The sequence below is a fragment of the Mesoplodon mirus genome (assembly GCF_964341445.2).
Source record: "Mesoplodon mirus genome assembly, chromosome: 5".
NCBI lineage: Eukaryota > Metazoa > Chordata > Mammalia > Artiodactyla > Ziphiidae > Mesoplodon > Mesoplodon mirus.
This window is the reverse complement of record NC_138980.1, coordinates 466,119-604,992: the sequence shown is the minus strand read 5'-3', so window position 1 is coordinate 604,992 and position 138,874 is coordinate 466,119. Positions and strand designations below refer to the sequence as shown.

Here is a 138,874-nt window from a genome sequence, read left to right as displayed (position 1 = left end):
TGTTTTGACTATTCTAGGTCCTTTGCATTTCCATATGAATTTTAGAATCAGCTAGTTGATTTCCACAAAGATGTCTCCAAGAATTATGAACGAGATTGCACTGAATCCCTAGACCAACTTTGGGAGAACTGACATATAACAATATAGAGTCTTCCAATCCATGAACAAAGTTTAGCTCTCCATTTATTTTTTTACATATTCTTTAATTTTCAGAAATATTTATTAGCAGAGTCAATACATAGGTTTTTCACATCTTTTTTCAGATGTCATATTTTAATGTCATTTTAAATATTTGTTTTTAATTTTAATATCTGATTTTTCAATCCTAGTATGTAGAAACATAATTGATTTTTATATATTGGCTTTGAATTCTGCAACCTTGCTAAACTCATAAGTTCTGGTAGCTAGTAGTTTTATATATTTCATCAGATTTTCATAGGGGATCATGTCATCTGTGAATAAAGTCAGTTTTTCTTTTTGTTTCCCAATTTGGATGACTTTTATTCCTTTTTCATGCCTTATTGAACTGGTTAGAATCTCCAGTACAATCTTGACTCTTGAGTGTGAACATTCTTTTCTTGTTTCTGATCATAGGGGGAAAGCATTCAATATTTCACTATTACTATGATGTTAGCTGGAGGTTTTTCATTGAGTTAAGGAAGTTCTCTATTCCTAGTTTGCTGAGATAGTTCTTATCAGGAATGGATGTTGGATTTTGTCAAATGCTTTTTCTTCATTTATTGAAATGATCATATGGTTTTTCTCTTTCAGTTTCTTTTTCTTTTTTTTTTTTTTGCGATATGCGGGCCTCTCACTGCTGTGGGCTCTCCCGTTGCGGAGCACAGGATCTGGATGTGCAGGCCCAGTGGCCATGGCTCACAGGCCCAGCCACTCCACGGCATGTGGGATCCTCCCGGACCGGGGCTCGAACCTGTGTCCCCCGCATTGGCAGGCGGACTCTCAACCACTACGCCACCAGAGAAGCCCCTCTTTTTCAGTTTCTTAATATGTTGTACTAGTTTCCAATATGTTGTACTAGTTTCCCAGGGTTTCTATAACAAATTACCACAAACTTGGTGGCTTAAAAACAAATAAATTTATTCTCTTACAGTAATGCAGTCTAGAAGTCTGAAATCAAGGTGTCAGCAGAGCCATAGTCACTCTGCAGGCTCTAGGGAAGGATCCTTCCTTGTGTCTTCTAGCTTCTCAAGGCTCCAGTAGTTCATTGTGTAGTGGCTGGATAGCTCCAATCTCTGCACACCTCCATCTTCACATAGCCTTCTACATGTTTGTTATCTGTGACCTCTCTTCTCTTCTTATAAAGATAACAGTCATTGGATTTAGGGCTCACCCTAAACCCAGCAGGATTTCATTTTGAGTCCCTTAACTAATTACATCTGCAAAGTATTTCCAAATAAGGTCACATTCTGAATTTCTGAGTGGACATGAATTTTAAGAGACAATATTTCAACCCACTACATGTGACCAAATACATTGTTTGATTTTTGAATGTTGAATCAAACTTCCAATTCAACACCCATTTATGATAAAAACCCTGCAGAAAGTAGGCATAGAGGGAACTTACCTCAACATAATAAAGGCCATATATGACAAACCCACAGCCAACATCATCCTCAATGGTGAAAAACTGAAACCATTTCCACTAAGATCAGTAAGAAGACAAGGTTGCCCACTCTCACCACTCTTATTCAACATAGTTTTGGAAGTTTTAGCCACAGCAACCAGAGAAGAAAAAGAAATAAAAGGAATCCAAATTGGAAAAGAAGAAGTAAAACTGTCACTGTTTGCAGATGACATGATATTATACATACAAAATCCTAAAGATGCTACCAGACAACTACTAGAGCTAATCAATGAATTTGGTAAAGTAGCAGGATACAAAATTAATGCACAGAAAACTCTGGCATTCCTATACACTAATGATGAAAAATCTGAAAGTGAAATTAAGAAAACACTCCCATTTACCACTGCAACAAAAAGAATAAAATATCTAGGAATAACCTACTAAGGAGACAAAAGACCTGTATGCAGGAAATTATAAGACACTGAAGAAAGAAATTAAAGATGATACCAACAGATGGAGAGATATACCATGTCCTTGGATTGGAAGAATCAACATTGTGAAAATGACTCTACTACTGAAAGCAATCTACAGATTCAATGCAATCCCTATCAAACTACCAATGGCATTTTTCACAGAAGTAGAAAAAAAATTTCACAATTTGTATGGAAACACAAAAGACCCCGAATAGCCAAAGCAATCTCGAGAAAGAAAAACGGAGCTGGAGTAATCTGGCTCCCTGACTTCAGACTATATTACAAAGCTACAGTAATCAAGACAGTATGGTACTGGCACAAAAACAGAAATATAGATCAATGGAACAGGATAGAAAGCCCAGAGATAAACCCACGCAATATGGTCACCTATCTTTGATAAAGGAGGCAAGAATATAAAGTGGAGAAAAGACAGCCTCTTCAATAAGTGGTGCTGAGAAAACTGGACAGCTACATGTAAAAGAATGAAATTAGAACACTCCCTAACACCATACACAAAAATAAACTCAAAATGGATTAAAGACCTAAATGTAAGGCCAGACACGATCAAACTCTTAGAGGAAAACATAGACAGAACACTTTATGTCATAAATCACAGAAAGATCCTTTTTGACCCACCTCTTAGAGAAATGGAAATAGAAACAAAAATAAACAAATGAGACTAATGAAACTTAAAAGCTTTTTCACAGCAAAGGAAACAATAAACAAGGCGAAAAGACAACCCTCAGAATGGGAGAAAATATTTGCAAATGAAGCCACTGACAAAGGATTAATCTCCAAAACATACAAGCAACTCAAGCAGCTCAATATCAAAAAAACAAAGAACCCAATCCCAAAATGAACAGAAGACCTAAACAGACATTTCTCCAAAGAAGATATACAGATTGCCAATGAATACATGAAAGAATGCTCAACATCATTAACCATTAGAGAAATGCAAATCAAAACTACAATGAGATATCATCTAACACTGGTCAGAATGGCCATCATCAAAAAATCTAGAAACAATAAATGCTGGAGAGGGTATGGAGAAAAGGGAACCCTCTTGCACTTTTGGTGGGAATGTACATTGATACAGCCACTATGGAGAACAGTGGAGAACAGTATGGAGGTTCCCTAAAAAACTAAAAATAGAACTACCATATGACCCAGCAATCCCACTACTGGGCATATACCCTGAGAAAACCATAATTCAAAAAGAGTCATGTACCACAATGTTCATTTCAGCACTATTTACAATAGCCAGGACATGGAAGCAACCTAAATGTCCATCAATAGTTGACTGGATAAAGAAGATGTGGCACATATATACAATGGAATATTACTCAGCCATAAAAAGGAATGAAACTGAGTTATTTGTAGTGAGGTGGATGGACCTAGAGACTGTCATACAGAGTGAAGTAAGTCAGAAAGAGAAAAACAAATACCATATGCTAACACATATATATGGAACCTAAAAAAAGCAAAAAAGAACAAAAAATTGGTCAGAAGAACATATGGGGGGAAGGATAAAGGGAGGGGGAAGGGTAAGATTGGACAAAGTGAGAGAGTGGCATGGACATAGATACACTACCAAACGTAAGATAGCTAGCTAGTGGGAAGCAGCCGCATAGCACAGGGAGATAAGCTGGTGGTTTGTGACCACCTAGAGGGTTGGGATAGGGAGGGTGGGAGGGAGGGAGATGCAAGAGGGAAGAGATATGAGGACATATGTAGATGTATAACTGATTCACCTTGTTATAAAGCAGAAACTAACACACAATTGTAAAGCAATTATACTCCAATAAAGATGTTAAAAAAAAAGAAAAAGGATACAAACTGTAATGATTCATTTATATGACATTCTGGAAAAGACAAAACCATAGGAAGAGAGAACAGATCCGTTGTGGCCAGTAGTTAAGTACAGGGGCTGTGTTTTCTACAAGGGGGTTGGTGTGGAGGTGTTTTTTTGCGGTGACCAAACTATTCTCTATTCTAATTATGCTTACGGCCAGACTTCCCCAAAGCTGGAAGCTGAGCTCCTTCCTCCAATTACCTAGACATTAAATATGTCCTTATTTGACCCCTATAATGTGTGGGACTTGGCTGGGCAGTGTGGGGAACAAAGGAGGCCTATGCCCTGCCGCTTGTGGTGCATCAAACATGCGTAAGTAGAGAAGCAAGGCATAAACACCACAGTATCCCAGTCTGATGTACCAAAGCCATGACTCTACTTTCCATAGCTTGTGTTGATCTTTGACCTGAGACTTGTGGTGCAGAACCTCTTGCAAGCCACTCTCAGGTAAAAATTTTCCAATTCTGTAATTTCTCAACCACCTCATGTTTTAAAACCAGTGCATTCATAGTTCTTCTCCCACCTTTCGGCCAGGGTGGCATCTAACTTCTAGGGTGCACAGGTGATGGAGAGGAAGTGATTTCAAGATGCCTACTGCAGTAGACACTTTGGTTCCTCAGCCTTGGTGCCTCCTGCAGCTTCTGGGTCACCCACACTCCCACACTGACCCAGCCACATCCTGCTTCATTTTGTGCTGCTCTCACAGGCCTACCTGCCCCCTAATCCCTCCTGGAGCCCAAGAACTCTGAGTAGTTGTCCACATGTCTCCCTAGAGGCTGCACTCAGGTCCAAAGCGCTTGCTGCTCTCTGGTCTGCAGTGCTAGACTCGACCTTCTTGGTGGACTCCCAGGTCCTTGGACTCGTTTGGGAAGCAAGATCAAGTGTCCTCTCTCTCAGTTCCGGCCCAGCCTGTGCTCTGGGTAGCACCCTGGGAGGTGGGGGAAGTTGAAATCAGGGTCCCTTCTCAGAGGCTTATACCAGCTGGTCTCAAGTATTGCCTACATCCCCAGGAGGCTCCATACCTGCCTGAGAGACCTGGCCTCCACAGCATCCTGCCCATTAAGGGCTCACACTCTGCTTTGGAATTGAACATCTTCTGTCTTTTGTAACTGAAGGCCTTGCTCTGAGAACCATGGATGACCCTAGCCATTGTTTTGAGAAGTCCCGCAGCAAGTACCTGACTGAGGCCTGTGACTTCATTTGGTCATTTCTCCAGGAAACACCCACCTCAGAAGGCCATGAAGATAGACAGCTGCAGCACTGCCTGAACAAGAGATAGGCAGGGAGCAGGAAATACAGAGGAAAAAAATCCCAGTTATTCTGCCAAAGTGGTTTTGGAAACAATCAGTCAGAAATGGGTTTGAATAATACCTTACCTACTTCCTAACTTTGTGACCCCAGCAGCTCCCTAATCCTTAACCATAGTTCCCCCAGCCATGAACTGGGAATGATGTAGGTAGGGTTGGCTCCAAGGCTGATGTGAGGAGCCAGGGATAATATAGTGATGCACTTACCATGGGGGAGGCACCAGCTGGGATGCAGTCATGGTGGCTCCCCAATGGGGGTTACTCAGCAGAGGTCTCAGACAATCAGCAAGTATCAGGGAAGTGGGGCCCATTACCTGTACCCCAGAGCAGGAAGCCTGAGCAAGCTTTTCCCCTGTCCTAGCTCAGGAACAGACAATGTGGCCAGAATCCTAGCTGCCACCACCACCACTACCAGTGGAGAGTGTGGATTTTCCCTCTGCAGAGATGGTCAGGGCTGGATCCTGCTCCAGACTGCTAGGGCACCTGAATGCATCATCTTGCTCCAAACCAGCTCCCCCTGTCTTGTGCTCCTAGAAATCCAGCAGATGAGCAATTGGACACCATCAGGGCCCGTCTGCAGTGAGAAGCAGTAGCACGTGGCCATCAGAGCCCAGCAGAGGAGAAGGGCTCCACACGATGAAAGACTGCCCAGGTTTAGGGACCTGTGGGGTCAGACCATCTGCCAAGGAGTCATGTGACTTTGGAAAAGGCCCCATTCCTGGTGTGAGCCTGTTTCCTAATCTGTAATACAGGATAACAATACATAACTCACAGGGTCACTGTACAGATCAAAAGAGATCATGTAAGCAGAGTGCACCTGGTGGCATCATCAGCATATCAGTCCTGACGATGTTGGTGATATTGACAATGCCTATGACGTTGATGATGTGATGATGAGAGCAATAACAATGACGGAGATGGTGACAGTGATGATGACCAAAGGGATCTGATGGGCCAGGGGTGAGAGACTCCTGAAACCTAAGAGGCTGAGACAGAGGGATCCTCCTTGTCCTGATATGAGCCCCCTGTGTCACAGTCTTGAAAATCTTTGGGGAAAGGAGGCAAATGAATAATCCCATTGCTTCTTGGAACAGAGGTGTGTGTCTGGTTAGGGACCCATTACCAGGGCGACCTGGGCTCCCTCCTTGGGCTTATCTGGGACGTGATCGGTGCTGTGTCTCTCTAGTGTGCACAGCCTGACTGAACCCTGGTGTAGGAAAGAGACACTGGGCAGATAGCTGGGGCCACTGGGAGGATCTCTGACTCTAGACTGGGCAGTCTGGTTCAGACTCCCAAGGTGGCAGGGAACTACTTTAAATACTTTTCAACAGTGTGTTTATTTGCACATTAAAGAGAACATTTTAAATTCAAGTTCTATACAGCTTACTACACACAGGTATGTACAAACAGAGAGGATGGGCATTCTCATGTCCTGGATCTGTCTTGACGCCACCTCCCTCACCCTTGCAGCCCAGGTGAGGATCTGAAGCAGCTCCTCATCCTGTCCCACCTGGGCCACTGGGGGGTCCCTCTGTGTGCGACAGGACCTCCCTGCACAGCTACAGGAATTTGCTGAGCTGTTAGTGTTCCACAGAGGCTATGATCCTCATGCCCTTTCTGCCCTCTCCCACCTCCCTCCCCAAACAGGCATCCATTTCTAACCATATGATATCTAACCTTTCTTACCTTTCTCTCCACATTCTATAATCAGACACACACCCAGGTTTTTGTTTTTTTAATTAAGTAATTAATTAATTTTACATCTTTATTGGAGTATAATTGCTTTACAATGTTGTGTTAGTTTCTGCTGTATAACAAAGTGAATCAGCTATACATATACATATGTTCCCATATCTCCTCCCTCTTGTGTCTCCCTCCTAGCCTCCCTATCCCACCCCTCTAGGTGGTCACAAAGCACCGAGCTGATCTCCCTGTGCTATGTGGCTGCTTCCCACTAGTTATCTATTTTACGTTTGGTAGTGTATATATGTCCATGCCTCACTCTCGCTTTGTCCAATCTTACCCTTCCCCCTCCCTGTGTCCTCAAGTCCATTCTCTACGTCTGTGCCTTTATTCCTGTCCTTCCCCTAGGTTCGTCAGAACCATTTTTTTTTCTTTAGATTCCATATATATGTGTTACCATACAGTATTTGTTTTTCTCTTTCTGACTTACTTCACTCTGTATGACAGTCTCTAGGTCCATCCACCTCACTACAAATAACTCAATTTCTTTTCTTTTTATGGCTGAGTAATATTCCATTGTATATATGTGCTACATCTTCTTCTTTTTTTTTTTTCTTTTTTTTTTTGCGGTATGCGGGCCTCTCACTGTTGTGGCCTCTCCCATTGCGGAGCACAGGCTCCGGACGCACAGGCTCAGCAGCCATGGCTCACGGGCCCAGCCGCTCCGCGGCATGTGGGATCTTCCCGGACTGGGGCATGAACCTGTGTCCCCTGCATCGGCAGGCGGACTCTCAACCACTGCGCCACCAGGGAAGCCCTGTGTCACATCTTCCTCATCCATTCATCTGTTGATAGAACTTAGGCTGCTTCCATGTCCTGGCTACTGTAAATAGAGCTGCAATGAACATTTTGGTACATGACTCTTTTTGAATTATGGTTTTCTCAGGGTATATGCCCCATAGTGGGATTGCTGGGTTATATGGTGGTTCTATTTTTAGTTTATTAAGGATTCTCCATAGTGGCTTTATCAATTTACATTCTCACCAACGGTGTAAGAGGGTTCCCTTTTCTCCACACCCTCTCCAGCATTTATCGTTTGTAGGCTTTTTGATGATGGCCATTCTGACTGGTGTGAGGTGGTACCTCATTACAGTTTTTTTTTTTTTTTTTTTTTTTTTTTTTGCGGTACACGGGCCTCTCACTGTTGTGGCCTCTCCCGTTGCGGAGCACAGGCTCTGGACGCACAGGCTCAGCAGCCATGGCTCACGGGCCCAGCCGCTCCGTGGCACGCAGGCTCTTCCGGGACTGGGGCACGAAACTATGTCCCCTGCATCGGCAGGTGGACTCTCAACCACTGAGCCACCAGGGAAGCCCCTACTTGCAGTTTTGATTTGCATTCCTCTAATGGTTAGTGATGTTGAGCATCCTTTCATGTGTTTGTTGGCAGTCTGTATATCTTCTTTGGAGAAATGTCTGTTTAGGTCTTCTGCCCATTTTTGGATTGGAGTTTTTGTTTTTTTGATGTTGAGCTGCATGAGCTGCTTGTATATTTTGGAGATTAATCCTTTGTCAGTGGCTTCATTTGCAAATACTTTCTCCCATTCTGAGGGTTGTCTTTTCATCTTGATTATTGTTTCCTTTGCTGTGAAAAAGCTGTTAAGTTTCATTAGGTCCCATTTGTTTATTTTTGTTTTTATTTCCATTTCTCTAGGAGGTGGGTCAAAAAGGATCTTGCTGTGATTTATGTCATAGAGTGTTCTGCCTATGTTTTCCTCTAAGAGTTTGATCGTGTCTGGCCTTACATTTAGGTCTTCAATCCATTTTGAGTTTATATTTGTGTATGGTGTTAGGGAGTGTTCTAATTTCATTCTTTTATATGTAGCTGTCCAGTTTTCCCAGCACCACTTATTGAAGAGGCTGTCTTTTCTCCATTGTATATTCTTGCCTCCTTTATCAAAGATAAGGTGACCATATGTGCGTGGATTTATCTCTGGGCTTTCTATCCTGTTCCATTGATCTAGATTTCTGTTTTTGTGCCAGTACCATACTGTCTTGATTACTGTAGCTTTGTAGTATAGTCTGAAGTCTCGGAGCCTGATTCCTCCAGCTCCGTCTTTCTTTCTCAAAATTTCTTTGGCTATTCGGGGTCTTTTGTGTTTCCATACAAATTGTGAAATTTTTTGTTCTAGTTCTGTGAAAAATGCCAGTGGTAGTTTGATAGAGATTGCATTGAATCTGTAGATTGCTCTGGGTAGTATAGTCATTTTCACAATGTTGATTCTTCCAATCCAAGAGCTCGGTATATCTCTCCATCTGTTGGTATCATCTTTAATTTCTTTCATTAGTGTCTTATAGTTTTCTGCATACAGGTCTTTTGTCTCCTTAGGTAGGTTTATTCCTAGATATTTTATTCTTTTTGTTGCAATGGTAAATGGGAGTGTTTTCTTAATTTCATTTTCAGATTTTTCATCTCTACTGTATAGGAATGCTAGAGATTTCTGTGCATTAATTTTGTATCCTGCTACTTTACCAAATTCATTGATTAGCTCTAGTAGTTGTCTGGTAGCATCTTTAGGATTTTGTATGTATAATATCATGTCATCTGCAAACAGTGACAGTTTTACTTCTTCTTTTCCAATTGGATTCCTTTTTTTTCTTTTTCTTCTCTGATTACTGTGGCTAAAACTTCCAAAACTATGTTGAATAAGAGTGGTGAGAGTGGGCAACCTTGTCTTGTTCCTGATCTTAGTGGAAATGGTTTAGTTTTTCACCATTGAGAGTGATGTTGGCTGTGAGTTTGTCATATAAGGCCTTTATTATGTTGAGGTAAGTTCCCTCTATGCCTACTTTCTGCAGGATTTTTATCATAAATGGGTGTGGAATTTTGTTGAAAGCTTTCTCTGCATCTATTGAGATGATCATATGGTTTTTCTGCTTCAATTTGTTAATATTGTGAATCACATTGATTGATATGTGTATACTGAAGAATCCTTGCATTCCTGTGATAAACCCCACTTGATCATGGTGTGTGATCCTTTTAAAGTGCTGCTGGATTCTGTTTGCTAGTATTTTTCGAGGATTTTTGCATCTATATTCATCCGTGATATTGGCCTGTAGTTTTCCTTTTTGTTACGTCTTTGTCTGGTTTTGGATCAGGGTGATAGTGGCCTCATAGAATGAATTTGGGAGTGTTCCTCCCTCTGCTATACCTTGGAAGTGTTTGAGAGGATAGTTGTTAGCTCTTCTCTAAATGTTTGATAGAATTTGCCTGTGAAGCCATTTGGTCCTGTGCTTTTGTTTGTTGGAAGATTTTTATAAATTTGTTTATTTATTTATTTAATTTTGGCTGTGTTGGGTCTTCATTTCTGTGTGAGGGCTTTCTCCTGTTGCGGCGAGCAGGGGCCACTCTTTATTGCGGTGTGCAGGGCGCTCACTGTTGTGACCTCTCGTTGCAGAGCACAGGCTCCAGAGGCGCAGGATCAGTAGCTGTGGCTCACAGGCCTAGTTGTTCTGTGGCATGTGGGATCCACCCAGACCAGGGCTTGAACCCGTGTCCTCTGCACTGGCAGGTAGACTCTCAACCACTGCACCACCAGGGAAGCCCCTGTTGGAAGATTTTTAATCACAGTTTTAACTTCCGTGCTTGTGATTGGTCTGTTTATATTTTCTATTTCTTCCTGGTTCAGTGTCAAAAGGTTGTGCTTTTCTAAGAAATTGTCCATTTCTTCCCGGTTATCCATTATATTGGAATATAGTAGCTTGTAGTAATCTCTCATGATCCTTTGTATTTCTGCAGTGTCATTTGTTACTTCTCCTTTTCATTTCTAATTCTGTTGATTTGAGTCTTTTCCCTTTTATTCTTGATGAGTCTGGCTAATGGTTTATCAATTTTGTTTATCTTCTCAAAGAACAAGCTTTTAGTTTTATTGAAGTTTGCTACTGTTTCCTTCATTTCTCTTTTTTCTGATCTGATTTTTATGATTTCTTTCCTTCTGCTAACTTTGAGAGTTTTTTGTTCTTCTTTCTCTAATTGCTTTAGGTGCAAGGTTAGGTTGTTTATTCGAGATGTTTCCTCTTTCTTAAGGTGGGATTGTATTGCTATAAACTTCCCTCTTAGAACTGCTTTTGCTGCATCCCATAGGTTTTGGGTCATCGAGTTTTCATTGTCATTTGTTTCTAGGTATTTTTTGAATTCCTCTTTGATTTCTTCAGTGATCTCTTGATTATTTAGTAGTGTATTGTTTAGCCTCCATGTGTTTGTATTTTTTACAGTGTTTTTCCTGTAATTGATATCTAGTCTCATAGTGTTGTGGTCAGAAAAGATACTTGATATGATTTCAATTTTCTTAAATTTACTAGGGCTTGATTTGTGACCCAAGATGTGATCTATCCTGGAGATGTTCCATGAGCACTTGAGAAGAAAGTGTATTCAGTTGTTTTTGGATGGAATGTCCTATAAATATCAATTAAGTCCATTTTATTTAATGTATAATTTAAAGCTTGTGTTTCCTTATTTATTTTCATTTTGGATGATCTGTCTTTTGGTGAAAATGGGGTGTTAAAGTCCCCTACTATGATTGTGTTACTGTTGATTTCCTCTTTTATGGCTGTTAGTATTTGCCTTATGTATTGAGGTGCTCCTATGTTGGGTGCATACATATTTACAATTGTTATATCTTCTTCTTGGATTGGTCTCTTGATCATTATGTAGTGTCCTTCTTTGTCTCTTCTAATAGTCTTTATTTTAAAGTCTATTTTGTCTGGTATGAGACTAGGTACTCCAGCCTTCTTCTGGTTTCCATTTACATGGAATATCATTTTCCATCCCCTCACTTTCAGTCTGTATGTGTCCTAGATCTGAAGTGGGTCTCTTGTAGACAGCATATATATGGGTCTTGTTTTTCTGTCCATTCAGCCAGTTTATGTCTTTTGGTTGGAGCATTGAATCCATTTACATTTAAGGTAATTATCAATATGTATCTTCCTATTACCATTTTCTTAATTGTTTTCGGTTTGTTTTTGTAAGTCTTTTCCTTCTGTTGTGTTTCTTGCCTAGAGAAGTTCCTTTAGCATTTGTTGTAAGGCTGGTTTGGTGGTGCTGAATTCTCTTAGCTTTTGGTTTTCTGTAAAGGTTTTAATTTATCCATTGAATCTGAATGAGATTCTTGCTGGGCAGAGTAATCTTGGTTGTAGGTTTTTCCCTTTCATCACTTTAAATATGTTCTGCCACTCCCTTCTGGCTTACAGAGTTTCTGCTGAAAGATCAACTGTTAACCTTATGGGGAATTCCCTTGTATGTTATTTGTTGTTTTTCCCTTGCTGCTTTTAATATTTTTTCTTTGTATTTAATTTTTCTTAGTTTAATTAATATATGTCTTGGCATGTTTCTCCTTGGATTTACCCTGTATGAGACTCTCTGTGCTTCCTGGACTTGATTGACTATTTCGTTTCCCATATTAGGGAAGTCTTCAACTATAATCTCTTGAAATATTTTCTCAGTCACTTTCTTTTTCTCTTCCTCTTCTGGGACCCCTATAATTCGAATGCTGGTGCATTTAATGTTGTCCCAGAGGTCTCTGAGACTGTCCTCAGTTCTTTTCATTCTTTTTTCTTTATTCTGCTCTGCAGTAGTTATTTCCACTATTTTATCTTCCAGGTCACTTATGCGTTCTTTTGCCTCAGTTGTTCTGTTATTGCTTCCTTCTAAAGAATTTTGAATTTCAGTTATTGTGTTGTCCGTCATTGTTTGTTTGCTCTTTAGTTCTTCTAGGTCCTTGTTAAATGTTTCTTGTATTTTCTCCATTCTATTTCCAATATTTTGGATCATCTTTACTATCATTACTCTGAATTCTTTTTCAGGTAGACTGCCTATTTCCTCTTCATTTGTTTGGTCTGGTGGGTTTTTACTTTGCTCCTTCATCTGCTGTGTGTTTCTCTGTCTTCTCATTTTGCTTAACTTATTGTGTTTGTGGTCTCCTTTTCACAGGCTGCAGGTTTGTAGTTCCTGTTGTTTTTGGTGTCTGCCTCCAGTGGGTAAGTTTTGTTCAGTGGCTGTGTAGGCTTCCTGGTGGAGGGGACAGGTGCGTGTATTCTGGTGGATGAGGCTGGATCTTGTGTTTCTGGTGGGCAGGACCGCGTCTGGTGGTGTGTTTTGGGGTGTCTGTGAGCTTATTATGATTTTAGGCATCGTGTCTGCTAATGGGTGGGGTTGTCTTCCTGTCTTGCTAGTTATTTGGCATGGGATGTGCAGCACTGGAGTTTGCTGGTTGTTGAGTGGAGCTGGGTCTTAGCATTGGGATGGAGATCTCTGGGAGCGCTCTCGCTGATTGCTATTATGTGGGGGTGGGAGGTCCCTGGTGGACCAATGTCCTGAATTCGGCTCTCCCACCTCAGTTGCTCAGGCCTGACAGCTGGCTGAAGCATCAAGACCCTTTTGGGAAGTTTGAGGTCTTCGGCTAGTGTTCAGTAGGTGTTCTGTAGGAGTTGTTCTACATGTAGGTGTATTTTTGATGTATTTGTGGGGAGGAAGGTTATCTCCACATCTTACTCCTCCACCATCTTGAAGGTCCTACTCACCCAGGGGTTTTTGTTGTTTCTTTTGCTTTGTTCACTTTATAAAAGTGGGATATTGCATTTCCTTCTCTGTATCCTGCTTTTCTCACTGAAAAGTTTACCATAGAAGTCCCTCCAAGTAAATTGTCTTGAATTTAATTCATTTTTCTAAGCTGCTTAACCTTCCATGAAATAGTTGTGCCACACTTTACTGTATCTCTTCCTTATTGACAGGCAATCTCTTTTTTCCCACTGCTTGTGTTATACTAATTGGCAAATGAAGGGGGGGGCTGTGGTGGTGGAAGGTGCTGGAGGGAGAAGGTAGAGTTGATGAAGCTGGAGTTGTTGTTGGTGATTAGGTTTCCAAGTGCCAGGGACTGTACGGGGTCAGTCGCATGTCTCGTGTGTCACCTAGGATGAGCCCAAACTAGGATACAGAACGCAGCTGTCAGCTGAATTGCTGGCCAGGGGCCTTGTGCACTTATTCGCATGGGTGGCTGTCTTATTTGCACTTTTCTTAGTTTCTGGGGTTGCAGAGGCTTGGAGTGAGAGAAGGGTGCAGATGGAGGGAGTGGAGGATGCAGGAGGTACAGGTCTTTGGGATTCCTATGGGGAGAGGCAGAGGCCGAGTCTTCAAGAGGCATTTTGTGGGAACTAAAGTGCATGCTTTTCAGGTTACAGGTACCCAGTGAGGCAGGACAGGAATCGAAACAGGAGGCTGCAAACACATCAGTCACTGAAGACGTGGGGGCCATAGTACCTGTGGGAACTGCTAGTGAGGGCTTGGGAGAGAGTGTCACTCAGCAGTCACAGGCTCAAACATGTAAGATGCTCCTGGAGGCCCCCAGAAATGCAGAGGACCAGGACTGGAGTTTCCATACATGGGAACCAGGCTTGCTTGGTGGGGTGATAGGAAGGCTAAGGGGCAGCATACAGAGTGGGTGGGACAGCTGGAACCAGGACTGGACAGGAGCAGGAGCCAGGCCAGCTGGAGTAGGTAGCTTCAACAGGGCACTGGGCTGTCTGTTCTCTCCTTAAACCCACAGGATTCAAAAAAAAAGAAAGAAAGAAAACCCACAAGATTCACAGCCCAGGAGGGCTGCTCCGATTGGCCATGTCTGCCTGGCCCTTGCTCCTCCAGGCCATGGCAGGCTAGGCCCAGGATCAAAGGTGCCACTAAGACCCATGGGGCATGGTGATTTCCCAAGTGAAAGGGGAGTTCCATGACTTGAAGCAGGAGGAATTGACACTGGGGCACCTGTACTTCATTATGTCCACTTTACAGATGGCACTGAGAGGGGGAGACATTTACCAAAGTTTGCTGTCTTATTTGGTTTCCCAGAAACAGACTCTGAGACAAGGATTTGTGCACAAGTGTTAATAGTTAACTGAGTGCTGCAGTAGGTTATTTGGGTGCAAGTTTGTGGGAAGCACTCTGAGGGAGTGGGGAAGGGAGAAACACCCATAAACAGAGTGTTAATGAGCACGCTACTGCGGGGGCTCAGTCCCCTGGGGACCTTCCAGAGACTTGGAGGCACACTCTTTGAGAGGTCCCACTGAGCAGCAAGGAGGCTGGGACACTGACACCCCCACTCTCATCCTGGGGGGTTACTTCCTCAACACCTCAGGCCTGCCCTACCCAGAGGCAGAGATATGTCTGGAATAATCAAATGACCTCAGAGACCGAGACCTGGGGGTGCCATGTGACCTTAGGATAGGCCTTGGCTGTGGACAGGACACCCACTGGCAGTGTCTGTACAGTTCCATTCCTGGAAAGGGGCGGACCAGAGGATGCAAGCGACAGCAATCAGCCTTACTCCGTTATCATGCCCTACTTCCCGCCTCATATCGAAGTATTTTAGACAGATCATGTGGTTGCTGGAGGGGGGGCCAGTTGGCACCTCCTCTCTGCAGGGCAGTTTAGCAATGGGCCACTTTAGATGTGAGGAACAGATGTCCCCCCACAAGACTCAAACCACAGCAGTGAACGGAAACCAAATTTCAGTGTCAAAGCTGTCAGAGGGCCTGCGAAGCTGCTGAGCGCCTGGGCTCCCTCTTCTCTTTTAATTTGCAGCATCATTTGGTCAGTTAGTCCTGCCCCAGCCTTCCAGAGCCACAGGAGCACCCACTCCAAGCTGCGGTCCAGGGTCCAGAGCATGACTCAGGAGGGAAGATGCCTTCCTGTGAGGGAGGAAACCTCTCCCCAAGCTCTGCCTCCAACGAGTGTCCCTGAGGCCAGATCTGGGTCTGTTCTGACCAAGGTGGTGGTGTTGGCTTGTGGTTGGTAGCACCTCCTTACACCCTGGCCACAACCTCGAGGGGCTCTGGACCTGGAGGAGAGACCCTAGACCGGGCCTGTGGCAGCCAATGCACCAGTGTCCCCAGCCCAGGGTCAGAGTCACCTCGAGACTTCTCCATGCAGGAGGTACAGGTCTTTGGGACTGTACAGGTGGACTGGGGAGCCCTTCCCAGCACACACCCAGCCAGAGTCTAGACCCCTCAGTCCCCAGTGTCCTTACCCTTGGGAGGAAAGCCAGGGAGGAAAGGCCTAGGGCAAGGGCCCCAGCCACTGTGCAGGAGGGCCTGCTGCAGGCCTGGACAGGTGTTGGGAGCCTAGCACGTGTCCTTGCTTGCATTTCCCAGTGCTTGAGGGGGGAACCAGGGTCTGGGATCCAGGGAGCTGTCCATCCTGGTTTCCTCTACCCCTGGAGCATCCCTAGTCCTAGCAGCCTCTATGCTGAGGTAACAGCAGCTACCACGAAATCTCTGAGCAACTTGGTGTTTATATTGTTAAATTAATTTTAAATACTCAGGTAATACATGAATATATTTTTCGTATGCAAATGAAATTATTTCAGTAAAGCCAAGACTCCTTGACCACTTGCCCCTTGCTGAATTTCAGGCCCCAGGTAACACTGTTTGGATTTGCTGACTCTCCTTGCAGATCTTCCCTATGCATTTACAGACACGTGCATCCACCTGTAGCATATGCATGCATCTCTGTGTGTATGTTATAAATAGCATAATCTGTCCCTATTTTTCTGCAGTTTGATTTTTTCAACATCAACCGTCTTGTTGAGTGGAGTATATGTTAGTGCATGCTTCTCTGCCATTCATCTAATGGCTGCTGTACTCCCCAGTATGACCGACTGGCTGGCGGAGTGTTTCGCCTACTGATGGATATTTGGGGTCTGGGTAAGATTCTGCAGTTCCCTTCCTTGGGTTAGATGGTTTCTCCTCCATTATTGTAGGGCATCTCCAAGCCCCTTTGGCTTCTTCTTCTCTACCTGCTCCTTCACTGCCTGGTTCCTTCACTGCCTTCCCTCAGCTTTTATCTCTGTGCCAGCGAGCCCACATCTCCACCTCCAGTGGGAACCTTATCTGGCCACCTCTACTGGACTGCCTCTGGGCATAGCTGCCAACACACTAGCCTCTACGTTTCATAAGGGACAGTGGCCAATAAACATTTGTCGAGCCAGACACTGTTGGTCATGCCGTGTCCTTCTAGAAGAAATTTTTAAGGGCCGCCTTAGGGGGGCATGTTTACACACCGAAGGTTTCCTCGATCGCCACTGTGGAGGGCAGCCAATGCCAGGGCCAGCTGTGATACATGACCCAGCCTGCACCTCAAGGAGGAGCCTTGCAGAAGGCAAGAAACCTGGGTCACATCCTACCCTGCCTCTTCCCAGCTCTGGGCCCCCTTGCCAGTCAGGACCATATCTGAGCCTTGAGGGGGAGATAAAGATTCCAGGGGCTTCCCTGGTGGCGCAGTGGTTGAGAGTCCGCCTGCCGATGCAGGGGACACGGGTTCGTGCCCCGGTGCGGGAAGATCCCACATGCCGTGGAGAGGCTAGGCCTGTGAGCCATGGCTGCTGAGCCTGCGCGCCCGGAGCCTGTGCTCCGCAACGGGAGAGGCCACAGCAGTGAGAGGCCCGCGTACCGCAAAAAAAAAAAAAAAAAAAAAAAAAGATTCCAGTTAAATGACACTGCAAGGCAGCCCAGACAAATTGGGAAGGAGGGGACACTGTAGAGGATGACTGATATGGCTCATGAAGTAAATCAAAGGCAAGAAAAACAAAAGGGTCAGGAGCACTATAGATTAAAAGAAATTAAGAATTATAACATCCAAATATCCTGTATGGTCTTTCTGTGAGATCTTTTCTTCCCAAAGGAAAAGAGACTTTATTTCTGAGGCAACAGGGAAATATGATCATGGATCGGGCGTTAAATGACACCAAAGACTTCTTGATTACTTAGTGTCATAATGGTATTTATGTAGGAAAATGTCCTTATGAGGTACATAGGGGATTTTAGGATTTTAGTTATTTTCTGTAAGTTGTCTAATTACCAGTGGCCTCTTTATTCGTCCATAGTGTAAGAATATTATAAGAAGCAATTTTTATTTCTAAAAATGGAAGAATAAAGCTGTTTGCAAAAAAATTTGAAAAATTAAATAAGAATCAAAGTCAAAGTAGTGAAACCAAGTATATTCATTTACTGATAGTGAGAGTGTACAAGCATATGGGAAGATAATTTGGCAATAAGCAGCAAGAGCCGTAAAAATGTTTGTTCATATCCTCTAGCCCAAGAATCTCACTGCTGGGAATTTACTCTGATGAAATAATCCGAAAGAGGAGGAACCTCTCACAGCAAGGCGTGGCTGTTTGACTTCCATACTTTGGCTTGATAGTGTTGGAAAGCAAAGTGCTGAGAGCTGTGTCGCAACTTGGAGGCCTGAGCAATGCACTGTGATTACAACCACGTGAAGGCACGTGTGCCTGGGGTCTACGCCAGCAGAGAGCCAGAAGAGTGAGAGTGCTGCCACGTCTGGGGAAGGGGCAGCCCTGCTGGGAAGCAGGCGCTGGAGGTTTTTCCAAGCTGGTACCACGCTGTCCTGGCCACAAATATAACTTCCTTGGAAATGGATTGTGAGCCTGGAGTGACTTGTGATTATTCACTTGTTGAGAATCCAGCACAGCGACTTTCAATAGGGCAAAGCTGGGCTTTCAGGGGGTACTGGGAAGCCCTGTCCTTGCCCCATTTCTCCCAAGAGCCCCTCTCCGCCAGTCTTGGGACTCTGTGCTTACACACGGACAGGCCTTCCCCACTAGGGTGAGACTGTCAGACCCTCTCCTGAAATCTTGGGTGGAGAAGGAGGGGAGGAAGGAGGGCCCATAGAGGGGAGAGGGAACAGAATAAAGTAGACTTATTGGTTTAGGTCCTTGGCACAAGTTATCCTGGTACCACAAAACCTTGGAATGAGGCACTGCATAAAATCTCTCTTCACCATTTCTTCACCATAATCCACGGTAGATATTATTATCCCCATGTCAGATGGGAAACAGATGAGGAAACTGAAGCTCCAAGAGATTGGTAATTTCACTGAGTTTACTGGTTTCGTGTGTAAAGCTGAGATGCTAACCCAGATCTGTGTCTTTGGGGTCAGGCTCTGGGGAGCAGGCACTGAAGATAAACAGACATGAAGAACCAGCCCTCACCAGGTTGTCTCTCTCTACGGTGTCCTCTGGGACTTCTAGAACAGGAAACTGAGGCCAAACCCTTACAGGCTTGCACAGGTGACCGCACTTCCAGTTTCCTCGATTCTTACCCCATAATCTGATTTCAACCCCTACTGTCAGGGTTCTGGGCCCTCATGTCCCATTTAAGTATGGCTTTAAGGCTTACAGAGCTTTCTGTGATCACACTTGACATCTCTGAGGGTCTCAGAGAGGAGACGTAAGAGATGGGTCATGTACAGGGTCTTCCACAAGGAAGTGGAGGAACAAGGACTTGAGCCCTGACTACTGATCATGGAAGGGACGCATCATAAGATAGATTCGTATTTTACTTTTTAAAAAATGTTGGTAAAATACACAAAAATTTACCATTTAAGCCATTTTAAAGCATACATTTCAGTAGCAGTAAGTACATTTATAAGGTTCACTCATCATTACTATCTAGTTCCAGAACTTTTTCATCATCTCAAATGAAAACCCCGCACCCATTAACAGTCACTTCCCATTCTTCCCTGGCCCCAGCCACTGGAAACCATTAATCACTTTCACCTGACAACCACTAATCTGCTTTCTATCTCTATGGATTTGCCTATTGTGGATTTTTCATAAAAATGGAATACAATATGTTATCCTTTGTATCTGGCTTCTTGCAGTTAGCATAATGTTTTTCAGGTTCATCCAAGTTGTAGCAAATGTCAGCAATTCATTCTTTTTTTAGATGAATAATATTCCATTGTATTCATAAACTGCCTTTTGTTTATCCATTCATCTGTTGGCAGACATTAGGTTATTTACCCATTTGGGTCATATTGAATAATGCTGCTATAAACATTAGTGTACAAGTATTTATCTGAGTACCTGTTTTCAACTTTTTTGGGTATATACATAGGAGTGGAATTGCTGGGCCATATTACTGTATGACGTTTAACTTTTTGAAGAACCACCAAACTGTTTTCCACAGTGACTGCATCATTTTCCAATTTCTCCACATACTCGCCAGCACTTGTTATTTTCTGTTGTTATTATTATTATTATTGCCATCCTAGTGGGTGTGAAGTGCATCTCATTGTGGTTTTGATTTGCATTTTCCTAATGATTAGGGATGTTGAGCATATTTTCATGTGTTTCTTGGCCATTTGTATATCTTCTTCTTCTTTGGAGAAATGTCTATTCAAGAACTTTGTTCTTTTTTTTTTTTTTTTTTTTTTTGCAGTACGCGGGCCTCTCACCGTTGTGGCCTCTCCCGCTGCGGAGCACAGGCTCCGGACGTGCAGGCTCAGCGGCCATGGCTCATGGGCCCAGCTGCTCCACGGCACGTGGGATCTTCCTGGACCGGGGCACGAACCCGTATCCCCAGCATCAGCAGGCGGACTCTCAACCACTGCACCAACAGGGAAGCCCCTTTGTTCATTTGTTAAATTGGATTGTTTGTCCTTTTTGTTGAGTTATAAGAGTGCTTTATATATTCTGGATATTAGACCTTTATCAGATATATGAATTGTAATATTTTCTTCTGTTCTGTGGGTTGTCTTTTCACTCTCTTTTTAAAAAATTAATGTCTAAATTGAGGTTTAATTGAAAATTAAGAATTTTCTATACTTAAGATGATTAATTTAGGTACAATTTGATGATTTGATATACACTGGGAAATAATCACCACATTCAAGCTAACATATCCATCTCTTCAGATAGTTAGCATTGTGTGTATGTGTGTGTGTCTGTGTGTGTGTCTGTGTCTGTGTGTGGTGAGAACACTTAAGATCTACTCTCTTAGCAAATTTTAAGTATACAATCAAGCGTTGTTAATATAGTCACATTGTTATACTTTAGAACTTTAGTACTTATTCATCATAACTAACATTTTGTACTCCTTGACCAACCAACTCCCCATTTCCTCATCCCCCCATCTCCTGACAACTACCATTTTATTCTCTGTTTCTATGAGTTCAACTATTTTAGATTCTACATGTAAGTGAGATCATGCAGTATTTGTCTTTGTATCTGGATTATTGCACTTAGAGTAATATCCTCCAGGTTCATTCATGTTTCCATGTTGTCACAAATCACAAGATTTCCTTCTTTTTTAAGGCATGAATAATATTCCATGTGAGACATATATATATATATATACATATATGTATCTGCATGTGTGTATATATATATATATCTATATATCTATCTCACATTTTCTCTATCCATTCACTTGTTGATGGACATTTAGATTGTTTCCATAACTTGGCTTCTGTGAATAATACTGAAATGGACATGGCAGTGCAGATATCTCTTTGAAATTCTGATTTCATTTCTTTTGCCTATATACCCAAAAGTGAAAGATTGTTGGATCATAAGGTAGTTCTATTTTTAATTTTTTGAGGGACTTCGTAATGTCTTCTATTAAGGCCATACCAACTTACATTCCCACCAAAAGTGCACAGGGGTTCCCTTTTCTCCACATCCTCACCAACACTCATTATCTTTCATCTCTTTGATAATAGCCATTCAACAGATATAAGGTGATACCTCACTGTGGTTTTGATTTGCATTTCTCTAATGACTAGTGAAGCGGAACATCTTTTCATATACCTGTTGGCCATTTTTATGTCTTATTTTGAGAAGTGTCTATTCACATCCTTTGTCCATCTTTCAATTGAGTTATTTGGTTTTTTGCTATTGAGTTGTTCATGTTCCTTTTTTATTTTGGGTATTAACCCTTTATTAGAAATATGATTTGCAAATATTTTCTCCCATTCCATGGATTGCTTTTTCATTCTGTTGATTGTTTCCTTTGCTGGGCAGAAGCTTTCTGGTTTGATGAAATCACACTTTCTTTTTGGTTTGGTTGCCTGTGTTTTTGGTGTCATTTTCCAAAAAGTCATTGCCTAGACCAATGTCAAGAAGCTTTTCCTCTATGTTTTCTTCTAGTAGTTTTATGGTTTCGGGTCTTATGTTTAACTTTTTAATCCATTTGGGCTTGACTTTTTGTGTATGGTGTGATATAACTATCCAACTTCATTATTCTGCATGTGGATATCCAGTTTTCCCAACACTACTTATTTAAGAAATTATCATTTTCCTATTTTGTATTCTTGGTACCCTAGTCAAAGATCAATTGACTGTAGATGTTTAGACTTATTTCTGGGCTCTCTATTCTTTTCGTGGTCTATATGTCTGTTTTTAATGCCAGCATCATACTGTTTTGATTATTGTAGCTTTATCACATATTTTGAAATGGGGAATTGTGATGCCTCCAGCTTTGTTCTTCTTGCTCAAGATAGCTTTGGCTATTCAGGGTCTTTTGTGGTTCCATATGAATTTTAGGATTTTTTTTCTATTTCTGTAAAGAATGCCATTAGGATTTTGATAGGGATTGCATTGAATCTCTAGATTGCTTTTGGTAGTATTACAATCTTAACAATATTAAGTCTTCTAACCCATGAACACAAGTTGTCTTTCCATTTATTTATGTCTTCTTTAATTTCTTTCAGCAATGTTTAGTAGTTTTCAGTGTGCACGTCTTAAACCTCCTTGATTAAATTTATTCATAAATATTTTATTCTTTTTGATGCTATTGTAAATAAAATTATTTTTCTTAATTTCCTTCTCAGATTGTTCAGGCTAGTATACAGACATGCCACTAGTCTTTGTATGTTTTTGTTTTGGGGTGTTTTGTATCCTGTAACTTTACTAAGGTTTTTTCTTTCTTTAGTCCTAGCAGGGATTTTTTTTCTTGATTCTTCAGGATTTTCTACACTTAAGATCGTGTTATCTGTGAATAGAGAGAGTTTTACTTCTTTTCCAACTGCATATCTTTTTTTCTTTTCCTTGCCTCATTTCTCTTGCTAGAACTTCTAGTATAATGTTGACTAAGGCAGCAAAAACAAGTATCTTGGTCTTGTTCCAGATCTTTGGGATCAGTTCTCCGTTGAATATGTTGTTAGCTGTTGGGCCTCCATATATGGCTTTTATCAATTTGAGAAAGTTCCTTTCTCTTCCTAGTCTTTTGTATTACTGTATGGTCAGCATTTTTTATCATGAAAAGGTGTTACATTTTATCAAACACCTTTTCTGCATCAATAGAAATGGTCATTTTATCCTTCATCCTATTAATATGGTGTATTGTATTGATTTTCATATAGAACCATTCCTGGGACAAATCCTGCTTGATCATGGTGTAAAACCCTCTTAATAGCTGCTGAATTTGGTTTACTAGTACTTTGTTGAGGATTTTTGCATCTGTTTTTATAAGAAATATTGGTGTGTACTTTTCTTTTCTTGTTATATCTTTATCTGGCTTTGGTATCAGTGTAATGCTGCCCTTATATAATGAGCTCTAAGTGTTCCCTTCTCTTCTATTTTTTGGAAGAGTTTGAGAAGTGGTGTTAATTCTTCTCTAAATGATCAGTGGAATTTGCCAGTGAAGACACCTGGTCCTGAACTTTTCTTTGCTGGGTGGTTTTTAAGTATTAATTCAATCTCTTTACTTGTTATAGGTCTATTCAGATTTTTAATTTCTTCTTTAGTCAGTTGTTTGTGTTTCTAGGAATTTGTCCATTTCATCTAATTTGTTGGCATACGTAGTATTCATGGTATGTAGTATTCTTCTATAATCTCTTAAATTTCTGTAATGTTGGTAGTAATGTTCTCACTTTTATTTCTGATTTTAATAATCAGCGTCTTTGTTTTTCTTAGCTAATTTAGCTACAGGTTTGTCAATTTTGTTAAACTTTTCAAAGAAGCAACTTTTGGTTTTGTTGATTTTCTATGTTGTTTTTGTATCTTCTGTTTCATTTCACTTCACCCTAATCTTTATTATTTCCTTCCTTCCACTATCTTTAATTTTACTTTGTTTCTTTTCTCACTTCCTAAGGTTGATTTGAGACCTTCTTTTTCTAATGTAGGTTTTTTGTCAGCTATAAATTTCTCTCTGAGCAGTGCTTTTACTGCATCTCATAAGTTTTGGTATTTTGTGTTTTCATTTTTATTTATCTCAAAGTATTTTCTAATCTCCTTGGTAATGTCTTCTTTAACTTATTGCTTAAGAGCATGTTGTTTAATTTCCACATATTTGTGATTTTTCCTTCTGTTATAGATTTCTAGTTTCATTTCATGTGGTCAAATAAAGTACTTTGTATGACCTTAATCATTTGAAATTATTTGAGACTTTTCTGTGGCTTAATATATGATCTGTCCTAAAGAATGTTCCATGTGCACTTGAGAATACTGTATTCTGCTGTCATTATATGGACTGTTACGTATATTTTCTCTTTGGTCTAGTTGGTTAACACTATTGTTTAAGTACAGTTGACCCTTGAACAATACAGGGGTTGGGGCACCAACCTTCCACACAGTTGAAAATCCACATATAATTTTACAGCCATCCCTCTGTATCTGCAGTTCCACATCGTGGATTCAACCAACTGCTGATCATGTAGTACTGTAGTATGCATTTAGTGAAAAAAAATCCACATATAAGTGGACCCATGCAGTTCAAACTGAGGTTGTTCAAGGGTTAACTGTATTCTATTTATTTATTGTTCTTCTGTCTCATGTTTCTATCATTATTGAAAGAGGTATATTGAGGTCTCCAACTATTATTGTAGAACTATCTATTTTCCCTTCAATTCTGTCAATTTTTGTTTGGTATATTTGGGGGCTTTATTGTTAGATGCATATGTGTTTATAACTGTTATATCTTTTTATTTTTACAATTTTTATTGGAGTATAGTTGATCCACAATGCTGTGTTAGTTTCAGGTGTAGAGCAAAGTCAATCAGTTATACATATACATATATCCACTCTTTTTTCTAGATCCTTTTCCCATATAGGCCATTACAGAGTATTGAGTAGAGTTCCCTGTGCTATACTATAGGTTCTTATTAGTTACCTATTTTATATATAGTAGTGTATATATGTCAATGTCAATCTCCCAATTTATCCCCCCACCCTTATCCTCTGGTAACCATAAGTTTGTTTTCTACATCTGTGGCTACTTCTGTTTTGTAACTAAGTTCATTTTTACCCTCTTTTTAGATTCCTAATACAAGTGATATCATATGATATTTGTCTTTCTGTGTCTTACTTAACTAAGTATGACGATTTCTAGGTCCATCCATATTGCTGCAAATGGCATTATTTTGTTCTATTTTGTGGCTGAGTAATATTCCATTGTACCCACCTTCTTTACCCATTTTTCTGTTGATGGACATTTAGGTTGTTTCCATGTTCTGGTTATTGTAAATAGTGATGCAGTGAACATTGGGGTACATGTATCTGTTTGAATGATGGTTTTCTCTGGGTATATACTTCAGGGTGGCATTGCTGGGTCATATGGTAGTCCTATTTTTTGTTTTTTAAGGAACCTCCATACTGTTCTCCATAGTGGCTGTACCAATTTATATTCCCACCAACAGTGGAGGAGGGTTCCCTTTTCTCCACACCCTCTCCAGCATTTTTTGTTTGTAGGATTTTTGATGATGGCCATATTGACCAGTGTGAAGTGATACCTCATTGTAGTTTGGATTTGCACTTCTCTAATAATTAGAGATGTTGAGCATCTTTTCATGTGCTTTTTGGCCATGTATGTCTTCTTTGGTGAAATGTTTATTTAGAGCTTTTGTTCATTTTTTGATTGAGTTTTTTTTTTTACAACTTTATTGAAGTATAATTGCTTCACAATGGTGTATTAGTTTCTGCTTTATAACAAAGTGAATCAGTTATACATATACATCTGTTCCCATATCCCTTCCCTGTTGCGTCTCCATCCCTCCCACCCTCCCTATCCCACCCCTCCAGGCGGTCACAAAGCACCGAGCTGATCTCCCTGTGCTATGCAGCTGCTTCCCACTAGCTATCTACCTTAAGTTTGGTAGTGTATATATGTCCATGCCTCTCTCTCGCTTCATCACAGCTTACCCTTACCCCTCCCCATATCCTCAAGTCCATTATCAAGTAGGTCTGTGTCTTTATTCCTGTTTTACCCCTAGGTTCTTCATGACATTTTTGTTTCTTAAATTCCATATATATTTGTTAGCATACGGTATTTGTCTTTCTCTTTCTGACTTACTTTACTCTGTATGACAGACTCTAGGTCTATCCACCTCATTAAAGATAGCTCAATTTCATTTCTTTTTATGGCTGAGTAATATTCCATTGTATATATGTGCCATATCTTCTTTATCCATTCATCTGTTGATGGACACTTAGGTTGTTTCCATCTCCTGGCTATTGTAAATAGAGCTGCAATGAACAATTTGGTACATGACTCTTTTTGAATTATGGTTTTCTCAGGGTATATGCCCAGTAGAGGGATTGCTGGGTCATATGGTAGTTCTATTTGTAGTTTTTTAAGGAAACTCCATACTGCTCTCCATAGTGGCTATACCAATTCACATTCCCAACAACAGTGCAAGAGTGTTGCCTTTTCTCCACACACTCTCTAGCAGTTATTTTTTGTAGAATTTTTCATCATGGCCATTCTGATTGGTGTGAGATGATATCTCACTGTAGTTTTGATTTGCATTTCTCTAATGATTAATGATGTTGAGCATTCTTTCATGTGTTTGTTGGCAGTCTGTATATCTTCTTTGGAAAAATGTCTATTTAGATCTTCTGCCCATTTTTGGATTGAGTTGTTTGTTTTTTTGTTATTGAGCTGCATGAGCTGCTTATAAATTTTGGAGATTAATCCTTTGTCTGTTGCTTCATTTGCAAATGAAGGTTGTCTTTTGGTCTTGCTTATGGTTTCCTTTGCTGTGCAAAAGCTTTTAAGTTTCATTAGGTCCCATATGTGTATTTTTGTTTTAATTTCCATTTCTCTAGGAGGTGGGTCAAAAAGGATCTTGCTGTGACTTACATCATAGAGTGTTCTGTCTGTTTTCCTGTAAGAGTTTGATAGTGTCTAGCCTTACATTTAGGTCTTTAATCCATTTTGAGCTTATTTTTGTGTATGGTGTTAGGGAGTGATCTAATCTCATACTTTTACATGTAACTGTCCAGTTTTCCCAGCACCACTTATTGAAGAGGCTGTCCTTTCTCCACTGTACATTCCTGCCTCCTTTATCAAAGATAAGGTGACCATATGTGTGTGGGTTTATCTCTAGGCTTTCTATCTTGTTCCATTGATCTATCTTTCTGTTTTTGTGCCAGTACCATACTGTCTTGATTACTGTAGCTTTGTAGTATAGTCTGAAGTCAGGGAGCCTGATTCCTCCAGCTCCGTTTTTCATTCCCAAGATTGCTTTGGCTATTTGGGGTCTTTTGTGTTTCCATACAAATTGTGAAATTTTTTGTTCTAGTTCTGTGAAAAATGCCAGTGGTAGTTTGATAGGGATTGCATTGAATCTGTAGATTGCTTTGGGTAGTAGAGTCATTTTCACAATGTTGATTCTTCCAATCCAAGAACATGGTACATCTCTCCATCTATTTGTATCATCTTTAATTTCTTTCATCAGTGTCTTATACTTTTCTGCATACAGGTCTTTTGTCTCCTTAGGTAGGTTTATTCCTGGATATTTTATTCTTTTTGTTGCAGTGGTAAATGGGAGTGTTTTATAGATTTCACTTTCAGATTTTTCATCATTAGTGTATAGGAATGCCAGAGATTTCTGTGAATTAATTTTGTATCCTGCTACTTTACCAAATTCATTGATTAGCTCTAGTAGTTTTCTTGTAGCATCTTTAGGATTCTCTATGTATAGTATCATGTCATCTGCAAACAGTGACAGCTTTACTTCTTCTTTTCTGATTTGGATTCCTTTTATTTCCTTTTCTTCTCTGATTGCTGTGACTAAAACTTCCAAAACTATGTTGAATAATAGTGGTGAGAGTGGGCAACCTTGTCTTGTTCCTGATCTTAGTGGAAATGCTTTCAGTTTTTCACCATTGAGGACAATGTTGGCTGTGGCTTTGTCATATAAGGCCTTTATTATGTTGAGGAAAGTTCCCTCTATGCCTACTTTCTGCAGGGTTTTTATCATAAATGGGTGTTGAATTTTGTTGAAAGCTTTCTCTGCATCTATTGAGATGATCATATGGTTTTTCTCCTTCAATTTATTAATATTAATTAATATTGATGGATTGATTGATTTGCATATATTGAAGAATCCTTGCATTCCTGGAATAAACCCCACTTGATCATGGTGTATGATCCTTTTAATGTGCTGTTGGATTCTGTTTGCTAGTATCTTGTTGAGGATTTTTGCATCTCTATTCATCAGTGATATTGGCCTGTAGTTTTCTTTCTTTGTGACATCCTTGTCTGGCTTTGGTTTCAAGGTGATGGTGGCCTCGTAGAATGAGTTTGGGAGTGTTCCTCCCTCTGCTATATTTTGGAAGAGTTTGAGAAGGATAGGTGTTAGCTCTTCTCTAAATGTTTGACAGAATTTGCCTGTGAAGCCATCTGGTCCTGGGCTTTTGTTTGTTGGAAGATTTTTAATCACAGTTTCAATTTCAGTGCTTGTGATTGGTCTGTTCATATTTTCTATTTCTTCCTGATTCAGCCTTGGCAGGTTGTGCATTTCTAAGTATTTGTCCATTTCTTCCAGGTTGTCCATTTTATTGACATAGAGTTGCTTGTAGTAATCTCTCATGATCTTTTGTATGTCTGCAGTGTCAGTTGTTACTTCTCCTTTTCCATTTCTAATTCTATTGATTTGAGTCTTTTCCCTTTTTTCTTGATGAGTCTGGCTAATGGTTTATCAATTTTGTTTACCTTCTCAAAGATCCAGCTTTTAGTTTTATTGATCTTTGCTATCGTTTCATTTCTTTTTCATTTATTTCTGATCTGATTTTTATGATTTCTTTCCTTCTGCTAACTTTGGGATGTTTTTGTTCTTCTTTCTCTAACTGCTTTAGATGCAAGGTCAGGTTGTTTATTCGAGATGTTTCCTCTTTCTTAAGGTGGGATTGTATTGCTATAAACTTCCCTCTTAGAAGTGCTTTTGCTGCATCCCATAGGTTTTGGGCCATCGTGTCTCCATTGTCATTTGTTTCTAGGTATTTCTTGATTTCCTCTTTGATTTCTTCAGTGATCACTTCGTTATTAAGTAGTGCATTGTTTAGCCTCCATGTGTTTGTAGTTTTTACAGATATTTTCCTGTAATTGATATCTAGTCTCATAGCATTGTGGTCGGAAAAGATACTTGATACAATTTCAATTTTCTTAAATTTACCAAGGCTTGATTTGTGTCCCAAGATATGATCTATCCTGGAGAATGTTCCATGAGCACTTGAGAAAAATGTGCATTCTGTTCTTTTTGGATGGAATGTCCTATAAATATCAATTAAGTCCATCTTGTTTAATGTATCATTTAAAGCTTGTGTTTCCTTACTTATTTTCATTTTGGATGATCTGTCCATTGGTGAAAGTGGGGTGTTAAAGTCCCCTATTATGAATGTGTTACTGTTGATTTCCCCTTTTATGGCTGTTAGTATTTGCCTTATGTATTGAGGTGCTCCTATGTTGGGTGCATAAATATTTACAATTGTTATATCTTCTTCTTGGAATGATCCCTTGATCATTATGTAGTGTCCTTCTTTGTCTCTTCTAATAGTCTTTATTTTAAAGTCTATTTTGTCTGGTATGAGAATTGCAACTCCAGCTTTCTTTTGGTTTCCATTTGCATGGAATATCTTTTTCCATCCCCTTACTTTCAGTCTGTATGTGTCTCTGGGTCTGAAGTGGGTCTCTTGTAGACAGCATATATATGGGTCTTGTTTTTGTATCCATTCAGCCAGTCTATGTCTTTTGGTTGGAGCATTTAATCCATTTACATTTAAGGTAATTATCGATATGTATGTTCCTATTCCCATTTTCTTAATTGTTTTGGGTTCATTATTGTAGGTCTTTTCCTTCTGTTGTGTTTCTTGCCTAGAGAAGTTCGTTTAGCATTTGTTGTAAAGCTGGTTTGGTGGTGCTGAACTCTCTCAGCTTTTGCTTGTCTGTAAACGTTTTAATTTATCCATCAAATCTGAATGACATTTTTGCTGGGTAGAGTAATCTTGGTTGCAGGTTTCTCTCCTTCATCACTTTAAATATGTCCTGCCAGTCCCTTCTGGCTTGCAGAGTTTCTGCTGAAAGATCAGCTGTTAACCTTATGGGGATCCCCTTGTGTGTTATTTGTTGTTTTTCCCTTGCTGCTTTTAATATGTTTTCTTTGTAGTTAATTTTTGACAGTTTGATTAATATGTGCCTTGATGTATTTCTCCTTGGATTTATTCTATATGGGACTCTCTGTGCCTCCTGGACTTGATTAACTATTTCCTTTCCCATATTAGGGAATTTTTCAAGTATAATCTCTTCAAATATTTTCTCAGTCCCTTTCTTTTTCTCTTCTTCTTCTGGAACCCCTATAATTCGAATGTTGGTGTGTTTAATGTTGTCCCAGAGGTCTCCGAGACTGTCCTCAGTTCTTTTCATTTTTTTTCTTTATTCTGCTCTGCAGTAGTCATTTCCACTATTTTACCTTCCATGTTACTTATCCGTTCTTCTGCCCCAGTTATTCTGCTATTGATCCCATCTAGAGTATTTTTAATTTCATTTATTGTGTTGTTCATCATTGCTTGTTTTATCTTTGGTTCTTCTAGGTGTTTGTTAAATGTTTCCTGCATTTTGTCTATTCTATTTCCAAGATTTTGGATCATCTTTACTATCATTATTCTGAATTCTTTTTCAGGTAGACTGCCTATTTCCTCTTCATTTGTTAGGTCTGGTGGGTTTTTATCTTGCTCCTTCACCTGCTGTGTGTTTTTCTGTCTTCTCATTTTGCTTATCTTACTGTGTTTGGGGTCTCCTTTTTGCAGGCTGCAGGTTCATAGTTCCCGTTGTTTTAGGTGTCTGTCCCCAGTGGCTAAATTTGGTTCAGTGGGTTGTGTAGGCTTCCTGGCGGAGGGGACTAGTGCCTGTGTTCTGGTGGATGAGGCTGGATCTTGTCTTTCTGGTGGGCAGGTCCACCTCTGGTGGTTTGTTTTAGGGTGTCTGTGGACTTATTATGATTTTAGGCAGCCTCTCTGCTAATGGGTGGGGTTGTGTTCCTGTCTTGCTAGTTGTTTGGCATAGGGTGTCCAGCACTCTAGCTTGCTGGTCGTTGAGTGAAGCTGGGTGGTGGTGTTGAGATGGAGATCTCTGGGAGATTTTCGCCATTTGATATTATGTGGAGCTGGGAGGTCTCTTGTGGACCAGTGTCCTGAAGTTGGCTCTCCTACCTCAGAGGCACAGCACTGACTCCTGGCTGAAGCACCAAGAGCCTTTCATCCACACGGCTCCTCAATTTGGGATGATTCGTTGTCTATTCATGTATTCCACAGATGCAGTGTACATCAAGTTGATTGTGGAGTTTTAATCCGCTGCTTCTGAGGCTGCTGGGAGAGATTTCCCTTTCTCTTCTTTGTTCTCACAGCTCCCGGGTCTCAGCTTTGGATGTGGCCCCGCCTCTGCGTGTAGGTCCCCGGAGGGCGTCTGATCTTCGCTCAGACAGGATGGAGTTAAAGGAGCAGCCTCTTCGGGGGCTGTGGCTCACTCAGGCCGAGGGGAGGGAGGGGCACGGAGTGCAGGGCGAGCGTGCGGCAGCAGAGGCCGGCGTGAAATTGCACCAGCCCGAGGCGTGCCGTGCGCTCTCCCGGGGAAGCCGTCCCTGGCTCCCGGGACCCCCGCAGTGGCAGGCTGCACAGGCTCCCCGGAAAGGGGGCATGGACAGTGACCTGCGCTCGCACACAGGCCTCTTGTCGGCGGCAGCAGCAGCCCCAGCGTCCCACGCCCGTCTCCGGGGTCCGAGCCTTTACCCGCGGCTTGCGCCCGTCTCTGGAGCTCCTTTAAGCAGCGCTCTTAATCCCCTCTCCTCGCTCACAGGAAACAAAGAGGGAAGAAAAAGTCTCTTGCCTCTTCGGCAGCTCCAGACTTTTTCCTGGACTCCCTCCCAGCCAGCCGTGGCGCACTAACCCCCTTCAGGCTGTGTTCACGCCGCCAACCCCAGTCCTCTCCTTGCTGTGAGTTTCAGCTGCTTGTTTGTTTAGTGACTTTTTAAAACTACTTTTGTAAAGACTGTATTCTTTGTTATGTGTGGTCTCTCAAGTCTCTGTTTCTTTAGGTTAGGCATCAGCTAGTGGTTCAGTAGAAATTTTTTCAGATGCCTTGAGCTGAGAGAGAGAGAGAGAGAGAGAGAAAGAGACAGAGAGAAGAAAAAAGAACAAAATACTGTTCAGGTCTTTTCAGATTGTCTCTGTGTTGAGGCACCCTGTCAATGCTTAGCAAGGTCATTTACAACTTCACCTTGGCCTTCACTTCATGCTTTTGTGGAGCCTAAGGTCATCAAGAGGTAAAAGCTTAGGGTCTTCTCAGGAATTTTCTAAGCACAAATCTTTCCTTGGGTATGCACAAGGATTTTTAGGTCCCTCATTATATGTGGGAGCTTTTCAAAGCCCTTATTCTTCAGAGTATCTCATCCTCTAGCTTTTCTTCCCAGGTTTCTGGCATGCCTATTGTTTGCCCCAATTGTTATTTTCCTCCTCAGGTGGTAGCAACTTTGTTCATTTGTCTTTCAATGTTTTTGATGAATATCCTCAGTGCAGCCACTTCTCCACCCAGAGAGAGTTTAAAGTTGGCAAAACAAAGGCAAGTCTCTTGCATTGGTCCTTCAGGGAACCTCATAGATACATCAAAACAGGCAAACACACATCCTTGGGAACAGGGTTCACTCTGTTCCTGGGTATTACACTGGGAATGTGGACTGCTGTTTTCAACTACTGCCACTCCAAGGAGGGAATTGGGAAAGGGTATGTTAAACTGCCACAAAGCTCTCCCATCATTTTTCAGTGGCCTTTCTTCTGGTTAGGCTTTTTCTTGGTTGCTGTAAATATTTGACAATTTTCTAGAGTTCTGATAAGGTTGCTTCTAGAAATTTTTGCCAAGTTCTTTCAGTGTTTTGGGGGAAAAGTAGGCCCCCAGAATTTCCTACTCTACCATTTTCTGTAATGCCACCCATATCTTACTTTTTAAGAAACTGCCAAACTTATTTCCATTATTACACCATTTGACATTCCTACCAACAGTTTTGAGAGTTCTAGTGTGTCCATATCTCAGCCAACACTTGGTATGGTCAGTCTTTTTCATTCTAGCCATTTGTTCAGATTGTCTCCTATTCACCTCTTGGCAAGGGATGGAGCCCCACCTTAAATAGCATGAGATGGCCGAACACATGACACCTAACACTGGACAGTCGAGATAGACAACAGTTTATTAGTCACATATACTCATAGCCCAGGGGAAGAGGACGTCATATGCCGTGGAGGGCCACATGGAGCCTGCACTCATGAGCAGAGTGAACCAGCAGGGGCTGTGGGACACAGGATTTGTAGTGACAAGAGGGTGGACTGACCCTTTGTTCCTGTGGGAGGCTGTGATTGGCTTGTTTGAATAACTTCATGGGCCAAGAGATGGAACCGCTTAGACTGTGGACTGGGTGGGGTGTAGCTGGTCTAGCTGATAGAGGATCTAGCTGGGCGGGGAGCTTTTCCCTCTGGATGGGGGCATGTCTGACAAGAGCAGGGAATTCACAGTTAGGCCTTTTGGGCCCCATGAGGCTCAAAGATGTCAAGTCCTTATAATACACCATTCAGTTAGGTGAGTGTTGGCATCACATCGTAACTTTAATTTGCATTTTCCTAATGACTGATGATGTTGAGCAACTGTTCACATGCTTATTTGACACCCATATATTTCCTCTGGTGTAATGACTGACTGAATAGATCAATTCATTTCCCTACCCATGAACAAGGTATATCTTTCCATTTAGGTAGGTCTTTTAAATTTTTTGTCAGCAATGTATTGTTGTTTTCAGTGTACAGGTGTCATGCATCTTTGTTTGATTTATTTGTGTTTCACTTTTTTGTTGCCATTAAAAATGCTACTTTAGAATCTTCAATTTCTTACTATGGAGGTTCTAGCCAGTTCATTAAGGCAAGAAAAAGAAGTAAAACCAATCCAGCTTGGAAGAGAAGAAGTAAAAGTCTTTATTCAGAGACCACATGATTGTCTCTCTATGTAAAATCTGGTAGAATCTATAAAAAAGCTACTGGAACTAATAAATGAATTTAGCAAGGTTGCAGGATACAAGATCCAAGTACAAAAGTCAATTTTATTCCTATATATTAGCAATGAACTATTGCAGATTAACATATTAATTCTCCTCAAATTAACCTATAGATTCAATGCAATCCCAATTAAAATCCAGCAAGCGGGGAGTTCCCTGGTGGTGCAGTGGATAAGACTCCACGCTCCCAATGTCGGGGGCCCAGGTTCGATCCCTGGTCAGGGAACTAGATTTCAAATGCACACCGCAACTAAGAGTTTGTGTGCCACAACTAAGGAGCCCATATGCCACAACTAAGGAGCCCTCCTGCCACAACTAAGACCTGGCTCAACGAAATAAATAAATAATTATTTTAAAAAAAATCCAGCAGGGCTTTTTTGTAGAAATTGACCATTTTAAAAAATTGTAAAATTTAGGAAAATATTAAAATCACACAAAATAGTCAAAATAACTTTGGTAAAGAAGAATGAAATTAGAATACTATCACTACCTGATTTTAATACTAGTTACAAAGCTATATAATCAAAATTGTGTGGTATTTGCATATAGAGAAATAGACCAATGGAACATAATAGTGTTGAGAAATTAGTCTCACACATGTATGGAGAACTAATTTTTGACAAATATGTGAAGGCAATTCAGTGAAAAAAGGATAGTTTTTTTCAACAAATGTTGCTGGAAAAATTGGATGTTCATATTGGGAGAAAAAAAGCCCTCAACATATGCCTCCCATCTTACACATAAATTAACAAAAAATGGATCTGAGACTAAATGTAGAATGCAAAAGTATAAAACTTCTACAAGAAAACACAGCAGAAAATATTTGTGACCTTGAGTTAGGCTTAAAGCTGAGTAATTAACTATTTTCCAGTTTTTTACAGTATAAATAAACCTAGGTTTTTAGTTAAAAATGCTAGATTGACACATACATTAGACCTCTGCTCCATATAAACATCCCACTAAAATGAAAATAAGCAGGCTTTCAAAAATGCAAAGAATAGCAAATTAAACTCAAAGAAAATAGGAGGAGGAAATAATACTGATAGGAGAAAAAATGAATGAATATAAAAGAAGCATACACATAGTGAGAATTTAGAAACTGAAAATATTACCTATTAGAAGATTATGACATTTATAAACACCTAGAGAGATTGATTAAGAAAAAAAAGAAAAGACACAAATAACCAGTAACGAAAAAGGGAATGTTACATATTCTTTTTTATAAATAAAAATCATATATATTTAAGGTATACAATATGATGTTTTGTTATACAAATCATAGTGAAATGATTACTGCAGTTAAGCTAATTAACATATTCTTCTCCTCACATGGTTACCCATGTGTGTGTGTGTGTGTGTGTGTGTGGTGAGAGCACCTGAAATCTACTCTCTTAGCAATTTTTCAGTATTCAATACAGTATGATTAACTATAGCGTGCATACTTGATTTATTCATCTTACTTAACTGTAACTTTGTACTCTTTGACCAACATCTCATTTCCCCCACCACCACCCTGCTTCTGGTAACTACTGTTCTCTCTGCTTCTATGTATTCAACATTTTAAGATTCCACATGTCAGTGATGTCATGCAATATTTGTCTTCCTGTGTCTGCCTTATTTCACTTAGCATAATGTCCTCCAGGTTCATCCACATTGTCACAAATGGCAGGATCTCATATTCTTTAGACATTAAAAATATCATAAGATGTTATGTAAAACTTTACAACAATAAATTTGAAAATCTAGACACAATAGATTCCTGAAAAAAGCACAACTGAAAATAAGTTGTGCTAAGCACAACTTAGCAAAATGGAAAGAAGAATAAATAGAAAATATGAAGAGTTTAAATATTAAAGTGATTTAATCTATAATTTAAGACCTTCCTACAAAACATTGCAGGCGTAGTTGGCTTTGCTGGTGAATTGTTCCACACATTTAAGGAAGAAATTGCAATCATCTCACTTAACTCTTCCAGAGAAAAAGAGGGAACACTTTCATAAGAAAAGGTTACAGCAGGTCTGGACCCTTTCTTCAGAGAAGTAAGCCTGCCTGGGAAAATGGCCTCGGTTGCCTTCCTCAGAGCATTGTTTCCTTGAAAGCATATGGAGTATAGATACAGATAGAATGCTGCTGTGCACCAAGAATTGATGACGGGCCCTGATTACTGCGGATCTTCAGTCTGTGTGACTGTGTCCGGATCAGGAGACCTGTGAATTGGCATGGAGGCCAGGGGCCCAAGTGAGTGGAGGGAAACCAAGGCAGTGGCTTCTCTGTGTTGAAGTGTGATATAGATTTGTATCGTGTCAAGTTAGCCAAACTAAAACTGTTTCCCAGAATTTCCATCCCTGCATAGTTCCAGGTTATCATGGGTCTTGTCTTGTTCTTCATGCACCGGCCACAGCTTTGAAGCCCTGGGGCGGTACCCATGGGCAGCTGGAACACTCTGCTTTTGGCAGAGATGGAAGTAGGCTGCAAGGACTAACAGGAGGGAGGAGAACCTGGGGCCCTGAGCCAAGGCCCTGCCCTGCACTCAAGATAAGAATTGACGGAGCTAAGGGGAGAGGGTGACAAAGCGGCCACCCCATCCAGCTGTTGTGCAAGAAGAAAGGAATGTCTCTGGTCAAATTTCAGGGCTAATGGGAACTGTTTTCTGGTCCTGGCTCAGCCCCAGCAGGCCCCCTCCTCACTGGCCCAGAAGATCTGAAGTATGGAAGGTAGAGAAGCATTTCTCATTGTCAGGGAGAAGACATTCTCACCCCAGTTTACAGGCAAGAAAACTGGAACTCAAGGAGTAGATAAAGCAGCCGAAGGGCCAGGCAGGTGGGAGCAGGCTGGAAGCAGCCCAGGGTTGTTATCTGCTGACACTGGGCTGTGGAAGGAGGAGCTGGATGGGCTCATGCTGGGAAAGGGCAAACCTCTGCGGCAGTTGTAATTACTGACCTGGAGAACGGGAGGTCTGAGAGTCGGGAAGGCCGACAGGAGTCAGGGGCACAGAAGCCAAGGTGAGCTTGGGCCAGCAGGGTCAGAGCTGTGCTGTGGACTGACCCAAAGGGCAGGGTCAGGTCAGGAGTCAGGGTATCAGTAGTGGCCCAGGAGTATTACCTGGATCCCACTCAGAGGCCTCTGGGGCTTCCTGGGCCCGACGTGGTAACCCAGTGTTTGAGGCCCTCTGTGTCCACATCCCTGAACCCCTCCAGTCATTCCCACGATTCTGCCTTTATAGGTCAGTCTTTTCTCTCTCCATAAGCACAGTTCCGTCTCCGCTCACAATTGACTCTGCCTGAAATAGTCTGCACTTACAAACGACAGCTTACTAAAACCCTGAGCTCCTGTCCCCTCCTTCCAGCTTTATCTCAGGAAGGCCTTCCAGGAATCATTTCCTGACCACTCCTACCACAGGAACCTGGAATTTCTCTGGATCCTGGAACATGTCAGTGAATCACTCAACACTGGCAGAAAAACTAGTGTATGCTGGGCACTCATGGAGAAAAGAGCACCCACCATCCTCACTTCTTGGAGCTGACAGTCGTGGGGGAGACAGACAAGCAGGGGAAGGAGCAAATACACCATGGCAACTTTGACATGGTGATGAAGGGAATGATCAGTGTGCTGAGAATGGAGATGAGAGCTGAGGCCTCTCTGAGGTGGGGAGGTGGGGAAGGAGCCTGCTACAGAAACCTGCTGGTATTCCTGAGTGGGCCTGAGATGCAGCAGGAAGGCAGGAGGCTGGTGATGCTTGTGGCGGGGGGAGAGGTCCAGGCAGAGTGGGACAGGTTGCATGTGCTGAGGACCTGGTAGCAGGTTTGGGCTTTGTTCTTAGATCAATAGGAAGCCACGGGTAGACTCCTGAGAAATGTGTAGGAACCATTTGCATTTGGAAACTTACTCTGGCTGCTGTGGGTGGGAAGAATGGGAGAGGTAAGACTGGATCCTGGGACATACCTGAGGCCATGGCAGTCGTCTGGTGAAGATGACGTTCTTGGACCAGGGTGGTGGCAGTGGGAATAAGAAGTAAATGGATTTGGGGAAATCCTTCAGTGCTACCCACCCTTCCAGAGGGATTTCATCTGCACTCAGGACTTAGCCATTGCAGGTCTGCTCCCAGTTCCCACACCTTGCACCTCTTGCCAGATCCGGACCTACCCCCAGCATCCTCCCAGACACTGCACCCAGGCATCCTCAGACACCCCCAAATCCCATAGGGTCAAATGAAACTTACATAATCTTCCCCCACTCCCAAACCCCTGCTCACTGCTGGCTCCTGCTTCTCCTCTTGCATCCTCTATCAGGGTGATATCACAAAAGCCAGAAAACTAGTCAGCACTCTAGACCAGGGCTTTCAGACTTTAAGGTACACATAAATCACCTAAATACAGGTTCTGATTCAGCAGTTCTGGGAGGTCCCAAATTCTGCATTTCTGACAAACCCCCACTGCTGTTGGTCCTTGGAGCCCAGTTGGAAGAGGGTGGCTTTTGGTCTTCCCTCTCCCTCATCTCCCCCTCCACATCCTGAATACTTCCTGAATCTGACCCTTCTCCCCTTCTCCTACCACACCTGTGTTCAGGTCCCATGGTCTTTAACCTGGATTGTTTCAGCACCTCCTGACCAGTCTTCCTTTGGTTCATGTTGCTAAGTGGTGTTCCTAGGAGAAATCAAATGTTCCATGAGAAGTATTACTTATCCAGGCACCTTGGCCACAGTTGCCAACAGGGTTATGACCAAGGGCAGGCTGCTATCCAAGATGTTCCTTACCACTCATGCTGTACAAAGCTGGAGGATGTGCACAGAGCGGAGTCCTAGAGGGACTATCAAGATCAAAGCCAGGAAATGGACTCTAATGGGGTCATCCCATCAACCCTCTGACAGTGGGCCTGAAGGTCCTGGGCCAAAGCAAGAGAGAGCCTTTTTTGTTTTTTCTGTTTTTTGTTTTTTTTCAGTGTGGAAATTTTATTTATTTCCCTCCCAAGTAGCCAGAATATACATACCCTCTTAGCTCTGAGAAACGTGATAATGAAAATACCAACAGGATCGATCATACATAAAAAAAAGAAAGAAAAGCACATACTGCACAGGAAACATCCCTAAGTCCACCTTAACCTAGTAGTGCAAGTTAATGGTATGTTTCTGGCATTGTCACCTTTCACTTGATTTATAATAATTTTACAGGACATATTTAAAGCAAAGATTTTTATTTTATTTTTTAACCCTAACAGATTTTTTTTTAAAAAAGAGGTTATATTAAATGACAATACATTCTGGGTTTTTTCTTTTTTTATTAATTTTTATTGGCATATAGTTTCTTTACAATGTTGTGTTAGTTTCTGCTGTGCAGCAAAGTGAATCAGTTATACATATACATATATCCACTCTTTTTAAAATTCCCTTCCCATTTAGGTCACCACAGAGCACTGAGTAGAGTTCCCTGTGCTATACAGTAGGTTATCATTAGTTATCCATTTTGTATATAGTAGTGTATATATGTCAATCCCAATCTCCCTATTCATCCCCCCCCTTCCCCCCCGGTAACCATAAATTTGTTTTCTACATCTGTGACTCTATTTCTGCTTTGCAAATAAGTTCATCTGTACCATTTTTCTAGATTCCAAATATAAGCAATATTATACAATATTTATCTTTCTCTTTCTGACTTACTTCACTCCATATGACAATCTCTAGGTCCATCCACATCGCTACAAATGGCATTATTTCTTTCCTTTTTTTTTTTTTCGGTACGTGGGCCTCTCACCGCTGTGGCCTCTCCCGCTGCAGAGCACAGGCTCCAGATGCACAGGCTCAGCGGCCATGGCTCACGGGCCCAGCCGCTCCACGGCACGTGGGATTCTCCTGGACTGTGACACGAACACATGTCCCCTGCATCGGCAGGTGGACTCTCAACTTCTGCGCCACCAGGGAAGCCCTATCTCTTTCCTTTTTATGGCTGAGTAATATTCCATTGTATATATGTACCACATCTTCTTTATCCATTCCTCTGTAAATGACAATACATTTTGAATTGGGGAAAGAAAAAAATTAAAAACTGCAAACCTCTATCAGTTTACTCAAAATAAAAATACACATAGAATTAGGGAAATATAGGTTGACTATTTCCACTACGTAAATTTTGAAAGGCTTGCAAATTATTTTTCAAGGTTTTTTTTTTACATCTTTATCGGAGTATAATTGCTTTACAGTGGTGTGTTAGATTCTGCTTTATAACAAAGTGAATCAGCTCTACATATACATATATCCCCATCTCTCCTCCCTCTTGCATCTCCCTCCCACCCTCCCTAATTTTTCAAGTTTTTAAAGTACATCTTAATCGCTCAATAAAGTATACCTATATTCGCTGGGTGCTAGTTTCTAGGAGGGAAACCACCCCATGTGCTCAATCAGTGGGTTTCAGATTTTCGTAGTGTGGACTAAAATCACTTGTTAAAATACAGATGCCCCAGCCCCCAAAAAGATTCTGATTCTGTCTCCCTTGGGGAGTTAGTATTTTAAAAGAAAAAAATAACAAAACAAAAGCAATTCAGGAGATGCAGATGCCCACCCAACTTTGGTGCTGGCTGCTCTTCTTCACTGATGCCAGTGGCCCCACCTGGCGGTCTTAGGGTGAGTTACATGCGCTCCTAAAGGGAGGTTACCGGTGAGTCCCGTTCTTGGACGTGGGATAGGCTCGTTACACACAGTATCTCTTCTAATTTTCCCCAAAACTCCTTACAGAGATATCCTCATCCTGTTTCACTGATGGGGAAACTGAGACTCAGAGAGTAGAGGTGACTAGCCTTATTGTGATGATCCTTTTGCACTATCTACAAATATCATTATATTGTACACCTGAAACTAATATAATGTTATTTGTTAATTATACCTCAATAAAAGAAAAGGGAGAAAAAAGAAAGGGAGTGTTGACAGTTAAAGGTTTCCACAGAGGAATCGGGAGTGCGTGAATTGGGCTGCAGCAGAACCTCCTGGGACCCTCAAGCCCACCCAACCTAGGGGGAGTTGGGGAGCTTAGCTGTCTGTGGGGCCCAATAGTACCAGGCTGGCCAAGGCCGGGGCACCTGCCCTCTCCCAGGACAAAGTCAGCTCTGTGGAGGCAGCTGCCAGCCAGCAAGCCCTGTGCACAATATACTGGTTGTTTCTTCTCTGTACATGCAAACGGAAGAACAGGAACCACTTGGCACTTGAGGAAAAACTAATTAAAATCCTCATATTGCATTTTTTATCCTCACCTAAAAGATGTCCACAACTTGCTTTTTTCTCTCGATGTGGTTTTTCAGATTTACTCATTGTAAATAAATCAAGTAATTAAGTTTTTCAAAATGCCTTTGTATGCATGTTTCACAATTTATTGAATGACACTTAGGTTGATTTGGTTTTGCTTCGTTTTGGTTTCTGCAATTACAAATAATGCTTAATAGCCCTGTGACTTTGGAAAGTTACTTTGAACCTCTCTGGTCTTCTGTTTACAGAAGCTAGGCTTATAGATACTTATCTGTAAAATGCGGGTAGCAGTAGGTTTGTGATTAGGATCAAATGAATTCATAAATGTAAATAATGTGTCTCAATCAAGGGCAATTTTGTACCCAGGGAAAATTTGGCAATGTCTGGAGACATTTTTGGTTATCACAACTTGGGGAAGGAGGCTGCAGCTGTTACTGGAATCTGGTAGGTAGAGGCCAAGGATGCTGCTAAACATCCCACATTGCACAAGATAGCTCCCATGCACAAAGAATTATCCAGCGCAAAATGTCAGTATCACCAAAGTTGAGAAACCCTGGAATAGTGCATGGTGCAAAATAAGCACTCAGTGAATATTAGTTATTTTTCAAGAGTGGCAGTGAAAATTCTTTTTCTTATTTTCTATATACGAGCATGAGACTCTCTCACAGAAACAATCACTGCCTACAAAAATACTCATGGAACACTTACCAAAATTGTTTTACTCAGCCATAAGGAGCACCTCAGTAAAATTTAAAACGTAGCAATTGTGCAGAGTACTTTCTTAGCAAGAAGCAATAATTGAGAATATAATTACAAAAAGAGAGCTTCTTCTTGCCCCATCCTTATTCTCCCATACCTACTAGAATTCCAAAGCCACCAGAATTTTAAAATTTAGCAAGTAACTATTTTTTAAAAGGAGTAACATAGAGTGAAATATTAATTTATAAAGTAATATTAATAATAATATTATATATTAAAAGATATAGAGTACAACCAAAGGAAAACACAGGAAAAAAACCCACCACAATCTTTTGAAATTTTATAAAATACAGAAAATTTAAAACAAATGAGGTAAGCATTCACTCTAGAAAGAAAATAAATAATAAAATAAATACCAAGAGTAAGAGGAGGAAATTAATAAAAATTAAAAAAGAAATCAATGAAATAAGGAAAAAAATAGCCCCAATAAATAACTATTTTTTGAATGTCAGTAAAATAGACAAAACTCTGACAAATGCATCTTTAAGGGGGAAAAAGCTAGAAACAGCAATGAACAATATTGGGAAAGAATATGACCTTAGATTTATAGGAGATTAGAATTGTAAGAATTCTGTTTGGATAGAGTACTGTCTGTATGTATTTGATTTCACTACTGTGAAAACCACAATAAAGGGATGAAAAGAGGTAAATAAATCCACAAAACAAAAATGGGGAGAATTGAGAGGGGAAAACATCAATAAAAATTTGGAAGCTAGAAAGCAGATATTTGAATCATAATTGACTTAGACTCCAGATAATCAAAACAATAAGCCAGGAGTGAGGAAAGCTGAGAAACTTGATTAAAACCACAAACTGGATTAAAACCCTGTACCACAACATGGACCATGTGATCCACCAGCAGCTGCAGATCAGCAAAGTCCCTGGTTACACCAGCTCTCACTCCACAACCAGTGCACAGTTGATGGTGATATCTGCTTACAGCAGCAGCAAAGTCTTGGTGTGTCCTGGATCACACTCTACAACCAGGGACTAGTGGGCCCTGCAATGGCACCACCAGGAAAAAAGCTATGTCTCCCTGCCCTTCACCTGGTGGCCTAAGGTGACCCAGGCCCAGTATCTTCTGCTGTGGACACCCAGAAATAGCAGGTAAACCCAGTAAGTGCCTCCTGCCCCCACAGACGGCACCAGCCAGTGCTGAACAGGAGCCCAGCAGTACCAGAAGAACAGAGCTGACCAGAATGCATGGAAGGGCTCAGAAAACTAAACTGTCATTGGAACTAAAGTCTACAAAAGTAGACAGAACCCACAGACTAACCTGGTGACTACCTGATAACATGGAAGATTGAATGGGACTGAGAGTTCCCTCACATATAAACCCAAATGGAAGGGTGCTATAGAAAATCACTTGTCATACCAAGATGCAGGAAAACCACTATCCAAATGAGAAAAGATAATCAAGTGAGGCCAATACTGAGATGAATCAGATGTTGGAATTATCTGACAAGGATTTGAAAGCAGCTGGCATAAAAAATGCTTCAACAATCAATCACAAATTGTCTGGTAACACATGAAAAAATAGAAAGTTTCAGCAAAGAAAAAAGTTATAAAAAAAGAATCAAATGAAAATTGTAGAACTGAAAAATGTAACATCCAATATTTAAAAACTCACTGAATAGACACAACAGTAGAGTTGAGATGACAGAAGATAGAATTAGTGAACTTGAAGACAATCTGAACAACAGAGAATAGACTGAAAAAATAATGAACAGAGACTCAGGGACCTGTGGGTCTATATAAAAGGATCCATATAATCAGGGTCCCAGAGGAGAGGAGGAAGATGTGGGACCAAAAAGGCATTCAAAGAAACAATGGCTGAAAATTTCCCAAACTTTGTGAAAGACATAAACCTCCAGATTCAAGAATCAGAGACAATCCCAAATATGAGAAACCCAAAGAAATCCACACCAAGACACATCATAATTATACTTCTGAAAACTAAAAACAGAGGAAAAAGTCTTGAAAACAGCTAAAGTGAAATAATGTGCTACCTACAAAGGAATAGCAATTCAAATGACAGTGGATTTCTCCTCTGAAACCATGGGGGCCAGAAGGAAGTGGCACAAAATTTTTCAAGTGCTGAATGAAAAACTGTCAGCTCTGAAGCATAAATTTGGTGATACTGTCCTTCAGAAAGTAGGAGGAAATAAAGACATTCTCATATAAAGAACATCTAACAGAATTTATTGCCAGCAGACCTATCCTTAAAGAATGGCTAAAAAGAGCTCTCCAGAAAGAAAGGAAATGATGACAGAAGAGAGCCCTCAGAAAGGAAAGAAGAACAATAAAGAACAATAAAATTAGTAAACAGAAGTAAGCACAATAGATTATCCTTCACCTCATGAGCTTCCTTTATTATATTTTATGGATGAAGCAAAAGTTATAGCACCACCGGGTGCTATAACTTTTAGTATATCAACAGTTGCTTTAAATGTAAATAGTCTAAATACACCAATTAAAAGAGAGATTTGGGGAAAAAGATATTTGGAAGAGTGGATTAAAAAATAATAATGTTGTTTATATGAAATTCACTTCAAACATGATGACAGAGGTAGGTTCAAAGAAAAAGAATGGAAAAAATAGTATCTCCAAGCCCAGACATTCTCTCATTGGAGTATTTTACTAAACATTCAAAGAATTAATAACTGATTTTAATCTATTTCAGAAAATAGGAGATGAAAGACACTTCCCAGCTAATTTTATGAGCCTGTATTATTCTGATCCCAAAATCAGAAAAGATAGCACAACAAAGAAAACTACAGACCAATATCTCTCATGAATTTAGATGCAAAAGTCCTCAAGAAAAATTTAACAAATTAAATACAAGAACATATAAAAAGATGATACACCACAACCAAGTGGGATTTTTTTTCCAGTTATAAAGGTTGGTTAAATATTCAAAAATCAAGGATGAAGGTCATATGATTATTCCAATTTATGCAGAAAAAACATTTGACTAAATTCAACTACCTAACCATTCATGATAAAAGTTCTCTGGAATAAAAGGGGACTTAACCTCACAAAGAGCATCTACAAAACCAATAGCTAACATCATACTTAATGGCATGATCTTTCCTCTAAGACTGAGAAAACAAGGCAACGATGTCTGCTTTCACCACTCTTACTCAACATAATACTGGAATTTCTAAACACTGTGACAAGGCAAGAAAAGGCAAAAAAAAAAAAAGTCATACAGATTGGAAAGAAAGAAATAAAACTGTCTGTACTTGCAGACAACATGATTGTCTATGTTGAAAATTCCAAGGAATGTATAAAAATCATCTAGAACTAATAAGTGAGTTCAGTAAGATGGCAGGATACAAAGTCACCATGCAAAAGTATTTCTATATACTGATGACACACAAGTGGAAGCCAAAGTTTAAAATACCATTTAGAATTGCTCCAAAGAAATGAAATACTTAGGTATAAATCTAATGAAACATGCACAAGATCAATATGGTAAAATTTATAAAATGCTGATGAAGGAAATCTGTGAAGACCTAAATAATTGAAGATATATACCTTGTTCAACATTTGAAAGATTCAACACAGCAAAGATGCTATTCTCCCCAAATTGATCTACAGATTTACCCAATCTCTATCAAGATCTCAACAAACTTTATTTTTATAGTTACAGAAAGACTTATTCAAAATTTTAGATGGAAAAGGAAAGGCCCTACAATAGCCAAAACAAATTTTAAAAAGAAAAGAAGTAGGAGTAATCATTCTTTGAGATGTTAAGTTTTTACTATTAGCTACAGTAATAAAAACAGTATGATATTGGCAGAGGGATAGTCATATAGATTAATGAAACAGATAGAAAATGAAGAAATAGACCTACACAAATATGTTCATTTATTTTTAAACAAAGGAACAAAGCATTTCAAAAAGAGAGAGATAAGCCTTTCAGTAAATGGTGCTGGAGCAAGTAGGTACCCACAGCAAAAACAAAAAACCTTGAACTAATCCTCCAATTTTATACAAATTTTAACTCAAAATGGACCATGGACCACGAAAAATGTAAACCTTCTAGGAAAAAAATAGGAGAAAATATTCAAGACCTAGATTAGGCAAAGAGTTCTTAACTGAAAGCATGATTCATAAAAGGAAAATTTGATTAATTGGACCTCATAAAATTTAAAACTTTTGTTGAGCAATTGACCCTATTAATGAATATGAAAAGACACATTACAGACGGAGAGAAAATATTTGCAAATCACATATTTGACAAAGGACTTGTATCTAGAATATACAAAGAACTCCTCAAACCCAACATTAAAAAGACAAATTATCCAATTTTTAAAATAGGCAAAAGAAATGTGTAGACATTTTATCAAAGATAAAGATATATGAGATATACAGTTGGAAAATAAGCACATGAAAAGATGTTCAACATCATTAGAAAAATGCCAAATAGAACTATAATGAGACTTCATTACATACCATTCAGAATGACAGAAATAAAAATAGTAATAACACAAATGATGGTGAGGATGTGGAGAAACTGGATCCATCATACATTACTGGTGGGAATGTAAAATAATACAGTGTAATATCATTTTTTAAAATGCTGTCTTGACCCAGTTTTGAGGCCCTGGCTAGAGGTTGGTCAGTTCTCCTTCTTGAGCAGCCAATTAAGCCCATACTCTCAACTATTGAGTTTGCTGGGCTCTCATTCATACTCCTAGACACTATACACCTGTCCTAATCACCCCAAGGCCAGGTACCAGACAACCAAGGACAGACCCTATGCCCCAGGGCTGACTGAAATTACTCAAATTATCCAGTGCTAAACCTGCTTACCTTGCCTGAGCCATTCCTTCCTGCAGGAAGCACAATAAATACGCTTGCCCACAATTCCCCCATCCCTCCGCCTCTTAACTGACCCTGGTGCTTCCTTGTGTGGCCCTGTGTGAAGTGCTCTGGTCTCTCCTATTGAACTCTGATTAACCATTTTGTCTCTCTTGACCTGTGTCTGGCCTCACCATATCCCACTCAAGGCAATATGATTAAAACATACAGGCACTCTGGAAAATAGTTTGGCAGTTTCTATTAAACTAAAAATGGAATTACCATATGAACAGCAATTACTCTCTTGGGCTTTTAGCATAGAGAAATGAAAACTTGTTTTTATGCAGAACCTTCCACGTGAATGTTCTAGCAGCTTTATTCATAATGGCGCCAAAATAGAAATGACCCTAATGTCTTTCAACTGATGAATGTTTAAAGAAACTATGGCACGTCCATACCATGGAATGCTATTCAGCAATAAAAAGGATGGAACTCTTGATACATGCAACATCTCAGATGAACATAATGGAAATTATGCTGCACTAAGCTCAAGAGGATACATACTGCATAATTGTATTTATATAACATTTGTAAAAGAACATAATTATAGAGATTAGTGGCTAACCAGGCCAGGGCTGGCTGGGGAGGGGAGCACAATGGAGACTTGAAGTGATGGTACAGTTAAGTATCTTGATTACAGTGTTGGTTCCATGAAGTTACACATGTGACAAAGTTGCATACAGCTACACATGCACACGCACGCATGCACACACACGTGCATGAGTGCATGTATTAACTGGTGAAATCTGAATAAACTCAATGGTTTGTACCTAATGTCAGTTTTCTGGGTTTGATATTGTTCTGTAGTTTTGCAGGATGTAAATATCAGGGGGTGGTAGGGTGAAGTGTTCATGGGACCCCCTGCACATTTCTTTGCAACTTCATGTGAATCTATAATTATTTCAAAATGAAACTTTTTTTAAGGGGAAAGGGACTCCTGTGAAGGAAAACAAACAAAACAAAACTTCAGAATCTTCAAAGGTCTCAGAAATTGGCATCAGCTACAGCTGCACCTGAAATTTATACTTTTTTTAAGTGTAGGGGAGGCTAAAATCAAGAGGGACGGGAGAAAGCACTTTGAGAGGAAATTAGACCTCAGATTCTCTCCTTCCCTCTGCTTAGCCAGGTGTCTGCCCCTCTCTACTCGGAGGGTTTGTTCTTTGTTGAGAGTAAAACAGAGGGCTTTCTAGATATTTATTCCTACTCAACTCTAAGAATGCTGGCAAGTAAAGGGAGGGTGGGAAATTTAATCTTTGTGCTGGAAAAAGAGTCATCCTGCAGTCCTGGTACAACTTCTCTCTTTGGCCTCCTATATATCCATGTGCACCCTTCTTTCCATACACAGAACACTCTCCCCAAGGCGGCAACACAGAAGCCGGTGTAGCTCAGAGTAGCCAGCAGGTCCCAATGTGGCTTCTTGTGGTCTAGTAACCTGGGAACTAAAAGACTACTGCCTCCAACACACAGAACACATAACTGTCCATAGGAATAGGACAATTGTAGCAAACAAACAAACACAATCTAATTCAGAAAGTGGGAGGATGGTAGACATACAGCAGTCACTGGTTCTTGCCCACTTGGTTTTCTAGGAACACCACAGTCTCCCTTCTCTGGAAGTAGTGTTATTGATCAGCCCACCTAGCAGTCTTTTGTCCACTGGCTTCTAAAGCTTTGTCCCTGCCTTCTAGCAGTTATATTTTCTTTCATGGTCACATTAGACTTGGGAATTAAAGCATCTGCTTCCTGCTGGTGCATGTGTGGGAGATTGGGCACTTCTTTTGGGGTTAAAAAAGTATAGAATTGTAGGTGGTCTCTTTGACATTTCCCTAAAAAACCTAGTAGGCTTCCAGTCTACTCTCATCCTATTAGTTCCACATGACAGTACCCATAGCCATAGGTCTGCCTGGACATAGTTTTTAAATTTTAAGACTTGCATCATCTGCCTTTGTGGTCTGCTCATTACCCAATTTCACAGCTTAATGAATCTGAGGCTATTTTTAAATTAATCAACTTAGTTTGTAAAGCAACACTCTCAATCTACTTTATGCCAGTAAGCTTTTGGTTTCTGCATGGCAGGGCATCAGTCTTATCTCCTGCCAAATATTACCATGATTTTGGAGGAATTCAACCTAGAACTTGTGTGGTGTCTGCTCCACGAAATGTTCAGAAACCAGGCTTCTTTCAGCTCCCTTTCTTATTCTGATATCATGGGCCTCATTCTCGTGGTCCAAGACAGCAGCTCCACATTCTAGGCAGCAGGAAAGAAGAAGGACTAAGGGAAAGGTTGCAGCAATGGATGGGGCCTTATTTGGGAACAGGAAGAATAGGTGCCATTTGTTGGAAGAAGCATAAATGGGGATATTAGGTAGTCACAGGGGTGGATGGTGGCAGAGATATTTATCTGCTCAAAAAAATTCATTTTTTTCCTTCTATTGTTGCTGAGAAGCAGCTGCTCAGATGGAACTGAGTAAGTTATTTCCAAGCTTGTGAAAACCTTTCCCAAGTCTTCTTCACATTTGGTGGGGATATGTGACTAGTTCTTGCCAATGGAGTGTGAGGAGAAGTGCTGTGAGTGACTTGAGGTTGAGCTAGTTAAGAAGCACTTGTGCTTTCTGTGCATCTCTCCTCTCTTTACCAGTGGATACAGCGGGCTCCAAACCAAGGGCAGGAGTTCTTGACATTTTTTATGATATGAGCCTCTTGGCAGACACCCGGTTCATAATAATGTTTTTTAAAAGGATAAAATAAGGGGGGGGGGAGGGATAAATTGGGAGTTTGGGATTGACATATACACACTATTATATATAAAAGATAACTAGTAAGAACATACTGTATAGCACTATTCAGTGCTCTGTGACGACCTATATGGGAATGGAGTCTAGAAGAGAGTGGGTATATGTATATGCATAACTGAATCACTTTTCTGTGCAGCAAAAACTAACACAACATTGTAAATCAACTATACCCCCAATAAAAAATTAATTTAAAAAAGCATAAAATAAAATACTGGGTTGGCCCAAATTTTCCTTTGGTTTTTAAGTAAAAATAAAAGATGCATTTTTCATTTTCACCAAGAATCTTATTGAACAATATATTCACCATTTTGTTCCACTACCTTCTGCCAGTTTTCAGGCAACTTCATAATTCCATCTTCCCAAAACTTTTTATCTTTTTAAGCAAAGCACTGTTCCAGGTGCCTTTTACAGTCTTCCAGGGCATTGAAATTTTTTCCATTAAGAGAATTTTGTAAAGACTGAAGTCAATGGAAAGCCAAAGGTGCAATGTCTGGTGAACACGGCAGATGAATCAGAACTTCCCAGCCAAGCTGTAACAGTTTTTGCCCAGTCATCAGAGAAACATGCGGTCTTTTGTTATCCTAATGGAAGACTACGGGTTTTCTGTTGACTAATTCCAGCGCTTTTTGTCGAGTGCTGTTTTCAGTTGGTCTAATTGGGAGCAGTACTTGTTGGAATTTAATCGTTTGGTTTTCCGGAAGGAGCTCATAATAGAGGACTCCTTTCTAATCCCAGCACATATAAAACGTCACCTCCTTTGAACGAAGACTGGCCTTTGGTGTGGTTGGTGGTTGTTCATTTTGCTTGCCCCATGATCTCTTCCATTCCATATTATTGTACAGTATCCACTTTTCATCAGCCATCACAATTTGTTTCAAAAATGGAAAGTTTTCATTACGTTTAAGTAGAGAATCATATACAGAAATACAGTCAAGAAGGTTTTTTTCACTTAACTTACGTGGAACCCAAACATCAAAGTGATGAACATAACCAAGCTGGTGCAAATGATTTTCAGTGCTTGATTTGGATATTTTGAGTATGTCGGCTATCTCCCAGGTGGTAAAACGTTGATTGTTCTCAATTAATGTCTCAATTTGATCGTTATCAACTTCAACAGATCTACCCGACTGTGGAGCATCGTCCAGTGAGAAATCTGCAGCACGAAACTTCGCAAACCACGTTTGACACGTTCGACCAGTCACAGCACCTTCTCCATACACTGCACAAATCTTTTTTTGCGTTTCAGTTACATTTATACCTTTCTTGAAATAATAAGGCATAATATGACAAAAATGTTGCTTTTTTCTTCCATCTTCAATATTAAAATGGCTACACAAAATTTCAGCAATTTTGAGAAGCTTTTTTTAAATGCATTCTGATATGACAACTGTCACATACAATCTAACAAAATTGTTTCAAATGAAGTTAAAGACAACTAAGAGCTACCAGAGCCACCTTAAGGAAAAAAAAAAAAAGATGAACTTTTAGCCAACCCAATACATAGGATTACAAAAGAAACCAGTTATACTGAAATACAGTTAACAAAATATTTTAAGTATTATGACATAATAGTATTTATGCATTTAAATAGCATGTTAAATGCATGTTCTACTGGTGGGTCTAATATCTACCACATTTTCAAAGTCGTAGATGAGTGAAAATGATATTTCTAGATATACCTAACATTTTCTTTTAGGATGATGAAACTGTTTTAGAAATAGAGAGAGGTATGGTTGCACAACATTGTGAATGTAGTAAATATTACTGAATTGTGCACTTTAAAATGGTTAATTTTAAGTTATGTAAATTTTACCTCAATTAAAAAAAGAAAAAATGAAATTGGGGGAAAGGATCTCTATTGTACAACTGTGAGAGGATATGAAAATCTCAGGCTGAGGTTTGTCATTGGTTATAGTCACATCCTACTGTGGTTTGTTATTTAGACTCAAAATGGCAGGAAAAGCTAAACTTGACCCATCTGGGTTTGCTGCAGCCCTCTCTGACTTCTATCCACAGATCTCTTGGGGGTACATGGACCCCAGAATAAGAACCCCTGTCCTAGGCGATGACAGAGCCGTAAGAGGAAAGGGTTTAGGCCCCTGAGTCACTACTAGGAAGAAAAATCACTTGCTGGATGGTTACATGAGCAAGAAATTTTGTATCTGTTTATTAGAGAAGCTAGTATTTTCCTGAGCCAATACACTCCTATTTCTGCTTAAATTACTTCAAGTCAGGTTTCCAACACCCCATATCCCATAATAAGCAACAAAGTAACAAAATGTTTTTTGCCCAGGGCAGTATCAATGATTAATCTGCCTGTAGGCCTTAAATCAAACTACCCTAAAGGCTGCCCTACATTTGGACTTTCAGTGATGGGAGTCAGTAAATATCCTTATTCGGTAAGCGTGTTTGAGAAGGTTTTGGTTTGTTTATTTTATTTTATTTTGTTATTTAAGGCCAAAGCCTTGTAAACAATTCAAATCTTTGAGGAGTGTGGCTGGAGTCGGGCCAGGGATGAGACCTCCACTTTCTTACTCATGCCTTTCTGTAATTTAGTCTTTTTTTTTTTTAAACCATGACCACAAATTATTTTTATCACAATGAATAAGGTGGTTTAATCTTAGGGAAAAAAACTATATATGGGCAAACTTCAGAGATATTGTGGGTTCAGTTCCAAACCACTGCACTAAAGCAAATATCAAGTTAAAGTGAGTCACACAAATTTTTTGGTTTCCCAGTGCATATAAAAGTTATGTTTACACTGTAGTGTATTTAGTGTGCAATAGCATTATGTCTAAAAAAATGTACATACCTTAATTAAGAAATACCTTACTGTTGGGACTTCCCTGGCTGTCCAGCGGTTAAGACTTCACCTTCCAATGAAGAGGGTGCGGGTTCAGTCCCTGGTCGGGGAGCTAAGATCCCACATGCCTCGCGGCCAAAAAACCAAAACATAAAACAGAAGCAATATTGTAACAAATTCAATAAAGACTTAAAAAAACAAACAAAAAAAGAAATGTCTTACTACTAAAAATTGCTAACCATCTGAGCCTTCAGCAAGTCATAATCATTTTTTAAAAAAATAATTTATTTATTTTTTATTTTTGGCTGCGTTGCGTCTTTGTTGTGGTGTGTGGGCTTCTCATTGCAGTGGTTTCTCTCGTTGTGGAGCACGGGCTCTAGGCGCATGGGCTTCAGTAGTTGTGGCTTGCGGGCTCTAGAGTGCAGGCTCAGTAGTTGTGGCACACGGGCTCAGTTGCTCCGAGGCATGTGGGATCTTCCCGGACCAGGGCTGAAACCCGTGTCCCCTGCATTGGCAGGTGGATTCTCAACCACTGCGCCACCTAGGAAAGCCCAAGTCATAATCTTCTTGTTGGTGGAGGGTCTTGTCTTGATGTTTATGGCTGCTGACTGATCAGGGTGGTGATTGCTGAAGCCTAGGATGGCTGTGGCAATTTCTTAAAATAAGACAATAATGAAGTTTGCCATATTGATTGACTTCCTTTCATGAACCATTTCTCTGTAGCATGCAATGCCATGTGATAGTGTTTTACCCAAAGAAAAGCTTCTCTCAAAATTGGAGTCAATCCTCTCAAATACTCTTGCTGCCTTATCAACTAAGTTTATGTAATATTCTAAATCCTTTGTTGTCATTTCAAGAATCTTCACCAGGTGTAGATTCCATCTTAAGAAACCAGTTTCTTTGCTCATCCATAAGAAGCAACTCCTTATACATTAAGTTTTATAATGAGATTGCAGCAATTCAGTCACATCTTCAGGCTCTACTTCTAATTCAAGTTCTCTTGCTATTTCCATAACATCTGCAGTTACTTCCTCCACTAAAGTCTTGAACCCCCTTAAAGTTTTCCATGAGTGTTGGAATCAACTTTGTTCAAACTCCCATTAAAACTGATATGTTGACCTCTTCTCATGAGTCATGAATGGCATCTAGAATGCTGAAACTTTTCCAGAAGGTTTTTGATTGACTTTGCCTTGATCAGACGAATCACTCTCTATGGCAGTTATAGCTTTACAAAATCTGTTTCTTAAATAAGAAGACTAGAAAGTCAAAAGTACTTCTTGATCCATGGGCTTCAGAATAGATGTTGTGTTAGCAGGCAAGAAAACATTAATGTTGTACATCTCCATCAGAGCTCTTGGGTGACCAGGTGCTCATTGTCAATGAGCAGCAGTATTTCGAAAGGAATCTTTTTTTCTGAGCAGTAGGTCTCAACAGTAGTTTTTTTTGGTAAACTGTGATTCAAACAAGTGTGCTGTCATCCAGGCTTTGTTGTTCCATTTATATAGCACAGGCAGAGTAGACTGAGCATAATTCTTAAGGACCCTAGGATTTTTGGAATGGTAAATGAGCATTGACTTCAAGTCACCAGCTACATTAACCCCTAATGAGAGAGTCTGCCTGTCTTTTGAAGCTTTGAAGCCAGGCATTGACTTCTCCTCTCTAACTATGAATGTCCTAGATGACACCTTCTTCCAATATAATGCTGTTTTGTCTACATTGAAAATCTGTTTAGTGTAGCCACCTTCATTCTTATTTTAGCTAAATCTTCTGGACAACTTGCTGCAGCTCCTACATCAGCACCGTTGCTTCACCTTGTACTTTTATGTTAAGGAGATGGCTTCTTTCCTTAAACCTTGTAAATCATCCTCTGCTAGCTTCAAAACTTTTCTTCTGCAGCTTCCTCACCTCTTTCAGTCTCCATAGAATTGAAGAGAGTTAGGACCTTGCTCTGGATTAGGCTTTGGCTTAAGGGAATGTTGTAGCTGGTTTGATCTTCTATCCAGACCATTAAAATGTTCTTCATATCAGCAATAGGGCTGTTTCACTTTCTGGTCATTCATCAGTTCACTGAAGTAGCACATTTAATTTCCTTTAAGAACTTTTCCTTTGCATTCACAGCTTGGCTGTTTGGCATAAGAGGTCTAGCCTTCAGCCTAGCTCAGCTTTTGACATGCCTTCTTCACTAAGCTTAATCATCTCTAGCTTTCGATTTAAGGTGAGAGATGTGTGACACTTCCTTTCATTTGAACACTTAGAGGCCATTGTAGGGTTATTAACTGGCCTAATTTCAATATTGTTGTGTCTCAGGGATTAGGGAGGACTGAAGAGAGGTATAAAGACAGAGGAAAGGCTGGTCAGTGGAGCAGTCAAAATGCACACAACACTTATTAAATTTGTTGTCTTACGTGGGCCCAGTTCATGGTGCTTCAAAACAATTACAAGAGTAACATCAAAGATCATTGATCACACGGGGCTTCCCTGGTGGTGCAGTGGTTGAGAATCTGCCTGCTAATGCAGGGGACGCGGGTTCGAGCCCTGGTCTGGGAGGATCCCACATGCCGCAGAGCGACGGGGCCCGTGAGCCACAGCTACTGAGCCTGCGCGTCTGGAGCTTGTACTCCGCAACAAGAGAGGCTGCCATAGTGAGAGGCCCACGCACCGCGATGAAGAGTGGCCCCTGCTTGCCACAACTAGAGAAAGCTCTCTCACAGAAACGAAGGCACAACCCAGCAAAAATAAATAAATTAATTAATAAAAACTCCTATCCCCAACATCTTCCTAAAAAAAAAAAAAAAGATCATTGATCACAGATCACCATAACAAATATAGTAACAATGAAAAAGTTTGAAATATTGTGAGAATTTTCAAGCATGACATAGAGACATGAAGTGAGCAAATGCTGATGGAAACTGATGCCAATAGACTTGCTTAACGCAGGGTTCCCACAAACTTTCAATTTGTAAAAAATGCACTCTCTGTGAAGTACAATAAAATGCGGTATGCATTTGCAGCTGGAGCTGTTAGAATCTAAGCCTGTAGATGCTAGTGGCCATCTTTCCCGCCTGGTTGCACAGCCCTTGTGAAGCCAGTGGGGAGGAAAGCTGAGTGGAGGGCGGAAGAGTGAGATTGGATTGATTCTTGTTGATATTTTAAGATGTCTGAACTTTTCAGTTATGTGATACCTGCATACATAAATGACCTCTTTCTGCATCAAGCCTAGCTGAGTTTGGGTTTTATAACTTACACAGGGAAGTCTTGCCTAATATGAGGGGCACTTTGATCTGGATCTGGAAAGGCATTTGGTGGGGTTCTCTTCAGATATTCAGAAAGAAGAGGATGTGGACAGGCAGGGCCGCCATTGGTTCCTTCTCTGTGGTAGCTAGTCTACTGAGATGGCCCCAAGTAAGTCTCTCCTTCCCGTTATGTGCATGCAGCCCCTGCACTGCTTATGCCCTCTTCTCTTCAATCTGGACTGGGCTTGTGACTGTTTTGACCAGGAGAATACAGAGAAAGTGACATTCTTCAAAGGGTCCTCCACTTCCTCTCTCTTGGAGCCCTGGGTTGCCACGAAAGATGTTCAGGATAACCTGCTAGAGAGAAGCCACAAAGAAAAGTGGGAGGATAAAACACTACAAAGGGAGGGCTTGTTGGGGACATGGAGGTGCCAGAATGCAACCCCAGCCACCATCTCAGTAGAGGCTTGAGAAACCCCAAGTGAGACCTGGAGCACTAGAATAATGAGATGTAATAAACTCGTGGTTCTATGCAAGCTTTTTTGTTATGCAGCTGGACTTCCCTGCCCCCATACACATGGTACCAATCACAAAAAGTAGCTCCTTCTGGGCAGATGAATTACAAAAATTCACCCCTCTCTCCAGGCTGGAGCACAGGTTGCCAAGGCACAGCATTCACATGGGGGGCAGAGAGTGCCAGTGGTTCCTCCCTCAGTCTGGTGACACTTTGTAGAGCACAGGGACTGCACAACCCCAGTATTCAGAAGCCTGGGGTTGGAGGCTGTGGAGGGATGCCCACATGCAGCCAGTCAGTCTGCACTTGTTCTTGGCAACCCCCTACCCCTCCTGGGCTTTCATGTTGCCCTGCTGTTGTCTAGTGTCCTCTGACACTAGAGGACTGGACCGTTGATGCTGAAAACTCAGACTTCGTGCACTGGTGCTGAATTGAATCTTGGAGTTTTGGGTGAAGAGGAAAAGAATAGCTTTATTGCTTTGCCAGGCAAAGGGGGGACACAGCAGGGTTGTGCCCCTGAAAAACTGTGTGTCCCAACCTGGAAGGATTTGGTGAGGAGTTTTATAGCAATGGTTCAAGGGCAGGGTTGCTGATAAGATTAGGGTGTGTGCAGGGCATTCACTCCTTTAATCTGGTCTCTGGTAATCTCTTGATGAGCTTCTCTGGTTCCTTTAATCTGGCCTCAAGTGGTCTTCTCTGGAATGAAGAACGCTGACATCTTCTATTTGTTGGGGGTTTTAGTTCTGTAAAGAGCTCAAAGATACTGTTATGTGTATCCCTTGAGGTAGTACCAGGACCCTGGCCCAAGGTTGCACTATTATTTCTTGGCTGCTCCTGCCTTGTCTCTTTCCTGACTAGCAACCGTTTGAAAAGCTTCCGTGCCCAGGAGTCCATAATGGTCTCAATCTTTTCCTTGCCCTTCTAGCTCTCCTCTGCCCCAACAGCAGCCAACCATTTCCCATATCCTCTAGCCCAGTATAGCAAGAAAGGGTGTCTCATTTTGTTGCTATTGTTAGTTCCTGGAACCCGTTTCACTCTCAATTCTTCAGAGTTGATTTTCCAGGAAAGAGCCAGGAGCCCATACTAGTTTGCCATGTAGGTGAGTGGACAGCTATTCCTTTTTCCTCAGGCCATGTCTGTCCTCATGCACTTCTAATGGGTTTTAACAGTCTGTTGAGTGTTTCTCTTGTCCCTAGGCTGTAAGCTTACTCAGGGCAGGCCGGGGCCTGATTCATCTCTTTGCCTTGGTCCCAGCACAGGGCCTTGACCACCAGTCAACTAATGTGCACTCGTGCAAGCATCATTAATCCTTTCTTCTGCTCATTTTCAATCTCCACCTGAATAGAACATCTTGCTCTTTGAACACATCTGCGGACAGTTACTCCGGGCTAGGATCCCACCGGAATTGTCCCTGAATTTACTGGACTGAATGACCATTAATGGACCGAAACGTGCCATCAATTAGATTTTTCTTCATATCTGAGGCAGGATGAATCAAGCCACTGTTCACGACTCAACGTCTTGTCTTTAGGCAGCTCAGGGTACTGGCTAAGGGTCAAAAGTCTGAGAGCTTGTCCCTGTTTCCATGTAATTGATAGGCGAAACGAAAGGGAGGAAGATCGAGGAAATAGAGGGAAGAGAGGAACAAAAATGAACAGCCTGAGACAAAAAAAAAGAGAAAGAAAGAAAAAAAAAAGAGCTAGTTGAAAAGCGTAGGAGCGTTAAGAAGATGAGAAAGTAGAAGCGACAAGGCAGGAAACGAGCGAGGAGAGCGGGAAGAGGAGAGGAATGTCTGACCCTGGAGCGCGCCCGGCCGGCTCACTGCTCCCCACCGTGGGGGTGGGGGAAGAGAGAGCCCTCCCCGGATGCTGAATGGTCGCGCCCGGCGGCGGCGGCCAATGGGCGGCCGGGATGTTGGAGCGGCAGCGTCGGTCGCGGCGCTCGCAGGCTTGGGGTGGAGGGGGGAGGGGGAAGGGGTGGAGGGGGAGGGGGAAGGGGGAAGGGGTGGGACGGCGGCCGCCGCCATGATGCTTGTTTGCTTTCAATGAAAACGAGGGGGGCGCAGAGGAGGAGGAGGCGGCGGCGTCGGTGGCGGCGGCGTCGGCTGCGCGAAGGGGAAGGCAGCGGTGGGTGCAGCGAGGAGGGTGAGGCCGGAGGCCGAGAGGCCGGGAGGCCGTAGTGGCGGCCCGTCGAGGCGGCTGAAGCGGGCGGCTGACGCGGTGGATCTCGGAGGGAGAACAAAGAGCGGCGGCTGAGGCGGCAGAGGAGCGGCGACGGCGGCGCTGCAGCAGCGGGCGGGATTGGTATGGTGGTTCCACAGGTCAGACTCCGCTGCACTCACAGGGAGGAGGCGGCGGCAGCGGCGGAGGAAGGCGGCGCACCCCAAGAGGTGAGCGAGACCGGCTCGAGGCCCGGCTGGGCGCTGCTCCCCACACTGGCTGCCCACGGGCCCCTCTCGGTCGTGTCCCCGGGACCGTAGCGCGGGGGACTCGAGCAAGAGCACCTTGAGTTTTGCGTGCAGCGGGCCCGGAGACTGGAGGAGATGGTGGCTGTTGGGGGTCCCTAGACGCGCGGCTGTCGCCATCCAGTTGGTCCCCAGACCGCGCCCCCGCGCCGAGTCCGGGGCTGGGGGGTGTTGTTTGACGGCGGGGGTGGGGCCGCGCAGGGGGCGCCAGGGTTGGGGGATGCCCTGGCTGTCGACCCTGGCTCTGGTCACCGAAGGAGGGGAGTTGGTGTCCGGGACTCTTGGCTGGGATGGGTGGCAACTTTGGAGAAGTGGCGGTGTGGGATTGCGCGGAGTGGAGTGTGGAACTTCGCAGTTACCGCAAAGCGGGAAACCAACTGTTTACCTCCTCCCCCCAAATGTATTTAAAATTAAGTTTAACACAAATGTTTTGGGGGGTGGGGGGATGGGAATGACATGGTTAAAGAAGCCCTTAGCACCAGACGAAGAGATTTATATTGCTGAGGACTCAGAGAGAGTTCTAATTACTTGAAGTTTTGTGTAATGACCTGAATCGTATCTCTTTTCTTTTTTCTAAACACCAATCATTATTTTCTTTGGAAAATTCTTTTGACTCTTTTTCTCCTACAGCTTCCCCTAAGAGCCTGCTAATGAACACCTGTAACCTCTTCTTGAACTGTTACTGCAGATGACAGCATTGTGAATGGTTATCTTGCTTGTCCTTTTTGGATTTGTTATTGTGTTAAGCTGACGTTTAAATAATCTCCTTGAACATGCGTTCCCATACTTACCTGTTTTCCAGGTGGATTGCCCCGTCAGTGGTAGTGTGGAATCTTGCCTCTTTGTGTCTGGGGATTTTAATTTTGGAGAGGAAGAGAGTGAATATGAACAAGTGAAAAATAAAATGGCATATAATAGCACTTGGTGTTTTTCACAGTGCACTAGAATTTATCATCCCAAAACAGTTTTGTAGGTTTTAGGAGCTGTGTTCATTGATCAGAAGGTTTTGAAGACTTGTTTTGTAATTTTTTTTTTTGCTATCAGAGCAATTTTCGCAGTCTTTAGAACGTGATGACTTTTAGAATAAAAATTGCTTAATATTTTTAGACCAGTGATCTAGTCCAGTCAACTTGCTTTAAACAAAATATTTGAATAGCTGCTGTTGAGGAAACAGGCCTAGAAAGGTTAAAGTGACTTGCCCAAAATATTACAGTTAAGAGGGAAAGGACCAGGTTTTGTGTAAATGTGAGAGCACATGAGAGTGAGGTACTTGATGGAGATTAGTTTTTTTGGGAGGGCGGAGTGCGTTTTAATGGCTGGAAGTTATTTGAGGTAGTTGGGTCTGGTCAGTTCTCAGTAGGTGAATAAGATACTTAATGAAATGGTCAAAAAACAAGGATGTGACAAAAGACAACGTTTCCTGTGAGACTCAGAAGATTTTGCATAGTTTCAGAAGTGTCTTGATCATTGGTAACGTAGATGAGGAAGCTCTTTTGAATGCCTGTTTGATTTGTAGGTATTTTCAGGTTTCTTAAACCTTGGTGGCAAAGTAAAACTTTTCAGACTCTTGAACAGATATGAGTTGGTTACAGAACTTGGTCCTGGCTACAGATAAAGGCATTTGCTTCTGTACTTATGGTTTATAAATAATGCATTTATTTTGGTTAATGTGTAGGCATTCCACCACGTTCATATTAGCCTTTTTTATATTTAAAGCATAAACCTTTTTCATATCATAGTGAAACAGAAAGGGATAATATATGTAAGGCATACTGGAATAAATGGTCAAGGCTGCTCACAGCTGTAGCCTTTGGGCCATGAGAGGTGAGGGCCGTCTTCAGCACACTTGTAACTTTCCCATATGGAAGGTATACTGGTTGGGAAACTGCTTTTAAAGTGTTTATTTGCATGTAAGATGGGGACTAATTTAGACTGCCTTAATCTTACCCTTCTCTGGGCTTTACCTCTCTCTCATCCATTTTTATTTTCTTGATAAGTTATGTGCAAGGAATAGTATATGCTGGACATAGTGTTGGACCCTGGGAATTAAAAAGTGAATAACACTCATTTGCTGTCTTCTTGTTGCTGTAGTCTTAGTAGGTGCACAGAGTGCTGTGGGGAGAACAGGAGAGAACGATGAAATTTGTAGAATGTGTGGGAGCAGTTTACAGAAATTAGCACGGAATAGGTGTTTGTCAAACTGGAGAGATGGGGTCATTTCAGACAAAAGGAGCTGTGGGTGCACTGAGGTGCCGAGTGTTGGGGTAAGGCCAATATCGATGTGTTACTGAAACAAGGATAGTGACTGAAGATGAGCCTGCAAAGGTGTGTCCATCCTAGATTTTGAAGAACCATACTTACTAAGCTAAAAGTGAGGTTTATATCTTTATCCTATAGGAAAGGAGAGAGCCAAAATATTTTTCATAGGGGAACAAGGTGATTTAGAGATCATTTGGGCATCAGTGCAGAGAATTAAGTGGAGCCATACGTATAAAAAAGTCACATTTGAGATACTGTGGAGTTAGTGACTCTGAATCTATTTTAAACTTGGATATAAGGTCTTTTGTGTCTTATCCATTTTATAGTGGGCTTGAGGGCTCGGTTCAATTGCTCTATAATACAGGGTAATTTAAAATCAAAATGTTTTGGAAAAAAGTTAAGAGCAATAAAAAAATGAAACCCATATAATGGTATGTGTGAAAGTTCAGTCATTCAGAACTTGTCTTCTGAGTTAGGCTTAGGCAGACTGTAGAGCTTAAGCTGGAAAAGTCAACTCTGCTCACCAGAAGTGAGAGCCACCAAGCTTAACGGTTATGGCTCTCCTGATGGTCTGTAAGGATATGGACTGTAAACATTTTGTGAAATTGGGGAGAGGGCAGAGTTTTCTCTCCTGTATGTTATTGGAATTGAAATATTGAAAATTTCTTAAAACCTAAGAACTCCTCATACAGCTGTTAATTTATATAGTCAGTTCTGCTGTAAAGCAACATATAAGTTCCTAAAAATTACCATGATATGGAAAATTGTGCAGTAAAAACTACAGGCCTTTTGGGAAAAGTGGAACTAAGGCATAACACTCAAAACTCTGTCAGTGACTTATTTTAATAAAAAGGAACCTGGTAAAAATGGTAGCATAGTTTTACACATGTTAAATGGTTATGGTATACATAAATACTACAATAAATGTGTCACTTTACCTTGAAAAAGACCTGGTCTGCTTGTGTTAATGGGCATCAGAAAGGTTGCTGCTTGTGAGTTACTGTACAGTGGTGGAAGGAGGGTTACCTGAAATCGAATGGAATGTTATAATAACACCAGAGGTGGGTGAGTGTGGCTCAGCTCATGTGCACACACACAGAGTGAACTGATGTAGCTGGTAGGTGTTTTAAGGTGTGTGTATTTTGTGTATTTCTGTGCAGCTCAGTTCAGCTGGGGGCAGGTTTCTACCTTCATCTAGTTTTTTTCACAGACAAAATCACACATAAGCAAATGGGAATTTTGTGTTAAGCTCAAATTTTCTAATATATCGGTTATGTTGGAACAGATTATTTTCAGAATAAGTGATACAGCAGAACTGATTATACTTGAATACAGCATTTTAAAATAGGGCTAAAACTCAGTTCCAAAAATACTGGAAACACCCATGTGTCAGGCACCATAATAGACTTGCTCCTCTAATAGGGCTTATGCTCTTATTCTAAATGGGTTTATAATGGTATGGAGATAAAAACAAATGAACCAATAAAATGCTCATCAGGTTATATAGTAATGAGGAATACACAAAGCATTTGGGGCATGCTAAAGAAGGAGTAACTAATTCTGCTTGGGAAACTTGAGAGAGTCATCTCAGAGGTCTTTGGGCTGAGCTTTGAAGGTTGAATAGAGGTTTGTTAGACTGAGTAGGACCTTTTAGTGAGAAGAAAGAACATGTGCAAAGTCAAGTTACATACAACTTGGGCTGTGAAACATAGGATGCAAAGAGGAAAGGGACAGGAGGAGTGGCCAGAAACAGTCTGTGAATAGTCTTAGGCTTTTTCTTAAAGTGTTGAGACTTTCGTCTGTATATAATAGGGATTCATTGAAGGTTTAGGTGGATAGGGGTGGGGAAATTCTTGTGTGACATACTTTTTCAGGAGACATAGTAAAAATGTGAAGGCTGGATGAAGGGGGCGGGGCCAAGAAACTGGGGTCAGAGAGTTCATTTAAGCCCTTGTGAGAGAAATATTCTAGAGTTGCTAAAGGCTTCTTGATGATTTATAAGGTCAGCATTTCATGAATAATTTTCTTTCTTAGTTTTTAGGGGAAAAAAAGACTAGTGGGTCAAAACTGATTGCTACTATATTAGAACTTCCCAAAATGATTGTATACATGAATTAGCAGCTAGAATAAATGTTGACTGCCTCAAAAGGCCAAAATTCCAACCAGATAGGGGTAGCTAGAATACTGTGATTGTAAGAGTGGGAGGAGCAAATAGATTATGGAAACTGGAAAAAGATAAGAAAGAAATGAAAATATTTCTGTTGGCAGCCATCATTGCTGAAGGTGTAAACTAGACGGTTGTTGCTTGTCTCATACTAAGAGAACAGACTTAATATCGATGGCTCCCTCCCCTTTCCTTTTTGATCTCGGTGATGTTTCATCACACAAATCATGGTTTGACTTAATGTTAGTGGGCCCTCAGCTTTGCTGGCTAGATCATAAATCTAAATTGTCCTAATATGTTCTTTTGTTCTATACTTTATATTTGACTTAAAATACAGAAATTAAAAATTTTAAGCTAAGAAGTGTTTGTGTTTTAAATTGAAATTTGTGGATGACCTATACTTAGTGTATCTTTATAGTTCTATTTTGAGTTAATTTATTGAGTTGAATGACATTGCTAGTATTTGACCATTTTTGACCTTCAAAATTGGTAGTTTCCTGTGGTGTTGTAGTACACTCAGGCTTCTCTCTGACTGTATTTTATATTCACTTGTGTTATTAGGCAGAGGCACATGATTAGAATTGCATTTTAACAGCAGTCTAGTAAACTCTTAGAGGCTGTTGGTTATTGGCTGGGCACTGCGGATGCAGATGGGTATGCCGGTCTTCTTTTAGAGCTTAGACTAACTACTACATCTGCTGTTTGACTCTGTTTTGGAGGAATATTTTATCATAATTTTAAAATCTTTTTTCGCAGAGGTCTTATTGATTGGAAATTTTAGTTAAACCAGTATGGACTTAAATTTATTCTTATTCTACTTGAGAAAAGGATTTAAGGAATTGAGATTTTGTGAGGCAGGAGGAGGTGGCTACAGAAACCTTAAGTTCTTAGAAATATTACTAAGATTATTTGCCTTTTTCATTCTCTTCCTCTTATGGGTATACAGTGGAGTTTTCCAGAGACTGACAAAATGATATGTAATATCTAATCAGTTGAATTCAGAGCAGATAGGTGAATCCAGCTGTCTTCTAGCATGTCAGACCTTAAAGATTTGCAAAAATGTAAGACAGTGTCACTCTTCTCACAAAATTTTACTTTGTTCTTGAAAGTAGTTACTTTTCATAAAAATGTTAACGTGATAGGTTTATTATATTTCATGAGTTAATACATATTTTAAAATTCCTTATTTCTAATTTCTGGTATGGTACATATTGATAGATCTAACCCACACAATTGAAAGGTCTTTGAGGTACTTGAGTATAAGGGTCCTGAGATGATACCATTTTGAGGTCTGCTGTGTTAAGTATTAGGCAGAGTTTGGGAGTAGAGAATACAGGTGAAGAGTAGTTTGGAAAGATGATACGTCTGAGAAGGAAACTCGGGGGCTCATGGTCTTAGCAACATAATATTTGGAGAATGAACACAAGATCTTGGTTTCATCAGTGACAGAATCCTAGACTTGTGTGAGGCACTGGTGTTAGAGAGTACAGCTTTGCAGCCAGATTGTCCCAGGTTCAAATCCTAGCTCTACTACTTACTAAGTGTGTGCAACCTCGGGCAAGTTATTTAAACTCAGAGTCTCAGTTTCCTCATCTAAAATAAAATGAGGACGGTGTCTACTTCATGGATTGCCATGAGAATTAAATCGAGGTAGTTACCAGTAAATTATTGCATAGTGGTTGAAAGCATAGACTTTTGGATCAGACTTGGGTTAAAATCACAGTTGTGCCAGTAGGATCTCTGTGATCTCAGGTAAATGACTCATTTTCTGGACCGTTCTTTATGTATGGAGAATAATACAATAGTATTTACTCATAAGAGTCCTGAGGGTTAAATGAGATAATGCGTGTGAAGGGCCTGCCAGTTGCTGAGTGCTCAAAACGTGTTAGCTGTTATGTGCCTACTTTAGAGTGTGGCAGATAGGCACTCCAACACAGTTTTGCCATTACCCCCACCTGTCTGAGGTTTGCTCTTATTTTGCCATAGCATGTCCCTCAGATTCTGTTTATACAGTTTTACCTTTAAGTTTGTCCCTTTGCTTCATATCCCAGCCTATCCTAGAATGAATATTCTCAGCCTTTGGTCACTTAGGTCCTTTCTGTCTCGTTTCTCTAGATTTTGCCTTCAAGATTAGAGGCCTATGTTAGTTTTTCTTACTCCTAACATGGGCACTGCTTCTGTTAGCATACTTGTCCCTTACACAGTGTTTGCTTCTTTTACTGTCCCAGCTTATCCCCTTGAATTCTTATAAGTATTCACGAAACACTATTTGCCAGGCTCTGAAAATATAAAAATATTTAAAATGTAAGTGCAAAGACCCTGTATTAGAGTAGGTGAATGAGACATGTCAAAAAAAATTAAGGTGGGATTAAAGAATATAACATTAGAAATATTTTCAAGGTTTAGAGTAGCTCAAAGCAGGGAATGATAAACTCCTGTGTCTGTGAGGGGTAGGGAAGAAGTCCTAAATTAGAGTGATGTTTGTAAAAAGGGTTGTAGTGTGATTACATCGTCGTAAGATTTTTGTTTGCACTCCCCAGTAGATTAAGATCCGAGATCATGTATGTATTTCCTATTTATTCTTTATTCCCAGAACCTGGCAGAGTGCTTGGCACGTAGAGGCAGAAGGTGCTTAGTAAATATTTGTTGAATGAATGATTCTGTAAAGAAAGCTCCCTTAAGGAAGCATGGTTTGGATGTATTGAATTGCTTTTTTTGGATTTTTCTTTGAAAACCTGATTTTGAGTCATGAAGGAAAGAATGTTTAGGCCAGTTTATTAGTACAACGTGCTAGGTCTTACACAAGACACTGGGAGATACAAACTGGGGTGATAGATGCTGTAGTAAATGTATGGTGTGCAGAGGAAAGAGTTGTGAGCTTGTGCCTTTGTTGGGAAGGGCTTACAGGGACTCTGACATCTAACCTGAGTTGCCGTGAAGGGGGTGAGTAGGAGTTTAGGGTGAAGGTTCCCTTTGGTGAAGGGATTAGCATGTGTTATTGAAAGACTATGCCTTAGAAGTAGGTTTACTTTGATTAATTTAGGACTTTATAGGGTGACTTGCGTGTCAGTGGCTGAAGATGAGTGAGAAAATAGTTGCCTAAATCCAGATTGTAAAGGACTTTGAAGTTAGGGCTTTAGCTATGTAGGCAGAAAAGGCCATCTTAGATTTTTAAGCAGGAGAGTGACATGAGCAGGCATCTATCAGGAAGGTATAGAGAAGGTTGTTTAAAAGTTGTAGCTGAGAAATGAGGGTGTGAATTAACTTCAGTAGCTGTGAAAATGGAGAAGACAGGTTTAGAAGTCCTGAAGAGGTAAAAATCAGTGGGATTTAGTGAAAAATTGGATAAGACCTAGTGAAAATTTGGATAGGAAGAAGTAACTTGGCACCAAGGCTAGTGGTACTGCCTTTTCATGTATTCCATAGCTTGTGGCTCTGTGAGGCTCCTGGTCATCAAATAAAAGGATTTTTCTGCACATGAGTTTATTTCCTCCGTCTCCTCTCCCTGCTTTTCCTCTGCGCTTTTCCTTTTTTTCTCCTTTGTGTATGTGAAAGAAGTAAAGCACTAAGAATGGAGGAGAAAATGTAACAAGCAAGGAAAGGAAAAGAGGAATTTAGCATTTTATCTTGTCAGTTAAGATTGGCTATAACTCAGCCTCATTTCCCTTGGAAAAAAATCTGGCCAATACAGTTTAAAATAAATTATTTAACTTCAGAGTGCCTTTTAACAAGAACTGCATTTTTGTCCATTGCCAAAATAACATGATCTCATAATAATTCATTAATATTTCAAAATATGAACCAGGTATTAAATGTTTCTCGAACAGTCCGCAGAATGTCCTTTGTTGCAGATTTGTGGATCCTATATAGGGACCATTCATTGCATCTCATTCTATATATCCCTTAATTCTCTTTAAGTCTAGAATAGTCCTGACACCAGCTTGTTAAAGGTAGCAGACCATTTACCCTGCAGAAAGTCCTGCATTCCAATTGCTTCTTTGGTGTCATCTGGCTAGTTCCTCTAGTTCTTAGTCAAGGTAAACACTGTTGGTGTGTATTTCATATTCTGTCAGATCCGAAGACCCACAGTATCTGGTTCTACCCCCATTAATGTTGGGAAGATTGATGAAGGGGGTAACCGTTTATTCCTCTTTTGAACATTTTCTACCTTATAATCAAAAAACAATCTGGGTGGTGGTGTTACCTTAGCATTATGCCAGTGCCAATGATTCATCTAATGATTTTAACCCAGTTTATAAATCCTTGTTTTAAAAAGGCTCATTAGGAATTATGAAATGATGTTGTTTTTGTTTTTTATTAATTCTTTCATTCTTCATTTATTCTTTTGTAAAATAGGACACGTTTTCACCTGGGGCTATTTGATGACTCTATTTACACTACCCACTGAAAGGATAAAGACTTACATCTTTCTCTTTAGTACCAATTTTCTTAGTTTAAAAGCTGCCTCAAATGGTGGCTGACTTGCACTCATGGTCTCTCCCCCGCCCTGCGCCCCCCTGCGTCTTCCCTCTTAGCTCCCTCCCGTGTGTATTTTTTAAGCCATTTCATGAAATGTTTAATAATGAAAGCATACCTTTCTATGCTGGTAAATAATGTCCTGTATTTCTTTAAGGTAAATAATTATTCCAAGATACTGAAAAACCGTTTCTCTGAGGTCTAGATCAGGGACAGATTTTATGCTGCCAGGATCAGTAGTGATGTTTGGCACTGGATTGGAGGAATTAGAGATTGACTAGTCAGGGGCTGTATACCTGCTGACTCTGGCCTAGCTATTTTTTAAGTCTTTTAATTCTACTTGACAGTTTTCAAGCCTGTTTTGGAAACGTTTTATTCTTTTTAGATAGTAATCTGCAGTGACATACTGTTTTTTTTTTTTTTTTTTTTTTTTTTGCGGTACGCGGGCCTCTCACTGTTGTGGCCTCTCCCGTTGCGGAGCACAGGCTCCGGACGCGCAGGCTCAGCGGCCATGGCTCACGGGCCCAGCCGCTCCGCGGCATGTGGGATCTTCCCGGACCGGGGCACGAACCCGTATCCCCTGCATCGGCAGGCGGACTCTCAACCACTGCGCCACCAGGGAAGCCCCATACTGTATTTTTTAGAGAGTAAGATCTGCTTGTTGATTTCAAGCCTTGGGAAAAATCCTAAATTGTTTGTATTCTTATATCCTTTTCTCTACCTAGTTTCCAATACTATGTTCGGTTGGACTCCAAGAAAAATGGGTGGGGTTGCTCACTGGGCAGATAGGCTCCTCAGAAGGGCTCGATTGTCCAATTTGCTGCCGTTTCTTTTATTCTGTCATATTCTTTTTTCCCCCCATTTACTAATCTACACTGTCAGGGATTTGGAAAATAAAGAAGATCTCCTCACTGCTTTCAAGTAATGAGCTGTCTCTTAAATTTTTAAGGCAACACATTGTATGTCATGAAAACCAAGAAAGGGAGTGGTTGGCCGCTTAGGCAGAAATCATGACTCTTTGATGGAATGACCCCAGGTCTAGGGCTTGGATTTCAGATTTCGGTTCAGTAATACTTACATTTATTCTCTGAAGCGTGATCAAACTCTGGGCATTGATTCACACTAAATAAGCTCACATGAGAGTGGTAAATCAGACTTCTGAACTTTCACTAAGAAGTCAAATGATTAATAATTAATAGTAACTCAAAATACTAACCTCAGCTGGAGAGAGCAGCTTACCATTATTAAATTCTATTTGGAAAAGCCAGTGAAGATCACACGGTCGTAAGTAAAATCTAGTCAGAATAGTGGCATTTGGGTGATCTTAAGGAATCTTAAGGGATGTTGTCATCAAGCTCTGGTAACCTTACACAGCATTTTGTTATCACTGGTGTATTCATATGATTCAGAATGGGCACTTGCTTCACCAAATTGTCCTCTAGATGGAACAGGAACAGTTCTTGACTGTATAGCTTTCTCTGTTAGGTATTTTTTGTATTAGTCTAAAAACTTGAGGCACTGTATTTCTGTTTTGGAGAAATTAACGTGTAGGAGAAAAGTTTTATTAACAATATTTGACAAAACAAAAAAATGCGCTGTTTCTTGTGCAGATGATTAGTCTCACCGTTTATATTTTTACTTTCTTCAAAAAGCTTTTTAGGATTACTTATCTCCTTCTGTGTTTTGACTACATGGTCAAAACCATTTCTACGTTTGAAAGATAGCTCTACTCATCATTAGAGGAGCAGCATAGCATAATGAAAGTTGCTTTAACTTTTTTCCATTTTTTTTTACTGTAGAAAATATACATAACATAAAATTTACCATCTTAACCATTTTTAAGTGTAACATTCAGTGGTATTAAATACATTCATAATGTTGTGTAGCCTTCGCCATCATCCATCTCCATAACTCTTTTCTTCTTGTAAAACTAAAACCTCGAACACGTTCAACAGTAAGTCCATTTGACATAAGTGATTGCTGACTGGCTTACTTTAAATTCACATGATGGTAGGTTTTTCTCCAGCTTTGTTTAGCTGTGTAGGTATCCAGAGCAGGTAGAGACTTGGTTAAAGCAGATGATGGCTCATCCAGACACATAAGGTGAAGTGAGACTGGGGCAAGGAGTTTGGGAGAATATGCAAGGAAGTGAGATTTCATTTCACCTGAATATTTCAGAATGTTTCTATAAGAATAAGAATTTTAAAAATAACCACAAGCAAAATGAACAGTAGTCCCAATATCAACTTAGGTTTAGTTCTTCTTCAAATTTGTCCAATTCTCAAAAATGTTTTTTACACTTGATTTGGTCAGATCAGACCCAAACAAGGTCTGTACATTGCATTTGATTGTTGTGCCTCTTAAGTCATTTAATATCAACTTCCTTTTACTCCCCCTTTTTCATGTCATTCATTTGTTGAAGAAACTGGGTCTTCTGTCATGTTGAACTTTCCATGGTCTGTGTCTGTCTGGCTGTATTCTTGTGGCATTATTTTAAAATAAAGAAAAAATTTTTTAATCATGGTAAAATTATAGCAAAATTTACTATCTTAATAATCATTTTAAGTGTACAATTCGGTAGTGTTAAGTATATTCACATTGTTGTGTCTCGTGTTATTTTTAACATGTTCTTCTGTCTCCCTTACTTAGTGTAAACTGGTACTAGATCTAGAGAGGCAGATTTGATTCAGGTTCAATTTTACTTTTAATTTTTTGGATGAAGGGGCAAGGGCATACATAGTGTTGGCATGTAAGTCTAGTTGTCCTAATACTGAGATTGATCCTTGGGTTGAGGTCTTGCAGCCTGATCTATTTAAAATTTTTTCATTGGACTTTTTTTACCTAATGCTTTTATTAACCATTGATGGTCATCCATTTTTTCATTAGAGATTGTGAAATAGTGTTTTTTCTAATTATCTAACTCTTTTTACATTTATTAGCTAGAATTCTGTTAAGAACATTTCCTCATCTAGTTTCTGCCAGAAATGCAGGATAAATGCTTGATTCTTTCCGTTTATTTTCCAATTTTCAGGTGACTGCATTTTTTTTTTTTCCTGTTAAAGTTTTGGATTCATGCAGTTTGAAATGTAGTCTTTCTTTTGATGTTCAGATTGTCATATCTGTGGCCAGTGGGACCTCTTCAAGCTGGCTCCTGTGTCCTTCACAGCCACAGCATCTTTCTTAGTGTCCAGGCTCGTTTGTATTTTTCCGATCTCAGACCTGAAATCCTCCATTTCTCCAAGGAGCTCCTAGTTCCTTTTAGTGGGAAATTGTGTTTAGAGATATAATATGGGTGTCTACTTTAAAAAAAGATGTTATTTTCAGTTATTTGATTCTTCTGGGTATTGATTGGTTTCTTTTCTTAATTCAACAGGCATGCCCAAAGAAAAATATGAGCCCCCTGACCCTCGGAGGATGTACACAATTATGTCCTCTGAGGAAGCAGCAAATGGAAAGAAATCACACTGGGTGGAGCTTGAAATAAGTGGTAAGACACGCAAGCAAAAATTTATGGTATGGAAGTTAAGATATGGTAGAAAATTGTTTTCTAATGCTAATACACAAGGAAAGCAATGTTGTGTTTTACCAGTGCTCGTTTATCTTAGAAGCTGGAAGGTTCAGTAGGAAGAACATGGTTTGCGTCAAAGTTCAAAACCCATTCATTGCTTATTCTCTCACTATCAGTGTCCTTTTATAAAATGGGGATAATAATATCAAGGATGGAATGAAAATAACACATGTGAAATGCCTAGTGTACAAAAGTTTGTTCTGGTACTTAATTCTCTAATAAAGTAGGATAGAGCTTTTACGTGATCAAATTACAGGTTTCCAATGAGGTGGGAAATGCCGGTTCTAGTATAGGTTCTGGGATAGATTTGTTTCTCCTTATTTTCTTCATTTGCTTTTCAGTCTTAGTCTCTGAGGACAGCCTTATTCAGAAACAAAATCTTAAAAGCAATTGGATCAGCTCTCAAAGTTCCCTTCTACCTTTAATGCAGTCTTCAAAAGTGGCAAAGGGACATTATTACTTCTCAAGGCAACCAGTGCTAAAGAAAGTTTGTGTTCATGTTGGCCTTCCCATACTTTCTTTCTAGTTTGTCTTGGTTTTTGCCTTCTGAAATAATACAGAGCAAGTTTTCTCTTCTTTCACCTGACTGCCCTTGATTTTTCTTTTTTAATTTAATGCAGCAGACATACTGAGTATATGCTATGTGTAAAACATTTTGTCAGGTGCTATACTAGGCATATGGAAAATATATAGATGAAAAAAACATATTCTCTTTCATTCTGAAGCTTATGGCATATTAGGGAGTGGGAGGAAGGGAATATACCAGTGTAAATAACTAATAGACAAAATATAAGTGCCAAGTCTAAGCAGAAGCGTGCTATACAGAAAGCAAAAAGGAAGTAATGATGATAGTATTTCTCCCTTGTCAGCTCAAGAGTTCTGATTAATCTATTGAGTAAACCTAAACACCCTCCTTTGCAGCCATAGTAGAGGTTGGTGCCACATGGGTCTCTCCTTTTCTCCCTCTTCGATTTTTGGAGAGCTGGTATGGTGTGATGGAGAGTGAAGTTTCTCTCTTCTTTTGCCTCTCCTGTCAAATTTGATTTTCTGTGTCAGGGGAGCCTTTGAAGCACAGGCAGTCACCACTCCAACTTCCCCTTTGAATTTCTGCCGCATTGGTATTTAACTATATATATATATTTTTCAGTCTGTATTAGCAGTTTTTGAATTACAAGTCCTTTGCTTCTAGAAAGTTTAGGCAATCTAGAAAGTGCTCACTTGGGTCAGTGAGATTGTATATCTGAGGTTAAGGGGATTCTTCGCTCTCTCCTCCCTCTACCTCATGTTGGGAACTCCTTGGCAATTTTGAGTCACTGTTCTCTGCTTACTCTAAACTTTGGGAAGAAATCTGTGTAGAAGATAGGAAGGAAGAGGAGAGATTCTTCTAAAGTAACATTCTTAACAAAGTCTTATCTTTACCAAATATCATGGAGGATAAACTATTGATTGAATAGGTCTGTGGAACAAGACCTTATAATTAACAAAGCCACTATCAGGAAGGTCACTTTATTGTCTTAGTCAGGCCCTAATACATAAACTCCTGTGTGTAGAAATTTTCAAGGCTGAATTCATTTCATGCTAAGACAGTTATTTCATGACTATGCTCTAGCATCAGTTCCTTAAGACCCTGTGATATAAAGATCCAGGGATCTGAGGTCATTGAATCCTGGACCTGCCGTAATCTAATATACTCTTCTGGTTCTAGGGAGATGGGTGGTTAGATCCTTGTGCCATTTGGAGATAACCAGATAAGCCAAATGACTATTAATCATTTACTTTTTAAAGAAAGCCTTGTTTATTGTAAAATGAAACAGATAAAGAAAACCAGGAATTCCCTGGCTGTCCAGTGGTTAGGACTCTGAGCTCTAACTGCCGAGGGCCCGGGTTCAGTCCCTGGTTGGGGAATGAAGATTCCCCCCGCAAAAGCTGCGTGCTGCAGTCAAAAAAAAAAAAAAAAATCCTCAAGAAAACCACACAGATATATTAGTGAATTATTATAAGGCCAGAAGCCTGATAATATGCAGGTCAAGAATTAGAAGTTTTTCACTTATCCCAGAACCCCTTCCACACCACAGCCAATCACAAGCCCTTCCCTGCTCCCCAAAAGTAACTGTTACCCTGACTTTTATAGTAATCACTTCTTTTGTTTCCTTATAGTTTTAACACCAAGTTATGTACACCTAAGCATTTTAGTTTAGTCCCCCCCTTTTTTATTTGATGTCTTAATTTACATGTTCCCCCTCCATCCTTTTCTTTACAATTTATCTGTTGAACCTGAGCAGTTTGACCTGTGGTTACCCCACAGTCTATATTTTGCTGCATGCATGTCAACATGTTTCCCATCCATATGGGCAGCAGGATGCAGAGGCTTGATCAGACTCAGAATTTAAGACCCTTGACAGGACTGAAGGTTGTGTTGTGTATGTGGTATTGTCCTTTTACTTCAGGAGGCAGATGAGGTAGAAAGGCCTTCTTTCCTACTGGTGTTCAGTGCAGTGCCTAGAGCCATTAATTCTTTGAGGGTTGCAAAATAGTGATATTCTGTCTTTTTTTTAATTAGGTGAGCTGCATCTGTAAAGAGATAATTTCCTTCATTTTTTTAAAATTTAATTTTTATTTTATATTGCAGTATAGTTGATTTACTCCCTCATTTACTAATTGATTACTCAAGGTACAATTTGTATGGGAAAGGCAGAAAAGAATGCTTATTTCTTTCCTTTTATTTACTAGTTTTCACGATAAACTATTGTCCTTTGAGGGTGACCAATTAGATTTTTAAAGTATCATAATTAACTAGTATATTTTGGTTTCAAACATATGCCATGAGTTGTCATGATTACTCTTACTTTGTTGCTTAAAATTGTCCTGTTGTTGGCAAATGGGAGAGATTCTTTAAATGACTTCTGGGTTCTTTGACATAACCTTAGTTGTCTTTGGTAGTTTCCTTGCTATCTGCAAAGATTAAATGGCAAGATCTTCTTGCCTTATCTTGTATTTCTTGCCTCAAACATGAAGTATGTCATTTTTTCCCAAGGAAGAATTGGTTGTTTTACTTGGAAATGCTATTTCAAGACCATAATATCTATTGCTAGGAGTGCTCATTGCTACTGGGTTGGTCGTTGTAGGTCTTTTCACTGGACTGTGCTAGGAAATTTGACATGTATGTATGTGGTTATATACATTTATGATGAAAGATGTGCTAAAAATATATATACGTACTTTTATGATAAAATATCTTTAAAGCTATAAAATATCTTTGTATATTTAAAATTAAAATATCTTAAGAAAAGATACTATTTTTGACTCAGATTCAGAATAACAGGAGTTTTAATTGACCTTTTTTATAATCACATCTATATCTTCTTTCATACTGAGAGTCCTAGTTCTCAGGGTCATGGGATGCTGGAGTTTGAGTATCCCATAATTACTTAATTGCTTTATCCCATATTACACAATAATCTTACAATAACAGGACTAAAAATACCGCCAGTAATATGAGTTCTACCCCCCCATTTAAATAGCTGTACTCAATCTACATTGTCATAGTATGTAGCCATTACATACTATCAGCTTTCCCATTTAACTTGCATAAACCCTCCCATTTAGAATTAGTTTTGCAAGTAACTATATATTCAGTACCTCCTACCAGTTCATTTGTTTCCTAATCATTTTGGTTTTCTGGAAGCTTGTTCTGTAGATGTTTCCTTAGAAAGGGCTCATGGGAACAATATTCTGAGTTTCTTGCAAGTTGATAACAACTTGCAAAAAACTCATTTGAGAGTTTGTCTTTGAGAGTCAGTTTGGTTTAATGAAATTCCTTGGGATTAAGGAAATGTGAATTCTTTCCTTAAGTGTCTTAAATATGTTACTCCAGTGTTGCTGTAGGCTTGGTGACAGTCTGATTTTTTTTTTCATTGTTAGTTATTTGCCCAAAGGATTTTTTCCCCTTAAAATCAGTAATTTTACTTGAATATATTTTGGTATAGGTTGTTCTGCCTTGATATTCTCAGGTATAATATGTTCTTTCAATGTGTAGTTTGAATTTTTTCTCTTTTAATTTCAGGAAAGTTTCCTTGGATTATAATTTTAGTATTTGTTCTGATCCCTTGCTTTAATTTTTCTTTCAGAGAGATTTATTCTCTGAATTTGAGTATTTGCATATTTGTCTCAGAATCACTTTTAAAAATAAAGTACAGTAAGTTCAGTCCCTTACTGTTGTACCGTTCTTTTACAAGTACAGACAGACAGTCGTGTAACCACCATCACAATTACAATATAGAATGGTTTCATTCCCCCCAGAAAACTTCCCCCTGCTCCATTGTAGGCAGACCCTCCCCCCACTTTCAGCCCCTGGCAACTGCTGATTTTTAATTTTTTTTTTTACTAGACTTTTTTAGAGCAGTTTTCGGTTCACAGGCACCTTTGACATAAAGTACAGTGTATGACCCCTCCACTGTCAACATCCCCCACCAGAGTGGTGCATCTGTTTACAATCCATCAACCTACATTGACACGTCATTATCACCCAAAGTTCATAGTTTACATTAGGGTTCGCTCTTGGTGTTGTACATTTTGGGGTTTAGACAAATGTATAATGACACGTATCTACCATTGTCATATCATACAGAGTAGTTTCACTGCCCTGAAAATCCTCTGTGCTCTGCCTGTTCTTTCCTACTTTGCTCCCCCTGAACCCCTGGCAACCACTGATCTTTTTACTGTCTCCATAGTTTTGCCTTTTCCAGAATGCCACATCCTTGGAATCAAACAGTATGTAGACTTTTTAGATTGGGTTCTTTGACTTAGTAATGTGCGTTTAAGTTCCTCCATGTCTTTTCATGGCTTGATAGGTCATTTCTTTTTAGTGCTAAGTAATATTCCATTGTCTAGATGTATTGCAGTTTATCCATTCACCTACTGAAGGATACCTTGTTTACTTCCAAGTTTCAGCAGTTATGAATAAAGCTGCTATAAATGTCCACATGCAGGTTTTTGTGTGGATGTAAGTTTTCAACTCCTGGGTAAATGCCAAGGAGCATGATTGCTGGATCATGGGGTGAGAATGTGTTTAATTTTGTAAAAAAAAAAACCCTGCCAAACTGTCTTCCAAAATGGCTGTATCGTTTTGCATTTCCACTAGCAATGAATGAGAGTTCCTATTGCTGTACATCCTCTCCAGCATTTGACATTGTTATTGTTCTGGATTTTGCCCATTCTAATGGGTATGTGTAGTGGTATCTCATGTTTTTTTATTTCCCTGATGACATATGATTAAGAGCATCTTTTCATATGCTTATTTACTGTGTACATATCTTCTTTGGTGAAGTGTCTGTTCAGGGCTTTTGCCCACTTTTTAATTGGGTTGTTTGTTTTCTTGTTTTAAGAGTTCTTTGTATAAATTAGATAACAGTTCCTTATCAGGTATGTCTTTGCAAGTGTTTTCTCCCAGCCTGTGGCTTGTCTTCTCATTCTCTTAACAGTGTCTTTCATAGAGCAGAAGTTATTAATTTTAATAAAGTCCAGTTTATTAATTATTTCTTTCACAGACTGTGCTTTTGGTGGTTTGTAAAGTCATTGCAAACTCAAATCATGTAGATTTTCTCTTGTGTTATCTTCTAGGAGTTTTATGGTTTTGTGTTTTATGTTTAGTTGTATGATCAATTTTGAGTGAATTTTTATGAAGAGTGTAAGGTTAGATTATTTTTTTTTTGGCTTGTGGATGTCTGGTTGTTCCAGCACCATTTGTTGAAATGAGTTTTCTCCATGGTATTGCCTTTGCTCCTTTGTCAAAGATCAGTTGATTGTATTTATGTGGGTCTATTTCTGGACTCTGTTTCATGGATCTATTTATGTGTTCTTTTGCCAATACCACAGTCTTGATTACTGTAACTTTATGGTAAGTCTTGAAGTCAGATAGCATCCAAATTCTGTTCTCTCCTTCAATTTTGTGTTGACTATTCTGTATCTTTTTCCTTTCTATATAAACTTTAGAATTAGTTTGTCAGTATCCACAAAATAATTTGCTGGGCGTTTAGTTGACATGGCATCGAATCTATAGATAAATTGAGAAGAGCTGACATTTGGACAAAGTTGAGTCTTCCTATTCAGGAACATGGAATATCTTTACATTTATTTAGTTCTTTGATAGCTTTCATCAGAGTTTTATAGTTTTCCTCATATAGCGCATGTGCATATTTTGTTAGATTTATAACTAAATATTCCATTTTGGGAGGTGCTAACAGTATTGTGTTTTTAATGTCAAATTCCGTTTGTTTATCTCTGGTATATAAGAAAGTGATTGGTTTTTTAATCCTTTTTTATTTTTTCCTTTGTGATTACTTTTTTTTTCTCTTTTCTAAAAGTGTTCTCTTGTGTGGTTATGCATTATTAAGTTCTTTGTAGTTTAGTTTTCCTTTACTGAGTTTTTCTAAATCTGATTTATGTTCTTTGATTGCTTTATCATTTCTTAATACCTTTCAGCTCATTTTGAAATTGTAGGTGATAGTTTTGGGGATGTTTTTGTTGTCTATAGGGAGTTATTCTAGTCCTTACACTCTTTTTTCTACTATCTTTTAAAAATATATAACTACTTTTATGGGATTTGACCTTAAAACTTTTCTGTTGTTCATTTTCATTTAAATTTAGTTTTTCTGAACTTCTGGTTGTGATTCAGGATACTTTTTCTAACTTCCGAGCTCCCTCTTCTGTGTTTTGTTTGTTTGTTTGCAGAGTGTTCACAATGTGGGAAATTGTTTTCTGAAACTTTCTGGTTCTGTTCCCTTCTCTCATTTTTTTTTTTTTTTTTTTTTTTTATGGTACGCGGGCCTCTCACTGTTGTGGCCTCTCCTGTTGCGGAGCACAGGCTCCGGACGCGCAGGCTCAGTGGCCATGGCTCACGGGCCCAGCCGCTCCGTGGCATGTGGGATCTTCCCGGACCGGGGCACGAACCCGCGTCCCCTGCATTGGCAGGCGGACTCTCAACCACTGCGCCACCAGGGAAGCCCCCCTTCTCTCATTTTTATCTGGACCTTTTTTCCCCTTCATCTCTTTTTATACCTGTCCTGTTTAATTTCATTTCCATTTTTGGAGCTTTGTTTTTCTCAGTGTGGGGCCTTGGCTGGTCAGTTTGGAGAATCTCTGGGGCCCAGACTACTTTCAGACTTACTGTGGACACTTTGCACTTGTTACTGAATTGCACTAATTTCCTCCCAGTTGTGATAATGTGGCTGGGTGGGTGGGTGGGTGGGAGTATTCTCTTCAGATCTCCAGAGCTTTCTATCTGTTTAGTCTCTCTTTTCTGGCCCTCTGCCCTGTGAACTATAGCCACCTTGGCATCTTTGGACTCCCAGCTTTATCTCCTCAACTTACATAATATCGCCAGACTCCACCTGGTTTCTGTCTCCCTGCATTACTTTCTGGAAACTGTAGCAGTAAACTGGAACAGTCTTAAGGGCTCACCTTGTTTGTTCCCCATCTATCAACGATCACTGTCCTGTGCTGCCTGGTGTCCAGTGTCTGAAACTCAGTTTTTCATATATTTGTCTGTTTTTTTCGTTGTTTTAGGTGGGAGGGTAAATCCAGTCCATATTACTCTATCTGGCTGAAAATGTAAGTCTATCAATTAAAAAAAAATTGTGTTTGGTAACTCCAGTATCTGAATCTCCTGGGAGTTCTGTTTTGTTGTTTCTCTTTTTCTTCTGTTTTTCACTCCCTTGGTCTGGTAATTTTTATTAAATACTAGCAATTATATATGAATTGGTAGAATAATTTGATGGTCTGGATGGTATTCTCTTTCTTAGGAGTGAATTTGCTTCTGTGTTTGTCAGGCAGTTGTGATAGGAATGGGTGGGTGACCTTAATCTAATCAGGGATTCATTCATCTCATTTAAGTCTGGTGTTCAGTGGTTGTAAAAGTTGACTTACTGCAGGGTCACCCCTATTCCATTTATAGATGCCAACTGGAATCTTGATGGTTAACAGAGTCTAATTCCTTGGTGGTTCTTCGGTTCCCATTTTGTCTTCCCAAATGTGTAAGAGGACTTAAAGTTGTGCTCAACAACTCAGCCTTTCAGCCTCAGCTTTCACTTCATCTACTTGCTTCTTCTGCTTGTGATTCAACATATTCTTCCAGAAGTAACGTGGTGGGATGTGTCTTGCTTGTTACTGCTTGTGATTTAACATATTCTTCCAGAAGTAATGTGGTGGGATGTGTCTCGCTCATTACTTCTGTTTGCTTCCCTTTCCTCCAGGTTCTTTGTCTCTCACATCTTTGCTGCCTCTGTAGTCCTCCATTGCTTTTGAGCTCATTTTGGGGGGGGGGATTCTTCTATTTTTACCTAGTTTTTCTTTCCCCCAGTGGGATGATTGGTCAACAACAAATTACTCTCTTGTTATAGGAAACTGAAATCCAGATGTGCAGAGATTTGAAAATTCTGCTTAAAGAATCTGCAGATACCAAACAACTCTCAGGTTCCTCATTTGGTGGTGGTCTTATTGCTTTTTCATTGTATGGGGGCAACACTGGTTACCTGGTTTTGAGATACATCTATATCCCAGAAAAACTACTTGTTCCAGGCTCTTGAAGTAGCAGTTTAGGGCAAGGAGAATGTACTAACTAGAGCCACATCCAGGAACCTTCCAGGAAATAGGGGCTTGGGTCTGGACTCTTTGGTCATTAAATGACCTTTGAATCCGGTGCCCTGGTTGTAGGCTGCATATTAGTCTTTTCTACTTTGTGACATTTTCCAACATTTTGAAGGCTTGAGTTTATCATGAAAGTCATCTGTATTCACACTTACTGTTTTTCCATAGGAGAGTGATAGACCATGTCTCTCAAATTCTGGATCAAATATTTCTGATTTTTAAAAAAATTTAAGTATTATATTTGGCTCTGTTTTGGTAATGTGAGAAGCGTAGCTCCGGAGTCAGGTAGCTTTAGTTATGTTATCAGCTTGTGCATCTGCTCACCCCCTGGACAACCCTGGTGTCTGCTATATGGAAGTTCATAGTGGGGGTGGGTAAACAGGGGAGGAGGGAAACCCAGGTAGAGGCAACAGATACTGAATGGTGGGTCTGAGTCCATCATGAACTCATTGGAATCACTTACATGTCACTCATTTATTCATTTATTCTGAAACTTCTGATGGGACATGAGATTTCAGGAATCCAGCAGGCTATAGGAGGAAACTCCCACAATAAGGTAATTATCAAACCATGATAAATACAGGGGAGAAAGCTTGAACCATTTATCGTCTTTAAGATTGTCTTAACCAGGGGGAATCATGGAAAGCATCCTTAGAATAGCTGACTCCTGAGTTAATGATATTAGTCAGGGGAAAACAGAGTTAACCACATCTCAGGAAGAGGAGACATGTGAGAATATAAAAAAGTATATAGTGGAAGTCTCTCATCCCCCTGTTATACCTCCTAGCATGCACAGGCATGTGGCCATTCACATACAGCTTTATTAATTTCTTTTGCATCCCTTTGGAGTCCTGTGCATATACAAAATAGATTCTTATTCCATACCTTATTTTTAATTCAAAAGGTCGTATATTATACACATATTTCTGCACTGTGCTCTTTTTTTTTAATGTAACATGTTTTAGAGCGATTTCCAAATAAGTATATAGATAGCTTTCCTATATGTTTTTAGCTCCATAATATTCTATCACATGTGTATTGTAATTTATTTCAGTGGTACAATACTGATGGTCAGTCTGTGACAAACAGTGTTGTAGTGAATAACCTTGTAGGTTATTTTGTATTTCTGCTGATATATTTGTAGGTCAAATGGTATATGCATTTGTAATTTTGACAGAAGTAATGTAGTGACTCGTTGGGAAGAAATGTAAAATGATGATCTCTTTCTGTTTTATTATAGGGAGTCAAGTTTAAAAGTGAAGCATGCAGTTAAAACTATAAAAACTCTAACCTTTAATGTTTTTTAGAACTTCTCTTAACCTTAGAGGGATTTTAGAAAATCTTTTGTAGCAAAAGGAAAAGAAAAAAAAGTTTGAAGGTCTATAGTTCCATTAGTTTTTCATTTTTTCTTTTATTAAACCAAATTAAAGAAGCATGTATAGTTCAGTCCATTTTGATTCCTATTTATTTTTTATATTAACAATATGAATGTGATATAATGGTAGTTATGCTGGGTGATAGAATTTTTTTTTAATGGTGCTGTATTATTTAATAAGCATGTTCATCTAAAAAATGTTATGTTTTTGAGAAAAGTGTAAGGAGATTAACTAGTTTAGATGTTAGTGACTCAGCTTTGCAAAAAACATCTTCTTTTCTTGAGGGCAGTTATTAAGTGGTGGAGCTACTTAGTGGTAGAGCACGGAACTGTAAAATGTAAGTCCCCTGACTTTGAATGCATCGTTCTTTTCTATATCACACTGTGGTGGTCGTTTTATTTTGAACTAACATTCTCCCCTTTCTCTCACTTTTTGTCGTCTTCCTAAGATTTGGCCTTAGTCTTTCCATTCTCAGGTTCTAGGCTTATTACCTTCAGGTGTAATCTTCTTTTACTTAAATTAGATCTGTTTAATTTGAACAGGCTGCATCTCTGTGTTGCTCTGAGGACATGAATTCCTTCCCACCACAGTTCAACGATGTGTATGTACCTTTGCAATTGTGTTTTCCTTTATGGATCGAAACTTCCATTTATTAACTCATACGATTAACACTTGGTGCATTAAGTTCATTTCCTCCCATGTCAACGCTGCTATTTTTGTGTGTGTGTGTGTGGTACGCGGGCCTCTCACTGCTGTGGCCTCTCCCGTTGCGGAGCGCAGGCTCAGCGGCCATGGCTCACGGGCCCAGCCGCTCCGTGGCACGTGGGATCCTCCCGGACCGGGGCACGAACCCGTGTCCCCCGCATTGGCAGGCGGACTCTCAACCACTGCGCCACCAGGGAAGCCCAACGCTGCTATTTTTAAACTAAGCATTATTGCTGAATTTAATCTGCCAAATGTTTTCCTTAGCACCCTTTGTGTAATTTAATCTAGTTTCTTTCCAAATCTTACAACAGAGTCTTCCTTTTGGGAGGTTGCAGTTTCCCTTGCTAGGAGCCTGAAATCCTAGTCTTGAACTTCATCAGGAGTTGTGACTGGAGAAAAATTCAAATTACCACCTTTTCCAATTATAGTTGATTCTCATTATTCGCTGTAGTTATGTTCTATATAACTACCTGAGTTAGCAAATACTGAACCATTACTCCCAGAGGAAATAAAGAGTTAGGTTCCTATGAACCTCTGGTGGTAACATTTTTGTCAGCTGATCAGTACTTAAGCTGTTTTGTGTGTTTCTATTTAAAGACACCTTGTTTAATGTATATTGTCACTCATTAAAATTAAACTCATGGCCAGCAGCCCTGTAACTTGTGCCTGAAGGAAGCTTTATCTGAGGCACATTACACAGCCTTGCATTCAGCACTACACTTGAGGGCCATTTTATACATCAGAATCACTTAGAAAGCACAAAAATGCAAAAACTGTGGCACTAAACAGTGAAAAAGATACTTGTTTACATTGTGAGAGCTGCAACAAGAAGAAAGAATGTTGCCTTGTTGGACCTCAGCTGGAAACTTGAGCAACTCCAATTTTTATTACTCTGTGCATATTTGTGAATGACTGTGAAATCGTTGTAAGAATTGATTTGGGAATTACACATAAATTTGAGGGAGTGGGCAAATTGCAAATACGGAATCCAGGAGTAATGAAGATCAACTGTAATTCTTATTTCTTCTACAATGTCAGAGTTTTAGAGATTTAGTCAAGATTTCGGGTTTTTTTCTGAATCTGCAAATGTGGAGGTAGTGATCTCTCTGTAGGTAACCGTGATTACACCTAATCTCTTTAGTGTTTGCTAATCACCCCTCTCATTTCAGGGAGCACTAATTAGATTCTTTCTGTCTCCTGATATTTAGCAATAAAGGATTCTGGGCACTTTAGAATGAAATTACTTATCAAAACAGGGCTCTTGGGCTTCCCTGGTGGCGCAGTGGTTGAGAGTCTGCCTGCCGATGCAGGGGACACGGGTTCGTGCCCTGGTCCAGGAAGATTCCACGTGCCGCGGAGCGGCTGGGCCCGTGAGCCATGGCCGCTGAGCCTGCGCGTCCAGAGCCTGTGCTCCGCGACGGGAGAGGCCACAACAGTGAGTGGCCCGCGTACCGCAAAAAACAAAACAAAACAAAACAAGGCTCTTAACCTAGACCAGGATAATCCCAGCTTTTCTCAAGTCACTAAACTGCTTAAAATTGAATGCAAATTTTTGAGTGCTCCATGAATATGTTCAATTTATTGAGTAAATAGATGTCATCAGAACCTCAAAAGTTGTCTTCCTTGTTCATTGCCCTCTACCAGAAAATTAGGAACCTTAATTTCTTGGATTACCTAGTTCTACCAGTAGAGGTTTATTACAGTATGTTACAGTCTTTTGCTTCTATAACCTTTGATCTTTTAAACCAAAATTTTTTTCAAAAATGGAGTACTGTAATATAATGCTTTGAAATTTGCTTTTTTCCTACTTTCTTTTTTTTAAAAAAACATCTTTCCGTATCAATGTATATAGCTCTACTGCATCCTCTTTAATGGCTGCAGAACTGCATTGTATATGTGATCCAAAATTTAAGTATGCCCTATTAATGATCATTTATGTTATTTCAAATTTTTCCCTACTACTAAGAGTATATATCTTGGCATACTTGAATAGCATTGTCATAAGGTAAACCTCTAATTGTGGAATTGTGGTGGGGCAAAGAATATTCAGATTTAAAATTTTAGTAGCTATTACTACAGGATTAAAATATGGTTTAAAATATGGTTGTATTTTTTCCATAATGCATGAGTGCATCTGTTTCCCCCTTAGCCTTGTCATTACTGGGTATTAATCTTCTTATTTTGCTATTTGCATAGGTAGAAGTGTTTTATTTAAATTTGCATCTCTTTCATTACTGAAATGAACTTTTTAAAATTACTGATCCTTTGTTTTTTATTGATTGATTTACTTGTTCTTATCTGTTGTTCGTTTTCCTTTTGCTAATTGCTTTATTTTTTGTTTTATATTTTATTGTTTAAAAATTTATTTCATTTATTTATTTTTGGCTGCTTTGGGTCTTTGTTGCTTCGTGCTGCTTTCTCTAGCTGTGACGAGCAAGGGCTACTCTTCGTTGTGGTGCGCAGGCTTCTCATTTGTGGTGGCTTCTCTTGTTGCAGAGCACGGGCTCTAGGCGCATGGGCTCAGTAGCTGTGGCTCGCAGGCTCTAGAGCACAGGCTCAGTAGTTGTGGCGCACAGGCTTAGTTGCTCCACAGCATGTGGGATCTTCCCAGACCAGGGGTCAAACCCATGTCCCCTGCATTGGCAGACGGATTCTTAACCACTGTGCTACCAGGGAAGCCCATATTTTTGTTTTATTCTTTATTATGGAGCTCACATAAAAAATCCTGAGGGTAGGAACTTTGTCTTATTCTGTCCCCACACCAGCATACTAGTCACTGAAAGTTGGCTGAATTAATGGATGTTATCTCTTTGGCTGCTGAACATGTTGACATCTCCACTATATACAGTTGACCCTTGAAATTACCGGTTTGAACTGCATAGGCCCTCTTATGTGCAGGTATTTTTCAGTAAATGCACACTGCAGTACTACACGATCCAAGGTTGGTTGGATCCGAGGATGCAGAACTGCAGATACAGAGGACTTACTGCAGGTTATGTGTGGAGCCTCCACATTGTTCAAAGGCGAACTGTAGAGGTTTTAAATTTTAATGAATTCAAACCTGACAGTGCTTTCATTGTTGGATTCTAGGATATGAGTTATGCTTAGATATATTCTCTTCCATTTATTTTCTGGGTTTTGGTGTTTATAACTTTATTCCAGAATTTTTCTTTTTGGCGTATGGTAGAGATCTGAGTCTTCCCTTCCCTTTTCTCTCCAGCCCCTGTATGATTTATGTATTTATACATGATTCCTTATACTTGACTTTTTTCCCCCTTCCCTTCTTCAGACTTTCTGGTTTTCTTTTTGGCTACCTTATTGTTTGAGAATTTTATATCCTTCCAACTAAGTTGAAGTATAAAAATACATTTCTCAAGTCCTTCTACCTTTTCTTCTTAAGTAGTACCTTGAGTGTAGGGGGCTGAAACAAGTGGTAGGCTCTCAGTAAATAGTTTATTATATTTTAAGTGCTTTATTCATATTGAATATTAGCTGTGTGTTTCAGTTTTATGACCTGAAAATTAAGTAAATCAAATTGAGTTTACAAATAGTCTGTGTCACAGATTCTGCTCTTAATTATTATACAGTAAGGAAAAACACCTTCTTAGATCAAGATAGATTTTATTACACAACTTTATTGAGGTATAGTTGACATGTAATAATTGAGTAATGTGATTATTTTGATCTACGCGTACATCTTTGAAACCATCAATCACCACATTCAGGAATGAACATACCCATCATTCCCCTAAATTTGTAATGCATCCTTCCCTGCCACCCTCATTTCTTCATCCCCTCTCCCATACACAGGCAACCACTGTTCTGATTTCTATAACCATAGATTACTTTACATTTTGTAGAATTTTTATGTAAGTGAAGTCATAAGGTATGTACTCTTTTTTGTCTACTCTACTTATTTTGAGATTTATCCATTTTTGTTGGTCAGTAGTTCATTCTTTTTATTATCGAGTATTATTCCATTATTTGGACATGCCAACATTTGCTTATCATTCACTTGTTGATGAACATATTTGGATGATTTCTAGTATTTGGCTATTACAAATTAAGCTACTGTGAACATTTTATGTGTAAGTCTTTGTGTGGGCATAGCTTTGTTTCTCTTGGGCAAATACCTAAGAATGGAACTGGTCTTATGATAGGTGTATGTCTCACTTTTAAAAATACTGACAGACTGTTTTGCAAAGAGGTTGTCTCATTTTACATTCCTGTTACATGTTTGATCCATACCCTCACCAACACTTGGCAAGGCAAGTCTTTTTAATTTCAGCCATTCTTCTGGGTGTGCAGTGGTATCTCATTGTGGTTTTAATTTGAATTTTCCTAATGACTACTCACGTTGAGCATCTTTTCATGTGATTATTTGCCGTCTCTATGTCGTCTTTGGTGAAGTGTCTGTTCACATCATTTACCTGTTTTAGGTTGTTTTCTTTTTATTGAGTTTTGAGAGTTCTTTATATAATTAGTCCTGAAATCAGGTAGTGTTGGTCTTTTAGCTTTGTTCTTTTTCAGAGTTGCTTTGGCTTTTCTAAGTCCTTTGAATTTTCAAATCAGCATGCCAGTTTCAAACTTGTTCATATTTTCATTGGGACTGTGTTGACTCTGTAAACCACTTTGGGGAGATCTAACATCTTAACAATATTGAATCTTCTGATCTGTGAACACTATCTCTCTTCACTCACTTTGGACTTCTTTCATTTCTCTCAGCATTGTTTTGTAGTTCTTAGTACACACGGGTTCTGCACATTTTTTTGGTCAAATTTACCCCTAAATGTTTCATAATTTTGATACATAATACAGTAAATAATTGTAAATGTTATGATTTTTAAATTTCAATTTCTGATTGTTCATTGCTAGCATACAGAAATACGGTATTTTGGTATATCGATCTTTTGTTCTATGACTTTGCTAAACTCACATATTGGTAGCATTTTTATAGATTCCATAGGATTTTTAAATAGATGATTTGGTATTTGCAAATAAAGAGCTTTACTTCTCTCTTTTCAGTTTTTAATTTTTCTTGTCTTCTTGCAATGGCTAGGACTTCTGGTGTAATGTTGAATGGTAGTGGTGAGAGTAGATACTCTTGCTTTGTTTCTGACCTTAGGGAAAGGATTTATCCCTTAACCACTAAACTTTTTGTAGATGCTCTTTATCAAGATTGAGGAAGCTCTCTATTCTTAGCTTACTGAGAGTTAAAAAATTTTTTTTTAGTGTACAAGAGGATTCATTTTATTTTATTTTTATTAAAAATCTTTTTCAAATTTCTTATACAATCTTTAGAGGTTACACTCCATTTACAGTTATTATAGAATATTGGCTATATTCTCCATGTTCTACAATACATCCTTGTGGCCTGTCTTTCACACAGTAGTTTGTACCTCCCACCCGTATATCGCCCCCGCCCTCCCACCACTGGTAACTACTAGTCTGTTCTCTATATCTATGAGTGTGTACCTCCTTTCTGTTATATTCACTAGTTATATTTTTTAGATTCCACATATAAATGATATCATACAACATTTGTCTTTCTCTTTCTGACTTATTCACTTAGCATAATGCCTTCCAAGTCCATCCATGTTGTTGCAAATGGCAAAATTTCATTCCTTTTTATGGCCGAGTAGTATTTCATTGTATCTCTATACCACGTTTATCCATTCATCTGTTGATGGACACTTAGGTTGCTTCCATGTCTTAGAAATTGCAAATAATGCTGCTATAAACATTGAGAAGCATGTATCTTTTGGAATTAGTGTTTAAAGAGTGGAATTGCTGGGTCGTATGTTAATTCTATTTTTAGTTTTTTCAGAAACCGTATACTGTTCTCCACAGTGGCTGCACCAGTTTACATTCCCACCAACAGTGCAGGAGGGTTCCCTTTCCTCCACATCCTCACCAACATTTGTTATTAGTGTTCTTTTTGGTGACAGCCATTCTGACAGGGGTGAGGGGTATCTCATTGTGGTTTTGATTTGCATTTCCCAATGATAAGAGATGTTGAGCATCGTTTCATCTGCCTGTTGGCCATCTACATTTCCTCTTTGGAAAACTAATCAGTTCTGCCCATTTTTTAATCGGGTTGGTTGTTTTTGATATTGAGTTGTATGAGCTTTTTGTATATGTTGGATATTAATCCCTTATAGGTCATATCATTAGCAAATATTTACTCCCATTGAGTAGGTTATCTTTGTGTTTTGTTGATGGTTTCCCTTGCTGTGCAAAAGCTTTTAAGTTTAATTAGGTTGCATTTGTTTATTTTTGCTTTTATTTCCTTTACTTTAGGAGACAGATCCCAAAAAAATATTGCCGCAATTTATGTCAAAGATTGTTCTGCCTATGTTTTCCTATAGGAGTTTTTTAGTATCTGGTCTTACATTTAGGTCTTAAATCCATTTTGCGTTTATTTTTGTACATGGTGTTAGAGAACGTTCTAATTGCACTCATTTACATATAGCTGTCCAGTTTGCCCAACACCACTTTTTGAAGAGATTGTCTTTTCTCTGTTGTATAGTCTTACCTCCTTTGTCATAGATTAATTGATCATAAGTGTGTAGGTTTATTTCTGGGCTTTCTGTCCTGTTCCACTGATCTATGTGTCTGTTTTTGTGCCAGTACCATACTGTTTTGAGTACTGTAGCTTGTAGTATAGTCTGAAGTCAGGGGGTATAATTCCTCCCACTCTGTTTTTCTTTCTCAAGATTGTTTTGGCTGTTCAGGGTCTTTTCTGTTTTGATACAAACTTAAAATTTGTTGTTCTAGTTCTGTGAAAAATGCCATTGGTAATTTGATAGGGATTGCATTGAATCTGTAGATTGCCTTGGATAGTACGGTCATTTTAACATTATTGATTCTTCCAATCCAAGAACATGATATATCTTTCCATCTGTGTTTGTTGTCTTTAGTTTCTTTCATCAGGGTCTAATAGTTGTTTGGAGTACAGGTCTTTAGGTAGGTTTATTCCTAGGTATTTTATTCTTTTTGATGTGATGCAAAATGACGTTGTTTCTTTCATTTCTTTCTGGTAGTTTGTTGTTAGTGTATAGAAATGCAACAGATATCTGTATATTATTTTTGTATCCTGCAACTTTACCGAATTCATTGATGAGCTCTAGTAGTTTTCTGGTGGCATCGTTAGAGTTTTCTATGTATAGTATCATGTCATCTGCAAGCAGTGACAGTTTTACTTCTTCCTTTCTAATTTGATTCCTTTTATTTCTCTTCTGATTGCTGTGGCTAAGACTTCCAAACTATGTTGAATAAAAGTGGCAAGAGTGGGCATCCTTGTCTTGTTCCTGATCTTAGAGGGAGTGCTTTCAGCTTTTCACCATTGAGTGTGATGCTGGCTGTGGGTTTGTCATATATGACCTTTATTGTGTTGAGGTAAGTTCCCTCTGTATCCACAATCTCTGGAGAGTTTTTTTATCATATGTTGGTTTTTTTCAGAAGTGTTTTCTGTATCTATTGAGATGACCCTATGGTTTTTATTCTTCAGTCTGTTAATGTGGTATATCCCATTGATTGGTTTGTGGATATTGAAAAATCCTTGCATCCCTGGGATAAATCCCACTTGATCATGGTGTATGATCCTTTTAATGTGTTATTGGATTCAATTTGCTATTATTATTATTATTATTATTATTATTATTATTATTATTATTTTTTTTTTTTTGCGGTACGCAGGCCTCTCACTGTTGTGGCCTCTCCCGTTGCAGAGCACAGGCTCCAGACGCGCAGGCTCATGGCCATGGCTCACCGGCCCAGCCGCTCCGTGGCATGTGGGATCTTCCCGGACCGGGGCACGAACCCGTGTCCCCTGCATTGGCAGCGGACTCTCAACCACTGCGCCACCAGGGAAGCCCCAATTTGCTATTATTTTGTTGAGGATTTTTGTATCTGTGTTCATCAGTGATATTGGCCTGTAATTTTCTTTTTTTTTGTTATATCTTTGTCTGATTTTGGTATCAGGGTGATGCTGACCTGATAGAACGAGATTAGAAATGTTCCTTCCTCTATAATTTTTTGGAATAGTTTTAGAAGGTTAAGATGTTAACTCTTCTCTAAAAATTTAGTAGAATTCACCAGTGAAGCCATTTGGTCCTGGACTTTTGTTTCTTGGGAGTTTTAAAATTATTGATTCAAAATCAATACTGGTAATTGGTCTGTTCATGTTTTCTATTTCTTCCTGGTTCATTCTTGGGAGATTATACCTTTCTTAGAATTTGTCCATTTCTTATAGATTGTCCATTTTATTGGTATATAGTTGTTCATAGTAGTCTCTTATGATCCTTTGTATTTCTGTGGTATCGGTTGTAACTTCTTTTTTCATTTCTGATTTTATTGATTTGGGCCCTCTCCCCTTTTTTCTTGATGAGTCTGGCTAAAGGTTTGTCAATTTTGTTTATCTTTTCAAAGAACCAACTTTTAGTTTTATTGATCTTTATTATTTTTTTAGTCTCCGTTTCATTTATTTCTGCTCTGATCTTCATGATTTCTTTCCTTCTACTAACTTTGGGTTTTGTTTGTTCTTTCTCTGGTTGCTTTAGGTGTAAGTTTAGGTTGTTTATTTGAGATTTTTCTTGTTTCCTGAGGTTAGCTTGTATCACTATAAATTTCCCTCTTAGAACTGCTTTTGCTGTGTCCCATAGGTTTTGGATCATTGTGTTTTCAGTTTCATTTTCATTTTCACTTGTCTCTAGGTATTTTTTATTTCCTCTTTGATTTCTTCAGTGGTACATTGACTGTTTAATAGCATATTGTTTGTGTTTTTTGCATTTTTTCCCTTGTAGTTGATTTCTGGTCTCATAGCATTGTGGTCAGAAAAGATGCTCGATATGATTTCAATATTCTTAAATTTACCAAGGCTTGTTTTGTGGCCTAGCATGTGATCTGTCCTGGAGAATGTTCCATGTGCACTTGACAAGAATGTTTATTCTGCTGCTTTTGGATGGAATGCTCTATATATTTATCAGTTAAGTCTATTTTGTCTAATGTGTCATTTAAGGTCTCTGTTTCCTTATTGATTTTCTCTCTGATGACTTGTCTGTTGATGTAAGTGGGGTGTTAAATCCCCTACTATTATTGTGTTATTGTTGATTTCTCCTTTTATGTATGTTAATATTTGCCTTATATATTTAAGTGCTTCTATGTTGGGTGCATATATATTTAAAGTTGTTATATCTTCCTGGATTGATCCTTTGGTCATTATGTAGTCTCCTTCTTGGTCTTCTGTAACAATGTTTATTTAAAGTCTGTTTTGTCTGATATAAGTATTGCTACTCTGGCTTTCTTTTGGTTTCCATTTCGGTAGAATTCCTTTTTTCCATTCACTCACTTTGTGTGTGTCTTTAGTTCTGAAGTGAGTGTTTTGTAGGTAGCATATATAGGGTATTGTTTTTGCATCCATTCAGCCACTCTGTGTCTTTTGGTTGGAGCATTTAGTCTATTTACGTTTAAGGTAATTATTGATATGTATATTCTGTTTGCCATTTTGCTAATTGTTTTAGATTTGGTTTTTTAGGTCTTTTTTCCCTTTTCTTCTTTTATTGTGATTTGATGACTGTCTTTAGTGTTATGTTTAAACTCCATTTCCTTTTTTGTGTGTATATCTATTATAGATACCTGGTTTGTGGTTACCATGAGGTTTGTATAGCAGTGTATATGCATTCTAAAAACCCTGCATTTGTACTCTCCTCCCCTTACAATTACTGTTTTTGATATCACATTTTATGTCCTATTTTTTTGCGTATCTCTTAACTGCTTATTGTGGATGTAGTGATTTTACTACTTTTGGGTTTTTAGCCTCCCTACTAGGATTGTGTGTGTGTATGATTTCCTACTTTTACTGTATGCTTGCCTTTACTGGTGAGCTTTTTCATAACTTTCATTCTAGTTGTGGCCTTTTATTTTTCACCTAGAGAAGTTCCCTTAACATTTGTTGTAAAACTGGTTTGTTGTAAAGCTTAGCTTTTGCTTGTCTGTAAAGCTTTTGATTTCTCCAAATCTGAATGCTGGGTAGAATTCTACCAGCCTTGCTGGGTAGAATATTCTTGGTTGTAGGTTTTTCCCTTTCATTACTTTAAATATATTGTGCCACTCCCCTCTGGCCTGTAGAGTTTCTGCTGAAAAATCCACTGGTATGAGAGATTTTTAAAAATCAGGAAAGGATGCTGATTTTGTCAAATGCTCTTCCTGCATTTATTTAGATGATTTTCTTTTCTGAGAAAACATTTTTTACATTATATTTTTTGAATGTTCAACAAACCTAGCATTTTCTGGCACAAATCTTACTTGGTCATTATCCTTTTAATATATTGTTGGATCTGTTTTGTCAGTTTACATTTATGTTTTGTAGTTTTCTTGTACTAGTTTTGTCTGGTTTTGGTGTCAGTATGATGATGACCTTATAGAATGAGTTGGGAAGTGTCCTCTTCAGTTTTCTGGATGAATTTGTGTAGAATTGATATTAATTCTTCCTTAAATGTCTGGTAGTATTCGCCAATGAACTCTTCTGGTTCTAGAATATTCTTTGTGGGAAGGTTTTTTTATCAGATACATTCATAATGTTGTGCATCCATCACTGCCATCCATCTCCATAGCTCTTTTCATCTTGCAATTTGCCATCACTCTTGAAAGTTTTTTTCTGGGTTGCTAGGTCGATAGGACTTTTTTCCTTCCGTGCATTAATGTGGAAATTTTTCTGCCTCTGTGTGTGGTGTCTGTTTGCCTCTCTTTTGGTGACAGCTGTAATTGGTAACAGTATAATTCACACAATTCACCCACTTAAGGTGCAAATTCAGTAGTTTTTATATATTTACAGAGTTGTGCACCCATTACCATAGTCAATTTGAGAACATTTTCACTGTCCCCAAAAGCAACCCTCAACACATTAGCAGTCATTCCCCATTTCCTCTTAACCATGGTGTTCAACTTTAGAAATTCAATTTGAGTGTGCTATCTTGTATCACTAGTTACTATGTTTAGCCTTCTAGCTACTGACCATATGGAATATAATTAAAGTAACTTCTAATGTTTGTCTACTAATTTTGTCATCATTGTCTTTTCTGGACTGGTCTTAATTGACTGACTTTTCATTATGGATGATATTTTCCTGTTTCTTTGCATACCTAGTAATTTTTAATTGGGTGCCAGATCTTGTGAATTTTACCTTATTGAGTGATGTGTGAACCTGGGTGATGTGTGAACCTAGGGGTTGTTACCTTTACTCCTTTTGGGTGTTTTTTTCCTCTGGCTCAGGCAATTTCTCACATGCATATGGTGATCAGTACTCAGTTGACAACTTGAGGGGAACCTCAAATCTCCAGACCTTTCTGTTCATCTGTCTCCTCTCTGGTACTCTGCCTTTGTAAATTCTAGTCATCCTGGCTTCCCTGGACATTCGCTTTGTGTCCTGAACTTGTGGGAGATAAGTGTTCTTTCCCTGGAATCCCCTCCCTGTGCTGCTGTTGGCCTGTCTTGTTTGTTTTTCATCCTTCAGGGATCACTCTCCTGTGCTGATTGGTGTCTGATCTCTGATATTTGTTGATTCATGTATATTGTCTGGTTTTATAATTGTTCAGGTGGGATAGTAATTTTGGTCCCTGTTATTCCATTTTGATTAGAAGTTTCTAGACTGCTTTTTCAGCCAATAGAAAATCAGTTTTCAAAGACTTATATTTTCATTACATCCATTTGTTTCATTCTCTCTCAGACTATAACCTGCACTATTAAAGATATTATGGGGAAAATCTTAGGTGAATTTAGAAACAATTGTCATCTTACCAAGAACTGCCAAAGTACAGATTTAATATTGCATTGAAAGAAATTATTCTGTTTCTAGTCACTACTCTTGACTCTTGAATCCTACGTCTGTTACTGTTTGATTTATATAGTTATGACTTAATATCTGAAATGCTTCTGGGCAGGTATTTTTCCCTTTAATTATACAGTACAGATTTGTCTAATTACATGATTATTGATGAAATTATTACCTTGGTACTCTTGGTTTTAAAAATTTGCTAAGCTGAGAATATCTCACGTACCTTCTGTTTTTAGGCAAAATTCTTGTTTTCTGGAGTACAGATATGAATAGCCTCTGAGATACTAGATTTGATTTTCTTTTTTTTGCATAAGTCCAAATCATTCATGTTGAAATATTGGACTTATCATTACTATAAATTATTCATGCTTTTTCTTGTCATAGCTGAGGCTAATTTAAAGGATAAAGTCTTAACTATTGTATTCTTAAAAATAACAATGGAATCTAAATATTGATATATTGCCTTAAATGGGTTTTTTTTTTTTTTAGTCTGCCAAGTGGAGAGTTTATAACTTAATCATAGCAGTGAATTGTTCTAGAATCGGTAAGGTTTCTACTATTGACCCCTTTCTCACAATTTTTTGTGTCATAAATTATTATTCAATATGGGACTTCCCTGGTGACGCAGTGGTTAAGAATCCACCTGCAAATGCAGGGGATACGGGTTAAGCCCTGGTCCAGGAAGATCCCACATGCCGCGGAGCAACTAAGCCTGTGCGCCACAACTACTGAGCCTGTGCTCTAGAGCCCACAAGCCACAACTACTGAAGCTCCCTCTCCACAAATACTGAAGCCTGCACACCTAGAGCCCGTGCTCTGCAACAACAGAAGCCACCGCAATGAGAAGCCCGCACACCGCAATGAAGAGTAGCCCCCACTCGCCACAACTAGAGAAAGCCCATGTGCAGCAACGAAGACCCAACACAGCCAAAAATAAATAAATAAATTTATTTAAAAAAAATTATTACTCAGTAAAATATCTAAAATGTTACTTAATCCAGGGATCAAACTGTAGAGAACACTATATAATTCTTTTTTTTTTAACATCTTTATTGGAATATAATTGCTTTACAATGGTGTGTTAGTTTCTGCTGTTTAACAAAGTGAATCAGCTATACATATACATATATCCCCTTATCTCCTCCCTCTTGCGTCTCCCTCCCATCCTCCCTATCCCACCCCTCTAGGTGGATGCAAAGCACCAAGCTGACCTCCCTGTGCTATGCAGCTTCTTCCCACTAGCTATCTATTTTACATTTGGTATAGAACACTATATAATTCTTACCCCATTTTTTTCTTCTTTTACAGGAAAAGTAAGAAGCTTAAGCTCATCTTTGTGGTCACTAACTCACTTGACAGCTTTGTATCTAAGTGACAATTCCCTGTCCCGCATTCCTTCAGACATTGCCAAGCTTCACAATCTGGTGTATCTGGACCTGTCCTCTAATAAAATCCGGAGTTTACCGGCAGAACTCGGAAACATGGTATCACTCAGGTATACAGATTCAACTTAGTACATAGCTATATCCCCCTAAAAAAATATATTATTATATTGTTAGGAAACACCACTTTGTTGGGAAAGGACATTGTCAATTTAATGGTATTTGAACACAGTTAAACATGACTGTGTTCTTCAGGTAAAGTTTTCTGGGAAAATTGAATGTCAGCTAATAAATAAGTCATTTAGATCCATTGCCTAAAATTTATTTTATTGCTGTTTTGTGTAATATACTTTATTTTTGAGACAAAATTTTTGGACAAAGCGGGGCAAACAAATAGAAGGCACTTATGTTATCCCATATAAGTACTCACCTGTGACAGACAGTTGAGATGCTTTTCCCCCACTAAATTCTGGGGCCCTATACCATCCTTAATATGGGATCCAGGAAGCCATTGACAATTAATGATCCCATTTTGGCCATCCCAGGGCTTGTGTGCATGATAGTAACAAAGCCAGGACTTGAAAGAAGCTAGAATTAGTGATTGAATATGGGGGTCTATAGTGTGGACTATAGGAGGTGGATACTATGTGGAGTCGCACAGAGTTCAGGTTAGAAACCTGACTCAGTCGTTTACAAGTTGTGTGATTTTGGGCAAGCTTCTTAAAACCTTATGGAGTGTTTCTTCATCCGTGAAGTTGCTATGATAATGACCCAACTAAGGCTGAGATTAGAAATATTTGAGATAATGACTAAGAAACTACTAGCAACATTGCTTGGTACATATTGTATTAGTAAATGGTAATTGCTGTAACCTCTGTTTTATAAGATAGATGAGATCTACCCAGGTTGAATATAAAGCCAATTTCCAGCTATTATGTTAATCCCAATAGAAAATCTTGCTCCATTTCATATTACCTCCCCCCCCTTTTTAAAAAAAATTCCACTGGCTTTTCTGCTGCCTTCTATCATTTGCTGCATAGTAAAAAGGAATAAGGACCTTGTGAGAGTTTCTTTACCTCTATTGCTTCCATTCCAGCCCTTTGACATTTTTTAGGCTTAATTATTGAGTATATACCATGACTATTTTTAATCCCCTGAACCAAATTTACTTAAAGGACCTCCTTTCCTGTGTGATATATTTGGAAATAAACAGGAGCCAAGTATTCAGAGTGAGTTTTTCTTATTCAGTTTATGGCCTCACCAGCCTCTGGTTTACTCAGTGGTAACCAAGCTTCATTTAAATTCCAAGAACCAAGTCAGTAGTTCTCATTCACATGTAAAAATTGACAAATAAAACTTACCATAAGACATTGCCAATATCTTAATATTGGGTCTTTCTTTTTTTCCTACTGAAGATTCCTTTCATAGTTATATTTTCTATACAAAACAAATCATTAAAATAATCAGTAGTTATTAATATAGCTGCCATTATTTCTAAAGTGAAACTTTAGTATTATTAATCATAAACATTGGTCAGCTACCATAAACTCTTGATTTGGTACTATATGATCATTTAAGTTTTCTTTTAACAATTCACATGTTAGGCTGTTTTATCATTTCCACTTTCTTAAACATGTGTATTAGACCTCCATGTATGCTAGACCAGTTCTGCTCTCAGGGTGGTATCTGGACTGTGCCATTTTCAAACGTGTCACCAGCCTGCAGTGAGATACACAGCAAGTGTCTTTTGAATCCAATACCCTTAAAAAAATTGGGGCTTATATTTTGTTGGTCTTTTTTTTTCTCATCACATTTTTACAGTAATTGATTTTTTTCCTTTGTTTTACAAATGTATTGGTTTGTGGCAGTTTGGGGTTTTCTGTTGTGTCTTTTTTCTTGTTTGTTTTTTTAACCACATATGATTTAAGAAGCACTATACTAGACATTGGCATATAATACTAAATTTTGTATTCTTAGGAACTTATATCTTATATTCCTAGAAATTATATTGTTGATTTTAGCTGTTAGCTAAAGGTTAATATATCTTCTGACTTCCTGGAATTTTTACATCAACAGGGAACTCCATTTAAATAACAACCTGTTACGAGTTCTACCTTTTGAGCTGGGAAAACTGTTTCAGTTGCAGACTTTAGGCCTGAAAGGTATGACTTCCCATACTTGTGCTTCTTGTGGTTTGTATGTATGTCTTTGAGTCTAAAGAAGCCATAAAAGGGAATCCTTTTGCCAGGGATTTGCAGGTTCACTCTTCCCCAGAGTTCATCATTTTGTTAGATACAGTCCAATGGTTTTCTTTCCTTTTCACCTGTAGATTGTCTGCTAGTCTTCTTCTTATTTTTTGCTCCTAGCCCAGCCTTGCTTTTCTAGCCTTTCTTTTAGTCACCTGTATGTTTTGGTGATACATTCCTGACGTCAGACTTTATTTCATCATGCTGTAAAACAGCTTTTTTGTTTGTTTGTTTTATGTTCAAATCTCAAAAAATGGAGATTCTCACAAAATGCAGAAAGCAAGTAGAAAATTTTGATCTGTTCGGATCCTCTAATAAAGACCAGTATTTAAGCATTTCTTTAAAAATCAAAAATAAAATTGATTTATAAGGACTTTACTAATATTTTAGAACTCGGGGACATAATTAACCTAGTAAGAACTATTGGGAAATATTTTTTTAAACCAGCAAGGTTAAAAGTCCCATTTTAATAATATGTCGAAACCTATAAATTTTTTTTTATCACATTGTGGTTCTTCACCAGTCTTGTAGATGTATCCAGCTTACTCTATAATTGATTCCTTAAAAAAGATCACAGGGGGACTTCCCTGGCAGTCCAGTGGTTATGACTCTGCCCTTCGCTGCAGGGGCCATGGGTTTGATCCCTGGTGGGGGAACTAAGATCCCACATGCTATGTGGTGTGGCCCCCCCAAAAAATCACATGATGAAGTCTTCAAGAAGTGTACTTCTATTTCTTAAAAATATAGTTATAAAGTGAGGTTTTATTTCTATAAATCCATTTCATATTATAAAGGTAATGGTATTGTTCACAAAAACAAATGGAAAAATGCAAATAATACATTTACAAATATATGTAAAACCATGTTCAACAAACATCAGCTTTATAAATCATTCTTTGGAAAGTTTTTGTCTGTGGGCTACACTGGCTGAGACCTCTTAAAATGGAAGTGAGGGAAATGTGGGCTGCAAATGCCTTTTCTGTTGTATCTCCCTATGATAAGTCTAATTTATTCTTATTTTCCTATTTTTAAATTTGAAAAACAAAAATATAAAATGTAGCAAAGTGTAATTCATATACAGACTACCAGAATTAACAATTAATATTTTGTCACTTTTATGTCCGTTTTTTAACGCAAAAGAAATAGAACATTACACAACATCAAGGCCCTCTTTGTTCCTCTTCTAGTCTCTTTCTTGTCCCAGAGGCAGCTACTGTTGTATGTCCTTCTGGTTCAAGGTTTTGTAATCTTACAGTATATATTTTACAAACCTTAATCTGTATTCATTTCTCTAAGGATTTCCAAACTTTATTTGAAGTTAGGGTCATTGCTCACAAATTTTCACACTGATTTAAGTAAACGCTGGGGCCAGGTAGGGAAGTCTTTATGGCACATTTGTTTTTGATTAGTCCTTGGTCTTCCACTTCAGAAAGATCCTTTACTGTTTGACATTTATGCCTTTATGTTTCTTTCTTGGAAGTATAGTTTCACCGAGATAACTCGTTTATCTCAGCTATTCTGTTGGACGTTGTTACACGTCTGTCTGCAATAGCAGTCTTTTCACTTGATTTCACCTTTTTAAGACAAATCCTATTTTATTTTCCTGACTTTGCAACTTACACTTTAATGCTGTGCTAGCTACTTCTTAAAACAGTTGCATTTTCCTTGCTCTCTGAAAACTTCTTTAATGATTTCTCAATGGCACCTGTTAATTATTTGGAAGAGACAATGTATTGCTTAGTTCAAAAATCATGCCTATTTGCTATATTATCCATTCGTACAGAGCCGAAGTATTTCTGCCTCACGAATCAGTTCATATCATTTTCTTTAAAGTTGATTGCATAGGGCTAGCATGCGTCTCTTTTTTTTTTTTTTTTTACATTTTTCCATGTTCTTCAAAATTGTTCTACTGTGAAAGATAGGACTAGAACCTTAGATAGTGTATTCATTTTTTTTATTTTGAGATAAGAGGTTTATGTGAACCTGTAAGAAATAATGCAGGGAACAATCCATTTGCCTTTTACCAATTTCCCCCCAGTGATAACATTTTTCAAAACTATAGTACATAGACTTGCCTGGTGGTACAGTGGTTAAGAATCCGCCTGCCAATGCAGGACACACAGGTTCAAGCCCTGGTTCAGGAAGATCCCACATGCTGAGGAGCAACTAAACCTGTACGCCACAACTACTGAGCCTGCGCTCTAGAGCCTGTGAGCCACAACTACTGAGCCCACGAGCCGCAACTACTGAGCCCACGCACCTAGAGCCTGTGCTCCGCAACAAGAGAAGCAACCACAATGAAAGCCCGCGCAACACAACAAAGAGTAGCCCCCGCTCGCTGCAACTAGAGAAAGCCCGTGCGCAGTAAGGAAGACCCACTGCAGCCAGAAAACACAAAACAAAAACAAAACAAAACAAAACAAATACTGTAGTACAGCATCACAACCAGGATATTGACATTGATACAGTCAAGGTACAGAACAGTTTGATCACCAAAGGATCCCTCATGTTGCCCTTTGATAGGCACACTTGCTTTCCTCTTGCCCCAGGTGACTCCTTAACTTCTGACAACCACTGATACGTTATCTATTTCTATAATTTTGTTATTTCAAAAATAATATAGAAATAGAATCATGCTGTGTGTAACCTTTTGAGATTGATTCCCCTCCCCCCACCCAAGGTTAATTCTTTGGAGATTCACCCAGGTTGTTGGGTGTTTGCTCCTTTATATTGATTAGTAGTATTCCTTGGTATGGATGTATCACAGGTTGTTTAACCATTGACCTATTTAAGGACATCTGGGTGGTTTCCAGTATTTTGCTGTTACAGATGAAGCTGCTGTTAACATTCTGTGTGCAGGTTATTGTGTGAATGTAAGTCTTCATTTCTCTAAGATAAATGCCCAGGAGTGCAGTAGCTGGGTCATAGGTTAGTTTCATGGTCAGTTTTTTTAAGAAACTGCCAGGTTGTTTTCCAGAGTGCTGTACTATTTTACATTTTCACCAGTAATAAATGAGTGATCCAGTTTCTTTGCATCCTTATGTACTGTCATTGTTTGGTTTTTTTTTTAACATCTTTATTGGAGTATAATTGCTTTATAATGGTGTGTTAGTTTCTGCTGTATAACAAAGGGAATCAGTTATACATATACATATATCCCCATATCTCCTCCTTCTTGTGCCTCCCTCCCATCCTCCCACCCCTCTAGGTGGACACAAAGCACCGAGCTGATCTCCCTGTGCTATGTGGCTGCTTCCCACTAGCTATCTGTTTTACATTTGGTAATGTATATATGTCCATGCCACTCTCTCCCTTTGTCCCAGCTTACCTTTCCCCCTCCTGGTGTACTCAAGTCCATTTTCTACATCTGTGTCTTTATTCTTGTCCTGCCCCTAGGTTCTTCAGAACCATTTTTTCTTTTTTTAGATTCCATATATATGTGTTAGCATACGGTATTTATTTTTCTCTTTCTGACTTACTTCACTCTGTGTGACGGTCTCTAGGTCCATCCACCTCACCACAAATAACTCAATTTTGTTTCTTTTTATGGCTGAGTAATATTCCATTGTATATATGTGCCACATTTTTATCCATTCATCTGTTGATGGACACTTAGGTTGCTTCCATGTCCTGGCTATTGTAAAGAGACATGCAATTAATATTGTGGTACATGACTCTTTGAATTATGGTTTTCTCAGGGTATATGCCTGGTAGTGGGATTGCTGGGTCGTATGGTAGTTCTATTTTTAGTTTTGTAAGGAACCTCCATACTGTTCTCCATAGTGGCTGTATCAATTTACATTCCCACCAACAGTGCAAGAGGGTTCCCTTTTCTCCACACCCTCTCCAGCACTTACTATTTGTAGACTTTTTTTTTTTTTTTTTTTTTTTTTTGGCAGTACGCGGGCCTCTCACTGTTGTGGCCTCTCCCGTTGCGGAGCACAGGCTCCGGACACACAGGCTCAGCAGCCATGGCTCACGGGCCCAGCCGCTCCGCGGCATGTGGCACCTTCCCAGACCAGGGCATGAACCCATGTCCCCTGCATCGGCAGGCGGACTATCAACCACTGTGCCACCAGGGAAGCCCTGTTTGTAGACTTTTTGATGATGGCCATTCTGACAGGTGTGAGGTGATACCTCACTGTAGTTTTGATTTGCATTTCTCTAATGATTAGTGATGTTGAGCATCCTTTCATGTATTTGTTGGCAATCTGTATATCTTCTTTGGAGAAATACCTATTTAGGTCTTCTGCCCAATTTTGGATTGGGTTGTTGGTTTTTTTGATATTGAGCTGCATGAGCTGTTTGTATGTTTTGGAGATTAATCCTTTGTCAGTTGCTTCATTTGCAAATACTTTCTCCCATTCTGAGGGTTGTCTTTTCGTCTTGTTTATGGTTTCCTTTGCTGTGCAAAAGCTGTTAAGTTTCATTAGGTTCCATTTGCTTATTTTTGTTTTTATTTCCATTTCTCTAGGAGGTGGGCCAAAAAGGATCTTGCTGTGATTTATGTCATAGAGTGTTCTGCCTATGTTTTCCTCTAAGAGTTTGATCGTGTCTGGCCTTACATTTAGGTCTTTAATCCATTTTGAGTTTATTTTTGTGTATGGTGTTAGGGTGTGTTCTAATTTCATTCTTTTACAAGTAGCTGTCCATTTTTCCCAGCACCACTTATTGAAGAGGCTCCCTTTTCTCCATTGTATATTCTTGCCTCCTTTATCAAGGATAAGGTGACCATATGTGCATGGGTTTCTATCCGGTTCCACTGATCGAAATTTCTATTTTGGTGCCAGTACCATACTGTCTTGATTACTGTAGCTTTGTTAGTATAGTCTGAAGTCAGGGAGCCTGATTCCTCCACCCGTTTTTCGTTCTCAAGATTGCTTTGGCTATTCGTGGTCTTTTGTGTTTCCATACAAATTTTGAAATTTTTTGTTCTAGTTCTGTGAAAAATGCCATTGGTCATTTGATAGGCATTGCATTGAATCTGTAGATTGCTTTGGGTAGTATAGTCATTTTCACAATGTTGATTCTTCCAATCCAATAACATGGTATATCTCTCCATCTGCTTGTATCGTCTTTAATTTGTTTCATCAGTGTCTTACAGTTTTCTGCGTACAGGTCTTTTGCCTCCTTAGGTAGGTTTATTCCTAGGTATTTTATTCTTTTTGTTGCAATGGTAAATGGGAGTGTTTCCTTAATTTCTCTTTCAGATTTTTCATCATTAGTGTATAGGAATGCAAGAGATTTCTGTGCATTAATTTTGTATCCTGCTTCTTTATCAGATTCATTGCTTAGCTCTAGTAGTTGCCTGGTAGCATCTTTAGGATTCTGTATGTATAGTATCATGTCATCTGCAAACAGTGACAATTTTACTTCCTCTTTTCCGATTTGGATTCCTTTTATTTCTTTTTCTTCTCTGATTGCTGTGGCTAAAATTTCCAAAACTATGTTGAATAAGAGTGGTGAGAGTGGGCAACCTTGTTTTGTTCCTGATCTTAGAGGAAATGGTTTCAGTTTTTCACCATTGAGAACGATGTTGGCTGTGGGTTTGTCATATATGGCCTTTATTACGTTGAAGTAAGTTCCCTCTATGCTTACTTTCTGGACCGTTTTTATCATAAATGAGTATTGAATTTTGTCGAAAGCTTTTTCTGCATCTATTGAGATGATCATGTGGTTTTTCTCGTTCAGTTTGTTAATATGGTTTATCACATTGATTGATTTGTGTATATTGAAGAATCCTTGCATTCCTGGAATAAACCCCACTTGATCATGGTGTATGATCCTTTTAATGTGCTGTTGGATTCTGTTTTCTAGTATTTTGTTGAGGATTTTTGCATCTATATTCATCCGTGATATTGGGCTGTAGTTTTCTTTTTTTGTGACATCTTTATCTGGTTTTGGTATCAGGGTGATAGTGGCCTCGTAGAATGAGTTTGGGGTTGTTCCTCCCTCTGCTATATTTTGGAAGAGTTTGAGAAGTATAGGTGTTAGCTCTTCTCTAAATGTTTGATAGAATTTGCCTGTGAAGCCATCTGGCCCTGGGCTTTTGTTTGTTGGAAGGTTTTTAATCACAGTTTCAATTTCAGTGCTTGTGATTGTTTTGTTTATATTTTCAGTTTCCTAGTCCAGTGTCAGAAGGTTGTGCTTTTCTAAGAATTTGTCCATTTCTTCCAGGTTTTCCATTTTATTGGCATATAGTTGCTTGTAGTAATCTCTCATGATCCTTTGTATTTCTGCAGTGTCAGTTGTTACTTCTCCGTTTTCATTTCTAAGTCTGTTGATTTGAGTCTTCCTTTTTTTCTTCATGAGTCTGGCTAAAGGTTTATCAATTTTGTTTATCGTCTCAAAGAACCAGCTTTTAGTTTTATTGATCTTTGCTATTGTTTCCTTCATTTATTTCTGATCTGATCTTTATGATTTCTTTCCTTCTGCTAACTTTGGGGTTTTTTTGTTCTTCTCTCTAATGCTTTAGGTGTAGGGTTAGTTTGTTTATTTGAGATGTTTGTTGTTTCTTGAGGTGGGATTGTATTGCTGTAAGCTTCCCTCTTAGAACTGCTTTTGCTGCATCCCATAGGTTTTGGGTCGTCGTGTTTTCATTGTCATTTGTTTCTAGGTATTTGTTGATTTCCTCTTTGATTTCTTCAGTGATCTCTTGGTAATTTAGTAGTGTATTGTTTAGCTTCATGTGTTTGTAGTTTTTACAGATTTTTTTCCTGTAATTGATATCTAGTCTCATAGCATTGTAGTCGGAACAGATACTTGATACTATTTCAATTTTCTTAAATTTACCAAGGCTTGATTTTGTCACTATTTTTATTTTAGCCTTTCTGATAGCTGTATAGTGATACCTCATTGTAGTTGTAATTTGCATTTCCCCAGCAGTTAAAGGTGCTGAACATCTTTGCATGTGCTTATTTGTCATCTGTATGGCATCGTATGTGAAATATCTCTTTTTCCTTTGCCCATGCACTAATTGGATTGTTTACTTTTTTACTGTTGAAGTTTGGGAGTCCTTTATATATTTTCGATACTATGGTTTTGTCAAATATGCAATTTGCAGATATTTTCTCCCAGTATATAGCTTGTCTTTTCATCCACTTATTAGGGTGGGAGGGTGGGTGGGTGATTTCCCCCAACACCAACAAGCAATTCTAGGACACTGGCTGGGTGTCCTACAATTCAACTCAGTTCTGACACTACTTACCCAGAGGTAGCATCAGTTTCCATAGGTAAAGGGCTCAGTCCTACAAGACTGCCCCTTTCCTTCCAACTTCAGATGCCGGTCACAACCCAGGTTGTCATTTGTGCTTGTGCTTCTGACCAACCAGCTACAGATTGGAGGTTCCCATCACTCCCTCATTGGGTTTGATTAACTTGCTAGAGTGGCTCACAGAACTCAGGTAACCCATTTACTCACTAGATTACCTGTTTATTGTGAAAGGATATAACTCAGGAATAGCCAAATTGGAGAAATGCATAGGCCAAGTTATGGGGAAAGGACACAGAGCTTCCATGCCATCTTCCAGGCACACCACTCTCCCTGAATCTCCACATGTTCACCAACCCAGAGGTCTCTGAGCCCCATCCTTTCAGGTTTTTGTAGAGGCTCCATTACGAAGGCATAATTGATGAGATCATTGGCCTTTGATGGTGATTGGTTTAACCTACAGCCTCTCTCCCCTTAGCAGGGTGGGACTGAAAGTTCCAACTCTAATCACATAGTGGGTTCTGTTGGCAACCAGCCCCGTCTTTCAGATAAGGCCAAAAGTCACCTCATTAACATAATGAGTCATCTTAGGAAATATCACTTAGGAAATATCAGAGATTTTAGGATATGTGTGCCAGGAACAGTGGATGAAAAGCAAATATATATTTCTTAATATAAATCACAATACCACACAGGGCCTTTTATGTAGGAAAAGTTTTTAATTTTGATAAAATCCAGTTTTTCAGTTTTTCCTTTTATGGCTCTTGCTTTTGATGTCAAGTCTAAGAACTCTTTGAAATAGCCCTAGATCCCAAAGATTTTCTCCAGTGTTTTGTACTAAAGGATTTATGGTTTTGTTTTAAGTCTGTAATCCATTTTGAGTGAAAAGACATGAGGATTAATTCAAGGTTTGTTTTTTGCTTGTGTATGTCCAATTGCTCCAGCAAGATTTGTTGAAAAGTCTGTCCTCCATTGAACTGCTTTTTCACTGGACAATTGGACATATCTGTGTGGATTCTCTATTCTTTTCATTGATCTGTGTGTCTGTGCCAATATCACGTAGTTTTTGGAACTTGAAATAGGGTAATAATTTTTGAAATAGATAGACTGATTCCTCCTCTATAGTCTACTTCCTCAGAATGGTTTTAGCTATTCTAATTCTTTGGCCTTTCCATATACATTTTAGAATAATCTTATCTATAGTTACAAACAATATTACTGGGGTTTTGATAACCTGTATATCAAATTGGGGAGAACTGACGTCTTTAGTATGTAGAGTCTTCGAATCAATGAACGTGTTATGTCTCTCCATCTATTTAGATTTTGATTTTTTCATCACTGTTGTGTACTTTTTGTATAAAAGTCCTGTAAATGTTTTGTTAGATTTATACTTGATAAGGTATTTTAAATTTTGCTGTCCATGTTTTCATTCCCGGTATACAGAAATATAATGGATTTTTGTATTTTTATTTTGTATCCTTCTACTTTGTTGAACCCAGTTCTAGTTCTAGGAGTTGGTTTTTCTATTTTTTGTAGGTTTTTTGGTAATTAAAAAAATTTTTTCATATATAGAAAATTAGTCACTTGCAAATAGGGAGAAGTTTATTTCTTTCCAATATGTATGCTTTTCTTTCCTTTTTCTTGCCTTATGGCACTGACCAGAACTTGCAACACTATGTTGAATAAGAGTTGTGAGAGCAGACATCCCCCCTTTTCCCCGACCTTAGAAAGTATTCTGTCTTCATTATTGAGTATAATGTTAGCATGGGTATTTTGTAGATGCCCTATCAATTTGAGGATTTTTCCTTCTATCCTTCTTTTTCTGAGAGTTTTAAATCATGAACAGGTATTTAATTTTGTCAAATGTTTGTTCTCCATCAGTTGATATGATGTGATATATAATTTTTCTTCTTTAGCCTGGTAATTAATTTTTTAATATTGAACCAGGCTTGCATTCCTGGAATAAAATCCGCTTGATCATGGTGTATAATTTGTTTATTGCTGATAAGTGTATGCTCATATTTTAATGATTTTTGACTGTATCCATGAGAGAGATTGGTCATTTTGTTTTTTGTTTGTTTTATACTCACTTTGCCTTGTTTTGGTATCAAGGTGATATTAGCTTTATGAAATGGATTTGAAAGCGTTCCCTCATCTTCTGTTTTCCAGAAAAGATTCTGTAGGATTAGAGTTCATCCTTTTTTAAATGTTTAGTAGAATTTTTTCGTGCAACAGTCTGGGTTGGAGATTTCTTTTCTGGTAGTTTTAAAATTACGGATCCATTTCCTTTGCTAGGTGTAGTGCCATTAAATTATCTGCTGGGTGAGGTGTGATGGTTTGTGTTTTTCAGGGAAGTGGCCCGTGTCATCTGTGTTGTTAAATTTAGGTATGTAGAGTTGCTTATAGTACTCCCTTCTCCTTCTGATTCCTGTAGGGTCTGTAGTCATACCCTTATCCCCTTCCGTTGTTGATATTGGTAATTTTTGTCTCTCTTTTTCTTTATCCGTCTTGGTTAAAGGTTCGTCAGTTTTATTGATCTTGTCAAAGAAACAGCTTTAACATTTTTTTCCTCCATTTTTCTGTTTTCAGTTTCACTGATTTCTGCTCTTCCGTATTTCTGTGCTGCTTTTTCTTGGGGTTTATTTTACTCCTTTTCTCTTGGTTCTTAGGGTAGAAGCTTAGATTATTGAATTGGGACTTTTTTCTTCTGATGTATATGCATTTAGTGCTGTAACTCTCCCTCTTGACCCTGCTTTAGCTGTGTCCAGCAACAAATTTTATTTTCACTAGCTCAGTGCATTTTGAAATTTCCCTTCAGACTGCCTCTTTGACCCATGGATCATTCAGAATTTTCCAAGTGTTTGCACATTTTCCTGTTGTCTTTCGGTTATTGATTTTTAGTGCCATTCCATTGTGGTTGAAGAGTACATTCTACATAATTTCAGTTCTTTTAAATTTGTGGACGTTTGGTTTTATGGCCCAGGATATGATCTATCCTAGTATTTGTCCCTTGGGCATTGGACAAGAGTTTTGTATTCTGCTGTTATTGTGTAGATGATGTATAAATAGCAGTTAGATCCAGTATATTTGTCTAATGTCTATTAGATTGATGGTTTGTGGACTTTTGTCTGGTTCTTTCAATTTTTGAGAGAGGGGTGTTGACGTCTTCAACTGTAATTGTAGATTTCTCTATTGTCCTTTCAGTTCCATCAGTTTTTGGATGGAACTGTTTTTGCTTAAAATATTTTGCAGTTTTGTTGTTTGATAGATACACATTTAGAATTGCTAATTCTTCTCGGGGGATTGGCCCTTTATCGTTACATAAGGCCACTTGCAGTGTGGTGATTTTCTCTGAAATCTACTTGATCCGATATTAATATAGTCACTCCTGCTTTCCTCTGACTAATGTTTGCATGATTTTTTTTCCATCCTTTTCCTTTCAACCTGCTTATATTGTTATATTTCAAGTGAGTTTCTTGTTGATAGCATATAGTTGGGTCATGTTTTTAAATCCTCTATGCCAATTTTCTGTCTTTTAATTGGTCTATTTAGACCATTTACATTTACTATAATTATTGATTTATTGGGGCTTACATCTGCCACTTTATTTTTTGTTTCTGTTTGTTCTCCTTGCTTTTGTTTTTCTGTTTTCTTTTTCTTGCTTTCCTATGGGTTACTTGAGCATCTTTTTACATTTCCATTTTAATTTGTCTGTGATGTGTTTGAATTATCTTTTTCAGTGGTTGCTCTAGGTATTTCAGTATATAAACTTAATTTATCATAGTCTTCTGGTGTTAACTACTTTACCAGTTTGAGTGACATATAAAAACCATAGCTCTTTTTAGGACCTTTTATTTGCCTGCTCCCCCAATTAACTGCCAAACATGATTTAGAAAACTTGAGAAGGAAAGCCTATTATATTTGCCCCCCCTTTTATTAAACCATAATCTTTTTTTTTTCCTTCCTGATATTCCAGGGTTCCTTCTATTTTCATTTCCTTTGCATTTAGAGAACTTTCATTAATGGTTCTCTTAGGGGAGGGTCTGCTGGCAACAGAGTCTCTTAGTTCTCTGTCATCTGAAAATGTCTTTGTTTCTCCTTCATTCCCAAAGGATATTTTCACTGGATATAGGATTCTGGGTTGACAGTTCTTTTCTTTCAGCGCTTGAAAAATACCATGCCACTTTCTACTGGTTTGTGATGAGAAATTTGTGGTTATTCATATTGTTTTTCCCCGACAGATAAGGTTGTTTTTCTCTGGCTGCCTTCAAGATTTTTTTCTTTGTCTTTAGTTTTCAGCAGCTTAATTACGATGTTGCTTGGGTTTGTCCTGTTTGAATTTTTTGAATCTATAGGTTTAGGTTTCTTGCCAGATTGGGGGAGCTTTCACCATTTCTTTAGTACTTCTTCAGCCCTGTGCTTTTCTGCTTCCATTGCTCTGAAGACATGAACGTTAAGTCTTTTGTTGTAGTTCCACTGGTCCCTGAGGCTCTCTTTTCATTTATATGTTTCAATCTGTTTCCTTTCTGTTGTTCAGATTGCATAATTCTAGTGTTATATCTTCCAGTTCACTGATTCTTTCCTTTGCCCTCCATTCTGCTATTGAACCCATCCAACTGAGTTTTTTTATTTCATTTACCCTATTTTACAGTTTTAATATTTGCATTTGGTTTTTTACATTTCATTTGTTTACCAAAACTTTCTTTTTGTTTACTGAGTCTTCTTGTTTTTTTGTCTTTTTACTTCAGGCATGTTTGTAATTTTTCATTGAAGCATTTTTATCATGCCTTCTCTGTTTTGCTCAGATCATTCTAATGCTTCTCTCATCTCAGTGTTGGAATCTGTTATCTTTTTCATTCAGTTTGAAATTTTCCTGGTTCTTGGTATGATTAGTGATTTTCACTTGAAGCTGGATATATTCACATTATGGTATAAGACTCTGGATCTTATTTAAACCTTTTTGCTGGCTTTCTCTAACACTGCTGTGGCAGGGAAAATGGAGAACACCATCTCCTTACTGCCAGGGGAGGTAGGAGTTAAGATTCCACTTAGCCTTTGTTGACACCTGAGGGTCAGCTGGGTACAGGTGGCAGTTTTGGCTCCTTATGTGGTCTCCATAGTCACTGCATTGGGGTGACCTCATTACCAGTGGGAGATGGTAAAAGTCTTGACTCTCCTCAGCCTCCTCTGACGTCATCCCCAGAAGGGAGGTGGAAGAACACCTCATTACTGCGGGTTGGTGTGGAAGTCCAGGCTTCCCTTCTTGGTCTCTGCTGACACCGCAGGGCGGAGGAGGAGGTGCTTGTTACTGCCTGGAGGGGATAAAGGTCCCAGCTACCTTCTTGGCCTTCTCTGACCCTACCCTGCGAGGGGTGTTGGGGTACCTCCTTACTTCCTCATAAGGGTGTAAGTCTAAGCTCCCTGCTTGGTCTTTGCTGGCCTGAGTAGAGAGGATGCCATGTATGTTTCTTTGGTGTTTAGCTGTAGTAGAGCTGTTACTATCTAAAAGTTTCGTTTTGTTAGGCTGCCCTTTCCTGGCCCTTTGGCTTTTGTTGGAATTTTTTTTCTGTACCCATAGGTGTTTCTCTGTTGCTGGCTTCTTAGCTCTGTGTCTGGGATATATGAGACAAATAGTAAACCCAAGGAATTCACCACTGTGTTGTTCCTCAGGTCCTGAGGTCTCTGAACATTCTGCCTTCTTACCACATTTCAGAGTCTTACATTTCTTTACACATAATTAATGGGATTTTAGTTGTATTCAGCAGGAGAAATAGGGAAAAGTATGTTTACTTCATCTTTCCAGAAACGACTTCTCTCATTCACTTTTGTTCCTTAGTTCTGAGACTCAATATCATGATTTAATTCCAGAATTGTACTTGCTAAGTTCACCCTATGTGTATTATTTTTCCAGGCAGTGAAGAGTAGATTAAATTTAAAGGAATTCCAAAGAACAAGCAGATGTTGGGGGAAATATACCATTTGGCTTCATGCATTTATTAGAGAGTCAAAAATAGATATTTGGGTTTGGGGATGGTTTTTAATTTTCTAGAAAGATCTTAGACGGGAGGATCACATAGTTATAAGTACTCAGCATTGCCTTTAAATATTTTTTGCACTAGAAAGTAGTAAAAATAACAGCAGTAATGTAGGTCTAGTTAGAATGGGATGCTTACCTGGTACTGAGAAGTTTTTTTGTTGACTTCATTTTCTCAAGATATCCTTAACAGGGTCCTGGTAACTTTCAGGTTATAGCTACCTGTCTCATAGGATTGTGACTAAATGAAAACTTCAGGACTCTGGTAGCTGTAAAGAACTGTACACACATGGGGAATGATACTATTGTTACTTGTCTTCCTACAAATATATACTTTGCACTTATAGGAGCATGTTTTTACGTTTACAGTTCTTAAAATCCTAACTTAGGATTCTTCCCATCCGTGTAATCCAGCTTTTAATGAAGGATACTCCACTACCTCACAGGTCAGGGCATTTCATCTTAAATAATTCTAATGTTTAACAAACACTTCTATTCTGAGCTTGGTCCTCATTCTGCCTTTTGAGTCTACTCTTTCACAAGAGAAAAGGAAGAAAACGCTTTTTTCTCTATGCGGTGATCATTCTTATAGTCCATACCTTTTTGTTTTTTTTTTTTTTTAATTTGGAATGGCTAAGATCTCTCATCATTTTACCTATCTTCCATCTATAGAATTTATTAGTCTTTTTTAAAATGGAGCATGGATAGGAACTTTGCTTTTGAAACAGTGTCCTGTGCTGTTACTTGTACATAAGAAGTCCTTCTGAGAGAATTTGAGACTATTAACAATACATGTAAACCATTGCATTTGCTTTCATTTTTGGCCCTGTTGAAACAGTGATTGAATTGACTGTTGGATCACTGCCCTGGGGTTTTCCCCTTCATTAGTGGCTTAATCTTAAACCAAGTCTGTCCCATCCTGTTACTTTATTCATTAGAATTAAAAAAAATCTAAGTGTTCGACTGCATTTGTCATTAGGATGTTTTCTTATTAACTTTGTAGCGTTCTTAAATTTTGATTCTGTGATTCATGATATTGGCTCTCACCTTTCCTTTGCCTAGTCCTTCTTCCAGCTCTTCCCCAATCCAGTTTTACTCTCTTTTGATCATTATGAAAGTGTTGATGAGGCAGGGTCAGATGCAGAGATATACTATTAGATATCTCCTAGATTGACATCAGTCCATTAATAATCATTTTTTGGATACTTCTATAGAATGTGGTATGAATCATTTTTATTCTTCACATCAAAAGCTGAAAAAAATAATATTCTAGTTTGGTATGTTGAGTTAATATATAGTTTTTTATATACAGTTATATATGTGGTTTATATAGTTAATATAGTTAATATACATTGTTATAGATGATCTGATAATTTTGGTATATTTTTGGTCTATTTTTCAGTTTTGAAATATTTTAGTATTTGTCTTGGTTTCATTTTACCTATTTAAAAAACATTTCCAGGAAATCCACTTACCCAGGATATATTGAACCTCTATCTGGAACCAGATGGAACAAGAAGGCTACTGAACTATTTGCTTGATAATTTGGCAGGTACTGCAAAAAGAAGTAAGTGGTCATTTGATTAAACCATTTTTTTAGAAAGACATGTAAGAATATTGTTTAATTTTGTGTTTTATTTTCAACTAGTTTCAACAGAACAACCACCTCCAAGATCTTGGATTATGTTACAAGAACCAGACAGAACACGGCCAACTGGTTGGTAGCCTAATTTTTTAAATCTTATTTTTACTTTTTCTTGTAAACCTAATAGTATTGTTGGTATGCTTTAGATTTTGGGCAGTGTTACAGTAGAATGCTTAAGGTTGATTTGGTTTCGGAGATAGTAACGAAGAGTTGTTTACCTGGCCTCTATACTGTGCTATGGAAAGTTTGGTATAAAGCAGTACTTCTCAACCAGAGGCGATTTTATGCCCCAGAAGACATTTGGCAATGCCTGGAGATATTTTTTGATGGTTAACAACTGGTAGAAGTGCTCTTGGCATCTTGTGGCTGGAGATCAGAGGTGCTGCTGTTGAGGAACTCTGCTCTAAAGTATTGATCAATTTCAGTTATAATAAATACACCAAAATCTTTCTATACTGTAAGTTTCCAAACCGTACTGTGTTCCAGATGTATTTGATAATACAGAAGTTTAAGATAACCAAAACACCTGTTTGAAAGAGAAATCGAACTAATGACCTCTAATTTCCTTTTAAAACTGTATGAAAATAGTTTGAGCACTTCTGTGATGTGTGCAACAGGATTTGGTCTATTCTTTCACGTGAATTAATAGTAGTTGCTCTGTAGAAGAAAAGTAGAGATGCCTGTTAAGCAAACTACCTGTCAGATTTCCACATTCTACATTAACAGTTGTTGAAGTGGTGGAGGGAACATAGAAATGAGGGAGCCCTGGTCTTAGAGGCTGAAGGACTTAAGATTGTATTCTGTTAGTTTTTGAACCTTCCTGTGTGTACCTCTGTAGCAGGAAACACATTATTTATTTATATTATAATTTGTTCACATATCTGTCCTTCATTTATTTTCTAACATTATTTATGCCATGTCTGGCATATAGTAGCTTTTCAGTGAATATATATTGAATGAATAAAGTCAAACTTAGCATTTAAGTGAAAATTATTGAAATTAATTATGTTTTTTTTTTTCTGCCACGTGTGTGAATAAGTAAAGTTATCTTTCCTACAGCCTTGTTTTCTGTCATGTGCTATAATGTTCTTTGTGATAAATATGCGACCCGGCAGTTATATGGCTACTGTCCATCATGGGCACTAAATTGGGACTACAGGAAAAAGGCCATTATTCAAGAAATCTTGAGTTGCAATGCTGATGTCATAAGTCTTCAGGTAAGTTATCAGAAGAGCACTTGTTTAAATTGCAGAAATGCCCCAACATTGATCAAGCAAGGAACAGCTTGGGAACGCATTACACTGACACATTTGAAGTCCTAGCTTTAGCAGTTCTTAAAATATGGACTTTTTCTGTATTTAGTGAATTCTGGGAGCATTCACTGCCTGCTGTGCTTTGTAGCAGTGTGCTGCCAAATTAAGCAGACGGGTTAAGCTGGGTTTTAAGTGTTTGCTATGACAGCTAAATGTTTACTTTTTCCTCCCTGATGCCCCTGTACACTATTTTTTAATTGGGTGGCAATGTTACTGAAATTGTGGCACTATCAAGGTATAATTTTGCTTTACTACCAGTGGTAATTGAATAGTTAGGTCAAAGTGGAAAGGGCATTGAAACTTCTCAGTCCAACTCTCATAATAACTTACATGACCTTGGGCAAGTCACTCTCCTTGTGGTGTGAAATTTGATCTGTGGAGTTCCTGTTACCTCTCTGATTTTTGTTCTATGCCAATTCTAAAATATAAGGAAATATATATGCATAGGGGTGTATGTCTTTCTATTCTTTACTCCTAAACAACAAAGAATTGACCTTATCAACTGGTACCTGTAAAATGACAAGTAGGTGTTCTGATTGGTTTCAGATAAATTACATCGAAAAAATGTAATTCTTCATTCTGCAGATCAGTCCTTTGAAATTCTTTTAAGTTCTTAAACTGTACATATAAAGTTAATGCATAGGACTGATTTTTGTCTTAGGAAATAACTCTGCTATTTACAATTTTTCAGGAGGTTGAAACAGAACAGTATTACAGTTTTTTTCTGGTAGAACTGAAAGAACGTGGCTATAATGGATTCTTTAGTCCTAAATCTAGAGCTAGGACAATGTCAGAACAAGAAAGAAAACATGTTGATGGCTGTGCAATATTCTTTAAGACAGAAAAGTAAGTCATCTTCTTTCTTTCTTTTCTTTTTTTTTTGTCTGAGCCACATGGCACGCAGGATCTTAGTTCCCAGACCAGGCATCGAACCTTGCCTCCTGCAGTGGAAGTGCAGAGTCCTAACTACTGGACCGCCAGGGAATTCCCAGTCATCTTATTTCTTAAAAAGAAAACTTTCTCTGTTTGCAGGATGGGGCCAAGGGAATGGAAATTAGTTGGCAAATAAGAGAATGAGGCGTTACGTTATTACTCAAGAAAACAGTACTGTTGACTTAGAGGGGTTTGTTTTGATTCATCAGAAATAGTGTTTTGGAGGACATGTTGAAAGTGCTGCTGTTTCTTCAGGTGTTTGCTAGGGTTTAACTCCAGTTGTTACTTGAAACACCTTGTAATTGCATTCCCTCTGGGATGGTGGAGAGATTCTTAAGCGTGTACTTAGGAAGAGAATTATTTTAAAATTATAAGATGGAATTTTCCAATGTGAAACCTAAACAGAAGATGACTACATTTTCTTAAGTTGTAAAAGTTTATCAAAGTGTTATTTGTATCCGTAACAGACTGAGAACAACTTAAATGGACATGGGAAGCTTGGTGTTAAGTGGGGAGGATTTTCCATAATGTAATTTACATGCCATCATATCTGTTAAGGAAGTTTGGGAAAATTGCATTTTCCACAAAGCTAATGTCTTGGTATTCTCAATTTTATATTTGTGTGTGTGTTTGTGTTTTTGTTTTAGATTTACTTTGGTTCAGAAACACACTGTTGAATTTAATCAGCTAGCAATGGCAAATTCAGAAGGGTCTGAAGCTATGTTGAACAGAGTCATGACGAAAGATAACATTGGAGTTGCTGTACTGCTAGAACTGCGAAAGGAATTGATTGAAATGTCATGTGAGTGACCTTTCCACTTCCTATGAAATTGACCTCCAAAATTTAATAGAAAACAGAAAATTTGTTACATATTAATAGTCAGTCTTGTCTAACACCTGAAGAAACTCAGAATTTAAATCTTAGATTCTAAAACCTTATATCCATTTATCTCTACCGCAAAGCTCAAGATGAGGAAGCATTGCCCAGAAAAGTATTTCAAATCTTAAAAGGCATAAACCCAAAGGAAAAAAACAGCTTTCTTTTCTCCTCAAGAATTTTTCACATAAAATGCTGAAGGAAATATTAGTTAAAATGACTGCTCAGAGAGAAGAACTCCATACGCTTATATAATTTCTTGGCAACAAGGATATTCTGTATGCTTACTGCTCTTCCTGACCTTTTTAGTCATTATTTTAAAGGTCTTGAGTTTTGGAGAAACGGACCACTTATTTCAAATTAAATGTATGTTTAGAGTGACCATCATGCTAAGAACTGAAACTTCTGTCACCTGAGGAACAGTTGGAAATGGGGATATTTAATCTGAGGGATAGAAAAGATGAAAGATGGAACTTAGTGACTATCTTAAATATATCTTAAGAAAAAGGGTGTCAATTTAATTTTATGATGCTCAATTTAGGACATCTAGAAGACCAGAATTTTTAAGGAGATGGAACTATTTAAAAATCCCAAATAGAATGGGCTGTCTCTGTTCAAGTAGTGAATACCCTATGCTGGAAGTACTCAACCGACAGGTTAGGTGTCTATTTCTCAGGTTTGTTGTAGGGTAGATTCAGTCATCAGGTGGGAGATTGTTAACTAAATTTTAGGCTTCTTTATTATTCCCAAGATTCTGAGATATTACTTGCTTTCAGACCCTGTGAGCATATATGGGGTTATGGACAGGTTTTGTTTGTTTGTTTTCTTTTTATCTAATATAGCTGGAAAGCCACATCTTGGAACAGAAAAACAACTTATTCTCGTGGCTAATGCTCATATGCACTGGGACCCTGAATACTCTGATGTGAAGTTGGTTCAAACAATGATGTTCCTCTCAGAAGTGAAGAACATCATTGATAAAGCCTCGAGAAGCCTCCAGTCCAGTGCATTGGGAGAATTTGGAACTATTCCACTGGTGTTGTGTGCAGATCTTAATTCTTTGCCGGACTCTGGTAAAAACAAAACCAAACCAAACAATGCTATGTTATATAGAATACTTACTGACTTAAAATGTTTTTGTAGTGTGTTGTTTCTGATAATTCCAAATTTAGTCAAAATGAAAATTCAATTTATAGTGGCAGCTATGAATCAGGTTAAAAAAATATGTTGTGGAGTAGGGGAACCTTTTGAAAATGAAATGATATTATGAAAAACCTCAGGAGGAAGGATGTTAATCATCTTCATTAAACACGTAGGTGATAATTTGAAGTAACTTATTAAAGAACATATAATTGTATTTCATTATCCCCAGGTTATATGTAATGCACACTCTGAAAAGGTTATTAAGACAGACTCTTTGGGATTCCAGCATGTGGTAATAAAATCCAGTTTAAATTTGACCATATATTAAAGGATCTCCAGTTTTGGTGGGCTTGATGAGAAAAATACACCTCAGGTGGAAATTGAGATTTTTTTATTTACACAGATCATGCAAGTGATTTTAACAAACAAAGATCAAGAATCTTGATTTTTAATCACAAAGTAGAAGAATACAGAAAGCCTTATTCTTAAATATACTTTTCCATAGATAGTACAGTGAGTAAAAACCATAGTCCTTGTAATATCAAACTAAGTATTTCTTTTTATCTTTTAGCTCCTTGTTTATACTTTCTCACATACACAAGAATACTTTTCCTTGGACTTACATGCATGCAAGAATGTGCACATTCACACGCTCGGAGTGTTTAAATCCAGTAGCACATCACTGCTCTCACAATAGATGAGAGAATAGATAATAAGTTAGAAACTATGTTAAAATTAGTTTTTAGGGCTTCCCTGGTGGCGCAGTGGTTGAGAGTCTTCCTGCTGATGCAGGGGAGACGGGTTCGTGCCCCGGTCCGGGAAGATCCCACATGCCGCGGAGCGGCTTGGCCCATGAGCCATGGCCGCTGAGCCTGTGCGTCCGGAGCCTGTGCTCCGCAACGGGAGAGGCTACAACAGTGAGAGGCCCGTGTACCGCAAAAGAAAAAAATTCGTTTTCAGGGGAAATAAAGGTGTCTAAGATCCATAATTCTTCTTTCAAAGCCATCTGGGGATTACCGGCAATTTCTCTACATGCTTTGCATCCTCTCTTTAGCTACAAAGTATCTGAGGGGCCAAGAGAGACTCTTGTCAAATAATGCAGATCTTAGGACCTATTTCCATGTTGCAAAATATAGTATTTTAATAGCAAACACATGGGAAAATGTCCAGTCTTGTTAACTAATTAAAAGAAAGTTAAATATTTGCAGAACCCATCTTATGCTTCGCATATTGGAAAAATAGTGTCCAGGGATGATGAAGTTTGCTCTGTAACTCTTTCAGAGTAGGCTGTGTGTGTGTGTATACATTTTTCATTTTCACCAAGAACTTTATTGAACGGCGTATTCACCGTTTTGTTCTACTACCTTCTGCCATTTTTCAGGCAACTTCATAATTCCATCTTCCCAAAACTTTTTATCTTTTTGAGCAAAGAACTGTTCCAGGTGCCTTTTACAGTCTTCCAGGGAATTGAAATTTTTTCCATTAAGAGAATTTTGTAAAGATTGAAATCAATGGAAATCCGAAGGTGCAATGCCTAGTGAATATGGCCGATGAATCAGAACTTCCCAGCCAAGCTGAAACAGTTTTTGCCTGGTCATCAGAGAAACATGCGGGTCTTGCATTATCCTGATGGAAGATTATGCGTTTTCTGTTGACTAATTCCAGACGTTTTTTGTCGAGTGCTGCTTTCAGTTGGTCTAATTGGGAGCAGTACTTGTTGGGATTTAATCATTTGGTTTTCCGGAAGGAGCTTATAATAGAGGACTCCCTTCCAATCCCACCATATATACAATATCATCTTCTTTGAATGAAGACCGGCCTTTGGTGTGCTTGGTGATGGTTCATTTTGCTTGCCCCACGATCTTTTCCATTCCACATGGTTGTACAGTATCCACTTTTCATTAGCCATCACAATTTGTTTTAAAAACGGAACATTTTCATTATATTTCGGTAGAGAATCGCACGGGGGAATTGGTCAAGAAGGTTTTTTTCACTTATGTGGAACCCAAAAATCAAAGCAGTTAACATAACCAAGCTGGTGCAGATGATTTTCAACGCTTGATTTGGATATTTTGAGTATATCGGCTATCTCCCTCGTGATGCAACGTTGATTGTTCTCAATTAATGTCTCTATTTGATCGCTATCAACTTCAACTGATCTACCTGACTGTGGAGCATTATCCAGTGAGAAATCTGCAGCACGAAACTTTGCAAACCACTTTTGACACGTTCAGTCAGTCACAGCACCTTCTCCATACAGTGCACAAATCTTTTTATTTGCGTTTCAGTTGCATTTTTAACTTTGTTGAAATAATAAGGCATAATATGCTGAAAATGTTGCTTTTTTTCTTCCATCTTCAGTATTGAAATGGCTACACAACAATTCACCATTTGTGAGAAGTTTTTTTTTAAATGCACGCTGATATAACTGCTGTCACATACAGTCTAACAGAATTGTTTCGAATGAAGTTAAGTGCTGCTGGAGCCATCTTACGGAAAACGCTGAAAGAACTTTTTGGCCAACCCAATGTATATTTAGGCACAATTCATCCTAATCTTGGTATTTTATACTAAGCATAGCAGAAACCTACATACTAAGATGTTGATTATAGTATTCATTTTTTAAGGTAGAAATAACATGAATTTAAAAAAATAAGGAACTAGCTTAACAAATACTATACATCAGCCCAGTTGTATTATGCAATCATTAAAAAAAATAATTGAGAAGACATATGAGCATAAGTTCATGTGATACAGTATAGAATATTCAGTCTACTATGATTAGAACCATGTAAAAATGGGCTTATACAAGTTTTGGCAAATGTGAAAAACAATGAAACATTTTAGAAAGTGGGAATACGTGTGATTTAAAACTTTACTAAATTATGTTTTTAGTTATGTATTGTACACTGTGTATTATACTTGACAGTGCAAAAAGTACATTTATTTTCATTATAGGTGTTGTGGAATATTTGAGCACTGGTGGAGTAGAAACAAATCATAAAGACTTTAAGGAACTGAGATATAATGAAAGTCTTACAAACTTCAGCTGTAATGGGAAAAATGGGACAACCAATGGAAGGATCACTCATGGTTTCAAGTTAAAGAGTGCCTATGAGAGTGGCCTGATGCCTTACACCAATTACACGTTTGATTTTAAGGTGAGTTTTGAGATAATAAACTTCTAAAGCCTTCATTTTTTTTAAAGTGTCTTATAACTTTATGATGGCTTTAAACGTTACTGCCCAGAATGGAATTAAGCCATCTCAAGCTAGTTGACAGCAGCATTCTTTTATTACTCTTAATGTAGAATTCCATGTGATTAGAGTCCCATCCCTACTTTATAGATACCTATTAGAATCATTTCCAAGGTAAGAAATAAGATGAAATAATGATAATAAATCCTGAGTTAACTGTCACCTTTTTGGGGAAATTACTGTTTTTTTTATAGGCTCATTACTAACAGCTGGATGTGCAGGGCCATCGCATTTAATTTGCTGTCAGTTGAGATGAGGTGTTCCATCTCTATTTCAGTTTAACTGAAACTGTAATACTTGAGAACCAAAATGTCTTTTATTATTAGCCATTTTTAAATTTCTAATATATATATTATTTATATGCCTTGTTACACAATTAATGGATTACAATATGGAGCCTTTTCCTTAGTAATTCTCCTCATTTTTATTATCTGTGGTTGTTTAGGACTTGTGTTCAACTGTCCTTTTTAGCTACCTTTTGCATTTATGCTCTCTAAAATCCTAATTTTCCATTTCTAACCTGCTGAGAAAATAATCATTCAGGTTAGATTGTCTATTAGAATGGTGTAAGTACTTGTGGTAACTGGTTCTTAATTTTAGAGTGGAGGTTGTTTAGACTCCTTTGAGAAACTGTTGCAAACTGACAGTTTTTTTTTATCTGGCTTTGGAGGATCCACAGTACTGTAGATAATGATTTAACCCTGGGAACAGATGAGTGTGTAGAGTTGAAGAGAGACTGGAGTAGACTGGGGAAAACTGACATGTAAATGACAGTAACCAGAGAGGTGGAAAACCAGGACAGTATAGGGACTTCAAGGCCAAGGAAAGAAAGCCTTTCTAGGGAAAGAGGTGTGTGTGTTAAGCTTCAGAAAGATATTGATAAGAGTTGTTTCACTGGAGAGCTAGTCAGAGAAACTAGAATATGATGAGTTGGAGAATAACTGAGCAATGAGGTAGGAAAAACCAACTTCTAGATTCTTATTTCAAGCAGGTTGATTGAAGAAGAGGTGAGGGTGATAACTAAAAGGTGGGAGAGATTAGGGATTTTTTTTTTTCCTCTTGTTCCTGTTCCTGATAGAAAGTTAGGAAGAAGACTCTTGAACATGCTTAAATGCTCTTGGCCAGGAGCATGTAAAGGAGAGTCTGAAGTTATAAGGAGGAAGTTACAGGGAGGAAAGGAGCAAACCAAGAGTAACCTAGCTGTGTGCCAGATGCTGTGCCTCGGTACTGTTGAGGGTGTTGAGAGCAGAGACAGTCTGGCCCTCGTGGAATCATGATCTGGTGGGAGAGATAGGTCTCAACCACACAAATGAGTATATAGTTACACCTTGGGGAGTGCGTTAGCAAGGGAAAAGAATCAGAGGTGATAGGAGCTATTAAGTGGGTGAGGGCAGGATTTAGGAAGGCCTTGGGAAAGTGATTAAACTTGGCACTTGAAGGTTGAGAAGGAGTTAGCCAGTTGACAAGTAGAAGAAAGTGTTCCAGACATGTGTGGAGGCCCTGGGGCAGGACAGAGCTTGGCGCCTACAAGGAATGTACCCCACTTCACACCGCACCTCCCTACTCCCCAAAGAGGGCTAGTGTGACAGTGGAGTAGTGAGCAAGGAAAAGTGTCACAAATTAAGTTAGGAAAGAGAAGCAGAGGTCCTATCATGAGGGATCCTTTAGGTCTTGTTAAAGATTTTGAACAGATCCAGATAGGAGGAAGAATGATTATCATGCCTAAACTTTCTTCATTCTCACATTTGGGGATGCCATTTGGTTTATGTAGTATTGCATTTTCCTACAGGCTTGTAAGTTTTTTGTTTGACTCTAAGGATATGTCTTGAAAGTTCTCAGTATTCAAGTGTTATCTTATATGGGGCCTTGTCTTTTTTTTCTTTTTGCCTTCTGTTTTTCAGGGTATAATTGACTACATCTTCTATTCTAAACCTCAGCTGAACACTTTAGGCATCCTGGGACCTCTGGACCACCATTGGCTAGTTGAGAACAATATCAGCGGCTGCCCACACCCACTCATCCCCTCTGACCACTTCTCACTTTTTGCACAACTGGAGCTCTTACTGCCTTTCCTGCCCCAAGTTAACGGCATTCACCTTCCTGGCAGGAGGTAGTCAAGTACCTTCAGAGGATGACCTCAGTTTCACTCGTAAACTCGTAAAAAATCTGAATATAGGGGAGTGAGGTATGGCCACTAGGGATTTTTTTTTTCTTAATGATGATTTGAGTTTTCAATCTGATTATTTGATAAGGATATAGTATGAAAGCCAGGTGCTAGCAAACAGACAAATTCTGAGCCCGATATGCTTTATATACTGTTAGACAGGGACTGGTGTGTTTGCACCTATCTTTAATTTGTTACAAGTAATTTTCCTGTTTCTTCTATCCAATATAATATTTTCATGCCTTGAAATAGGAAAATGTTTGAACAGCATATTCTCTTTGCACAGAAATCTGTAGCACTACTTTTTTGAGGCCAGTAATAACATCCAGAGATCATTCTTCCATACTTTACTCCCTCCTTTTTCAGACTTGTTTGTAAAATATAGAATTTAAATTTAGCCTTTATGATTGTATATGATCCACAGAAGACCTGATTTATGAAATTTTGTACTAAAAAATCAGATTTGGAAATGATTGTATTGTAATCTAAGGCTAAGTTTTTTTTTTACCTGTTTCATGTGTTATAAAGGCCAGCTTGTAAAAGAAGTTGCAACAGACTTTCTCTGCTGATGATTTGCACTGTTAGGGTTTTGTTAGCCCTTTTGTACTACTTTGTTTTTAAATTGAGAACATTGCTCTTTAAATCTAAATCTGTTTAAAGTTTAGGACATTTTCTTGGACCAGAGGCAACTTACCCATGAATTCCTGGGTTTTTACAAAAAGCTATCTACCAGGACAGATAAGCTGAGCAGTGAATGATCTGTAGGCATTATGGACTGAATGTAATGGTTGATATATGTACATTCTGATACTTTTAAATCCTCGGCTTTTTTAAGTTACAAAACTACAGCTGCTTAGGGACAGCTTCTTAACTCCTTTTTGAGACACTTCCTGTCCTCTCCACCGTGCCTGCCTGAATTTGTTCTCACCAAGCACTGCCTCTGTGCATGCAGAGAAAATCTGTGCATCCTCTTTTATATTTTTAAATACTGTTTAACATTTGTCAGAGTTTTATGAAAATGCTTTTGTATGGGCTGTGGCTTTTTTTCCATTGTGAAGCATTGAATATCACATTTTGGAACATGTTCATAGGGTGGGTCCCTGGGTCTTTAGTCACCAGACCCAAGCACTGCTTCTTGGTGTCATTGCACAGTGCTGTTCGTCACCCAGAGTACTACTATCATGTGAATTCTTTTTGTTTTCTATGTATTCCTTAGTTTCCATGTTTTTTAGAAATCATGCCTTTAAAAAAAAAAAAAAGTAATTTTCCGTTTATGAAGCAGTATAAAATAAATGAGATGTATTTTCAAAACAGGTCCCTAAGACAATACTTCAGATCATTTTAAAAGTGACTAAGTCATTTTAACATGTCAACCAAGATAAAAGTTATATTATACCTTGTATTTTGCCCATAGTGCTGTTAGTAGAGATTAAAGCCAGCTTTAACTTTGCAAAGTTAACTCCTATATGTTCTGTTCTCATTCATTCATTCTCTCAAAAAAATCAAATGAATTCACAGGGAACTTGGTCTAACTGCTTTTGTTTCAACTGCAGGCAGGGGAGCAAAAGGGCACCATGTATGTGAGCATTAAGAAAAGAAATTGTTGAATGTTAATAACAGTTTTTATACAGAGAGTGAGTCATTTTGGATAATGACTTAAAATTTTATGAAAAATGTTTAGCACTTAAATGTGCTTATTCTGTTTTTAAGAGAAAATAAAATCACATACTGTTTAAGTAAATGATTCTTTTTTTTTTTTTTCTTTTTCTTTAAAAAAAAGGAAAAATTCTCCAAAAGGTTTTGATCTTGAATCTTTGTCTGGGACCTGGTTTTTCCTTTGAAGGTTTTTTTTGTTTTGTTTTGTTTTGTTTTTTTTAACATTTTGTTGTGATGGTATTTTATTTTTTGCTTTTTGTTTTAAGTTGTGCTGGCACCGAACACATCCAGTTTATAGTCAGTATATTGGAAAGCTGGTATTACTGGTATAGAACCAATGCATAACTTTTATGGGGTTTCTTTTTGGGTTTTTTGTTTTGTTTGTAAAGTGTGAATAAAAGGTGTGTTTACTCATTTATCCTAAACACTGTGTTGGTAATGTGCATCATGACAATTTCCAGCAAGGGCAAGCTGGAGCTGGTTGGACTGATGAGATGAAGGAAACTGCTTTTCCTATGATCTGCATTATGTAATAACAGGTCCAGAGAGCTTTATGGAAGGGGAAGGGGAGAAGCACTGTTTATGGAGGATATATTCTTTTCATAGATGCTGGAACTAGAGTGCACTTGTTAGATGCTAAAGGTTTGAGCTTTACACAAAGTGTTTTCATCTGTGTTTGTTATTGTCTACAAAATATTTGAATTTGGGGGCAGCATAGTAAGATATAATGGCCTGTTACATCTTGAAAATATTTGTTCTTGCCTCTTCTAGGCAGACTGCATTCTGTGGCAGACTACCTTCTGTGGGTCAGTTTGAACAGCTTCTCCACCTTATTAGATTAGATAAATTGAACCAAGAGTGCAGATTTACAACTGTAACCTTTAAAAGAGAGAAAAATATTTTAAGTCTATAGGGAATAAATGGTCACACCAAAATAGACTGTTAAGCAAGATTTTGTGTTTTAAATATTTTCTGTGTCCTGAGTAATTTCCAATAATCCGTACTCCCTAAAATGCAATAAAAACTAGTATGTTTTCACAGTATAGGTTTTCTTCAAAAATTCTGTAACAAATATATTTAATGTGGTGTTGCCATAATGTAATTTCAGTATTCTTACTGGATAAATCCATTTTATGAATGTTTTACAGAAAATTTGGGGTATATATTCTGTTTTTAATGATCAGAAATTTGGAGGCGCTCAGTTCCTTGTAAATCTCTTGAAGTACAGTTTACTGTATTAGTGATAATTATTTATGCTTTAAGAATTTAAACAGTGTTCATCAAAATTAATTTATGGCATAATTTAAACTAAAGTTGTAGAAATAAATTGTTGATTACAACTTTAATAGTCCTAGAAGATAGGCAGGGAACATCTCCAAGAAATGTGCTTTTATTTTTACTTGATTTGGTGACAGCCAGGAAAACTTATTTTGAGTTAGCACTTTGAAACCTAAGGACATTATTAAATTGGGTGGAATGCACTTCTAAATGTTGAAATTAAAATTTCAAAGCTCTTAAAAGATTTCCGGTTTTCAATAATAAATTCCAATTTTAGTATTCCATTTTTTTTACTATTTAAACTTATGGAATTAGTTTCCATAGTGACTTTTAAGGTTTTGGGGTCATGCTATATAAGTATAAAAGCCAACCTAAGTAAAACAGTTATAGCAATTTGCTCTTTTAATGAACCAATAAGAATAGCCATACAAATGCTGCAGATAATTCAAAGAAAACCTTTAGCAAGTGTTTCTCCCCTACTTGTAAACAGTATTTTGAGATGTTCACTTTGCTCTTCTTTTTGGTTACATAAATTTTAGTAACCAGTATGTTGAAGTAGTGTTTAAAATAGAATATCTAGTCTTTATTTACAGTACATTAAATTGTGTAATGCACTGGACTAAGTTTTGTTTACCATTCATGTAACAAAACCCAGCACATTATCTGCACTAAGCTCAAAGAATGTCCCATTTGCCTAGGCAGCTCTTTGATAAGGGTAATGGGAAACTGAATATGACCTATGGACTGGTGGTAACAAGGGCTTTTACTCTTCTTTTCAGTGGAACCTTCTTGGTCAAATTGTAACTAGCTAGTATTATATTTATATACAGGGTCTCTTTTCTTTACCGATGTATTTTCCTACTCATAGTCAACCAATAAATTCAATTATCTGTTTCAAATATTTTTAAAGTGTAATTTGTATAGCTGTAGTATTGAGGTTTGAGAAAATATGTGTTAATCAGCAGACCACCTATTTAAAATTCTGAGTCATCTGGGACAGGGTTATAACTCACCCTTTGAAAGGGAAGAGTGAACAGGGACAGTGCCATGATATAGGAAGATGGTGTAAACTTAAGGATCTCCTTATTGGCTGTGGTATTCTGTATAACACTCATATCTTTGCCAAAGTTCAATTTTATATTTAGGCAACTGATGATCCTTTTGTATTTAGGATTTTTGTTGTTGTTACCATATACCTCATAATATAAGAAATGGGCTCATGTGTCTTTCATCCTTTGGAAGGAGGCTGACATATTTTGAATAAATGCTTTTAATACAGTAGCAAACATTGTATTGGTGGGGTTATATTAATTCATTAAATGTTTTAATTGTTACATGTATAGTTTGTTGTATATATAAACTTTAAAATTGTCTGACTTCCCAACTCTTCAGAGCATTGAGTCTGTTTTTAGAAACTACTTCTTTAACAACTAAATGTAAATTTTTATATAGATGCTGGGAAAAAAATCCTTTAAAATCACAACACAATTAGATCAAATGAATGTTTGCTCAGATGTCCAGTTTTTAAAGTAGGCATTTTCTACCTGATCCTTAATATATAATTTTATCTCTCTAAGAGAAGTCTTGTTCTTCCTTACGATTGCCAAAAAAATGTTGTAGAAGTTAATGAAATATGCCCATATTTATAAATTCTAGTTAATGTTCTGTAGAGGAACAAGTATCTAAGGAAACATGAACTGAAATGTATATGCAATAAAGTTTTTAGGTTTTAGGTAAAAATGTTAAATATATTGAGAATTCCCTTCTTTAAGTGTTATTTATGTATTCAAATTTAAATTGAGTTTAAAATAAGCTTTCATAAGTACTTTAAAGGCAATTTTAATATATAGGTTATATATTATAAGAATCCTATAGAAGATAGTTTTTACTAGAATTTTACAAGACTTTTAGGCTATTTCTGTAAGTTAATAATTTGCTCCAAATAATGAAAAATGTTCTAAATAGATTGTTCCTCAAATGAGTCTAACCAGCTAGTCTATAGCTAGGAATTGAGAAGACTGCTGGATTACCAGGTGACTTGAAGACCAGTTTCTACAGTTACTTTAGCAACATTTGACAGTTTAAATCAAATGAGTAGGGATATGTCCATTTTCTCATTTTCTTTGAACTGCACACTTCAGTTCACTCTAATCTACTCAAAAGCTATTAAATTATTTTGGGCCCGTTGTAAGAAACTTTGTTCGCTATACCAATGTGACTGGAGGTGGTGGTCTCAAGAGCTCCTACTGCCATATACTTTTCAGGCTTACTAGCAAAGTGAATTTAAGCTGTGGGGTCCCAGAGAGCCAACTCAGCATGACTGCTTCGTTAATTTATTAATGGCCTTTTAAAATATTAATTTTTTTATTATTATTATTTTTTGCGGAACGCGGGCCTCCCCCGCCGCAGAGCACAGGCTCCGGACGCGCAGGCCCAGCGGCCACGGCCCACGGGCCCAGCGCTCCACGGCATGCGGGATCCCCCCGGACCGGGGCACGAACCCACGTCCCCCGCATCGGCAGGCGGACCCCCAACCACTGCGCCAGCAGGGAAGCCCTATAATGGCTTTTGACTGCCAACCCTGTAGCCCTGGTGATTTCAGCATCCCCCCGTCATGGCAGTCCTCCTAGTGCTCTTTTTCCCAAGCTTTGATCCATGAAAGACATTGAAAAGGGATGCTGGTGTGATCAACTTCAGGGAGAAGAAAGCTGCAAAACGCAGGACTTGCTTTCCTTTTAATATTCATACTGATGCAGGTGGCTGCTTCTCAGGGCAGTGATGTAGGTGTGAGGGGTATATGCTCACATTCTGAGCTTTATATAGGGAGTTACCGTCTCCCCTCCCCATTAACATGATGCTTGCTAGCGGTGACTTTGAACAGACCTGATGAGTGGGAGGACTATATGTAATTAGTCCATTGCGATGAATCAGAGTTGTCCTTAATCTACTTTGCCTAGTCACCATACTGATCAATACTTATTTAGAATTTCTTCTTGTCAGACACTATGTTTAGATTGGAAGTAGAGATTTATCAGACGTTCTCCGACTTCAGGTTGTTCATTGGTCATTATAATCTAGTGTTATAATGTGCTGAAGCTACACCAGGTATGGAGGGAGCAAATCTCTGTCTACATGGGTCTATAAAGCCTTCCAGGTGACTGTAGAACTGGTTTTGAAGGACTAAGAACTTGCTTACTGGATGAATAATAGGAGCTGTATTAAATGCCTTTGTGAAATGTGTATAGCTATGAATGGAATGGATTTTGAACATCATGACGGTCTTTCAGTGGGGAGTGCACTAATGGAGTGTCTGGAACACAGTGGGCACCTTTGAACTTTGAACCATGTACTAAAGTATGAACTTCATCCTGTAGGTGGTGGTAAAGAACCACACAGGGTTTTAAATGGGAGTAGCATTACCCAATTTGTGTTTAGAAAGGTCATTCTAGCAGTGTTGTGGAGGGTGGGTTAAGACAATGACTATTAGCTGGTTTCTGATGTGGTCCAGTTGACAGATGATAAGCTGAGGACAGCTTGCAGAGCAGTAAGAGTAGAAAGGAAGGGAAACTTGACACATTCAGGAAATAGAATCAATAAAAACCTTGATTCCTGCCTCATTCATGGGAGAAAAGACAGGTAAGTGAGTTTTGCTCATTCATGATTTCCATTAGGCAAATCCTGACTCAACATCTGTTAATGTCTTATCACCAAGGCCCTTGTTTTTCCTTTACTGACCTCACAAAAACATTTAGTCAAACAAATTTGTTTCTCAAACTGCATTTTACTTCATTTCCCATTATAATTCATTCAGATTTTAGTCTGCAAGAGAGATCCAATGTGCCCCTACTAGACAGTTAAGTAATTCTGGAAAATAATAAAAGATAGCACTTGATGCTAATTTGATTATTTCAGCCTGTTTCCTTTAGGCTTTTTTTTTTTTTTTTTTAGGCTTTTTTGTATACTTGAAAATGCCTTATGTGTAAAAAGACTGTCAGAGATCACTAGGTAAGATTATTCATTAGAAGATGCTTCTATAGAGAAGTACATAAATGGAAGGAATCCAGCAATTCTAAACCCACTTAAGTTTCCCCTCATGCAATGAATTAGACTGTGTCGTTCAATATGGTACCCTCTAACCACATGGCTTTTGAGCACTTGAAATATGGCTAGTGTGAATGGAACTGTAAAATGGTTTTTGTTAAATGAAACTTTTGATAGGACCATATTTCCCTTTATCTGTTGCATTGTGTAAGATAAGGGATCAGTGTATTGCTTGTTTGTATTAGGCATAAACACATCACCAGTTGATGTCAAAGAATTGGTTCCATTCTAACAGTGATTTACTAACCAAAGTAATGTGTTCATTTGATATTTTATTCAAACAGCATGAGTTACTGTGCCTATGTAAGTCACAATTAGTAATTAAATTGAGATACCTATATTCATTTTAATACAATTGAATTATGTTTTCTAGTTCAAAAGTATGAACAAATTATTAAATTTAAAATCAGTTCTACTGATACAGAACTGAGCTAGTACCACAACTGGAAAAGACTGGAAGATAATATCATGAATTTTATGATGAATGATTATTGCAATATGCTGCACCAGAGCAGAAGAAAAACTTTGTGTAAAAAATAATAATAAAGTGAACAATATTAAGATACATTTTCTTCAAATGCATATTGAGTTTAATGTTTCAAGTCAAAAAAGAATAGATGAAATTAATCACCTGAAATCAATTAAAAGTCCAACAAAGTTTTTAAACAGTTTATAACAGGATAAGAGCTTATATACTTGGCCAGCTATAAAAGAGCTTGTATTCGTGCACAGAAAAAGATTTTTCTGTTGGATTTGTGGTTTCTATTATGGAAATTTTGTTAGAAAATTACGAGGAAAAGACAGTGTTTTACAAAAATGAAATATCTTCAGTTAGGCCAGCAATTACCTATAGAATATAAGACCTTTCTAATAGTACTAAAGATTAGTTGATTCAAAATTGAAAAACTGAAACTATGTTATCTTTAGATGAGCTGTGATGTAAAAGACACTGCCCAGTTAATACTTTGTATGCTTTGTATTAAAGGAGTTCCAATTTTACAAAAAAATATGAATTCTCAGCCTAAAAAAAAAAAATCACTTGTGGCATGTTTTTGCATCTTTGACATCTGCAGAAGAATTTTGCTAGATACAAAGAAAAAACTATCACTACAGAAAGTGCTTCTGCTATGTTAGGTCAAAAATCTGGATCTCTTGGAGTTTTTTAATGAGCCTGGATTTCTCTTACTGTTTTGTTTCACCTAATGATGCTTATTGCAAATAAGTTTTCTGAAACAGACTCTTTGAAAAGTGTCACCATTGTTAAAATTGATCAGTATATAGATTCAAATCCAGGAACCATAACCAGTTTGTGATAAAAGACAACAATCTTGTCTTCCTTACTAATGCTCATTGGTTGAATTATTAAGACGTTTTAACAATGGTTTACATTCCTATTAATTCCAGTTTCAGATTTTCTTGCAACAAAAGGAATGCCAAGTACTCAGTAATCAAGAACAAAACATGTCAGTGTAATACACACTTTCTTGCTGATACCACACTGTATATGAGTAAACCAAAATTAAAACTCCCAAGGAAAGGAAAAGCTTGTCACCTTCACAGGTAGGTACAAAAGTTTAGTTGAAATTGAAGCATCATGATACGGATCAAGAAATGCTGATTTTGCATAGTTTCTGACATTATAAATTTTCATTGTAATTAGCATTTTGTAAATTTGCTGCAAAAGCTACCAGGAAAATTTGAAAAACACTTAGTTGATATTGAATAAGCTTAGAGTTGCTTTTGAAATTATGCAAATACCCCTCCCTTTGAATTTGATTTAATCTAGAGTTGACACAAGAATTAGTACTTGAGCAGAAAAGTTCTTTACTTGGAGAGAAATTGATAACTTTTTGCTAAAATGTTAAATAGGTTCATATAAAAACATTTTTGTTGATAGGGATCCAAAAAAATGTTTTAATGATTTTTTGAGTAGTTGATTCAGTTATGGGAAAAGTATATTTGGAGCAATTTGGATATTTGAGTCTACTTTTTCAACTATGAACTCAATTATGAAATTGCAAAAATTATGAAAGAATGTTACACTAGAAAATAGTCAATGCAAAAAGTAAATAATAAAGGAACAGAAAAGACATGAGACACAAACAAGTTAAATGGTAGGCATAGGTCCAATAATAACATTAAATGTGAATGGATTAATCCAGTCAAAAAATAAGGGATCAGACTGGATAAAAATAAACATGATCCAACTATATGCTTTGTACAGGAGACACTTTAATTTTAAAGATACAAATAGTGAAAGTAAAAGAATGGAAAAGGATGCAAATAAACTATCAGAAAGTTGGAATGGCTATACTAATAGATAAAATAGACTTGAAAACAAAATATGTTATTAGAAGGGCACAGTCTGAAATGATGAGCAACACCAATGATAAGGAACCCCAAGCTATATGAAACAAAAACTGACTGGAAGGGAATGACGGACAATTCAACAATGACAGTTGGACACTAATACCCTGCTCTCAGTGGATAGAACAACTGGGCAGATCAACAAACTAAGAGAGTTTAACAACACTAAGGCAACTAGACCTAACGTGTAGAGCACGTAAAAACATCAGAATACACATTCTTCTCAAGTGCACGTGGGACGTTATTCAATATTCCACAGGCTACATCATAAAACAAGCTTCAAAATTTAAAAGAACTAAAATCATACAGAGTATATTCTCCAATCATAATGAAGTTAGATGTAAAGTTGAGAACTTTGGAAATATGTGGAAATTAAACAATACACTCCTAAAACCAATGGGTCTAAAAACTCAAAAGAGAAATTAGAAAATACTTTGAAATAAATGAAAAGACATACCAAACCTGGTGGGATGCAGCAAAAACTGCTTAAAGGGAAATTTATAGCTATAAATACATAGATTTATTAAAACAAAAACAGAAAACCTAACCTTCCAATTTAAGACACTGGAAAACAAAGAGCAAAGTAAACCCAAAGCAAGCAGAAGAAAGAAAATAACGAAACGGAGAAAAGGAACACAATTGAGAAAGGAGCAAAACAAAAGTTCTTTGGAAAGATCAAAATTGATCAAGGAACACTCAAATTACTAAAATCAGGAATTAAAGGGGGACATTACTACTAACTTTACAGAAGGGTTATGGAATACTATGCTAATGAATTAAATAACATAGACAAATACCTAGAAAGACACATAATACCAAAACCGACTCAAGAAGAAATAGAAAAAATTTAATAAACTTAAAACAAGTAAAGAGGTTGAATTAGTAATGAAAAAAAAAAAAAAAAAAAAACTATGGGGGCTTCCCTGGTGGCGCAGTGGTTGAGAGTCCGCCTGCCGATGCAGGGGACACGGGTTCGTGCCCAGGTCCGGGAAGATCCCACATGCCGTGGAGTGGCTGGGCCTGTGAGCCATAGATGCTGAGCCTGTGCGTCCGGAGCCTGTTCTCCGCATCTGGAGAGGCCACAACAGTGAGAGGCCCGTGTACCGAAAAAACAAACAAACAAAAAAACAACTATGGAAAGAAAAGCCCAGGCCCAGATGGCTTCACTGGCGGAGTTCTAAGAAGAATATCAATTCTTCACAAACTTCCAAAAACCTGAAGAAGGAACACTTATTAACTCATTCTATGAGGTCAATATTACCCTAATATCAAAACCAGGCAAAGCTATCACAAGGAAAGAAAACCACACACAAACATCACTTATGAATATAGATGCAAAATTCTTTAACAAACTAGCACAATCCAGCAAAATATTAAAAGATCAGACACTATGACCAAGTAGGACTTATCCCAGGAATGCAAGCTTGGCTTAATATCCCCAATTAATGTAATACACTATATCAGTAGTTTAAAGGACAAAATGACAGGATTATCACATTAGACATGGAAAAGGTATTTGACAAAATTCTACACTGCTTCATTTAAAAATAACAAAAACCCACTTGCCAAACTAGGAATGGAAGAGAACTTCCTCAACCTGATAAAGGCATTTACAAAGAACCCACAGCTAACATCCTACTTTATGGTGAAACACTGAAGACTTTCCCCCTAAGATCAGGAAGAAAAAAAATATGTCCACTCTTACCACTTCTATTCAACATTCTACTAGACGTTCTAGCCAGGGAAATTAGACAAGAAAATGAAATAAAAGGCATTTTTGATTGTTTGTAAAACCATATGGCATTTGTTGTTCTTTGGAAAGATCAGCAAAATTGATGGGCCTTTAACCATACTGTACAGAAAAAAAGCCACTCAACTTACTAAAATCAGAAATGAAAAGGATGCGTTACTACCACCCCTACAGAATAAAAAGGATTATTATGGAATACCAAGAACAATTGTATGCTGATGAATCAGATAACAGTGAAATTGGAGAGGAAAAGGTAAAACTATATTTGGAGGTGACATAATCTTGTACATAAAAAATCGTAGAAGCTGTTACAGTTAACAGGTAAGTTCAGCAAGATTACAGGATAATAAGATCAGTATACAAAAATCAATTGTATTTCTACTCACTAGCCATGAACAATTCCAAATTAAGAAAACAATTTCATTTACAATAGCATTAAGCAATAAAATACTTAGGAATAAATTTAACACAAGAAATGCAAGACTTGTACACTGAAAACTATAAAACATTGAAAAAAGACCCAAGTAAATGGAAAGACATTTCATTTTTATGGATTGAAAAACTCGATACTGTTAGGATGGCAATAGTCCCAAAATTGATCTACAGAGTCAATGCAGTCCCTCACAAAATCCCATTGGCTTTTTGTTTGTTTCAGAAATTTACAAACTTATCTTAAAAATTCATACAGAAACCTAAGAACACTCCCCAACACCATTCACAAAGATAAACTCAAAATGGATTAAAGACCTAAATGTAAGACCGGACACTATAAAACTCTTAGAGGAAAACATAGGAAGAACACTGACATAAATCACAGCAAGACCTTTTTTGACCCACCTCCTAGAGTAATGGAAATAAAAATAAAAATAAACAAATGGGACCTAATGAAACTTAAAAGCATTTGCACAGCAAAGGAAACTATAAACAAGATGAAAAGACAACCCTTAGAATGGGAGAAAATATTTGCAAATGAATCAGCGGACAAAGGATTAATCTCCAAAATACATAAACATTTCATTCAGCTCAATATTCATTCAGCTCAAAACATTTCATTCAGCCCAATCAAAAAATGGGCAGAAGACCTAAATAGACATTTCTTCAAAGAAGACATACAGATGGCCATGAAGCACACGAAAAGCTGCTCAACATCACTAATTACTAGGGAAATGCAAATCAAAACTACAATGAGGTATCACCTCGCACCAGTTGGAATGGGTATCATCAGAAAATCCACAAACAACAAATGCTGGAGAGGTTGTGGAGAAAAGGGAACCCTCTTGCACGGTTGGTGGGAATGTAAATTGATACAGCCACTATGGAGCACATTATGGAGGTTCCTTAAAGACCTAAAAATAGGGGCTTCCCTGGTGGCGCAGTTGTTGAGAGTCTGCCTGCCAATGCAGGGGACACGGGTTCGTGACCCGGTCCGGGAAGATCCCACATGCCACAGAGTGGCTGGGCCCGTGAGCCATGGTTGCTGAGCCTGCGCTTCTGGAGCCTGTGCTCTGCAATAGGAGAGGCCACAACAGTGAGAGGCCTGTGTACCACAAAAAACCCCACAAAAACAAACAAACAAACAAAGAAAACCTAGAAATAGAATTACCATATGACCCAGCAATCCCACTACTGAGCATATACCCAGAGAAAACTGTAATTCAAAAAACACATGCACCCCAGTGTTCATTGCAGCACTATTTACAATAGCCAGGAAATGGAAGCAACCTAAATGCCCACAGACAGGTGAATGGATAAAGATGTGGTACATATATAAAATGGAATATTACTCGGCCATAAAAAGGAATGAAACTGGGTCATTTGTAGAGACATCGATGGATCGAGAGACTGTCATACAGAATGAAGTAAGTCAGAAAGAGGAAAACACATATCGTATATTAATGCATGTATGTGGAATCTAGAAAAAATGGTACAGATGGACCTGTTTGCAGGGCAGGAATAGAGACGCAGATGTAGAGAATGGACTTGTGGACACAGTGGTGAAGAGGAGGGTGAGATGAATTGGAAGATTAGGTTTGACATAAATACTCTACCATGTGTAAAATAGAGAGCTAGTGGGAACCTGCTATGAAGCACGGGTAGCTCAGCTCGGTGCTCTGTGACAACCTAGATGGGTGGGATCGGGGTGGGGTGGGGTGGGAGGGAGGCCCAAGAGGGAGGGGATATAGGTATACTTATAGCTGATTCACTTCACTGTACAGCAGAGACTAATGCAATATTGTACACAATTATACTCCAATAAAAATAAATAAATTAATTCAAAAAATAATGAGCCTAACAGGGAAAAAGGCTCCTCGTTAATTTTCAAATCAGTTTAACACAGATGCTTGCCTGATCCCTGTCAGCTTTCATTATTGGCTCTATGCCACCTACCACATGTCAATTATAATTCTCTCTCTCTCTCTCTCACACACACACACACACATAATCTGAGGGCATGGTGTACCTCCTGAGGTGTAGGGACCAACCCAGCCTTAGCCCCAGGCTGAGGCCCCTCTTCCTTCACTATTGCTCACAGCAGGGAGAGGAACTGGAATTAGCATAAAGGTGAGAAGACATCAACCCCAAAGCTGCTCTTATCCATGTTTATTGAGAGAATAGGGGAAGGGTACGAATGCTCAGGGCTGGGCAGCAGGTCCCCAGCCTGTAGGTGGCAGCATCTTGTCCCCAGGCTGGGATAGTCCAGCCTCAGCTCAGCCAGAGCACGTCAGGGCACCCTGAAAAGGAGAAGCCAAGCTTGAGTGTGCTCCCCCTCCAGCCACTGCCACTGGGAGAGTGAGGCGAGGCCACAGACGCCTGAAGGACCTCAGGCAGGAGGGTACTGCTGCAACTCTGGGGAGGGTTCCCAGGTGGGTCATGACACATACTTTGTGCTGGGACAGGCATGGGCGGCATCCCTGTGACAGGTACGTCCAGTACCTTACTCCTCCTGACCTCCACAGCCCCTGCTGCCGTTCAGATATGACCATCATCCTGATTCCTGCCCAGGAACAGCTAGCTTCTCCTGGGAGTGGGAAATGCGGTTTCCTTGACATAGGACCCAGATGCCTCTTGTAGGATTTTGAGGAGTGAAGTACTTCCACTCTGCTGGAGGATGGCTGGGGGGGGCTGCTGGCACGAGGAGGGTGCCCACATTACCGGCAGAGCCTTCAGGGCCCCCATGGCCTCCGGGTCCAGCTCAGCCACACACTTTCTGGAGCCCTCCACGAGATGCTCCACTGGGTTTCCCAGCCTGGCCAGGATGAACTTCAGAGGGTTGAAGCCTTTGAGAAAGGGGTTGGCCGCAGCCCCAGCCCTGGCCTCCACGGCAGGGGCGAGGGCAGCCGAAGGTGGAGCCACAGGCTTGGCTATGAAGTTCACGAAGAAAGCAGCAGCTGCAAACACAAGTAGAGATTGAGAAATGGAATATTTCCTGCCATATCATTAAACAAAAGATGTCATAGTCATCAGCAAATGCGGCCACCAGGAGGAATGTGAGCTGGTGAGCCCTGAGGAAAATCAGGAAGGAAAGAATACCTGCCACCTAGCAGCCATCAGACTGCAGCCACTCCCTGCTGTGAGCGCTGAGGAAACTCAGGGTGTGAAAATACAGGACACTGGCCCCAGAGTGCTGAGGCACATATCAAAGGAATGATTTCAGTGAGCCCAGACCCTTGCATCTTCCCATATATAGAAAAGCACTAAATTCCTCAACTTGGGATATCTGGTTTTCTTTAATTGACAATAAATTTTGATGGTCAGACCACCTGCCCTTTGTTGCGAAACTTCTATATAACCAGGTTTCCCCCCTCGCCTCCTCGGAGCAGTTTTCTCAGGGTTGCGTGAGATGCTGCCCCCAGGGCTTAAGTCCTAAACATTTCCGCTGAATGAAGCATACATAGCTCTCAACTTTTAGGTTGTGAATAACTTTTTAAGTCCACAAGATGAACTGCCCCCCGGGACCTGGGGCCCCAAGAAGGCCTGCTGAAGGCGTGTCTCCTATAGGAGGTGCCCAGGGCGCCTTTACAGCCTAACCAGCACCCCTGGCCACCCACTCCCTCCCTTGTTGACAGCTGGCCTGTGCTGCGTCCAGGCAGCCCTGGCCGGTTGGGAGAGGCAGCTGTATAAGCAGAGAGCTGGGGTCCAGCAAGGAGGTGGCTGGACAGAAGGCCATAGGAGGTGGCTTAAGAGTGGAGGGAGAGAAGGTGAACTCTGTGCAAGCAAGGGCAGGCTTCCCAGAGGAAGGGACATCTGGGCTGTGCCTTAAAGAATGAAGCAGAGAGCAGACGAATGTTCCCAGACTAGAGCTCGTGCTTGCACGAGCTTAAGGGTGGGAGAGCCTGGTGTTGGTGGGTAAAGAAAAGAAACTGGGGTGGGCAGGGTCATGAGAGAAGGCCTGAGGGCTCAGGTGGGGCAGACCCCAGAGGGCGTGACGACCTTAGGGATGAGCAAGACTTCCTGCGCAGAGGGATGGGGAGCCCTGGGAGGTGGTAAGCAGAGGAATGTCCTGGTTCCTCCGGGGCACTAGATGGACAAGCATGAGGAGCCTGGTGCCCCAGGTGCAGAGGCAGCAGGGTCAGGACCGGCTGGAGTGGAAGAGGGGGACAAGCAGAACCACTGTCAGGGGCCCGTGGCGAGGTGCCATGAACCAAGACCTGAGGGCTCCCCAAAGCAGAGACTGGTTCTGGAGTAAGTGGGGACGATAGCACAAGGCGGGTAAGGAAAATGTGGACACAGCTGAGGGTTTCCTCCCAGTTTCAAACCGAGGAGATTCTGTCTTTCCCCACCTTCCTCTTCCCCATATCAGCATGAATCAGGGGTCTCCCATGAGATTCCTCCAGATTGCACTGCTCTAAGTGGCTGTGCTGACTGCAGTGGCTGAGGCCAAGTTGTGTCCTGTATAATTAAGTCCAGCCCACCTGTTTCACCCTGGGCTAGAGTGGGGGCCTACAATCCATGGACTGAAGGTGTAGCCAGCAGTCATTCCTTAAATGGAATGGTATCACCCTTACGAGTCAGAAGAAAGGCAGCTCAGAGAAAGTCAGTGACCTGCCAGGGGTCCCCAAGCCAGTTCCAGGTGTGTCTGCACACCTGGCTCTCTTCCCATGCCTTCTACTGCCCCTCAGGACTGGAAGGTCCCCCACTGGACCAGCACCGTGTGCTGCCTCCACACACTGGGACTGGGAGCAGCTGCCTGCCAGGTGAGGAATGGGAGCTGGGGGATCAAACCCCAGGGGATGTCCCAGCCCAGATTCCAGATCAAGGCCCAACCGACAGACAGAAATGCTCCCTGCTATCCCAAAGTGAGGACTCTTTGAAGCTGATTCAACAGGTTAAAACCCAAGGGTTTAATAGCAATCCCTTCTGTTACTCCTATCTCTCCAGGCCATAGAGGGAACCATGATACCTATCTGTGCCCAAGGGGGCCAGGCCTTCCATTCTGGGGAGAGGGAGCAGCCTCCTTCCAGGTGGTCCACACCTGGCTGTCTTGCTGCATGGAAACCAGCTCTGATGGACTTCTGGCAGTAGCCCAGAGCAGCCCAGAGATATCACCCTGGGAGCCATTCTGACCTGCCTAACTGGACCCCGTGTCCCATGGAGGGTGACCGAGGCCTTCAAAGATGCTGCCCCACCACCTTCCAAAGCCCTCAATTCTCTCTCCCCAACCTCTCTGAGCTCCTCCCTCAGCCCCTCCATTATCCCTCCTGCCTCCCACATGTGGCTTATGACAAACTTTGCCACCTATGGCTCCAGCTGGGAAGTAAAGAGTTTCCTATCTGGCTC

The 138,874-nt window shown here is 39.1% G+C and overlaps 1 protein-coding gene across 3 annotated transcripts; it reads left to right on the top strand.

Moving 5' to 3' along the window:
* Nucleotides 1–58,268: 58,268 nt before the first annotated feature.
* CNOT6 (CCR4-NOT transcription complex subunit 6) lies at nt 58,269–123,403 on the top strand. 3 transcript variants are annotated; one of them, XM_082623851.1, is made up of 12 exons: nt 58,269–58,641; nt 70,989–71,102; nt 95,049–95,235; nt 97,199–97,284; nt 112,075–112,164; nt 112,261–112,329; nt 113,317–113,474; nt 114,262–114,416; nt 115,151–115,305; nt 116,223–116,453; nt 119,482–119,684; nt 121,682–123,403. In XM_082623851.1, the coding sequence occupies exons 2-12, from the start codon at nt 70,991–70,993 to the stop codon at nt 121,892–121,894; spliced, it is 1,659 nt and encodes a 552-aa protein (XP_082479977.1). In that variant the 5' UTR covers nt 58,269–58,641; nt 70,989–70,990; the 3' UTR covers nt 121,895–123,403. The 3 variants fall into 3 exon arrangements, with proteins under 3 accessions (XP_082479977.1, XP_082479976.1, XP_082479978.1); XM_082623850.1 differs by having other exon boundaries at nt 112,075–112,179; XM_082623852.1 differs by lacking the exons at nt 95,049–95,235; nt 97,199–97,284 and having other exon boundaries at nt 112,075–112,179.
* Nucleotides 123,404–138,874: the final 15,471 nt, after the last annotated feature.

Bases quoted from the DNA above. Each gene is read 5' to 3' on its own strand.
- CNOT6 (XM_082623850.1), top strand. From the start codon at position 70,991: ATGCCCAAAGAAAAATATGAGCCCCCTGACCCTCGGAGGATGTACACA. The intron at 95,236-97,198 runs GTATACAGATTC...TTACATCAACAG, and splicing joins GGAAACATGGTATCACTCAG to GGAACTCCATTTAAATAACA. The intron at 112,180-112,260 runs GTAAGTGGTCAT...ATTTTCAACTAG, and splicing joins GGCAGGTACTGCAAAAAGAA to TTTCAACAGAACAACCACCT.